At 45.7% G+C, this 144,179-nt stretch overlaps 1 protein-coding gene across 4 annotated transcripts; it reads right to left on the bottom strand.

Annotated features, from left to right (window-relative positions):
* Nucleotides 1-35,349: 35,349 nt before the first annotated feature.
* On the bottom strand, nucleotides 35,350-126,259 carry LOC147901425 (Tubulin binding cofactor C domain-containing protein). 4 transcript variants are annotated; one of them, XR_015541111.1, is made up of 11 exons: nucleotides 125,442-126,259; nucleotides 125,078-125,212; nucleotides 98,619-99,041; nucleotides 61,395-61,499; nucleotides 44,899-45,039; nucleotides 43,326-43,529; nucleotides 43,099-43,197; nucleotides 36,528-36,639; nucleotides 36,183-36,359; nucleotides 36,013-36,049; nucleotides 35,350-35,920 (listed from the first exon to the last, which is right to left on the bottom strand). XR_015541111.1 is itself a non-coding variant. In XM_087375408.1 (9 exons), exons 1-9 carry the CDS (start codon nucleotides 125,994-125,996, stop codon nucleotides 36,295-36,297), a joined length of 1,839 nt encoding a protein of 612 aa, XP_087231534.1. In that variant the 5' UTR covers nucleotides 125,997-126,259; the 3' UTR covers nucleotides 35,350-36,294. The 4 variants fall into 4 exon arrangements, 1 of the variants encoding a protein (XP_087231534.1); XR_015541109.1 differs by having other exon boundaries at nucleotides 36,013-36,359; XR_015541110.1 differs by having other exon boundaries at nucleotides 35,350-36,049.
* Nucleotides 126,260-144,179: the final 17,920 nt, after the last annotated feature.

The raw sequence follows: 144,179 nt of genomic DNA, 5'->3' as shown, positions 1-144,179 counted from the left end.
ACATGATACAGGCCATGGAACAAAAACTTCACTTGTCTCAGCTGCCAACTCAGACATATCCACGGTGAGAAAATGTCTGATGCCCACATTGTATGGCCAACCATACGGCCAATGAATGCCCGATCTTGAGGAACAGACTCAACCCACCAGAAGTGGCTCAGCCCCCACGCTTATGGTGCCCCACTGTGCAATGCTGCAGGGCATGATGTAAATACTTGCTTCTACAATATGAGGGTAGCACAACCTCGGCCCCAACAATACCAACAGCTATCACAAATCCCAGTGTACAGACAACTGGGACTGGCACCTAATGCACAAGTGCCATGTCTCAACCCACCTGGTGAGAACCAAGTGCCTCAAATAATGAGGCAATCACACATGCACTCATGGCCATTGAATTCCCCAAGATTGATCCTCCATCACAATCCAAAGGCAACCGGTCTAGGAAAAAGAAGGAGGGTGTACAATGCCACAAGGCCAAGATAGAGCATTACAATGAATTCGAAAGAATGTAGACAATGTTGGGATATCTCAAGGTGTATGCCTCAGGCACACCTTATGTTTCTATGTGTGAGTGCTAGAGGCACAGTTAGGTGCCCACAAGCACAGTTAGGTGGTGGAGAGCCACATAGGATAATTGAGAGAATCTAGGAGCAGATTGAGGAGATGATTGTGGAGCTCTGAAGTCGTCAGTGATGTCAGTGAGCATGTATGAGGTGCCTACTTAAGGACCTCACTCTTCTTCATTCTACAAGCAAGCAAGTAATGCAAGTATTCTGAGTTTGTGTCCACTCTTTGCTTTCCTTTCAGCTATCCAACAGACAAGAGTGGTAGAATTGTACTTAACTAAGCCCACAAAAGCACCTGAGTCCCCAAATTTTAAATGGGATTCTGAAGGGCTTGAAGGTCTTTGTATGGCCGAAGAACCTCTCCTTGGGAGTGCAACTCCTATTGAAAATCCATCACTGGTCTAACTAAGCAAAAAACTTAGAAAGTTCAAACCCAATGTGAGAATGAAGAGTGAAAAGGTCAATAGTAACAAAAAAGAAGAACAAGGGAACATAGGTGAATTGGACCAAGCATATTCCAGTGAAGCTAGCAGCAGCTAAGCAAGCATCTCAAAGTGCCATGAAGGCCTAAGGGAAGTTCCCGATTACTTCAAAAACTACACTAGAGGAGAAGCAACAATAGCAATGCCTAGGCTAGTCAAAGAATCAAAGCTCAAAGAAATAAAGAATATTGAGGATACGCCAGTGTATGAGGACCAACCAAGACAAGGAAACTAAATCTTGCCTTGGACGGTAAAGAAGAAAAGCCAATATACATCGATGAATAGCTCACTCTAGAAGAAGAAAATGAATTGAAAGCATTGCTAACAGAATATAGAGATTGCATGGCTTGGTCCTACAAAGAAATGAAAGGGATTTTGCCAGAAGTTGCAGTACATACCATACCAATAAGCAAAGGATCCAAACCAAAGGTATGTGGACCTTACAGGACAAATCCCAAGTATGGCACCCATGTCTATGAAGAACTAGAAAAACTACTAGAGGCTGGTTTCATTTATGAGATCGAGCATACCGATTGGGTGTCACCAATTGTGATTGTTCCTAAGAAAAATAAGAAGCTCAGAAGATGTGTGAATCTCAAGAACGTCAATACAGCAACAATCAGATATCATTATCCCCTACCATTAACTGAAACAATTTTAGAAAGGGTAGTAGGATTTGAAGTGTATAGCTTCTTGGATGGGTTCAACGGGTACAACCAAGTACAAATTGCACCTCAAGATCAGGCAAAGATAGCATTTGCCACAGAATGGGGTAATTTTTGCATACAGAGTCATGCCATTTGGCTTATGCAATGGCCCATCTACTTTTCAAAGTGTAATGTACACCGCCTTCAAGGAATTTCTCAACAATTTCCTACAATTCTTCCTCGACGACTTGTGTGTACACTTAGGAAAAAAGGATCACTTGCAATGCCTTGAAGAAGTGCTTAAACAATGCAGGGAGTATGGAATCTCTTTGAATCCTCTAAAATGCCAATTCTTGGTCACACATGGAGTAGTCTTGGGAAACAGTCTCTCAACATGGGATTGCAACAACTGACATGGACAAAATAAAGATCATCATGGAACTCCCCCCCCACTAAATGCCAAGGGAATTCAAGTCTTCATGGGACATGCCGAATACTATAGAAGATTCATACTGAGGTATGCCATGACTGCAAGGCCCCTATACAAGATCCTAGTCAAATTCATTTGGACAGATGAATGCAAACAAGCATTCGAAAACCTCAAGTGGAGATTGATCACAACCCTTGTTCTAATGGCACCAAATTGGGACATAGAATTTCATGTACATACTGATGGTTCCAATTATGCAGTAGGGAGTGTGTTATGTCAACATGGAAAACACAACAAAGACTACCCAATATACTTTGCAAAAGTAGACAACTAAATGATGCGGAGGTGAATTACACCACAATAGAAAGAGAAGCCTTGGTAATGATCTACAACATGAAGAAATTTTGACGCTATCTATTAGCTACTGATGACCTTATCTTCCACACAGATCATCAAGCCTTATTATATCTTGTGAATCGGCCATGTACCATAGGCTGGATCACTCAATGTCTTCTACTGTTACAAGAATTCAATTTCAAAATCGTGGTGAGAAAAGGAGCTCAACATTTTATTACCGATCACATGTCACGATTGAGGACAAGAGAAGAGCAGAAAGGAATAGAAGATGATCTACTAGATGTCACATTATTTCAAATAAATGCTATGCTTGATTGGTGTGTAGACATCATTGGGTATTTAATGGTAGGAAGACCACCTCTTGAAATGAAAGCAGTGGATGCTAGGAAACTAATTCTAAAAGCTGCACCCTATCAACTCATTATGCAGGACAACTATACAAGATGGGCAAGTACCAGGTTTTAAGGAGATGTGTGATGCCACATGAGATTATCCTAATCCTCAGTGAAGCATTGAAGGCATTACAAGCAGACATTTCCAAGGGGAAGCAACAGCAAGAAAAGTACTTCTCATAGGATATTAGTGGCCAACACTTTGGTCAGATGCCTATGAATATGTCAAAAGCTATGATGTATGACAACGAACTTCTAAACCACAACACAAAGACTTCAATCCCCTAACAACAGTCATTGCACAAAAACCCTTTGAGAAATGAGGGATTGATTTTGTGGGTCCCATCCATCCAATAGCAAAAGGAACACAGGCACGCTACATAATTGTGGCCACAAATTACTTTACTAAGTGGGCTGAAGCTAAAGCCATCAAAGTAGATGCCAAAAGCATAGCAAGGTTCTTGTACGAGAATGTGATCACCCGATTTGGATGTCCCATTGAAATTGTGTCATATAGAGGCACACATTCTGTCAATGAGGTCATCCAAGAACTCTTGTCTGGCTTTATGGTGATCCATAGAAAGAGCACACCTTACTACCCCCAAGGGAATGGACAAGCCGAATCCACCAACAAATTTCTATGTATTGTCCTCGACAAGGTAGTAGAACCAAGGCATTCTGATTGGCCAGAGAAACTAAATGCAGCCTTATGGGCATATAGAACCACACTCAAGGTCAGTATCGGAAATACACCTTTTCAATTGGTGTACGGCCTTGAAGCTGTGGTCCCACTGGAATTTGTAATACCTAGTCTATGCATAGCAATACAAGAATGCATGGGAGATCATGAATCGCTAAAAGAAAGACTCTACCAATTAGAGAAGCATACAGAGACCAGATTAGTTGCCTACCATGCCATGACAATATAAAAACTAAGAAGGAAGGCATGGTTTGATAGAAACCTAAAAAAAAAAGACATTAAAGAAGGTGAGCTGGTTCTACTATACAATACCAAAGTCCATAAGGGCAAGCTCAAATTTCTAGGTCAAGGATCCTATAGAGTCAAAAAAATGAATCCCATCGGAGCTGTGTTGCTAGAAACATTGGATGGAGTCCAATTCACAACAATAATAAACGGGAGTTAACTGAAGTGCTACTACATGAACATGCAAGCCATCCCTGACAATAATGAAGATTTGGGGTCCCAAGTCTTCCATAATTAGAACTAGATTATTCCACGAGCACTCACTAGCATATGTACATCTTCGCATACATATAGGTAGTTTCAATAGATTTCAACCTAGGGCTCAGAGGTGATGATTGTGTCCTAGTTGCCCTATGATTCCCTTAGCAAATTAAGCATATAAGAGGAATGCCTACCTCACTAGTCATGCATAGCGCACCCACACATTTTGAGCACCACGAATAACTTGCACAAATAAAAGCCCCAAGAGATACTTGTTGTAAATCCACACACACAGCACCCTCATCACAAAAAAAGTAGTTACCGGAGGACATACCGCAATGCCCCTTCCATGACTTGTCATCCTTGTCCCTACCGCCCCTACACCATCTGTAGCACCTGTAGTGATGCCTAACCCACCAAGGGTTATGTGACCCTTAAACCCCCGAATGATTCCTAGATTTCTAGTACCTCCCTCTAGTGGACCAAGACAAGGAACTCAAGCCCCACCACAACTTGCCCCCAATTTAGGCATCAACCAAGTGCCAAGAAACCCTAATGTAGGATCTATAGGAGGCCCAATGGCAAGACCTGCACCGTATCCCTAGGCCTATTACGATCCCAACTCCTATTATTATTTTTCATCATATCGGAGACCAATGCAAGGCTCAAACAAAATTACTAGAGCTCTGGAATCCTTAGGAAGAGCTGCAAAAGCTTTAGGAAGTGGGGCCGCAGCCATGCCAAGCATTCGTAGGGAGTTATCAAAGACCAAGCCCCACCATATAGCAAAGCTAATGCCAAATTTCTCAAGGACTGGTAGCCCGATACAACATGCCAAACAATTCGAGCAAGTCTATGATACCTTTGGTGATATCGATGACCTTACCAAAGTCAGAGCTTTTGGACTTACAATGGATTCCAAGGTAGAGACATGGTTTAGAGCCTTAAGGCCTGCCAGAACGATCAGCTTCACCACCCTGAAAAAGCCATTCATCTTGGGATTCGCACCTAGTGGCTACAAATGGAGCCCCATCAAGCGACTCTACAATATAGAGCAATTAGAGGGTGAAAACATGCAGGACTACATAGCAAAAATACGATGTCTCATTGCCCACTATGAAGCAAATGAGAAGCTGAGTTACCTAGGTTTCTCCTACGGATTCAAAATGCCAGGTTGCATGAAACCTAATCTAAGATAATCCTACTTCGTTTGAACTATGTTGCAAAATTGCAATTCACCTCAACGATAACATAAAGGAAGAGGAAGGTTCATCCGTGGCTCCCTCTGTAGTATCACAATCTGTCAGTTTAGCCAAGGGAAATGAACCTAGTGGGCAGAAGATGAAAATAGCTAACATGACCGCGGAAGAGTTTAGCAGTCACATGCTTAAGCAGATGGGTCCATAGGGCGCAGTGCAAGGAGGTCCTACCAACCTGCACTTGTACGCACGAAGGGACATAGTGTGGTGTGGAGTATGTCAAGTAAACCATACGACATCAGAATGCCCCTATCTATGGGCAAGATAACAATGATACTTCAACCCACAGAACCAACCTTTATACCTAGCTAGGCAGTTAGTGCTCCTTGCCCCAAACCAACCCAAAGACACCCAAGTGGGTGCCCAGACTTTCTAGTAGTCTAGAGGGATGTATAGAACCACTAATATTCCAATACCCCCTCCCATTCTGCCACCACAGCTACCCACACCAGGGGTAGCCCCAGTAAATTTCGTTGTAATAGAAGAACTACATGATAGGTCTAGAGCAATTGTCAAAAGGCAGGAGCACTTTTGCCAAACATGACTCGCATGCTCCTTCTATGTTTTCATAGAGAGAGGTATTAGATGGTTATATAGTCCACCATTGTGGTTGTTAGTGCCTGTTCCAAAGACTTCCCAACCAATATGCTGGGAGCTCAAGAAACATGTTAGCCCTATTCAAGCAGCAAGCAATTTTTTTCCATTTCTTTTTCCCATGGTTAGCTCCTTCTAGGTTGTTTGTTGGTATGTATGGTGGTTTTTTTCTCAAGCATTAATAGAAGTTCCTTTGCTCTGTTAAAAAAAAAGATACACGATAAGACAACTAAAAGGATGATAGTTAGGTATTGGTTTGTGACCCTATTCTTGACCATAGGATGTGAAAATGGCAAGTAATCTTAGTGCTTTTTGCATTTATCACTAAGCCTAATTTACTAGTAATAACATTTGAAATAACATATATTGACTTAGAGCTTTGGTAAATGCTCCCTCGGAGACTCATGAACTCGATTACACATTCATAGACAAGGCACCAACGGAGCCCTATTACTATACCTTGTTGAGATATCGAGCTCCACTCGCGATATGCCAGGGTGACTATTGTGCATTTATGTCACCGACCTGTTAGCTGGAGATGCGGTTGGTACACCGCCCATGAATAATAGCTGGATGACAGCTATCCTTATCTACTATAGTTTGTGGCTCAGTTAGTATGCCACCTTACTTAGTTGAGTTTGGTTTGAGACCCACATATAGGGTTCTTCTATTTCTTTGTACTTGAGTTCTTTTGGCTTTCACAACTAAGAAGAGGAAAACTGTTTTCAGCCTCCACCTTTGTGTGTATTCCCCCATTTGTGATTGTGAGAAAGCCGCAAGTGAGACTCCTTCCCTCTCTCCCACAATCTTCACATGGTATCAGAGCCTTGTTCGTGGTAAGGAGCTCAAGAAAGCAAGCCAAGTTCGTGGTGTCCTGGTAAGAGGACCAGTGTTGCTTTCCTATTTTGAGTTTGGGAGCAAATCTCTGCAGGTAGCACAGCCAGAAGTGCAGGAGTGCACTGTTTCAGATTGAGACGCCCTTCACGGTGTGGCGAGAGCGCAGTATATGCTACGGGCAAGGGCAAAGCCCTTGGTGACTTTATTTTTCTGATTCGAGGTCATTTCGGGGCCCGTTTTGGAGGCGGAAGTTCTCCGCAGGCACTCAGAAAAAGGCCCTGTTTTTGCTGTGCGACCACTACTCGGCTAGTCGGTGAAAAGTTGCCACAGAAATTGCATCGTATGCCTGTGTGCAAAGATTTTGGGAGTTGCAGATTCATGCCTGTTGCCTGTTGATGCAAAATCGTCACTAGGAAGTGACTGTGTGGTAAAATACCACTTTCGTCAGTTTTGCAGATCTGCCCGTGTGAGGCAAAAGCTGTGTTTTTTGCAGTGACAGAATATTTTGCAGTGTTCTGTAATGGCATCTGATTCTCTTTCACAGATTGTCACTGAAAAGCTTGACAAGAACAACTTCCAGGCATGGAAGTTTAGAATGACGAATTTCTTGATGGGAAAAGGCTATTGGGAATTCATTACAGGAAATGAAGAAGAACCTGTTCTTCCTAATGTTCCCAGTCGACAGGAAATGCAAGCATTTAAAGGGTGGCATGAGAGAGTCAGAAAAGTTATGTACTGGCTGTCTATCAGTATTTCGGACTCCATGATTGTGCATATTCAGGATGCAAATACACCAAAGGAGGCATGGGATACTTTGGCTAAAATGTACAGCACAAATACGCAGGCCAGGAAAATGCAGCTCAAGCAGGAGCTACACAATGTGCAGAGAGAAAATATGAGCATCAATGACTACCACATGAAGGTGAAGAAAATTGCGGATGCACTTGCTTCCATTGGGTCGCCAGTGGATGATGATGATTTGGTTTCTGTGACCTTGAATGGTCTAGGAAAGGATTATGCATAGTTCCGGACATCCATTGCCGTCCGTGAAAACTTTCCTGATTTTGAGGAGTTGATTGCTCTTCTAATTTCTGAAGAGCAGAGAAATGGGGGTGCATCTTCTTCAGCAGGAACTTCAAAAGAAACTGTCTTCTACTCAAATGCAAATGCTGGCAGAGGTAGAGGCAGAGGTAGAGGAGGCCGATCTGCAGGCCGTGGTAGAAATCAGAATATGCAGCAAACGCAAGAAAACCAGTCCTATGCAGGAGGACGTGGTAACTCTAGAGATAAAGCCTTAGTATCTGCACCCATTCTACGAGCTCCCAATTGGGACTTAATCTTTCATGTGCACATAGATGCTTCAAGCTTTGCCATAGGTTGTGTGCTAGTGCAACCAAGAGAATACAATTTGGACTACCCCATCCTATTTGCTAGCCGCCAACTAAAAAAGGCAGAGATTAATTACACAACCACTGAGCACAAAGGCCTAGGCATGGCATATGCAGTTCGCAAACTTTGCCATTATCTTTTGGCTAACAAATTTTTTTTCATTGTAGATCATCAGGCTCTTCTATATCTAGTCAACAAACCTTGTATGACTAGCCGCATTACTAGATGGATGCTTATCCTTCTTGAATTTGATTTCACGGTCATTGTATGTCAAGGTTCATCTATCCCGCGTCAAGTGTCCAACACTTCAATGTTACGGATGTAATAGCGCTCACAAGTAGTTTGAATGTCCATATTGAAATATACCCACTACCATACAATGTTTCCATTGCCAGGAAAACCATAAGGTGGCGGATTGCCCAAACAAACATCTACCCCCAGTTCCACCCACTGTCCCTAGTTGCCACAACTGTGGAGTGGACCACCTTTGTCCTCACCAGAAGCCTCTTATATCTAGTGTCTATCTATTGAGTGTCCAAGGAGGTCATATTCTATAGTTCCACTGAATGTGCTAACTCGAATGCAAGCCAAGGCCCTGCAAGAGAGAAAAAAGAGTGCATCCAAGGCTAGTACTTCTCAGCCCTCAACCACTAAGGTGAAGCACTCTAAGAACAAAAAGAATGCCATAGCGGTAGGTCAAGGGAATGATAGAGTCGTGATCCAGAATGACACCGCTACACTATCATCAGGCACTAGAAGTGAACGATCCCTAGATGAAGGAGGTGCTGATGACCACATCTATAAATCCACTCCTATCAAGGCAGATGGGGAAAAGGAGGCGGCAATGCCTAAGGGCCTAGGACAATACCTTAACCCTTTTGTTGAGAAACAACGCTTGACTAAAGCCCGAGAGTTAGTGCATGAGTGTCAAACCAAGTTTGAACAAAGACTAAAGGAAAGTAAGGCTCCTGACACCATATATCCTAAGCACTACAACTCTCAACCAGCCGCCAAACCTCTAGCTATACCCAAGTCTGTGGTGGCTGAGGAAGTTCTTTCTCAACCTGCTCAAGATCCTAATGACCATCTCGATGCCGACTTGATAGACATACCTAAAGTAGAGAGCCGACCTCAAATTAAACCCCTGGGGACATATGTACGATGCCCGATCCTTATCTCCCAAGCACCACCGAGGGGATCCCGCGCCCCTCCTTGACTCAAAGAGCCAACCAAGGGCATGTATGGGACATTCCACCACACCCCATGACATAGCAGGCCTTTTCGCCTTCTTGTCTACGAAAATCAAGATGCCCATTGCCACTATTTTAGAAGGATGTCCATCGTTATGGAAATACTTATCCAATTGTTATCTTCCACAACTTCCTTACCATCTAGTTGGCTCCGTAGATTCACCTTCCAGATAGGTTAGTTATTCCCATCCAGCTTATCCGCTTCTCCAAAGTTGGAATTGGCACATGTGTTGCCATCGTATTGAAGTTCTTTTGGTGTGTGGATGTTGGGAGCATTGATCAATCCAAACCTTCTGATTGTCATTTCGTGCATGGCATTTTGGATTTTCATTCCTATAGCAGGCACAGGTGACTCAGACCCCATGATCTTTTCTCGACGGTTTGCATGTTTTTGCTCAGCATGGTTGGTTTCATTCAATGTCATGCATATCATTGTATTAAATTTATTTTATTCATGCACCACATTGTCTCCTTTTTTCCATTAATTGTTTCTCATACAAGTGTTCACTATTGGATGTGTTTCAAAAGTGTATTGTGTTTGGGTGTATTGTATGGTTACGCCCCAGTTGCATGTACACATAGGGTGCTCATTGCGGTACAGGCTTGAACTAATGTGTATCCATGCTCATGCAAGGTTTCATGTCCATCAAGCAGCATACATGGTGTAGTATCCCAAATTGCAAGCTCATCCTATGCACATATGAAGGAAAAGAGTGCATGTGGCGAAGAAAGGGGTACGTGTATTTATTTGCCTCGTCCTTGTACTAATGTGTATCCTTCACTATACAAAGTTATGTGCCCAATAGATACCGGATGTGCCACATGGAAGGTGGATTGTCCCAATTTTTCATGCACATTGTAGTTGCACGTGAAGGAAAATTGGGACATTCCACCTTCCATGCGGCACATCCATCATCAGATTTTCATTTAAACTTTTTGCAAGGCTAAGGGAACCACTAGTCCCAAGGTCCATGCAAAGTTTTGTCACAATGTGACGATGGGACCTACAGCTTTGTTGTCCAGTTGCGCTATTTTTTCTTCACATGTGTTTAGGAAGTATAGGAAAATCAAGGCATTCCACCTTCCATGCGGCACATCTGACGGCCGATGCTCATGAAACATTACAAGGCTAAGGGAATCACTAGGCCCAAGATCCATGCAAAGTTTTGTCGCATGGGACCTACAGCTTTTTACGCACGCTTTACATGCATCTAGGGACTGCAGGAAAATCGGCCCTCCATGCGGCACATTTAGCATCAGATGGTTATGAAACTTTGCAAGGACAAGGGAACTACTAGGCCCAAGGATTGTGCAAATTTTCATCATGATTTGACGATGGGACCTACATGTTTGTGAAGTAATTGTGCTATTTTTGCTTCACATGTGTCCAGGAAGTGTGGGAAAATCAAGGCATTCCACCTTCCATGCAACACATCCGATGTCAGATGGTCATGAAACATTGCAAGGCCAAGGGAACTAATAGGCCCAAATCCCATGCAAAGTTTCATCACGATGTGATATTGGGACCTAAGGCTTTGTTCCCCAATGCAACTCTCCCACCAATTCACATGTGTATCCAACATGTATGTGAAGGAAATTAAGTGGCTTTGATGGGACTAAGCATTATATAACCATCCATATAATTAAATGTTTTACAAGTATCCAATTTTTTTCAATCTGCCATAAAACATTGCATACATTCATTCTTTATACCCTAATCTGCAAGTGGATCCTACGTATATGAACAAAAAATACGCAATTAATGAGGACATATGTATGTCCCACCATTGGTTTGGGCCCAAACTTTGCATGGCTCTTAAGTTAAGTGGGTTGGATGTCCCTACAAAGTCTTGTGCACATCGAATGGGATGTGCTTCCAAGAAGGTGGAATGCCCCAATCTGCAAGTGGATCCTACATATGTGAAGGAAAAATATGCAATAGACAAGGATATCCATATATTCGAGTGAAGGAAAGGCTCAAAATTTTGCATGGATCTTATGTTAATTGGTTTTGATGTCCTTGCAAAGTTTTGAGTGCATTAAATGCTGGATGTGCTGCCAGGAAGGTGGAAGGCCCCAATCCACACATTTATCCTATGTATGTGAAGGAAAAATATGCAATGAATGAGGACATCTGTATGTCCAACCATTGGTCCTATTGTCAGATCGTGGCAAAGCTTTGCATGGCCCTTGGGCCTAGTAGTTCCCTTAGCCTTGCAAAGTTTCATGTCCAAATGTGGCCCTCTTGTAGGACTAGTGGTGGGAACAAATGGGATTAAAAACAATAGAATGTAATATTCGCAATGTGATTATAGGTGCAACGTGCCATGTGCCAAATCTACTCAATGTGGAATGCAATGTACAATGTGGTAAACTAAGGACGCAATCTACCCAAGGAAGGACACGTTCCTTGGTCTTATATTTTTTGGAGAGGAAGCCTGCCAACTCTCCCCTTGCACAAATGTGTGGTTCTGTGTGATAAGTGCAAAATCCTATGTGATAAATGTTAACTGCTCTATGTAGAATGCAATGTGAAATGTAGTTATGTTTATATATTTCTTCTTTCCATAATTGAATGAGAAATTACAAAATATTGTTTCTACCAAATGCAAAGTGCCAATTGATAAATGAAATTTTCCATGTATGAAAATGCAAAGTGATATATGCTGATTGCATAATAGCATACGCATCTCCAAAATCCCATTTGTAGTGTACTCAAGAAAAGGGATTTCATTAATGAGAGGACTATTGAGTATGAAATACAAAGTATCTCGATAACAAAGGAGTAACAAAGTGCTATGTGATTCTACTAAATTCCATGTGCAACATACTAAATAAAAAAAGTTGCTTCTTAAAACTAAAGCTATCATATTGCAGTTAATTAGCATGATATTAGTTCATTGTTTTTCAAAGATTTTGTCGACTTGTTTTTTGTATTGAAGCCACCACTCAATAGTTTAAGCATTGTCTCCAACCCTAAGTCTCTATCCTAAGATGACAAAGAGATCTATGTATGAAATTTTCTTCAAATCACTCATATTCCAATTGGGACGGAGCCAACCAAGGTAACCTTCGTTTGTGTTCTCAATGTATGCAAGGGGTAAGAATAAATCAAGAAACCATTGGATCTATCTCACCATTGTATCCCTTAAATCATGTTGTTGATTTCTAAGGAACAATTCCACAGTCTTGATCTTCAGCCCATGTACACGCACAGGATATGCCATAAGCAAACTCCACACTATTAGAGGCAAAAGAAATGGCAACGTCAATCGATGTATTGTTGGTTGTCTTTATGATTGTGGTGCAACAAAGTATACATTACATGTAAGTCATGCCATAAGCAAACTCCACACTATTAGAGGCAAAAGAATTGGCAACATCGGTCGATGTATTGTTGGTTGTCTTCATGATTGTGGTGCAACAGAGTATACATTACATGTAAGTCGTGCTGAAGGAGGTATTAGATGATATATATACATACATATATACATATATACATACATATATATATACACATACATATATATATATATACATACATACATACATATATATATATATATGTATATATATATATATATATATATGTATATATATATATATATATACATTGCATATGTAAGTTGCACTGAAGGAGGTATTAGATGATATATATACATATTGCATGTAAGTCGTGCTAAAGGAGGTATTAGACGATATATAAGACGTCATCGCGTCAATTCCCTACAATCGCCCAACAAATCCGGCACCTTTTCTTTCTTAAATCACCGAACAAAATCCTTCTCCTTTGCATGTGCTCTATCTTGCCTTCCCTCCATCCCGAAACCTCCATTGATTCTATTGACGACATACACATATGGGTCTTTGAAAAAAGTGAGAAGCAAGACAGGGACAATGAAGTGAAGAGAAAGATAGATGATGATAGGAGAGAAATGATGATGTAGAAGTGCATTTCTAGTCTGCTCTAATCGCTCGCATGCTCCCTCTAATCATTTTCTGATCTTCTAATCATCGAAATTACCTTCCCTAATCGCCCCTGCATTGCTCATTGGTTCGCTTGCAGCTCTTTCTTGCAAATCATATCTAAACACGTCATGGAGATTGATTACTATGATCTATGATCTAGAGTCATTTCAGATCTCCCACTTTGACGACTCTCTTATTGGTCCTTTGCTCTCACACATGTGCATAGCCCTATAATATATAGAAAAAAAACAAGAAAGAAGATATATTTTCATGGGGCGATTCTTAAATGCAACTAGATTTATGCCAGGCAACCTTTCCATCGGGGAGCACGTAACTACTAATTCAAAATTGAAGCTGAATCCTAGCATTTTATCAAAATTTAAAGGAAAAAATCGAATGAGTAAAATAGTTGTCATGAGATGCGACACAGGGTCCGTTAGGACCCGATCCTCCCTACAAATGTTAGGGGTGGTGATTTATTATTGATTTTGTGATGTCCATATTTTGGAAGCTAAAGTCCAACAACTAAAGCGATATAATAGCTGATCCTTGGTGCAGTTTATACAATATTGTCGCATGGACAACAACCTTATGAATAAAGGTATAGTTATCCTTCAATCTTGCATCCATCTTGGATTTCCTTGATCCTCGCATCGATAACATGCATTAAACAAGAGGAATTTTCTAAGAATTTAGATTGAAAACAATAAATTTTGAATGGATGAGTAACTAAAAATATTTATATGATAATATATAATATAAAATTATTATAACCATACAGTGTGGGCGGGGAGGTGGTGCGCTTCCTTCCCCAAAGAGTTATAATTCGAGGGAACGAGCCCTTCCTTGGATGCCGAGATAATGCCAGGAATAATAACACCAAGAATATAAACGTCGAGAATATTAGCATCAAGGATAAGTCTCGCAAATGGATAAGAAACTAGCATATTACCTGAAGTCGATAGTCGTAATTGTAGTTAAATGCCGGTAAAATCAATACGAGCTACACAATACGCAAAATTTAAATTCTCATCGTCTTTTAGCAGTTTCTTTGATCTTAGAGACGATATCCTGAAAACTTGCCAATGTGAGCCTGAGAGGATCTTAGTGTGTCCTTGAGTAGAATGATTTCAACATTCTTAGATCATTCAATAGACTCTGGACAGCACAAAAAGACAACTATCATTAGTGGAAGTCCGAAGTAGAGCATGTAGCATTCTCACTCTCCACTTAGCTAGCGTTACATGCCTCTCCAACCTCGGAAAAATGGGAGTTTGAACACTATAGTAAGTCAAGCTTTTAGGCTTGTGAGAGTAGAGCATAAGGTCATCGCAAGGCTCTCGAAAGCTTCACATGCCAAGGCTATGCCATGTTGGCCTTCATCTCTTCAAGGCCCTTGCTATGCTTATGTGCTAGCACCTCCTTAAACACAAATCCATCTTGGCTACTTGTAGCTGCTTAACACCAAGACGGCTTCCAACAACCTCACCGTAGTGTCTCCACTGTAGCTAACATGACACATGGAGTGACAGATAGATTAATTGATTGATCAACATGATTCCCATAGAGCTCTAATCATTCAATTGTCTCGCAATCTCAAATCTATAAATAAAAAATACCAAATGCACTTCGACTGGGAGAATATCTTACGTCGGAATCTTGGTTGAAGACACTGCAAGCAACCACACCTCTCCCACTGTTGCTTGAAGACATAGACAATGCTAACAATCATGTGCTTGTTACGAATTATATAGATTTATAACAAAAGCACTTCTATGCTTTTCTCCCATCCTTTTGATAAAAAGCTTAACTATGCTTTTGCACCTTGCTTTTCGTACCGTTAGATTTGCTTGAAATCAATGCCCGCGATTGTGACAAGTGGCTCAAGGAGAGCTCAAAATGTTCAAACTTTCCCTTAGGCTGCCTATCGTAAATAATGAAGACTGATAGCCACGGCACACTATACCGATAACACGGTAAAACTTTAGGCTATGTTCAGGTAGTAATGAACCATCCTTCAGGTAGGTTGCAAAATGGGAGACAAAAGTTGAGGAGACTTTAGAGAAATGATGAGCCAAATTAGTAGGAATGTCCACAGAGGGCAACCTAGTTTCCACAAGGAAGCCATAACATCATGGACATCAATGTCAACGTATGAGTTACTAGGACCAACTGTAACCAGCAAGCTTCAATAGCCTGACATTGAGCAAGCAAATACAGACTTCTGTCACTCTAATTCAAAGAATGCATGAGTCTGTAAATGAGAGTGCTCTCAACGGAAGCAAGAATGGAAGAAAAGGAGAGAGAGACAGAGAGCCACACAAGTTTTGGTGGGTGCAGAACCACCCTAATCTTCTTTTTCATTCATTTATATGTGTGTTTGAGTATTGTACATAACCGGGGTTAAGGCACAGTGACCTTTAACCCCCACAACCTCCCACTTAAAGGACAATGTGCCTTTAAGAGAGAACAACTAGTGAGCATACTATCCAATGCCCATCAATACACGACAATACTCAAACCGCTGACTAGGTAGACTCTTCGTCAGCATATCTGCAGGGTTATCATCTGTATGAACCTTGACAAGCTCTATGCGCTTGTCCTCAAGTACCTCCCTGATGAAATGGTACCTGACCTCAATGTGTTTGGTCTTTGCATGAAAGACCGGATTCCGTGCTAGCTGAATAGCACTCATGGAATCACTATGCAATGTCGGTACACCTGTATGAATCCCCAAATCTCCCACTAGCCGATCAAGCCATATAGCCTCCTTGCAACCTTCTGTGGCTGCAACATACTCAGCCTCTGTGGTAGACAAAGCAACGCACTTCTGTGCGTGAGACATCCACGACACTGCACCACCTGCAAAGGTGAACACATAACCAGAAGTGGATCTCCTACTATCCACATGCCCTGCATAGTCTGAATCTGTGTACCCAAGTACACGCATATCTCCTTTACCAAAGCAAATGCACATCTCCTTGGTACCCTTCATGTACCTCATGATGCACTTAACTGCCTCCCAATGCCTCTTTCCTGGATTAGCCATATACCGGCTAACAACTCCCACTGCAAATGCAATGTCTGGTCTAGTAGCTATCATAGCATACATAAGACTCCCAACTGCTGATGCATAAGGAACCTTGGCCATCATGGCCCTCTCCTCATCTGATTTGGGACTATCTGTATGACTCAGTTTCACATATGGAGGCAATGGAGTACTCACTGCCTTCCCCCCCTCCATATTGAAACGCTGCAATACTTTTGTAACATACTCTTTTTGTGAAAGCCAAAGGAGTTTCCTACTCCGATCACACGTGATGCGCATACCAAGAATATGACCTGCAAATCCCAAATCCTTCATATCAAAGGCCTCATGCAACTTGGCCTTTAATGCATCTAGCTCATAAGTATTCTTGCTAGCCAATAGCATATCATCCACATATAGTGCCAGGATTATCAGGCTATTATCCTTAGCCCTTTTAGTGTAGAGGCAGTGATCAATTTCACTCCTTCCAAAACCCTGGGACCGAATGAAAGCATCAAACTTCTGATACCATTCTCTAGGCGCTTGCTTAAGACCATAGAGACTCTTCTTCAGCTTGCAAACTAAATGCTCTTTGCCCTTTTCTTCAAAGCCTTCCGGCTGCACCATGTAAATTTCCTCATGCAAATCCCCATGCAAGAAAGCTGTCTTGACATCCATCTGCATAAGCTCCATATCCTCTGCTGCCACTAGTCCAAGCATGCATCTAAGTGTGGTCATCTTCACAACTGGAGAGAATATCTAATCAAAGTCCACACCCTTCTCTTGCTTGAACCCTTTAGCAACCAAACGGGCCTTGTACCTAGGCACATCATCACCTGTGACCTTCATTTTGTAGACCCATTTACATGGCAATGCTTTCTTTCCATGTGGCAAAGAAACCAAGTCCCAAGTCTTATTCTTCATAAGTGAACTCATCTCTGATTGCATAGCATACTCCCACTTGCGTTGATCCTCACGCATCATAGCCTCTTTGTAGCAAGAAGGCTCCCCGCAATCAGTAAGCATCACATAGTCTACCCCTGGAACAAACCTATCAGGCGGTCTAGACACTCTAGATGATCTTCTCAAGGGCATTTCAGCTTGCCGTCCCATTTGCATATCAGCCACATTTGGCTCATCATTTCCACCAACAATAGATGATCCATCATCTACCCTTGATTGTATACCTGTGGGAGTACATGGTGGTACCATTTCTTGCACATTTGGTGCATGGACAGCTTGCTGTCTATCAACATAGGCAGGTGGATTCACATCCTGGAAAGTGATTCTCCTCATTTCCACATCCCTCATGGGTGCCTTATGCATCTTCTTCTCATTGAAGACCACATCATGGCTGCGTATGATCTTCTTTGCTTCTGGATCCCAGAGACGATAGCCCATCTCTCCACTTTCACCATAACCTAGAAAGATGCATTTCCTAGACTTAGGATCTAGCTTCTTTCGAAGCTCTTTTGGCACATGTGCATATGCCTCACACCCAAATATACGCAAATGAGAGTAAGAGGGCTTCTTTCCACTCCATGCCTCTTCAGGAATACCACCATCCAAACTCTTACTAGGTGATCTATTGATCACATGCACTGCAGTCTTCATTGCCTCAGCCCAAAAACCACCAGAAAGACTTGCATTGGAAAGCATGCATTGCAACCTTTCTTGAATGGTACGGTTCATCTTTTCTGCAACTGGATTTTACTCTGGAGTACGAGGGGATGTAAGCTCCCTCTTAATCCCACGAGTATCATAGAAATGCTGAAAGTCATGAGAGAGATACTCTCCACCATTGTCAGTCCGTAGGCATTTAAGCGTTCTACCTGACTGATTCTCAACCAAGGCCAGCCATTTCTGAAATACCTGGAACACATCACTCTTCCGAGCTATAGCATAAGCCCACACTTTCCTAGTTGCATCATCAATGAATGTCACATAGTATTCAGCCCCGCCTAATGACCGTGTAGGCATGGGACCACATACGTCTGAATGCACCAAATCAAGCATTTCAAACTCTTTCTTTCCCCTTCTTTTATGGGCTGATTTAGTCTGCTTCCCAAAGAGACAGTGCTCACAAAATTCAAAATCAGAGAAACTCAAATGCGGTACATAACCCAAACGGCATAAGAGTTTCATTCCATTCTGGCTCATGTGCCCCAACCTGCAATGCCACAAAGAAGTGCTTGGCTGCTCGGTTATTGCAACAACATGATCAAATACCCCTGATACATGTAAGGGATACAAAGTCCCACACTTGGCACCCCTAGCCAAAAGCATAGAGCCCTTTTGAATTTTCCAACTTTGAAAGCCAAAAGTGGTGTGAAAACCAGCATCATCTAGCTGACCCACTGAAATAAGACTCTTGGTCAGCTTAGGCACATGTCTCACATGTTTCAAAACAAATGCAGACCCATTTGCAAAAGAAAACTTTATGTCACCTGCTCCCACTATGTCACATGCATAGTCATTTCCAAGATGCACACAACCTGTCTTTCCACTATCATAAGTGGAGAACCATTCCCTATGGGGAGTAACATGGAATGAAGCACCAGAATCCAAAATCCAATCCTGGGAATATGCATCATCTGAAGTGCCAAGCAACTCTGTAGATAAACTAGACATGAAGAGAACGTCATTGTCACTATCATGTGTGACTGCATTGATCTCCTCGATCTTCACTTTTGCTTTGTCTTCTTTTGGACTCTCTTCCTTTTGATTTGCACCCCAATTTGCATTCTTTTTCTTATCCTTTTGCTCTCTTTTCAGCTTGTAGCAATCCTTTTTCATATGGCCCTTCTTGGCACAATGGTAACACTCAATGTTCCGTGCCCTGGATTTGCTACGAGACTTCCCTCTTTCTTGGGACTTCCCCCTGAACTATGATCTGCCCCTTTGCACATTTAAGGCTGCATCCTGCTTGGTGCCATCCATAGACTTCCGTCTAATCTCCTCGGCCAACAAGCTACCCATAACATCATCAAATTTCAGTACTCCACCAGGTGCAGAGTTACTGACAGCTGTACGGAAGGTATCCCATGAGGATGGCAATGAACATAAGAGAAATATTGCCTTAGTCTCCGCATCAAAATTCATTTTCTGAGCCTGAAGCTGGCTGAAAATAATATTGAATTCATTCAAGTGAGAAGCAATGGAGACCCCTTCCTTCATCTGCAGCTCAAACAACCTCTTCATGAGGTAAACTTTATTAGAGGCAGTTTCCTTCTCATAAGTGGCACACAGTTTCTTCCACAAATCTTCCGTAGTCTGCTCATTTACTACTGTGAAATAAACTGACTCTGCAAGATGAAGTCTAATAGTAGACTTTGCTAATGCATCCAACTCATTCCAATCATCCTCAGACATATCCGCAGGCTTAGCTTCAATCCCTGCCAAGGGTTTAATCTGCTTCTTTTGAATAAGCACATCCCTTATTTGTTCTTTCCACAAAGAAAAGTTTGTCCCATCAAACTTTTTAATGCTGAAAAACTCCTTTTCAGACATGGAAGAGGATGCCATGATGCAAATAAAGCAAAATCCCAAATGCTAGTGCCTGCAAGAGAGAATCACAACAAATACCAGGTGCACCCAAATGTGTATGCCACAATAGAGTGAAATATCACCAAAACTCAAAGCTCAAAGCATCCAAAGATGCATCTGACTCATGTGCATATACTATGCATCCATATGAGCAAATCTGACCCAAAGGAAAATGCCAATAAGTGCCAAATGACTCAAGCATAAACACTGTCCACTGGCATATGCATCAATAATGTCTCATCCAAGAGAGCATAGCACTATCAGTGCATCACCTGCAATGTTTCAAAGCTGTCCCTCAGCATAAAATAGCATCCATGTGCAAAGCGTCCATAAAAAAGCATCCCACAAGGCAATTTGGGCCTATGAGCGCATCCAACAAGGACCGCAATGCATCCAAATGGCCTATAAATCATCCATTGCAACCCAATGCATACCACGAATGAGCGCACACTGCTCAAACTGCAACCAGAGTGATCTGCATAAGGTATGCTCAAGAAATCATAGTCCCACGGTAATGAGCGCTACTGAAAATAGAACCTGAGATGCTTCAAAACATGGGCGCCATTGCATAATCGGACTCAGCAAGAAAATCTACAAATATCTCTCTTCTGCCAGAACTCCAAAATCCCAACCGATGAGTGAGAAATGGGAGTCAACACTTATCCACTGCCATGTGGCATAAATCTAAGGTTTCAAAACCTTAGAATGAGAAATGCATAACAGAGAGACGAAATCGAATACACAGAGATTTATAACTCTGAAAATCCTCCACCGAATCACGTAAAAACTGATAGGTAGGGGTTTTTGGGCGTCCGGAACGCAATGGGACAGACGGTTTTGGAAACCGTGGTCTCAATCACTGGGTCCAACACACGGACTGAAAAACGTTTTTTGAAATAGAGCTATCTGTAAACTCCACCGGAGTGCGAATGATGAGCAACATAGAAGTTTTAGGACCTCCTGAGTCCACCGGAACTGACAGATCTGCAAATGGTTGCTCCAAACTTGAGTTCCAACACCCGGGCAAAAAACGCAGGAACTGACACAGTGAGTCAGAAATCCAATGAAATGATCCCAGATTCAAGAATAAAGGTGTTTCCAAGCTCCTGAAGTGAAGTGGACACCAAAAGCAAGCAATAGTTGCCTCTACAAGTCAATACAGAGTCTTTGTCATCGAACGGAACAGGGAAAAGCTCAAAAAACGACTTTTTCTTTGAAACCACTTAACAGGCTCTCAAAACCACTTCGCAAAGCCAAAGTGACTTTTACAAAGGTTCCTCCAAGGTCTCTGCACACTCGGATGCAAGTAAAGTCGCCCACAAAGCTTCCCACAGAGCTTCTCCTTCCTCCCATAGAGCTGCTGAGCTTCCAAGCATTCACGCACGCTCAGCTAGATCACCCGAGCTCTGATACCAGTTGAGAGTGCTCTCAACGGAAGCAAGAATGGAAGAAGGAGAGAGAGAGACAGAGAGCCACACAAGTTTTGGTGGGTGCAGAACCACCCTAATCTTCTTTTTCATTCATTTATATGTGTGTTTGAGTATTGTACATAACCGGGGTTAAGGCACAGTGACCTTTAAGCCCCACAGTAAATGCTTGCTCAATGTTAGGCTATCACTCTATTTTTTCTTTTGCATGATGGAAAGAGGGCATGCTCGATGGTAATCTTCTTCTTTTCTTTTCTTTAGTTCATCATGTGGCCAGGAAGCGATGGTTGGATGGCGATGACCTAGTGGGGTATCGTAATTGCGATGGTCGATGGTGAACATTTCGACGACAGTCAGTGGCGAACATTTTGATGACAGTCAGTGTTGTACTAGTTTGGCGACAACCAATGGGGTAGTGACTATATAAAAATAGGGAAAAGAGAAGAAAGAGTGCACGGGGGGAGGGAAAAAATGTGAATTGAGCGGACTGCACTTGTGTGGTGCAATGTGATAGTGAGCAAGAACATGAACACTTGTAACAATGCAAGAACGGACTCTAATCACCTGGTGCTAATCGTGTGTGCACGTGCGGTGTGTTCGATAGGGACTAGTGGGCTGCAGGTGCATCAGGTGAGATGCCTACCATACTGACTCACCTTGACCTGGATGTGATGATTATGATGAATGCGATGGAGCGGGCGCCCAACTACAGCATAGTGAGTGAGGATCCATGTAGATATGCATCCAGCTTGTCCTTTACCTTGGATACTAGGGGCACCTTTGTGCTGGACTTTGTTGTTGTTGTGGGGTCCGACTTCCTTGGAGAAATGAGCTTTCGTGAGTCTACCTATCAAGCTGGCCCCTGCTTCTATGAGTAGGGTGGTGCCATGACCTTCCAGTGTCCTTCCCCAAGGTGAGGTTCTTGTGTAACTCTTCGTGGGGTGGAATCAGTTCTTGTGGAGTTCCTCGACTGGTGGTGGTGATCCTTGTGTAAAGTCAAACTACCCATGGCACCAGTGCGTATTCAGTGCCTTGAAGCTGGCCTGCTGTGTCCAGTTCATTGGCAGGTTCTTGTGGTGTTGTATCCAAGAAGACACAGGTTCTTGTGGTGCTACCTTCGATGCTGTTGTGGGTTTTTCTGGATCCAGGCGACTTTGTTGCCTTGGCCACCCGAGCGAGCGGTGTTGCTCGAACTGTTGGCGATGTGTGGCGGTGGATGAGGCATGAGCTCATGGTGCAGCTTTCTTTAGTTAGTGCATGTGTGTAGGGGAAGCAATCTTGAGGTGATCAGGGCTGCTGTTGTTGCATTATCGTTCTCTGGGTATCGATTTTGATCGAAGTGATGTTGGGCACAGAGGATAGCATCTTGTACTTGCAGCTCTCAAATTTCTTGAGCGGAGGATGGTAGCATTGATTGAGCATGCGATGTCATTGGTTTACCACTACGGCGATCTTTCTTCTCCTTTCGAGCTGGGCTCTTAAGCGGTGTGCTGGTGGAGGCTAGGGCTTCCAATTGGCCTTGCTGCATTGCTTCATTGTCATGAATCGGTGAGGTCAGGGCCAAAGAGGGGGGGCTTGGTTTGCATAGCAGGACTACCGCCATTCGACCACCATTGGTAAGCGAAGCAGTTCAGGCATGCCAATCGATTTGGCAGTTGATGATGTAACACCAAGTTCTTCCTAGAATAATTTGCTCTTCGATGGTTTCTATAGGGAGAACATAAAAGCATATATCCACATCTTAGTGAACAACCATTAGACTTAGATTTACATAATTTAAGGTTTGCAAAAGTTGACCATTTATAGATCTTAATGCGGCAATAGTGAGGGTTAGGGGTACCTGTAGATTTTCCCATAAGTTGTGGCTCGCTCCTAGGTCTACGAGAGCTTTGATGCGCATACGTGGTACCTGTAGCTGAATAAGCAACCTAGCTGGCTCTATTGTTAGCTCATTTGTTAGTTGCATCTGTTCAATCATTGCCTTAAGAAGGGTCATTTGTTTACACTATCGGATCTTAGCATTACAGATTCTGGCTTCCTCGATGGTCTGGCGCTTCATCCTAGCCACCTCTGCCTTGAGTTCCTTTTCTCTATGCACGGCTTGAAGGGTGGAGATAGTGAGTTGTCCGTAGTATCTTTTCAATTTGCTTCCATTTAGGTAGCCATCCATTTCTGTTCCATCAAGGGTGGCTATTCGGCATGACCCTTGAGGAGTGATCTCAACTACACAGTAAGGACCCATACCTCGGTACTTAAGCTTATGTTTGGTATTGCGGACACTATACAAGAGTGCTAGGTCTCCTTCCTTGTTCTTGAGGTTTCAGTCGAACCACTTTTTACGTCGGGCCTTTTCTACTTGGAGGGTAGGAACCTTGTCTCTTCTAGCTTTTTGAGGTCGACTAGCCTTTCGGCTAGCGCATTTTTTGTGTCTTTCTTTTACGGTGCAAGATGGAGGCTAGGCACTACATACTCCATTGGCATTACTACCTCTATCCCAAAGGCTAACTTGAAGGGGGTACAATGTATTGCCACTTTGTAGGTCCTATAGGCCCATAACGCTGCTATGAGCTTATGCGCCCAGTCCGTACGATTGGCTTCTACCGTACATGTGATAATCTTACAGCAAGTCTTGTTGGAGATTTCAGCCAAGTCATTTGCTTTGGGGTAGTATGGCGTTGACTTCCCATGAATGATCATATACTCACTCGTCAAGATTGCTATGGTTTCGTTGAGGAAGTGAGTTCCTCAGTTGCTGACTAACTCCAACGGGCATCCAAACCACATGATGACTTGTTCATATAAGAACTTGGCGATGGATCTACCGTGGCTCTTCCTTCTACCCACTTAATGAAGTAGCCGATGGCAAGGATGATGTATCGTGCCTTAGTTCCATAGCGGCTAGGCTTATGGGACCAATGAAATCGATGCCCCATTTCTCGAAGGGTTGGTCAGCCAGGATTCCAATCAAGGGCATCATGTCTGCCCTGTGTGGGATTTGAATACGTTGGTAGGGGTCACATCATTGACTAACTCGACCGTGTCTCCAAAGAGTGTTGGCCACCAGAGACCAACTTGCAGCACTTTACGTGTTGTAACATCAGCAAAATGGCCTCCTATAATTCCTGAGTAGGCTTCTTCAAGCACCTCGATATATTTGTGTTTGCACACGCATCTTCGCAATATGCCATCCATACCCACATGGTAGAGTTGGCTTGCTATCAGCTGATATGGCACTGCGTCCTTAATGAGTTTATTCGCTCCTATACTTCTTGAGGTCCTAGCCTAGGGGTAGTCCATTGGCCAAGTAGTGGCCGATTTCTGATGGCCGATTATGGAATGACATCGAGGAAGAAGAAGGGAAGCGTCGGGGAGATCATCTTCTACTCCCATTGGAGCTTTGCCATTTGAGATCCTCTCTAGGTGGTCGGCTAGAATGTGGGTTTCACCCTTACGCATAGCAACTATGAAGTCAAATTCTAGCAAGATCAGGATCCACCTAGTGATCTATCCAAACATGTAGGGTTTGTTGACCAAGTACAGCAATGCTTGATGGTCCACGAAGAAGACAAACTTGTTAGCTCTAACAAGTAGTGCCTGAACTTCTTGACTGCATAAACCATGGCAAGACCCTCTCTCTCAGTGGTGGTGTAGTTAACTTCAGCCTCATTTAGTTGACAGCTCGCAAAGTATACCGTGTAATCCAAATTATGCTCCTCGGGTTGGGCTAACACACATCCAATGGCAAAGTTAGAGGCATCAATGTGGACGTGGAATATTAAATTCTAGTTAGGAGACCTCAATACTAAATGGCTAGAGCTAGCTTGAGGGTTTCAAAGGATGTTTGGCATTCTTCGGTCCATCCAAAGGATACTAGTAGTGTGTACAGGTGGGCTGTGTTGGCATAGAACAAGATGAATCTGTGGTAATAGCTCATATGGCCAGTAAATCGTTGGACTCCCTTAGCATTGGTGGGAGGTGGTAGCTCCAAGATGAGTTTGATTTTGTTGTGGTCCATAGAGATTCCATTTCGAGACACGATGTGCCCCACGATGACACCATGTTTGACCCAAAATTGGCACTTAAGGGGGTTGAGGGATATGCGATACAAGCGGCACTTCTCGACGACAAGCCTGAGATACTTCAGCAGGTGGTCATCCCATTTCGAGTTCACACAGATATCATCCAAGAAGACTTCCACAAAGTCCCTTAGGTATTCCTTGAATACCGTGATCATCATATGTTGGAAGTAGCTAGGGCATTGGTTAATCCGAATATCATAACCCTAGCTACATATATGCCCCATTCGGTTTGTGAAGGCGGTCTTGTGTTGATCTTGGGGGGCAATTGAGACTTGGTTGTAACCTAAAAATCCATCTAGGAAGCTATAAACTTTCTTTTCGGCTACCCTTTCTAGAACATGTTCCATGAATGGCAAGGGGTGGTGGTCATGTCTCGTGGTTGCATTAACCTTCTTCAATCCATGCATACTCTAATTTTTCCATTTTTCTTCAGGACTATCACACTGGGTGATACCCAGTCTATATGCTCGATCTCATAGATGAATCCTGCATCTATGAGTTTTTGGATTTCTTCCCTCACGCTATGAGTGCATATTTAGGATTCATAGGGTAGGGGTGTTGCTGTACTGGCCTAACATCATCCATCATGGGGATTGTATGTGGCACTACTACAGCAAGTACTCCTTTCATGTCCATGTATTTCGAGGCCATGCAGTCCTTATATTCTTATAGAAGAGCTATTAAGGCATTCTCCTCACTAGGAGTGAGGTTATTGGTGACAAATATAGGTTGTGGGTCCTACCCTTCCGGGACTAGGTTTACTTCGTTGACTGGGGTGGGTCCATCATATCCTTGAGAACAACCGTCCTCTCAAGATCTTTTGGCCTGTTGGTATAGGATCTTACAATCTTGAATAGTATAGGCATTGTAGTGGGTTGGTGGTACCTGTCGTAGGTCTTCTTTATCCTCAATCTCCTTCTCCTTTTTTGCCGGAGCAATGGACTTTCTGGCCTTAGCCTTGCCTTTGGATAAAAGTGATTTGGGACCTGAAGGGGGCTCTTCCATTGTACTTATAGAGCTGATGGGGGTGGTTACCTTACTTACCTTGTTTCCCTAGTTCATCCTCTTCCTTGTCACAGGGTTGGAATAGCCTTACGGAGGTGGTTCGAGTAGTGGTGTCGGACTCTGTGGGGCAAAGAGGTGTTCTAACAATGGGTGGGCCTTGCAGGTGTGTAGGTCCACTCTCATGGTTTGCTCCTTGTGCCGCAAATAGATATTATCATTACGCCAGTCATGCACGAGCTTGGATATTCACAAGAAGGGCTTGCCTACTAGGATAGCTTCATATCGTGGCTGTCGAGTGAAATCCATGACCTCGAACCTAATAGGGTACTTGAATCCAAACATCTTAATGTTTATGCGAGTCAACACTCCCAGAGGTTCAGCGGTTCCTCCATCGGTCAGCTTTACTACTAGAGGGGTCTGCTCGAGTGCAGGTTTTCCCCATTTCTCCCAGCATTCCTTGGTGCAGACACCCACTCCTACTCCCCCATCCAGAATGGCTTCCACCTTTTGGTTTTGGTAGACTATGGGGATAGAGGCGTTTGTGTCATCACCCTCGAAATATTGGCCTAGCTTGTTGATGGGAATCTTGGGTAGGTTCTACCCCTTTTCTAGCATTGATTGGTTGGGCTAGTTGGGGTTGGATGTAGGAATGGCCTGTTCATCCAATTGGATAGATCATGCCATAGGATGGGATATTCTCTTAGCAGAGATGCAATCAGCATTTTCACTTCTGTAGATAGGAAGACAGCCAGCCCGGCATTGTCGTAGGGTTCTGGTGAAGCTTCTTCCTCCATGGACAACATATCATCGAAGCCATACAGGTCTCCTTCATCTTGGAGGTTATGCGGCACTGGGTCTTCTTGGAACATATTTTGCATCAGATCCAGAGCTTCTAATTGCTCTGAGTTGAGGTGTTCCTCTTCCTCCAAACCTTGAGCGATTTCGCTCCTCGGCATCCCATCAGGTGGGCTAGATGGATAGTATCTGACCCCCTACTGGTCTTTAATCGATGCTCGAACTTATCTTGGCAATCACACACCAAAATCTGGGCATCCCTTATGTATTGCTTTTCTAAGACCAAAAGTCTCTTTATAGGTGGGTGCAGGTGCCAGGCCCTGAGCCTACACTGGTTTGTTCACTTCTAAAATCAGGGGAACCTCAGGGTCACCTTGGGTATGGGGATACCTTACCCTTCCTTGTGAGCTTCCTCATGGCCTTGCCTAGTTCCTCAGCCTGCATCCTTGTAATGACTTATAGTGGCACTACAGCCACATGGCCTTATTCGATGCTAAGCAGATTGAGGCTGGTGCTCTTTGGCAGGGTGAGTGGAGTGGTTGGTCTTCTCATGGGATAGCCCTGGAATAAATGCTCCATGCCACATCCTCCACACAACGGGGTGGGGTTGGTTGTGGTTGGGGCGGTGGGTGTACGATGCTTGTATGGACAGTCCTTCAAGAAGTGTGGGCCCTGGCATTTGAAACGGGACATCGGTGGGTTTGAAATGCCTCAGTAGGGGCATTCACTTGCTCTATGGGACCTTGGTAGAGGTATAACATTGGAGAAAGGGTCTCTGAGCAATTGAGTTTAGCTCTCTTGTTCTTGCATTTACAAGGGCAGTCTAGAATACGGGGACTTGTTGATCCTCTAGCGGGAGGTAGTGAGTCAGGGCTCCACTCCCTTCCTCGTACAGGTAATAATCATGAGGTCCATGATCAGGATCCGTTTCCTCCTAGTCGTTGGGCAACTCTCCAACCAACACTTGACTGACTGGGGCGATGCGAGGTAGCATGGGTTGTGGACCTAGAATGGGTGGTGGTAGCAGAGCTGGCTGAGCCTAGTACTAACTAGAGCTAGCATAGGGCCACCTTGAGAGATCTAGGGGTTGGGTGGGGTTGTGAGGGCCAATGGGGTTGCATTTGATACATGGGTTCGGGAAGGGACCTCGAAAATCGACATTGGGAGATATCATGGTTTCCCCACCTATGGCAGTGCGCACAGTAGAGTGCTGGCCTTGTCATTAGGCGCGAGCACTCGTTGGAGGGGTGGTTGCGCCCACATAGACATTGTCTCTTCATGGAAACAAGTGGGGGTTGCTCGGCACCTCTTTGGAGGCTCCTATTCTCAATTGCTGACCTAGCTGCTCTAACAGATTGTGTGGCACACTTACGCATGCTCTCTATATGATGTTCTGATGCATGCACCACCGAACATATCATCTATTCCTAGCCCACTACCTGTCACTTGTTCACTACACACAATATACAGGATGCACTCCGTCAGCTACACAACTAGAAATCACAAGGTCATGAGGGCCTATGGATTGAGCATTTTGCACATGGGCAAGAGGTCTTAGCCTCCTTTCAAGACAAATGTTCAACCATGATGTATGCCATGGCTTTCCACCTGCTTAGAGCACTGCCACTATGGTACCAATACACCAAGCAGGAGACCCCATGGATACTTGGAACTACCATACCCTCATGATTGGCCACACATTCACCAAGGTTTATCAATCAATACTAGAGAGGAAGATCAATAGCCATAAAGAGGCTCACGGGCGATGGCCACTAGGGCACATATTCCCCTCTAGATCACATCATCATTGAGGAGGTAAAGTCCAAACACCAGAAAGTCTACACTTGCTTTGTAGACATGTAGAAATCTTTCGACATCCTCTCACTATCCTGCATGATCAGCAGACTCCAGGAGATACAGATCCTAGAGACTTTGATGTGGGGTGCGATGAGCCTACATGAGACCATCGAAGGGAGAGTTTGTGCTCTAGGTGGATTATCGGATTGGGTTGAGAGCATGATAGGGTTGAAGTAGGATTGCTTCCTCTCATCTCCTCTTTTTGAGCTCTACATTGATGAGATCACATCTTTCATAGACCGCCTAGGGGGCAAGTGATCACTATTGGCTTACCTCATGATACAAATCTGACATATTGCTACACACAAATGACATAGTCCTCATTTCATCTTCAACAAAGGGGTTGCAGAGACATCTATAGGCCCTAGAGGTTTTGTTTTCTATAGGAAAAGAGGGACTTCATAGAGTCAACCTTGGGAAGACCAAGGTTATGATCTTCAGCACCTCACGTGCAATGCTTCACCAACGTATCTTCATTTATAGAGGTCAACCAGTGGAGATAGTGCAGTCCTACACATACTTGGGAGCAGTCTTCACAAAACCCATCTTCACGATGACTCAAGTAGCCACAGCACGACTCACAAAGGGACACATTGCTTTGGCCCAACTAGAGAGATGGTGTTTCTAGGCACATTTTTAGGATTCACCGACAATGGGCTACCTCTTCAACACTTTAGTATGGCCAACTGTCATGTATGCAACACCCTTCCGGGGGGGGTTATCTCTTGAGGATAGAGTGGAGGAGATTTGAGCGCCTACAGGTTATTATGGGGTCTAGGATGATTCGGAGTAAGCCCTCAGTCCCACATGAGAGAGTACAGGTAGAGTTCACCATAACACCTCTCCATGTTGATGCCATCTTTCAGATAGTGACATTCATCCACAAAGTTTGGGACTTAGCTCAATGGAGGCTCCCAAGGTCGGCCTTGGAGTCACGGCCTTGGAGTCATCCAGACAACTCGGGCAATCATACAGTTAGATCTCCTCCAGCTCCATACATCTCCATCTTGGGGGGGCTTCCAGGTGCTCCCCACCAAGATCCAGTTCTATCGCGACCACTTCTTGAGAGTATCGAAGGAGGGATTCATCATCACACCACGCCGCTATCTCAAGGACAGAGGAATCTTACATGCACTGAGGATCGCCATTGGACAACGTGTTTTGTCCCATCAAATGCTATGGATTAAGGCGGGGAGAGCCACAGGTATACCAAGAGAGCAATGGATCTGCATGTTACGCACATTGGGGGTGTTTGAGATAGAGGAGCATTTTCTTTATGCCTGCCCAGCCTATTATGACATCCGAGGATGCTACCACTATCTCTACTCACACGACTGATCCACTTTCATGACCAAGACTGCATTAGATGCTATCTAATAGAGATGCTGTGACATAGGGAGACACCACTACGACAGATCAGAGAGTAGCAAGAGGCAACTAGGCCATAGGGTATAGATATAGAGGCTGACTGAGCATAGCATCACAAAGTTTAATACATTTCAGTCAGCTCCAAGACACAGCAAAGTAGAGGAGGAAGAGATAGCTTATATGAGGGTAGCTTGGAGTAGAGGAGAGAGCTGACACGGTGCCACCAAGAGAGGGAGAGGCAGAGACCAAACATGAGACAAAGAGCGCCCACCAAAGCACATTCTATCAAAGTGTGACCTCTCACAACTCTTCTCAAGGGCCGACATAGACGAGGGGTCACTCTAGACATAGCTCAGCAGGTTGAGATATCCAGGAGACCACGTCCCCCATCATAGCTTGTGACAACTCGACAGACATAGATCCAAGAAATCTTCATTGCTCATCGAAGAGCCACCATTGTGTTAGACTTCAGTTTGCGAGTCCCAGCTTTCAGTCGCTTCAGTTGTATATGATTTTGATTTTGCTTGAACTGTTGAGCTCAGAAGTAGATCAGCATAGATTAGTACTCAACAAGGGCCCTAGCGCATCCTTTGCTCCAACCCTCTCAAGCTTGTACGAGTCTTCTTTTTGTGCAATTTGTCCCATAGGCCCGTGAGGCCTCCCACAGATGTCAATAAATCTCTCTCTCTCTCTCTCTCTCTCTCTCTCTCTCTCTCTCTCTCTCTCTCGTGGCCGTACATTGCTTCGTCGACTCAGCTTCACTTATCGTGTGGTAAGCCAGTCGAAATAATGCATACCTACACATATTTGCAAGCAATCTTCACAGGACCCCTTTTCACGAAGACCCATGGAGCCTAGGCACAACTGACACCGAGACAAAGTGCTTTGGCTCGACTGGAGAGATAGTGCTTCCAGGCACGCTCCAAAGACCCATGGACAAAGGGATGAATTTTCGATAGACTAGTGTGACCGACTGCCATGTATGAACACCCCTCCTTTCACTACAGCATGGTGGACCCCCTGACTCAATCCCATGAGATGAGATTAATCGCATTAGGAAAAAAGGGAGCTCATTTTGGGGCCCTAAGAGAAATTCACAATTTCTTCATTTTTCTTTCCTCTAAAACACTAAAATATGACATAACTCCACTAACGCACGGTGCAGAATTTGGTACTTCTGAAATCACCAACACGTCTAGATCGAGCCAAAACCGATAGAACAACATTTGAAACATTGAAAATGGGCACCCGAAGGTCCGAAAAAAGGCCCAAAAAGCCCCGTAAAAAAAGTGTACTAATGAAAGCGATTTGACAGGTTGCCTGTTTTTAGTGTTTCAAATGTCATTCCGAGGTTTTTGGCCCGCTCTGGACGCGTCGGTGATGTTAGAAGTACCAAATCCCGCACCGCACGTCAGATATAATAAAGTAGCTCAAGTATCCTCATTGAATGCAAACTTGACAATATTTCTTTTTTCTTCCTTTTTTGTATTTTTTCAATGTTACATTGGCCCTCCTTTGATTGGTGGAGGGCTATTTTCATTCTAGGCTAAAAGGCCCCAAAATGAGTTTCCTTTTTTCCTAATGTGTCATACGGCTAGATCTCCTCCAACTCCAAACATCTCGAACTTCAGGGGGAGGAGGGGGGGATCAAGAGCTTCCCACCAAGTCCGAGTTAGATCACAACAACTTCAACAACTTCGTAAGAGTACCAGAGGAGCGATTCATCATCCAACCCCAACATCTCAAGACAGAGGAGTTTCGTATGCACTAAGGATCACCATTGGACCGCTGCATGTTTCATCCCATCAGTTGAGGATCGAGACGGTGAGAGCAACAGGTATACCCACAGAGCACCGATACAGATTGTGGTTATTGTGGTTGAGACAAAGGAGCATTTTCTATGTGCCTACCCATGAGATCAGGGGACAATACCATTGCCTCTACCAGGAGGGGAGCGGCCTCAACCCACTATCACGACTAATCCACTTCCTTCACTAGGTCTGCATTGGCCTTTATTTGCTTAAGATGCGCCGACATAAGGAGACTCTACTATGACAAATTAGAGAGTAGAAGAGGCTATCAAACCACTGGTTATAGAGGCTGAGAGGACATAGCAATACATCACAGACTTGTATGCATTTCAGTCAACTCCAAGACACAACGGGGTGGAGATGGAGCCAGTCGATATGTGAGCAATCGAGATCAGTACGACAGGGATGCAACGACAACTTGGGATAGGTCGGACCTCAACGTAGCACACTCCATTGAGGTCCAACCTATCACAACTTTCCTTAGGGGAGACCGTCCGAAGATCGAGAATACCACATCCTCCCCCTCCACCACAATGCGAGACAACCCGATGGAGGCAAATCCGATATATTTTTGCCGCTCACAGATGAGCCACCATGGTGTCGAGCTCTGATTTATGATCCCAACTTTCAACCTACTTCATTTAATTTCAGTTTCAATTAGTATTTGATATGTACTTAATTTTGCTTGAGCTATACAACTCTATAGATCAATTAGCACTTAACAAGGGCGTAGTGCACCCTTTTAAGACTTGTATGAGTTTTTTCTTTTTGGTGTACTTTGTAATTTGTCCCATAGGCCCGCGAGGCCTCCCGTGGACATTAATGCATCTCTCTCTCTCTCTCTCTCTCTCTCTCTCTCTCTCCGCCTTCATGACTATTCCCCATCCAAAAATGATGACATCGATCTATTTAGTTTGTAAAACTACATAAGCCAAAGGGAGGTTCCTTCAAATTTGTAAGGCCATCTAGAAGCTACTTTTTTTATAAAACTACCCATTTTCATGACAAGCATTGACAAGCAATTCAAGTGATTGCACTGCGCTTCATATGGGCTTCTACGTTACACCAAAATGCCTACCTCATAAGTAGTGTGTAAGCGTTTCAAGCATTTAGCATGCCTGAATTCCCTTGGAGACTTCTAGCTATTACTGATTCCTACTTAGAGAAAACAATGTTAAGTTGTTCAAATCCAAACCAATTGTTTTTATTGTTAACATTTCAATAATCAACTCTAAGAGAGGACACCTATTACTAACAAGATTTATACGTGAGACCCATTATTCACATGTGCATAAAGCCAAAGGGAAGCATACACAAGCCTAGGCCACAACACCTAAAAGAGCAACAATGGAAGACCAAAAGCAGATCTCTTCCTTTGCAAGATGTTGCTCCAAAGCAATTAATTCATAAGAATGTACGAGAGTAGACCTAATGCTCCAAGCTGCTCCAAACTAAGGTCAATAAGCCTACTCAACTACTCAATTGAGCAAGACATGTGGTGCAATCCTTGCTTACAATGGAATGAAAGACCCCACATGAGGTGAACAATAGATCCCAACATGAATCCAACATGAATGGCCCTCATACTTAGGAGCCTTACAACCTACAACCACGGCCTAACCAAAAAAAAAGGCAAATCCAAAACCATCTCTATTAACATCTAGCGATAGAAACCACATGTCCTCCCTCTACATTTCAAGTAGAATCAGACCATACAACCACCTCATGAGGTGTCTTATTGTATGAATGATTCACTTTCAACAATTTCCCTCAGATTGTGGCTTGACACGTCGATTATCTTACATAACAGAATTTAGACCATACAACTCCTCGTGAGGTGTCTTAATATATGGATGATTCACGATCAACCAACTTCCCTCATATTGTGGCTTGACATATTGATTATCTTATCCTCACAATAGAGTTTTATCAATTGAGTAGAGTTTTATCAATTGAGAAGCTTAGGATTGATGTTATCGACAAAATACATAAACATTAGTTTTACTCCTACACATTAATTTTTTAAAAATTCTTTATACAATATCATTGGTGTTCCACTGTTGAATTGTTCAAGTGTTCCCACATTTCACTTTTGCATCTATCGTCAAGCCCCATAATAATCCATTAAAAAAACAAAATAGAAAATTGTATTAGATTGAAAAATGTGATGATGCATGAAGATATTATTAAGCATGCTAGCTTGTAATCAACTTCTAATTTATTTATTGTAGTTTACAAAGCTAGGAAACATTGGAACATTACTCTTCCATGAGACTCTCATCTTCCATAGAAGAATTTAATTGACAGGGAAAAAATTTCGTGGCTACCACATAAAAAATACAAATTTACTGGGAAGTTTTTGTGCACGCGAAAGTAAATTTTTTACGACTTGAAAGCGAGCGGACACGTAACAAGCTCAGGTCTGCAACATGAATTACATACTCATTTCTAGAACACTTGCACATTCAAAGACAAAAGTCAATAGCTATAGCCTCCAAAGAAATCTGCCAATAATGCTCTCTATTATCACGCCCCCACTGATTTATATTGTATGTTACATCGCTTAACACAAACTAGACATAAATATTTTTACTTCTAGAAGATTTCTTCTCCTGAAGACATCAGTAAAGAGGACATCAAATGTGCTCCCAAGAAGCAAGATGTTTGGGACGCACCCTCTCCAACATCCTTTCCTTTATTCAAAATTGCATGGTGAGTAATTGCTGCACGTTAACAAGAATCAAGCCATAAGGGGAGTTCACTCGTGTAAAACAAACCCTCGCATTGAAGCAACTGACACTCCATGTGTGAGAACTTGCTGCATGTTAAGAACGATCCCTTAAATGGTGTCACTCTATCTAGCATAATCCCTTGCAATTGATAAGAAAAGGCATTTAGTGCAGAATTGGTGCACCAGTTAATTTCACTTCTTGAAGGAGAGGCTTTACTTTTGTTCCTCCTAGCCTATATGAGCATGTGGACCAATATTACTGTGAAAATTCAATTCTGAATATTTCCTTTCCTCATTTAAACAGAAAGAGAAAAATGACACATGCTTTACCAAATCCATCAGTACAAACACAGACAATTTCCCTGGCTTGTTTCAGATGTTAAATGTATACCATAGGCATTCAATCAATGTCCACTGATCCTTAACCCTTGAAATACTAATTATCCTTACATGACACATTTAAACATCAAGCACTCATCAGTGAAGTGAATCTTTTGGCATGAACGCAATGCCTCCTTTTGCAATTGCTTGCTCAAGTCCACAGATCTTTGTTTGTCTTGATGGGAAAAATGAGCACTCAATCTACATTTTATAGGAATACACCTGGGACCAAGCAATCCCTCCCATCTCTATCTCTCACCTCATCTCTAAATTGTGAATTATTTTCCCTGTCAGCTACATAGCAATGCACGTGGCCAAATACATCTTGCAGGTGTGCCAGTGACACAAAGATTGGGGTTGAAGGACAATCCAGCACCCTCTCTTATTCACACAACAGAAATCCAGAATATATGTGTGATGCTGGGAGGGCTTTTCTCCTTTCTGCTATAGAGAAAGCAGTTATTAGTTCGCTATTTTATGATACAGAATAACCCATATCTGGCTGAATGACTACATGGCTGATGACCTCAGCTGCAGATGGAGAACCCATAGGCTTTCAGTACACTGGAAATTCAAAGGAACCATGAGCTAAAATCAGGACACCAATAATTAGCATCAAGTACCTGTGCGCATCAAATGGAAAGCCTAATCTGCTGGGTACTGCACACAGAAACATCGTTAACACTCAAGCGATGATATGACCATTACAGCATCAAAGGTTCAGATTGCATCATTGACAATTTGCTGAACTTGAACAGAATGTCTGACTCATGTGAGGAGATATGTAGACCACCTCCCGGTACACATTGCATTCATGCGATTATGCCCAACTTGAACACAACCCACGAGACTTGTATGAAGGATAGACTGTCTCTTTGTCACCAAAGAGACAGGACCTTAATTGCCTACTCCATGCCTTTAGGCTCCCGGTCACTTTGAAAGTCATAGAGCTGGCGAATATTTCCTGAAGCTACACATGGTAGAGCAAGCAAGAAACCGAGAGATCAATAAGAATCCTTCTTTGATAAAACCAGAAAGCAAAAGAAATAATCAGTGAAGGTCAGCATACTCCAATGCAATTTTCTGATGCAGTAAGATCAAAGCTTGATTAGATAGATATAGTTCCAAAAAGTCTTACCATATAGCCATTCTCTGAAATGCACGTGAATAGCATGTGACAGATCATGCTTTCTGGCATCATCCATTGGAACAGTCTTCAAAGTCTGCCTCAAAACCTCAACAGATTTGCTCTGTGCAAATAACAAGTGGGTAAAATAAACAACCTTCCATATATACAACTGAGTAGGCCGCAATTTCTCTCCTAATTTACAAAACAGAAAGACAGAACAGCTATAATCAAGGGAAATCGTAAAGCCTCTACATATTCATAAAAAGTTGAATCAGTACTGAAGAAGGAAATGTAAGCAGAAAAAATGTAGCTAGTATATAAAGCTACATGCTCTACGTCAACAAAATTATGTCAGTAGGATGTTAACGAGTCTTGAGAAGTATTGAGGTAATGCCATCCACATAGCAGCATATCTCAAGCAATCAAAGAAACCAATACCGAAGAAGAAAATGTAATAAGCAGAAAAAATGTAGCTAGTGTATAAAGCACCATGCCCTATGTCAACACAATTACGCCAGGGGCATGTCAATGAGTCTCGGGAAGCATTCAGGTAATGCCATCCACATCAAACAAAGGCTTCCTAGAAATGACTCAAAGTAATGCTCTCTCTCTGTGTGCACCTGCCCAGCCTACTATGAGGTCCGGGGACGATGCTACTGCCTCTTTCAGGAGGGGCACGGCTTTCATCCACTGTCACAGTTGAACCACTTCCATGACCAGGTCTGTGTTGCAACAGAGGTTGACCGAGCACAGAGACATGTCACCGATGTCACGGGCATCCACAGCCCGTGGCCATGTTGGACTGCCACGCAGGCAGCCAGCTCAGCAGCAGCCCACACACGCAACCACGTGGCCTGCCAAGCAGGCAGCCATGTCGGCAGTTGCCACGTGGACCAGCCAGGACGTCTGCCAGCAGGGAATGGGTGCAGCAGCTGTCGCAGCAGAGACGCCACCCCAGCGATGCCACGTCCGTGCCACGTGGCCTGGTCAGTGCCACATCAGCAGCTAGTCGGCCATATCAGCCCAGTCGGTGGTGCAGCAGCAGGGTCAGCCCCGCTGGTCAGTATTTTGAAGCCCAAAGGGGGCCTATAAAAGCAGCCCCCTTGGCCCTCATTCATCATCCACTCCTCACGCCTTCAAGCCTTCAAAGCAGTAGAGCCACGCCTCCCCACAGCACACCAGCAGAGTAGCCTCAGCCTCTTCAAGGATCTAGTGAGAATTCAACTCCTCTAGGGAGTCTAGTTTCTTTCCAGTTTTGAAGTTGAGGGTTTCAGCCCCTCCATACAATTGTATTCAGCCCTTTGGGAATTCATACATTCCAGTTATATTCTCTCCCTCTTAGTCACCCACTCACATCCACAGCATCACTTTTTGTATTGAGTGCATCATCTTGCAGTTGCAGTTAGTATTGAGCAGGAGAGAGAGTGAGAATAGTCTATCTCAAGCTACAACGGACTTCTATACATTTGAGTCTGCTCTAGGACAATGGGGTGGGAGAGGAAGAGCTAGCTAACATGAGGGCAATCTGGATCAGCAGAGAGAGACAACATGACACTGCCGAGCCAAGGACGCAGAGACCACAAATGGCACATAGAGTGACCAGAGCATCCCTCTATCTGATGGAGAGGCAATGACGTAGAGAGACCCAATTGCATCAAATCAGACAGCAAGAGTGGACAGTACCACGGGAGACAAGGATGATCGGAGCTCAGCCACACACCACAGATTCCTACGCATTTGAGCTGCCCTTGGACATAGCGGAGTAGAGCAGGAGCAGATAGATGACATGAGAGCAGCATGGGTCAGGGTAATGAGACGATGACGAGAAACGATGCAGCTAACACGAAGGAGCCACACACGATGCAAAGACGGACCACAGCACGCACAATGGAGGTTCAGCCCATCACAACCCTACTCAAAGGAGATCGCCCGAGTAGAGGCATCACTCTCGATATGGCCCATCAGATACAGATATCACAGAGACCGTGCCCACCGCCATAACGCAAGACAACCGGGCAGACATGGATACACAATATTTTCGCAGCTCACAAGAGAGCCACCATGGCATTTGGTTATATGTTTTGACTTGCTATTGAGTATTAGCTTTGAGCTTAGTTTAGTATAGTACTCAGCAAAGGGCCTTAGTGAGCCCTTTGCACAGTGGCTTGTAAGAGTTAATCAGATATTGTACTTTGTCTCATAGGCCCGTGCGAGGAGGCCTCCGACGATGGTAATACATCTTCTTTCTTTCTTTCTATCTACCCAAAGACAGCTATATATATATATATATATATATATATATATATATATAATGTAGTCATCGTTAAAAAGGAGAAGTGAAGGATAAATGACCGCATATACCCTCTACGTATCATACACGTGAGTCCTGTATTCAAAGCATGGTTTCTCATGATTTTCAGATATAAAGCTCAGCTTATGAATTAATAGCTCAATAGCCCATTGAATAAGCTTTGAGTTCACATCCATGTTGCATTTTGTATTTTTAGACTGACAGGGCATCCACTGTTGTGTCACTAGGAAGTGTTCCCTAAAATGGGGTCTTTACTTCAGCCCATTATAAAATGACTGAAACCCAATTTTTTCATGGCATGAGTATCCAATATTTACTCAAATTAATATGCTAATAATGGGACTAGCCAAGAAGAAGAATGTTGGGTCAAATGGCTCTAAAATTGGAGTCATATTGGGTGAGATATGGAGGAAAAAGGTTATTTTTAGTTATATGCCATTGCGAAGGGGTAAAAAGGGACTAGATTAATTAAGTGGAGGGAGAGGGGTCAAGGAACCTTAGAAGTTGGACACTGTAGTATCTAAGGTCTAAGAGGTCTTACGAAGAATCAAAAGGGAAAATCTAATGAGGGGTAACCGCTCCAGTGCTCACATCCCATCTTCCATCCCTTCCATTGAGAAATCTCCTCTCATACCGTCACCTGAGAAAAACTCCCTAAGTGAAATCTAGTGATAGTGTCAACCCGAGGAGGGAAGCGTCGGTGTGTGAGGCTACAATGGTGGTAATAACCCTGTGATAGGACGCCGGCGGCTATCGGCATGTACAACCCACTAAAGTCTCCTAGTTGTAGCCCTATGCGGTGAACAACTGCTACGGTCACTCCTATGTGTTGTGCATTTGGTCTAGTAAGCATGGAAGTAAGGCCCCTAGCATGATCTCTGCCTCCGAGTCTAGCGTGTCTCTGACTCTCGCTTGGGTCCCTGCAACCGCCGTCTCCATAAGTCTTGCTGGTCAATACTCTCTGGCTGGAAAAACTGAATGATCTTGCTCTGAGAGGAGTCTAGATGTGTGTCAAGATCTCCTCTACATGCCTTGAGCAACGGCCCCCTGTGTCGTACGGCCTCGTGAATGAAGGTTGCCAAGCACCTTTGGTTTGGGTAGGATAGGAGATTGGGTAGGGAGCCGAAGCCATCTCAAAAAAGTATTGGCACCAACCTCTAATCTCGTAGTACAACGGGTACCTGAAGGCGAAATGCTCCTCTGACTCGATCTCCCAAGAATCGCACCAGATGCGGCCCTCTCTAGGTATCCCCTTTGCTCGCTCACTCTCTATATGGAGGCGGTGTGATGAGACTCGGAACTACCCAATCGAAATCCTCGGTGTAGATGGATCCGCATGTATCCCAGTGGGTCCATGAAGACCTCCTCTAAAACCCGTAAGTAGTGGTCTCTGTAGAAGCCAAGCTTTACAGGGAGCTCATGAGGTGCCAACCATGTCCTAAATGTGTGTAATTGTAGGAGATCCTCTCAACAAACATGATACGGGGTGGTCTACCCTCCTTACTTATACACATATCGGAGATTTGTACGAGGTTCGACGGGTAATTGAGATTCAAAGTAGATTTTGGGGCGCATAATTCAAACATAAAGCATTGAGGCAATCTCGAATGTGCTAGAGGTCTACACTGTTAGAGACAGCTCAAGGCAATCTTTGTCTAAATCAAATCAAACAGATCCAATAATGTGCAACGACTCTTGAACAAAGGTGTTCAAGAGCTTAGATCAAAAGCAAATGGATAAGCAAGGTGTATAAAGAAAAGCATCGATGGATGATTGCATGCCGAATATCAATCATGGTGTTCAAGAGCTTAGATCAAAAGCAAATGGATAAGCAAGGTGTATAAAGAAAAGCATCAATGGATGATTGCATGCCGAATATCAATCATGCATGAAGGAAGCAATCGGCCATGGAGATCACAACATAGGCCAACAAAATGAAACGTGTGGTAGCAAGGCAAGGCTTGGCAAAGGAATGCTAGTGGCCAATTTTGACGAGGATGAGGATCAAGAGCCATGGAGGAAGTCACCTTTAGACACCTTGGCAAGTTTCAAGAGTTGAAAGCTTCAAAGTGTTGAATTAAAAGTATACCACTTACAAAAAGAAGTTACTAGATGTTGTCCATTAACGTCTCCAACTTCTTGACAACTTACACTGGAGTATTAGAGGATGTAGCTTGCAACATTTATCAAAAGGAGGTACAAGACAATGCTCCTAGAAAATGGAAACCTATGTTGTGCTCAAATGTTATCTCAAGAGATAAACCTTCAAAGAGTAAGAAATTAGAAATGAAAAGCAAGAAAGATAAATATTGTTCATGGCAATGCCTTGCTTAAATTAAGCAAGACGGTACTTTGGAAAGTACCAAGAGTCATTAAGGGTTTGATGGCACCCAAGAGAAACTAAGGTTTCGATGGCACCCACATTTGGAGGCCATGGTACCAAAAGAGAGGCCATGGTACCAAAAGACATAGTTAAATTGGCCAATTTACTTAGATACTTGGAAGGAGGTTTCCAATTGTACCTTTAAGAGTACAAAGGGAAACCACATCATTAAGGGATTGTAAGGAATTGAGCGTTGGACTTACCACCCAATTGTTAATCTGTTTCAGCTTGGTAAATTGAAACCGAAGGCAATATATTTCTTAACGTATTACTCTTAAGATATCAAGAGGTATGCTAGCATAGAAAGGTAGTTTCAAGTTGGTACAAACCATCTGTTTATATCTGTTTATTTTTGTAAGAGAAGTTCAATGAGGTGCACGAAAAAGGTAACATGGACAATGAGAGGACACTAACAAAGCTAAGTATTCTTACCCTTCCTTTTGATTATTATTTCATTAAAAGGGACAAATAAGTTAAAATGAACCTAAGGGATTAGGTTTGGATTAGAAGCCTGAGGGTGAGTGGTAAGATAGCAAAGTAAAGAGACCGAAAAAAAGAAAGAAAGTTTATTAAAAGTCTTTGAAAGATGAGACTTTGCAAAGCCTGAATACAATGAGCTAAGCCTCTAAGTGAGCATCCACACCCAAGACAAATACAACATACTCGTAATGATAGAAACACCAATATATAAAAGATTCTCTCACCCCATGCAGAGGATGGAAGCTGTGGTGTTTCATCACTACAGTGATTCTCGAGAAACTCATGGAGGGGTCGACGGTGTACGAGGTTGCAGAGGCATAAAACTTGTGGTCTCCTAGTTGTGGCCTTCTGTCGGACAAGTGCCTCGATCATCCTTATCGATCGCGCCTCCAATTTGGTGACCATGGAGGAAAGGTTCAAATACTCATACTGTTTCGGGTTCATCCATTTAAATGTGCAGACTATGATGAACAATTACAAAAATCGTTCATAGCCTAAGCTTTGAAGAATTCTCATCACTCCTTGACACTACCTCTCCTGATGATATAATAATCTGGCAATGCCAAAACAAATATAAGGAGGATAATCGGTGGGCAAAAATTGAAATCCCTGTCTCTGCTCCTAGTGACCGTGTACTGTTTCGGGTACATCAATTTAAATGTGCAGCCTATGATGAACAATTACAAAAATCGTTCATAGCCTAAGCTTTGAAGAATTCTCATCACTCCTTGACACTACCTCTCCTGATGATATAATAATCTGGCAATGCCAAAACAAATATAAGGAGGATAATCGGTGGGCAAAAATTGAAATCCCTGTCTCTGCTCCTAGTGACCGTGTACAGTCTTAACAGAACAGTGTGGCTTAATAGCACGCATCTCCGAAGAACACACACAATTATCCCAACGAAAGACTTGGTACAAGTCCAATCACAAAGGTTCGTATGGATCTTGCATTAAACACAGGAAACCAGTTCTCAATCCTTGTTTGTAAAAGTGAAGTGTGAAGCAGAGAGCAATCTGTGACAGTCCACATGAGTGTAAAACATGCCTTTTCTGTTTTTAACAGAGAGCTGTCCACAGATATTCATTGGACAGTATACCTCCTGAATCTTTATGGTTCATACGAGCTAATCAGCACACATATTAAACAGGAGGGGACACAAATTCCCTAACCATGCACATGAGCATCAACATATCTTTTTTGTTTCTTTGCAAAAATATATATTTATATATCTTTTTTGTTAGACAAAGAGCTGTTAACAGATGAAGGTGACGGTACATCTCACATTTAGTCTTCAGAATCCTCGCCCCCCCCCATAACACAAAGAAAAGGGGCATTCCTAAGAGAAAACGCATCAATCCTTGATCAAGAGACTGTTTCCAACTAGAAAATAAAGTGCCTACCCTGTGCTGCTGAGCTACCAAGTAAGCTTTTGGCAATATGAAGGGATTGGCTTGTGTCAAAGGCTGTTGATGGGGTTCACCGTCACTCCATTTGGGGACCTGCAAGGTTAAACAATATCAACAAAATAATTTATGCAAAATCCCTAGAAATTTTGCATGTCGGTAAGGCCACATACGCATGGAAACACACAATCAATGTAGCAGGAGTTTCAAGCATCTGCACATACCACAAAGTTAATGTATCGATCTGGTGGCAATAGTGATGCACCCTCAGCTTGAGCATCTGCAACACCAGCTGCATGTGGAAGCGAATCGTGAGGGTCTACAACTCCAAGCGTCAAAGCTTTGTCCCAACTATTCACAGCTGGATCAATATCCACTTGTGCCAAATGCGCCTCCAGTCTAGGGTAGAAGGTATTGTAAGGTGCTACCTAGCAGATACAAGTGATTTGAACATTCAAGAAAGTGTTATGAAGTACTTTGGCATGCTTCAAACTATGGCATGTAAAACTGATGCCTTGATATTTTAGTAACGTACAAACATTCGCAGATATGATTTCATTCAATATCAAACTGCTCAATACACAGGACTGTTGCCTCCTCATTCATACACTCTGGTGTAGATGGTCAACTTTTCAAGTCACATTACAAGAAGAACTACCAAAAAAAACAAAACTGCCTGGCCTTGGAAACAACCATGACAGGTAAATCAAAAGCACGACGTACGATTACAAAGCAATATATTAGCAGCATGAAAAGAGAATTGCCACAATGGGTAAATCAGAAGGAAAAGGAGCGATTACAAAGCAACATATTTGCAGCATGAAAGAGATATGCATATAAGGTAGGACAGCCAAAATAGGGATTGTGAAAGAAAACAAAGATCAAGAGCATGTATCGTGTGGGATAGGCTCCAAGAGTCACACCATAATCATCCACAGTAGATATACCTCCATAAGATTAGAATATACCCAATCTTACAAATTCGAATTTTAAAAAAAAAACAAAAGAAACAAGCAAAAAAAGCGAATTTGTAAGCGACTTTAGACAAAAATTTAAAAAAAATGATTAAAAATTGCTTAGTAAGCAAAGTAAGCTTATGTTCTCATCATAATCCTCCGAAATAGAATTATTCCACATAGTGGACTGTCTATCAATCTCATCTTGTGTGGAAATAAGAATTTGGTTACAAAAGCCTCCAAAACTATGCCAGGCCCCCACGATAGCTATAATCAATGGTGATGAAGGCATCTGATATCTGCAGAAGTCAAAATCCACCTAGTGCTATCAAACCAATCAAGGAAAAATCCTTCCACCCTCCCTCGTGAGAGTAGGAAGAATCAGTGTCTCCCAAGCCACCCTGGCTCTAGTATCAAAAGACTCAGCCGTCCAATGCACCCTCATGACTAGCACCAACAAGAACAAACCAACCAAGCAGTGGCCAACCACTTTAGGGGAAAGATCCAATGTGGACTTAAATTTGGATAGGACTTTACACATAATCATACACACACAAAGCCAAAAGCTTAATCAAGACAAAATCAAAATTTGTGGCACATCAGAAATGAACTTTACAATGTTGCAACTAAACATCTTATCATGATGTAGTGGAATTCGAAATTCAAATCTCTGAGTGTATCCCACTCCTACTCAGCAAACAACGATGTTTTCATTTTAGACAAAAGATACAAACAAGTCAAATTATCTGTGCACACAAATGCACGTATTTTTTCACAGTCCTATATATGCCACTGTAAAGATTCCAAATTTCTTTAAAAGCCTTTTATGATATGATGGTACCTGTAAATTATGATTTTCACCAAGTATGAGTGGCCTTTGATTTACAGCCAAGTAAAAGACACATTCACGACAATTCGCAATGCATATACGGATGGTAGACACAATCAATTGCACCCTTTCACAATGTTCAATACGTACCACCTGCCAAACAAACAAAGCTGAAGGAGTCATCCAACTCAAAGATGTGGAATTCAAGAACCCAATTCAATCAGAAGTTGGTAGAAGGGTATTACCACAAAACTTGAGATTTATGTTATTTATACATCTCAGTACCTTGAAAGCTTTTGATATAGAATATTCTCACTAAAACCTGTCCTACCTCTAGCTATGGTGCACACTCAAAAACACGGATCAAGTTTTAGAAATTCTGCAGCATAATGTGTTAACTTATGTTCAACGCTATTCAGATAACATTCCATGTCCAGATTTGAAACAATTGTCACATAAGGACAAACAAAAGTCACATGCCTATGGACAAAATGCATCTTACCTCAAGTGCTATGTACGGGATATTGGAAACCATTGCACCTACACAATGTTTACACACGCAAAAAAGAACAAAGCCTAAAACTGGCACACCTTGGTCACTAGAACTATTTTGACATGTAGATTCAACAAAGCCAGGGTGATAGTTCGAGATCTTCTCATGAGGTACGTAGTGTTCTGAGGTATATAGGCATAAACTGATATACAGTTGTTCATGTGTGCATGCGTGTGCGTGCGTGCATGAACTCGCACACGCACATAAACACAGAGACTTCACTCACACCACATGTTAACTCTAGTGTTAAAAAGATTCCTTGCGTAATTATTCAAGCTAACTATTTTTTCCATGAAAATTTTGTCTATTACGTATGAAGAATACCCCAAGAGCAATGCTCATGGAAAGAATACACTATGCATACCATAAAAACCCTGACAACTTCCTCAGTAAAGCACCAAGGTGAGGCTGAAAATGCCATCTCAAACCTATGGTGGAGTCAAGAAATGGAAGCCACTCGACTCCCTGAGAAAAGTAATCGTCCTAGCAGATGCCGCCCAAGAAGACCCATGCAAGCTCACGCAGATGGCCATCAAAGTGTGTACAATGTTTGTCCAACTACTAGCCCATGTGTGAGAAGGTATAAGAGCCTTTGTGCATCTCGATCTCCAAATATGCCACAATGAATGCCCGCTAAAATCTCCCAAAAAGTATCCAAGAGGCATGTGCAGGTCTATAAGGAGTGTGAGGAACATCATGTAGAAACAATGACTCAACTAGAGACCAAGAAGAGTCATGCCTCATAAAAGATTTGAGGCCCCGAAAGAGAGAGCCAAGCCAATGAGCCCCGGGTCATGAAGAAAGGGGCGGGAATAAAAGTACTCAAAAGTCTAACAATCCCCTTCTAGAAAAACCTCTCATGCATGCAATCCCATAAACAATGCTGAATGGACTCCTCAGTAGAAAGGCAACGAGGGCAAGTAGGGGCTGGTCCAAACCTAGACCCCCACAAGTTCACTGCTATCCCTTCATGAATAGAAAGCCAAAAGAAAATAGTGATTTTTCTATTCTTGATTTCCAGAGTCCTCCAAAAAGGATTTTGTAGGACTCTCCCAATTCTAGCTCTAGTGGGCATCCAACGCCTAAGATTAAGCTGGAACATTCTGGCGTAGCTAGTCATGTAGCGAAAGAAGAAGAGGTTTCTTCACATGGTTTCTTGCATCAATCCATTCCCACTTTCAGGGGTCGCACTACCGTCATCAACCCAAAGGAATGCGATCTAGCTTTAGGTCTAGGTACCAACATGAAGTCAAAAAGCACTGCTCCACATGATCCAAAACCCTGACATGTCAAAAATAACGTCCACAAGGATATCCACATCCCTGGACTTGGATAATCTACCCTAGAGAGGATATCGAAAACCCAGTCATCCCAGTTTGAATCTCTTTAGGCCCTATAGGCTATGACCTGAAGGGGGATACCTGATCTCGTAAAAGCCCCAAACCAGGTAGAGCAACAGTAAGGCCTGCCATCTACGAAAACCCAATCCAAGGATAGGGCTGCATCAAAGTAATCAATTCTTATTCCACTTCCTCTAAGCTGACTTACCAACTGAATCTTACAGTCATCCAGAAGCTTTTTTAAATCCGTCCAAGAACCCATAGAGGAAGCAAGTCCTCTCGCCCATCTAGGACACTGCATGTAAATAAAAGTACCAAGAGCTTTGAGATAAACATGTCTCGAACCTCATCGTGGTTGGGCTAGAACACCATAACATGGTTTGTGATTGGATATAGTGTTCTTTGATCTCAATGATGTTATTTAGCAAGGTTTGGTGCATGATTCCAACCAGGCGGTTGAAGAATGATACGTCCCCCCCCGTTCTATAAGCTTTCATGATGACTTTAATTATATGCATCTATATTGTATATACCTTTGTAAGACTAGAATATGTCCAATCATACAAATTTAGATTTTTTGTTGTTCTAAAGTCCAAAATTTTACACAGAAAATAAAAGAGAAAATGAAAGAGAAGAAAAAAGAGGTATCAAAAACTTCTTTGAAAAACAAAAGGAAGACATACTTAGCAAGCAAAGCAACCATTATGTCATCAGTGCCCAAGCATATGCATCTATATTGTATCATAGAAACATTCATTGCCCAACATCCAAGTAAGGAATATTACCAACTCGTGAAATTGCTCATGTCTATGCTTGTCAATATGTTTAAGCTTTAAACAAAATTACAACCACATGTTGAAGCACGTCTTAAGGATCTTCCATATATACAAACATATTTATATATTTATTTAGTTATTCTTGGAAAGGAGAGGGGGCTCTGGCAAAGTAGGGAATCTGCATACGTGTATGCTACTAATATTTCCCCTACTCCCAAGTGGCCTGCAAGGTGTAGATGATATCATGCCATATGTTGACGAGGGTGGCTGCATAAGCCCCTAGAAAACTCCACCATTAGTGAGCTATCGTCTCAAGGTCCTCACTGCCACAACAACAACACACCTCGTCCACCCTCATTTGCTCCAACATGGGCCTATGGGCAGCCCTCCATGAGCAAACAAACAAAAGAAATAAGAGATCTTCAAATGGAGGCTAGTTCAAATGACACAGGTCCAAATCTTGGTAAGAAACGCAACAACTGTTGCTAAAGCTGATGCCACTCTCGTGACGAAGGTGATCTACCAATGCGGGTGGTGGAGGAGAAGAAGGGCATCTTCGCCACTAGCTCCTCAAAATGCCCTACCTTGGATGGCCAAAACCACTCACTTGGAACCCAATGCACCTCGCAGAAGGGTTTGCCCTCCCATAACCAAAGATGCCACCACGAGAAAAGATTTGAGATCGGTGGTCAAAAATCTGCCCCAACCGGCCAACTACTCTAGTCCTCTATCAGTCCATTGAGTCCGAGACCATATTGTCCCTTGAGTCTTTGTCCCCTCGCACCAACTCCATCCGGAGTACACTACACAAGCTAAAATAAGCTGATCGAGTAGCGTTCATCATGTTCCTACCATAGGTAGAAGACTCTAAGAGAAACTCCTGTCCTACAGTTCTGCCCAAACAATTTGGAAGGTCCGCGGCTTGCAGGGTCCGACCAAGCCCTCCCCTCCATGCCTCCAAGATGGCCTCCTCGCCCCCCTGAAGCTTGCCACAGCCACCTCTCAAGTGGCCAATCTCAACCTCCCCTAGGCTATTATGGGGCTGACTCCATGCCCCCAAGGATCTAGCAAGGCCATTGTCCCACTGAGCCCACCATCCCACTGAGCCCACCCAATGTTTGTTCTGCCCCAATGTGCAACCCTCTTGGTCACGAAGGTACAAGTCAAAAATCAAGAGCTCTCGCTTGGAATCATCTCTACCCTAGGGAATGACACAAATGAGACTGCCTGAGAGATGCCATCACACTCTCATCAAGCTCATCATTGGCACCCTTCCCTAGGAGAGGAGCCTCCATGAAGATCCATCAGTGAGACTTCTACCATCGCCTGCTTGTGCCGCATATGTTCCTTAGAAGACCCATCCATAGTAGGAGCTTCCAAGGCTCAAAGCCTAGAGCCGGACCCCTTACTATAAGCTTCCCCAAAATGCCTCTGCTCTCCATCTCTATTCCATGTACCGTGTGAGCTTGCCCACAAAACATTGCTTACTAAGAGCCTCAACCGCCCCATGTACTCGTTGTGAAAGAAGCAACTGAAGGAGATCAACCACACCATCGCCATAGGATCTAGTTTACCACCAACACCTTCTTGCCAATGAAAGCCCGGCTGAGCTCTAATAGAGAAGTTAACACTAGGGCAACTTGCTGCTTTATAGAAATATCTAGTCCCACCTGGCAATCTAGGTATCTTGTCGTCTACCCCTAGAGAATCCAACAAAATAGTGCCCCACAATGTAAGCTCCCTAGAACCTATACTAAAACCAACCGACTTGTTCCAGGTAATTATGGTTCCCAACACCCCCAAGGAGGGAGGAACCCTCTCTAGCATGATAAACAAGCCCTCCATAAGCAAGGATGTATCATCTACGAGCAGGAGTGCCGCAACAACTCTTGATGAATCGAGAGGTGCATGTCCACCAAGTCAGCTACCTAAGAGTAGAGGGAACATCGTAGCGTCATTGCCACAAAAAGGAAGAGGAAGACGGCTAAGGGGCAGCCTTGTCATACTAAGCACGAGAGTGACAAGGCCTCTCGTGTGTGCCCCGTATGAGAACTGGTTGAGGCTACCCTACTTAAGAGAAGAAACCCCCCGCACCCACTAGTACCAAAAGCCTATTCTACACATAGGATCCGTGACATCTAGGGTCCTGCAAACCCATCCCTATCGCCTCAAAGATGGCCTCCAAGATCAAACTGTCACGTCTCAAGTGGCCAAGCGTGCTCAACCTCTCCTTGGGCAACTATAAGAGTTGACTATGTGCCCCCAAGGATCTCACCACACCATTGTCTCACTGAGCCCACCCAATGTGTGCATTGCCTTGGCAGACCACCCTCCTAGTCATGGAGGTCTAGGTGCCAAATTAAGGGTGGTCACGCAAATTCATTTCTACCCTGGGAGAGGACCTGAACAAGACCATCTGAGAGATTCCGCCACCCTCTTATCAAGCTCTGCATCAATGATGACACCATGGGCCTCCATAAAGATCCATTTCTAAAAATATTGCCATTATTCCAAGTGTGTTCCTTAGGAATCTAGAGCCAAACCCCTGACAATAAGCTTTCCCAACATGGCTCTTCTACATGAGCCCGAAAAACTACAGGACTATCATGATTGGCCGTGTCATGTCTAAGATATATGCATCAATACTTGATACCAAGGTCAATCGATTCGTAGAGATGCAATAACTCAAGGCAAAGGGGCAAGCTGGCTTCCGACTTGACGTAGAGACCATGGATCACATACTCACACTCAAGGGGTCAACGAGGAGGGAGATGGAGGGTCTATTGTTGCTTTGCGGATTTTCGCAAATCCTTTGGTACAGAGCCGAGGGCCCGCCTTTTCAGACGATTACAGGAGCTGGGTTATGACCAAAATTATGTGGGCTGTTATGGCAATATATATGAGGGTTTCAAGCAGAGTTCGGATAGGAGGTGGATGGACAGAGGATCATGAGCACTATCAAGGTCAAACAAGAGTGCCCTCTCTTACCAAGCTTGTTTGGCCTCAATAGACAAGCTAGAGACATTTATCAAGACACTGGGGAGGACTGGATGTTCTCTCGTTGGTTTCTTGATTCAGATCTTGTTGTACACGGGTGACGTTATGCTGTCCTCCTCTGCAGAAGGTCTCCAGAGACATTTAGATGCATTACAGTCATTTTGCGAGTTGCATGATTTAAAGGTCATGACCTTGGTAAAACCAAGGTCATGATCTTCAACACATCACGAGCAGCTATGCATAGAGAGAAATTTACCTTTGATGGCTCACCAATTGAGGATGTTTCATCATATACTTATCTAGGGATTCTCTAGCCCTATTTTTACAATGAGACCGGCAATGCAGGCCCGTCTGAGCAAAGGATATGCCTCACTAAACAAGCAAGAGAGACAATGCATCCACTCACATTTTCACGACCTTCGGACCAAGGCTCTCCTCTTCGACTCCTTGGTCCAGCCAACAAGCATGTATGGTAGTCCGTGTTGGCAATCATCTCTCTCTGATGCAGAGTGGGCTGTAGTAGACCGTCTCCAAGTTCTCATGCTATCAAGGATGATACAAAGTAAGCCATCAATTCCCCACCAAATCATCCAGGCCCAGGGTCATCCCCGATGCAGCTTGATGCAACGTTCCAGGTCAACACTTATCTATACCGGATGAGAGGATACGACGACGCAGACTACCATAGCCAGCACTATCATCTTCTAGCTCAATATTCAGATGGCTCATGGGGTGCTGAAAGGCTTTGACTTGGTGATGTGAACTAAGAGAAAAAAAACTATGACTTTGGATGAAGGAACAAGCTTTAAAGACGAATTTTGCCAGAGAGCTTTAATGATGCTGAGGGAACAAAGAGACTACTAATGAATTCTTCCTTATTGAACTTTCTTGATTCGAAACTTTTCTTTCTTGATTGTTGCAGGTTTGGAGCTGGCTAGAGCACGATCTACCTCGACTGTGAGAGAGGTGTAGGAGGGCCTGGAGGCACTGGCAGCCTGCGCGCTGCTGCATGCCTGTAGCTAAGGGCGGCGCAAAGCCCTGTAGCCTACGCTGCTACGGCTCGGGGCGGTGCAACAGCCCCCCTAGGTGGCGGGGGTGGCGCCACAGATGGTGCAGGGTGGCGGGGGCAGTAGGAGAGGCTGGCACAACAGTCAGCAGCCTGCCGGGGGGGGGGGGCGCTAGTAGCAGGGGCGCAGCTGAGTACCACCATGTGTCACTATGGGACCTACCCCACGTGCACTTGGTGCAAGTGTGTAGCCTATAAGGCTGGTCTCATTTAGTGATGATGAACGAATGAAAGCCTTCATGGTAGACAAATGTAGAATCCATAAAGGCTTTCATTCATTCATCATCACTAAATGAGACAAATGAAGTACAAGCCTTATAGGCTACACACTTGCACCAAGTGCGTATGGGACAAAAGTCACATACTGACACGTGGCACTCACACATGACTCACACAATGACTAGTACAAGATCTTCTAATACTACACACCAACACATCACATCTCTGCACTCTTTGGCTATGATATCTCCAACACCCCCCTTCAGAGCAAAGAGTGAGAGACCCAACACGCAAGAGTAGACCAATCCCCCCTCCACCGCAATAATACAAAGAGTGAGTCCAACAATCCAACACCTCTTCTGTGATAGTGACTTCTCAATCAGCTTGCGACCGGCAGGGCAAACCATCACTCGTCAATCTTCAAGTGCCCCGTGTACTATGAGATCCGAGGCCGCTACTATTGTCCCTTTAGAGATAGCTTCGGCCTGCCTCCCACTTCCTCTCCTATCCCGTTGAAGCAAGCTCTTATTTCGCAACTAGTTCTTTTGATGCCTCACCGTTCAAAGCCTTATATGGTAAAGGCTGATGCGAGTGGAGGATACATTGGTGGAAATCTAATGCAAGATGCGCATGCAGTTGCTTAGAACAGCAAAAGGCTCAAAGAAGCTTAACTGAACTACGAAAAACAATTGAACAATTGCTGGCAATTATTCATGCTCTCAAGACCTAAAAGCACTATCTTCTAGGTGTTAAATTTATTCCCATACGGATCATCAAAGTATTCGGTATTTTATGCGGCAGACGTTGTGGCTGATGCATTTTCTAGGAGACCAGACTTTATAATCCCAATAACATAGCCTATCATGAAGGTTCAAATCTATACCTTCAAAAAACTCGAATATCTCCAATCTTACAAATTAATTTTGTTCATCAAACAACCAAAAGAACAAAGGAAAGAAGAGAATTTGTAAGCAACTTTAGACAAAATTATGAGTAGATGAGAAAAATGAAAAATAATAATAACTTAGTAAGCAAAGCTATGCTTATAGTCTATAAAATACCCAAGCATAAGCTGCCATCTAAATTTCGAAAGATTCCAATCTCTTGGGTAAACCCAGTGCTTACTAAGCTTCCAAACAACAAAACCTTTGAAGGTAAAAGGGAAGAAATATACCAGAAATTAGACAAAAAAATGCACAGAGAAAAGAAAGAAAGAAAGAAAGATATATTAACATCCACGGGAGGCCTCGCGGGCCTATGGGACAAGGTGACACCAAAGGGGAAAAACTCATACATGCCACAAGGGGCTGAGGCAAAGGACGCGCTAAGACCCTTTGCTGAGTACTGTACTGAAGTGCTCAATGGCTCATGCAAAATCAAGTACAAAGATATATATCATATCATGTGCTATCTGCTATCTGCAGCAGCCTGGGAACTGGAAACTGGAAACTCAAAAACCAAAACCCGGCAATGTGGCGGCTCATCTAGGAGTGGCGAAAGTGTCGAATTTGTGTCTATCTGGCTGTCTCATGCTACGGTGTCGGAGGGGGACATGGTCTCCTCGATCTCTAAACCCGCTAAGCTATGTTCAAAGTGACCCCTCGTCTCGGGCGGTCTCCTCTAAGGAAAGCTGTGATAGGGCGAACCTCAATCGAGTGTGCTCTGGGCGCTCTCTGTGTCGTGGATGGCCTCTGCAATCCTCTCTCGGTGATCTAGACTGCCCGCATAGCAACTAGCTCCTCGTCCTCCACCCCAATGTGTCCTGGAGCTGACTTGAATGCATAGAAAGCTGTGACGTGCCGCTGTGTGTGGTCAGCCTCTACATCCTATGGTGTGATCGCCTCCTGCTACTCTCTGGTCTGTCGTAGCAGGGTCTCCCTTTGTCGGCGCATCTCAGGCAGATAGAGCCCAATGCAGACCTAGTCATGGAAGTGGATCAATCGTGATAGTGGGCCGAAGCCACTCCCATCCTGATAGAGACAGTGGTATCGCCCCCGAATCTCGTAGTAGGTTGGGTAGGTGCAAAGAAAGTGTTATTCTGTCTCAACCAGTCCTAGTGTGCATAACGTGCAGGTCTGCTGCTCTCTAGGTAAACGTGCTGCTCTCCCTATCTCAATCCTCAACTGATGGGATGAGACCCGCATCTGCCCAATGGCAATCCTCAATGCATGTGAGACTCTTCTGTCCTCGAGATATAGGGGTCTGACGATGAATCCCTGCTCTGAGACATTCAAGAAATGATCACGGTAGAATTGTGTCTTGGTGGGGAGCTCTTGATCTCCCCCGCAAGCCCGAGACGTGTGGAGTTGGAGAAGATCTAACTGTATGCTACAGTTAATCTCATCTCGCGGGATCAACGCAGGAAGTGCATCCAAACTATACTGAAAGGGGGGGATCCTGTCCATCTCAATTCCGTGTCTAGCAAACCATGTGGATATACATGCATACCATGTGTCCGCACCACCCTCAGCTAGTCGCCTGGATGACTCCAGAGCCAACCTCGGTAGTCTCCAATGAGGTAGGTCCCATGCTCTATGGATGAAAGTCACTATCTGAAAGATGACATCAATCTGTAGTGGAGTCATGGCGAACTCTGCCTATACTATCTCTTGCGGGACTGAGGGCTTGCTCTGAATCATCCTAGATCCCATGGTCACCTGTAGCCGCTCAAATCTCTCCCACCTCGCTATCGGTAGGTCACATCCCCAGAAGGGTGCTGCATACATGGCAGTCAATCGCACTAGCGTATCGAATAGCCAACATTTCGTTGGTGGATCCTGAAAGTGTGCCTGGAAACAATGTCTCTCCAAACGGGCCAGAGCACCCCATCCCCGTGTGATTTGCCCCTGGGCTGCATGTGTCATATTGAAAAGGGGTCCTGTGAAGACTGCTCCCAAATACATGTAGGACTACACTATCTCCACTAGCTCAGCTCGATAAATGAAACTGAGTCATCGGATTACTGCATGTGAGGTGTTGAAAATCATAACCTTGGTCTTCCCAAGGTTGACTGTCAAGTCTCTCTCTCTACAGAACACCTCTAGGAACTCTGCAGCCCCTCAACTGAGGATGAGATAAGAACTATGTCATCAGCATATAGCAATGTCTCTATCATGAGATCGGCCAATAGTGATCCTTCACCTCCTAGGTGGTCTATGAAAGAGGCGATCTCATCAATGTACAGTTCGAAGAGAGTCGGTGAGAGGGGGCAATCCTGCTTCACTCAGATCGTACTCTCGACCCAATCCGATAGGCCACCCAAGACACGAAGTCTGCCTCTAACTCACTCATATAGGCTCATCACCCCCATATCAGTGTCTCTGAAATCTACAGCTCATGTAACCTCCTGATCATGCGGGATCGTGGGACAGTGTCAAAGGCCTTCCGAAAGACTACAAAGCATGTATAGACTTTCTAGTGTCTAGACCTCGCCTCCTCAATGATAGCCCTCCAAGTGAAGATGTGCGCTAGTGTAGAGTGTTGTCTCCGGAATCCTGTCTATCCTAGTGCTCGTTGCCCTCGAGCCTCTGTATGACTCCAGAGTTCCCTCTCTAGGACCCTTCCAAAAATCTTGGCCAAAGTGTGGCCAATCATAAGGGTCCGATAGTTCCCGTCTCCATAGGGTCCCCGGCTTTGTGTATCGGCACAATAGTGGTGATACTCCAAGAAGATGGAAAACCGTGACACATAGCCTAGTTGAACATTTGTGCTAGGATCGAGGCTAGGACCTCTTGTCCATGTACAAAGTGCTCTATCCAAAGGCCCTCGTGGTCCTGCACTCTCCGATTGTGTAGACGGCGAAGTGCAGCCAGTACATTCTATGTGGTGAATAGATGACAAGTGGTGGGCCTAGGCATGGATGACATATCCAAGTGTCTGCATCTGGGCATCATGGAGGGAGCATGCATACGTGTGCCACACATCTGGGTCAGAGATGGGGATAGGTGGCTTCCCCTCTTATAGAAATCCCCATCCAATGGTCGAGCCTCCTCCTCAGAATGATCTGACAATCTCATCCATCATGTGTGTGAGGAAAGCCCGTCTCTTACGACGCATCAGTCGTCGATAGATCCTCTATGCCTCACGTGGCGTCAGATGACCCAAAGCCTGCTACTATATGAAGTGGGCTCTCGACTCTATGCACTCGTCGTCAAACCAAGGGTTCTCAGGCATCTTCCCATCCTTGGCTTGCCCGGATGGAGAGAAGTAGAAGTAGAAGTAGAATTTATTAGCGTCCTCAGGGGGCTGAAAATGACCCATGGGACCCGTCTCAATACAATGTAAAGAGAGAGAGAGAGAGAGAGAAAGAGAGAGAAAGAGAGAGAGAGAGAGTTTATTATAGTCTACGAAGGACCGATGGGTCTATGAGACTAGTAGAAAACCTGATAGAACAAGCAAAAAGGGTGGAGCTACCAAACGAGTATCATCACCCATGCAGAATGCTAAGTCCTAGGTGGTACATAGTCATATCATCAGTAAGATGACATCATCATCATCACAATCCTCATCATCATGTCGATCAATCCACATCACGAGGGCATGCCGGCTCAGTACAATGCAGCCTCATGGGGTGTAAATATCAAGGGGAGCTCAAGAGGCGGCGAGGTCCTATTGATGCGTAGCCAATGATGGAGCACTGGCGGCTGTCTGTGGGTGTTGTCCGTCTCGATCTCCTGGCAATGGCTTTGATCCTAACCAAAGCTACTCTAACACATGTGGGCTGTGTCCCAACTCTGAACAAGGATGGGAGGTCGCCCATTGTGATCTGCATGTCCGTCCGCTGTCAAGTATGGCGTGCCTCACGCTCTGAGTCCCTACTGCGTCTACAGTCGATGATTGTGTGGTCCGTACGATGCAACCGGAAGAACTCCGTGATCCTGCTATGAAAAGAGTCAGAAAGTGTGTCTGAGGCCTGCCTTTGTATCTGAGTAAGTCCTCTCTGTCGAACCGCCTCATGAATGAAAGCAGCGAGGCACCCCTCGTCTGGATACGAAAGGACTCTGGAGAGGGGCCCAAAGCCATCTCTGAAAAGACCGTGATAGCAACCACGGAACTTGCAGTACACGGGGCATCGAAGTGCGAAGTGCTCCTCTAACTCAACCTCCTGCCAATCGCATAGCGTACATAGGCGGTACTGCCTAGGTATCCCCTCAACTCGTCCGCCCTTGATACGGAGTCAGTGTGACGATAGTCAAAATTGCCCGATGGAGATCCTCAAGGAGTGCGATACGTGAATCCGAGTGTACTCTGATGGGACAGTGAAGCCCTCCTCAAAGGTGCGAAGGCAATGATCTTTGTAGAAGTTCAGCTTCACTAGAAGCTCTCTCGGCTCCAACCAGGTCATGAATGTGTGTAGATGTAAGAGATACTCTCGTCTGACCTGGTTGGCCTCAAGGTACCCAAGTGGGATAGATGGGGCATCTAGGCTGTACTCGAAGAGGGGTAATCTATCCATGTGAAGCCCCAATCTCTCGGTCCATCTACGTGTTTGTGCATACCAACCTCTCTCATCCCCTCCATCTGCAAGAGCCATGGACGAAGCCATGGCAACCTACGTCCCCCCGATGTGCAGTATCCATACTGTCTGACATGGTGTAGATAACTAATGGTCTGAAATGCTGCATCTAGTTGCAGTAGAGAGGCGCCAAACTCGGCCTGAATGATATGTTCTAGCTAACCTCTGTGTCAAGTACAAATGCATAGATCTTGGACATGACATGCCAATCATAATGGTCCTGTAGTTTTCCGGGCTCATGGGATCCCCGGCTTTGTGAATAGGAGTGATAGTGTTAAGGGTCCATGCGTGTGGGAAGCCAAGGCAAACTGCGTCATTGAATAGCTTTGCTAAGATTGGGGTTAGGATGTTAATCCCTTATGTAATAGACTCAATACAAAGTCCCTCGTGATCTTTTGCTCAGCCAGAATGGAGCTTCAATGCTACATCCTAGACCCCACCTCTCGTAAACAGAGTACAAGTGGTGGGACGGGGTGAGTGCGAGAGGTCAGGGACGGGCTGATGAGAACATCATAGAGACTGCGTGCATATGTGTGCCACACTTGAGTGTCTATGAGAGTTGGAAGGTGATTTTTGCTCAAGGAACTTGTACCAAACTCTTTGGAGTTGTTGCTGAACAAAATATTTAGTATACTTGATTCTTCCGACACACTAGACGACGGTAGTCGCCTATTGTCGGCAATGAGCCTTACACTCCTCATCGTATCAGCTATTGCAAGGCACAGAACCAAGAGGTGGGGGTCTAGTGGAGCGCGTGGTGTATGAAGGAAAACCTCGTGGAGTGAGCAGCTAATCAAGGAAGCACGGTCCTCTAGTAGGGGTATGTGATCAATATGTGTGAGCAGTATATAAAGCCGTGCATAGTATGCAGGTGCTAGCTCGTGATCGAAGTGTATATCATGATAAGTGGTGTGTGTGATCAAAGTGTTGGATGGTGCCGTGAGACGGGGTGTGGAGATGCTCAAGAAAAGGTAGGTGTGATCTGCCCCTGGGGGGTTGTTGAAATGGAGAAGTCAATGATGTGCCATGTGAAGGCTGGGGATCCCATGATGTAGTCAACTACGCTAGAACCTTCCCCTTGTGGAAAGCAAGTGAAGCCACCTGAGGAGGGCCATAGCTTAAGACCATTATATATGACAAGATCGTGCATCCTTCCCATATCAAGAAATGTGTGACCGTATGATGTGACTGGTCCCCGTCTATCAGCGGATACCCGTGCCAAGCCAACCTCATCAAGGTCAATGTTTGACAACAATATGGCATCATCTCAAAAGTCTAGAATCGATACCTGACATATGCTAGTCCTCGCGTTGAAGCTCCTAACTAGAAGGATCAAGGATGTCTGGATGAAGAGATGCGTACGTCGATGTCTCAGCCTCCTCGCATATATCCCTGGCAAAGTGCATTGTCTTAGGCGGAGAGTAGCATACTGCTATATAAAGATCACAGCTATTTGTACGCCGGATCCGGACCCAGAAGAACCTAGAGTGTACATCCCTCCTCTCCACTAAGATGACTCCAAGGAGACATGATCTGTAAAGTACTGCCACTCCCTTGGACCCCCGTACTCCGCCCGTCTCCCTCGTCTTGTCTTTGAAGGCTGACTCCCATGTGTAGCCGCTAACAATCAACAATGGGCGCTCTAAACTCTGATGTGTCTTTGTGTAGAAGACTATGTCTCGTCCTGTGTATGACTCCGAGAAGTTCCCTAGATCTAACCATAAGGTACCATTACAATTCCAAGTGGTACACAATAGGGTCTCATAGACCCCGTGGGAGAGCGAGCAGGTGCTCGACAAGGGCCGGTCAAGAGACTACCATCATGAAGAACAGCCCATTTTCCCTCCTTGCGGGCCACAACTTGCTGCTGCAAAAGGGCACGATGCTCTTCAATCCGTAGAGGTGTCTGGTCCTCATCCATAGATATCCCTAGATGGTCCCGTAGGGTTGATCTACATCGGAGCGCTGCTAGTCTCGCCTGGGTGTTACGGAATCGAATGACAAGTGGCTGATCCCAATTGCGATCTCTCCCCACTCACCAGGCCCCATCAATCGCATGCTCTAAGACCCCCAAAGTAGTGGTCACAAGCTTCTAGTCCAAGATAGTGGCCGAAACGGTTGCCTTTACAAGTGCCCAATTCGCCATATCCACCCACGTACATGTCTCCTCCATGGCGATTGCATCGTGGCTATCTAAGCTTCTACAGTCACTAGGGCACCCAGTGGTGCTGTCCTCAGGGTGACCACCTCCTCTCTAAGCTGCATAATATCATGTCTGAGCCCATGGATGAGCCCCCCTTGCTCCTCTATGATGCAAGCCAGCTCTTGGGCAAAACGGGGCCTACTCCTCAGCGAGAGGGTCAGCTCAACCTCTCGTGATCGAACATATGTTACTCCACCGAGAGGTTCTCGTTCTCCCAAGCATCGGGTGGGGTGGCTTTGGGGAAGTCGGGCCCCTGGAACTCTAAACGAGCTGGGGTGGGGCTGAATAGTGGGTGGCTGGAGTGTGGGATAGGTGAGCTGAGCGGTGGGCGACAAAGGAGGGTGATGGGGCCATTGAAGTGTGGCCGTGGCAAGACCCGATGATGAAGGGAAGGGTGGCTGGCTGAGAGGTAGCGGTGATAGGAAGGAGGCATATGGGGCAAACCCAAGTCCCACTGGTGACGCTATCACCTCTCATGTCGGCGTTACCAAGGTCGGGGACAATGGTGCTGCTCCCCCAAGGGCTGAGGTAGGTGACGAGTGATGTCACTAGTGATGGTGATGATGTGGAGACCAATGTGGAGGCAGAGGGGGGGTCAATGTGGAAGTCGAAGCCGCTTGTGTAGAGGCCTTGGTGGCTTGCTTTTGTGTGGCAGTGCTATCCACCTAGAGGCCACTCCGGCTGCTGCGTTTGTTCATATCATCAAGTGTGAGTTGTATCTGCTGTTGTTGCCTCCCTCTATGTTTCGTCTCATGAACAAAACTAAACTAAAATAAACAAGTACCTAAAGTAGATGAACTCCTGATGTTTCTAAGTTTTAGACACGTAATCGCAAAGGGCATTAAAAATTTTATAGCAAAGATGGTTATCTATGGATGCTATTCTGGATTTGCATTACAAGGAGCATGCAGAACGTATCTGAGAAAAGTCATTATCCACCATACGCTGGACATCACCGATTATCTCCAACCTTGGCACAGCTTGAAAGGTATATGTATTGGCCAAAAATGTGTCGTATAGCAACCATGAGGGTCATAGGAAGTAAAAATAGGTCATCTAAGTACAAATGCCCAAAAAGAAAGGGCGGAATTGTCCCATCAGGGGACAGATATGACAATAGCAACGAATAATAGTGAGTAAAAAGTTTACATGTGCATACATGAGTCCGTACCTGTGTACCTCCAAGGATGCATGGAATGGGCATGTATGTACAAATGTCTATCCATATGCACGTTTATGAAACAAGACCTAGCAAAAAAGCTATATTTTCTAATCACCAGAACTTATGAATGTTATAGAGTCGAAGCTTCATTCTCCTACATAACCCACAAGGCCATGAGGGAAAAGCTAGCAGCAGAACCATTACTTAGCCATAGACTCAGTAACTTAGCCATCCTCAAGCCTACTCTCTCAACCATGTCTGAGCCAACATCTCCTACACTGAGAACATGCAAAAAATATGCGAGTCCCACACCAATGGATTTGCATGCATGTTTATACATCTCATGGCTACCTCCAAGGATGCATACATGCATGTATATAGGTCTGTATGGAAAGGGCAGACTAAGCCATGACACTAGGATTGGAGCTCCCATGACCAAAGAACACATTCCATATCAAATGAAAAAAACTATGAACATTATAGAATAGACAACATGATATGTAATTCCAAGCCACGTTATCAGTGACCAAAAAGTAGGTCAGGTATTCCAAGCAAAAAGCACAACCCCCGTGGTAATATAATCACCGTTCCAGAAAACTCATTTCTTAACTGGGTGAAACATAAATGAGACAGAGAACCGCATTGATGTGGAAAAAAAAATCTCAGGTGCTCTTCACCTTTCCAACAGCTCCCAGAACAACAATAGAGTCTGAACATCCATAAACTGATGCATATTTCAACGGAGCCAGAATATATATGACAGAATCATGACAATTGGAAACCTGCATAGTAAATGTGATATCAGGTAACATGACTTAAAGGTTAAGAAAAATTACATAGAATTACTTCACATGGCCTTCAGATATTGATATTAATAACAAAAAGTACATCTACCATTTATCCTTCAACTCAAAGACCACAGGACTCCTTTTTCCAAAACACAGTAAAACTTAATTTAACTGTTCTTCCAATACTTATTAGTTTTAAGAGCAGAATTACCTCCAAACAATGTAACTTTAAAAAAGAGTAGTTAAGTAAAGAGGAGTTAATTGAATTGCAAGGTCAACAGTGAGTCTTCTACTTTAAGCCAACATCGAAACTATTAAAGTGGCAACTCTTTAAAACAGCCACAGACAGGGAGAGGGGGGGTCGTATGGAAATGCACCTCTGAAAATCAGACATTAATCACAGCACATTTCCTTTAGGGCCCTCCTTAAACTTCTCATACTATTGTATGAGGGGGCGACACAAACTGTGATCCTCATTGTGCGAACAAACCCCATCACCTTTACAAGTATAGTCTAGTGACCAAAACCAAATATTAAACGGGAAATGAGACAGAGGCATGCTGGTACCCGGAAAAGGACGTGAATAACAAACAACAGCAAACCACAAGGAAAACGATCAAAGGATGCATCGCAAATACGCATTTCATGTTTATGGCAAAATGCTGGATTTTACAAGAGGATCAACCTTGGGCATGAAGGCTCAAATGGACCCTGCCCAGTCATAAGGGTTGCACTGTGTTATATATACATGAGAGTACACATTACTTCTAGAGATCATATGTGTAGTAGTGTCCCATACACACATGGAAGATGGAAAAGAGTCCACATACACTCGGAAGATGTAATTTGTACAGCTGTGGGGACAAATGTCTTACAGGAATAAAAGTGTACAGAAAAGCGCCTTAAATGCATGCAATGAATACGAGTGTCCTAAAAACACGTGCAAATACAATTTCAAAAGACTCAAATATATCCAATATCACATATTGACAATTTTTCAAAACAAAACCAAAGGTAGAAGGAGCGCGCGCGCACAAACACACACACACACACAAACACATTAGTAATATGTCTCTACAACAGACCAAAATGGTCTATGAGACCAAAAAATAAAATAGTGTGGTCAAAATACCAAAGGAGACTCTCCCACCCAGGACCAATAGTAGCAAAGAGAACCTATATGCGGTGTAATGTCTAGGATAACATGGGAGTAGCTGCAATGCCTCAAAAGAAAAGAAAACAGAAAGTTTTGATCACGACTACAAACAACCAAGATGGCCTACGAGACGAGAAGGCAGATGCATCACATGATTTTGATCCCATTGATATGGGAGCTAGAGATGCCTAGTGTATCCTCCAAGAAACCTAGACAGCTAGAAAAGAGAGACTGAGAGGAAGATCACAAATGAATAAAGCATGAGATGACTGCCGTGTGTTCCAATGTCTTTGAAGAATATCAATAACCAAATGCTATTGAGCCATGCTCATCTCGGTCCTCTAAGCTAATGCATCAAGGGGGAGCCTTTAGCAAGCAGGATCCACATAGGAGCCATACAAGTGGTAAGACTCTCATGCCTAGTTCCATCCTCTTTGTTAGCACTTAGCCCTGGTATAGCCTTGTAGGCCAGTTAGGATCAGTCAACCCTCAGATTGACTTCATTGGTCAATTGACTTTGGGGCCTATATTGGCCACCACTTGTACTTTCTCATTATCCATTTGCAAGTACTTTGTGTTTCTTCATCTTGTTGTCTGCGTCCTTGCATTCCATTCCACTCCATTGCTAGCCCCAGGATTTCTTGCTCCAACCTGCTTCTCCCCTTGCTACCAACAGCTCGTTTTCAAGATTAGCAGCGTGTTTTTTTGTTTAAGCTCGTTTTTATACCCACTTGCAAATTCAGCCCCTGAGACCGCTTTGCACAGTCCCATGACTGCTTTCCAGGCCAGTTCTGGCCAATTTGTTATCATTGCTGCTTCTATCTGCTGGAAACAACAGTTTCGGAGCTCTAGCCAGTAAACCATCGCCAAGAGGAAGCCCAGCTTGCAGTCTCAACTGTAGAAATCTATCTTTGAAGCTAAAAAATAGTCCTAGGACTGTTTTCTGACATTTTCAAGTCCTGTTTCGAAGTTTTTTGCGAGTTCTCAGATTCTGCGATTTTGACAACGAACTGTCCGTATAGCCTCCGTGTACATGTTCGTACACTTTTTGGTGACTTTGGACATCCTTATAGCTCCAAACAGCTTGTTTTTCTTGCAGTTCGGCCCCATTTGCTGTTGCAGAAGTGTGTTTGGTGATTTCAGGTGTACTTTGAGACTTTTGAGAATTTGTGATTGCATTGCCTAGTTCATGCCGACTTCGCATATTGCAGTCACATTTGCAAAATTGCTGTGAAAATTGGGGCATTTACAGATTTGCCCTGTTTTGGCATATTTGCCCTCTCCAAATTTGAGGATTTGGCCAGATTTGCTGATTTTTGCAGTGGCCTTGCCTAGCACAGGCAACACTTGGGGCTTCTGAGTCACATTTCTTAGATTTGCCATGACATTAGCCTATTTGGTCACATTTTGAGAAAACTCCCATTTGCTATTCATCATATTAACCGAATGTGCTTGTGGATCTCGTTGATCCTGACGAATTTGTTTGGTGTGGGAGGTACTATGGCAGGCACTGGAGCAACAATGGTAGATGAAGTAGCAAAAGCTTTTGGACAGCAACAGGTGGTGCACCAAGTACGACCACATGGGATAGTCTAAAACAAGGTGTCTTGCCAATAAGCTGTCCTGCAAAAATGCTGTACAAATCTGCCCCAACGTACCAGAAATTGATGTAGGTGAGGTGCTGGTCACATCACTGTCACGTGATACAGTGACAGTGGTGGAAGTTTTGTGATTCTACTTCATCCACCTCCACATATGGCTTCAAAGTTCCTTTCTTATGGTAATCATTGTGCCGTGTATGATAACCAGTACGATAACTATATTGTACTCTCTAGGACACTTGACAGCGAGCTGTATCACCGTGATATCTTTGAAACTCACGTTTGGCATGAGAGATTGGGACATCTAAACTTAATAGTTTGGTGAAGAAGCATTCAAAGGACGTGGTGCTAGATCTCCCACCCATGCATGCAATTATAAAACATGTTTGTGGGGACTGCTTATTGGGAAAGATGCACTTCCCATTTCCAAAAGATGGGACCCGTGGTGCATCTAGGAAGTTGAATCTCATACAGGGCCGATGCGGACACTATCACTTGGGGGCTACTACTACTTTGTTACTTTTCTGGATGACTTTACCAATTTATCCCATGTAATTGAAGTTAGATGTCTTCTCTAGCTCCAACATTTTCTTGCCTTCGTAGAGTATGAGAGCGGGGAAACACTCTTGACCCTCCGCACTAATAGGGGGGGTGAGTACTTATCCCAAACATTTTCTGAGTTTTTAGCACCCTGGGGTATCATGCACCAATGCACAGTGCCATATACTCCGTAACAAAATGGCCTTGCAAAGCAGAAAATGTCGGCCATCTTCTCGTGGTTCTAGTGATGCCCTATAGGCCATGGTATGTGCCTTGTAGGCATAAATGTAGGCACTTGTAGTGTTAGTGCCTTTTATGCCACATAGGACACTTAGTCCTATGTGACACCTAGGACACTTAGTCCTAGGTCTAGGTACAAGTACCTTGTACTTAGATTTATCATTATCTTAGTTTTGACGTGATGGCGTTTCTCATCGACCTTTGTACTTTGTACCTTGTACGTGCTCCTTTCACTCTCATTGACCCTTCAATGGTATCAGAGCGAGATCTGCTTCCGGCGCCTCCTTTTTCCGTACTGTCCGTACAGATACGTACGGATCACCGTACGTTCCCTATGTTTGCTGTCCAAGGCTTCTTGAGCTCTTTCGTCGCCACCAAGCATCTCTTTGCTATTCCCACACTGAGGCGCCTCCTCGTAGGCTCTAGCTGCAGCAGTTTCGAGGTTCTACACAGTACTGTGGCCATCAGTCATCACTTTTGTACTTCCCTTCAGTAGACGCCTAGTTCAAGCCACGCTTCAGTGAATCCAGGCCCCCACCTTCCGTGAACCTTCAGTCACCTCTTCACAGTCGTCTGCAGGAGTCGTTCTGCTATCGCGACCTGTTCAGATCCCCACACAAAACACCTGCAGTTACGCACTTATTTCGAGGTGCCTAAGCGCATTTCCAGTTACGCTCCAGTCGTTTTTGCAATTCAATCTGCTGCATCAGCTTCATGGCCTGTTATATTCTATCTACTGAGGTCTTTTTAGTCTCAGCTTTATGCTCAGGGGACCAGAAGATAATACACAATCAATATTTGCAGTCTTTTACTGTTTTTGGACAGTATTTGACTGTCAAACCCTAATTTCCAACAGGAAAATTTAGGGCTTTTGACATCTGGACCTTCAACCTGTCAATACAATATTTTGGACAAGGTTGACAACCGAAATCTTTCCAAAAATTGAAGTTTTCAGTTAATTTCAGGTTCAGGACTGTCACATTGTGCCACATCATCACTCAGGTCAACAAAATTTGGGACTTTTGTGTTGGGAGCTAAATTTCAGCTGGTGTTTGGGACAGTAAATCATACTTTTTCAGTTCAAAGCCTTGAGGCTATACATTGGGTCAGATTATCAGACATTGAGTCACTTTTGCAGGACATTGAGTCAGATTATCCTTCATTGGGTCACCTTTGCAAAAATTTCAGCAAAATTTGGGGCTTTTCTGCATTTGCCCTCTTTTTGGCCTATTTGCCCTCAATTAATTTGGGGCTTTTGCCAGATTTGCTGTTTTTGCAGTGAACATTGCCTGCCACAATCACATTTGGCTCAGATCGGCATTTGCCCTTTGATTTGCGCCAGAAATTTGCAGATATTTGCTGTCATTTTTGGACAGCCAGCTCTTTGCAGTGATAGCCTTGAGGCTTTTGGTTTTTCAGGTCTTTTCACGGTATCACATTTGCTATGGCTGGGAACAATCAAGATTTATTTGGAGTTCTTCGTGAAGATGATAAGCTGGATGGCACCAACTATCCGATGTGGTCTTATCTCATGAAACATATTCTTGTTGCAAAGCATTTGTGGAATATTGTTTCTGGGGCTGATCTGAGGCCAGCCAATGCTACACAAGTTGCCTCTACTGCTGGTTCCTCTGCAGGGGGTACTCCTCCTGATGCCTCTTCCTCTAGCACTCCTGCTGCTGCTCTTCCAACTCAAGAACGGTCAAGATGGGATGCAAGAGATGCAAATGCACATTCATGCATTGCCTTATCATGCAAGAGAATCATTATTCCACACATCCGGTCTTGCAAGACAGCAAAGGATGCTTGAGATAAATTGGCTTCTCTCTATCAGATTCGCAATGAAGCTCGTGTTGCATATTTCAGAAGGCAATTACAGAAAGTCAGTATGAATGAAGGTGAGTCAATGGATGCATACTTGACAAAGGTCAAGGACCTCATGGAACAGCTTGCCAACATTGATGAGGTGGTGCCAAATTCATAGCTTGTTAGTACCACATTGAATGGATTGTCAGATACATATCAAGGGTTTGCTACAACCCTTCGATTAGTGGCCATGGGTAATCAAGACCACTATTCTTTTGATCAGCTAGTTACTTTGCTTTTGCAGGAAGAGCAAAGTAGAGCTAATAGACAAGCCACTATTCCTAATCATGCATTTGCTTCACAGCAGACAGGAAGAGGCAAGGCTTCCAAGCCTATGGGCAAGCCAAAATCTGCGCAAAGCTGCGATTCCTCCCATGCATCTAAACATACAGCAGATAAGGTAAAGAAGAAAAGATGCAACTATTGTCGCAAGCCTGGACATGACATTTTAGAATGCAGGCCTGGACATGACATTTCAGAATGCAGGAAGCGCATTGCCTCAGAGAAAAAGAAAGCAGGATGGACAGTTAATGCCTCTCATGCTATTGAATCCCATGAGCCAGAAGATGCTTCACATGCACATGCTCTTCAGGATGATTGGGCATGGGCTGTCCATTGCTCATTTCATCCATCCAAAGCTGATGCATTCTTTACTGCTAATGATGCTCAGTCTTGGTACGTCCTGGTACTTTGATAGTGGTGCTTCCAAGCATGTCACTTCTTGCAGACATTTGTTTCATTCTTTAGCTGATGCACCTCGATGGGGGACTGTTACGTGTGCTAATAATGCTTCATATGCTGTAAAAGGAGTTGGAGATGTGCAGCTCACATCCATTTCAAGCCATCCTGTCACTTTGACAAATGTTCTTTTTGTGCCTGGCATTGAAGTCAACTTGATTTCAATTTCAGCAATTGCTACTTCAGGTTTCAGAGTGATTTTTTATGGCTACAGATGTCTAGTTTATTATCTTCGTGATGACAATGCCATAGTTCTCACTGGCACTTTGCAAAAAGGGCTTTATCACCTTGATCATCATTCAGCTGCACTTTCTATTGAAGCATTGGCTATTTCAGATTCACAGCTTGCTGAAAGTCATCTTTGGCATGAGAGAATGGGCCATCTCAATTATAGAGCTCTTGCAAAGCTACATTCACAGCAGATGGCAAATGATGTACCTCAGACTCTCAAAGTTTCCAAACATGTGAATGAGGGTTGTCTTTTGGGTAAGATGCATCGATTTCCTTTTCAAAAGAATTGTCCAAAACTCTCACAAAGGAAATTGCAGCTAGTACACAGTGATGTCTGTGGCCCAATGAGGAGAAATGCCATTGGGGGGTATAAGTATTTCATGACTCTCATTGATGATTTCACAAGATATTGCTGGTTATATCCTTTAAAGGCCAAATCTGAAGTTTTCTTATGCTTTCAGAGATGGCTGAATATGGTTGAGAATGAATCGGGATGCAAGCTTGTCACCCTCAACACAGATAGGGGGGGAGAGTATATGTCAAAGGAGTTTGATGCATTTCTGTCTTCACGGGGCATTATTCACTCATGCATTACTCCTTACACTCCTCAGCAGAATCCTGTTTTTGAAAGGAAAAACAGGTCCACAATGGAGATGGCCAGATGCATGCTTAAGGCCAAGTCTTTGCCCAATAAATTTTGGCTTGATGCAGTAATGTGTGCCAACTATGTGCTGAATAGATCACCTACACGGGCATTGAAGACTATTACACCTTATGAAGCATGGAAAGGCAGGAAGCCTTCACTTTCACATATGAGAGTTTTTGGGTCTCTTGCATATGTTCATGTACCATCTCAGCTGAGACATAAGCTTGATGACAAGGCAATCAAATGCATATTTATTGGTTACAGCCAAGAGAGCAGAGGGTATCGGTTATATCAACCAAATACTGGGAAGATTATTGTCAGTAGAGATGTGATCTTTGCTGAACATTCAGCTTCTCCTCTTGTGGACTGCAAAGAAAAGCCAGATGTTGACATGTTTGATGCCTTTGAATCTTGGTTACCTCTGCCATCATCACAAGAGGATTTTGACCAGCAACATGAGCCTCCTGCAGGCCCTCCACTAAGCAATAATCAGCCACAACCTCATGCTGATTTGCAGGTTTCTCTTCCGGCACAAAATGATCCCACTACTCATGATGCAGTCATTGAAGAAAGAGCTGTCAATAGACAGCAAAGACAAGTTCCCAGATGGCTTCTTGATACATTGAGGGACAACAAACACGATCAGCCTTTTGCTGTCCGGACAAGATCGGGGAACAGACAGCATGGTCACTTTCTTGAGTTTGCACTCCTTGCTACAGCTTGCAATGAAGAGCCTCTGTGCCATAAAGATGCTTTTGACAGCAAAGAGTGGATGGATACAATGAAAGCTGAGTTACAATCTATTGCCAAAAATGACACATGGGAATTAGTAGATCTCCCTCCTGGCAAGCATGCCATTGGAACGCAGTGGGTCAACAAAATCTGATGGCAGCATAGATCGATACAAAGCCCGTCTTGTTGCAAAAGGGTATGCCCAACAACAAGGCATTGACTTTGAGGAGACATTTGCTCCCACATCCAGGATTACTACCATTAAATGTGTCATTGCCATTGCAGCCCATCATCATTGGCAAGTGCACCGACTTGACATCAAGACCGCTTTTCTTCATGGGGATCTGCAGGAAGAAGTCTATGTCACACAACCTCCAGGATTTGAGGTTGTTAATTCTGAAAATAAGGTATGCCAGCTTAGAAAAGCCCTTTATGGTTTGAAGCAGGCACCCAAGGCATGGTATGCCAAAATTCATGCACACTTACTATCCTTTGAAGCAGGCACCCATGGCATGGTATGCCAAAATTCATGCACACTTACTATCCCTTGGTTTTCAGAATAGTCCCACAGAACCCACTCTTTATGTCCGTGGGAGTGGATCTAATTTTTAAGTGCTGATTTTAGATGTGGATGATATGCTCATCACGGGCCCAGATACTCAGCAAATTGCAGCTTTCAAGGCTGATTTGCAGCAGATTTTTGACATGTCAGACATGGCACGGCTCCATTATTATTTGGGCATTCAGTTTGCTCATGTTGAGGGGGGTATCATGATGTCTCAGTCCAATTATATTGGACAGCTCCTTGATTGTTTTCAGTTTGAGGATTGCAAGCCGAAGCGACCCGAAGGTCTCTCCTTGAGCCCATTCCTTCTCTTTTGGCTTCCCTTTGCCTCGGGATGCGAATACCCCTCCATTGAATCACTCTCCTCTCATTTCCAAGTGCTCTCCTCCTCGTGAAGCACTTTCTCTTGCTGTAATTCTCATTTCCAGCCCTCTCTTGGCATTTCTCATGGCCATTTGCTCTCATTTTCACCTCTCCTTCAAGGATGAATCCATGCGCTCACATTCAAAGCCTTTTCACTGCTGTCTTTTCGGGCTACATCATTGAGTAAGCCGTTGTTGCATTTGTTCTTTCCAATTTCTGCTTCATTTGCATTTTGGAAAGGCCCCGTGTTGCCTTGGAAGGCCTCGTGTTGCCTTTCGGGGATTTTTTGCAATAGGTACACCTTGGGACAGCAGAGCCTTTTGCAGTGATAAGCTTTCAAGCTTGAGCAGAATTTTACCACTGATTTAGAGAGGTTGCCCTCCTCTCATTTGCATTGTCAGATTGGTTCTTTTGGTTTGCATTTTTTGGCACAATGGCTAGCAATAAGGATGATTTATTTGGGATGCTTGGGGCTAAATACAAGCTTGTGACACAAATTACCCCATGTGGTCATACATGATGGAGCATGTATTGGTTGCCAAGAACTTATGGCACATTGTTTCAGGCTCTGAGGCTAGGCCTACAGGTAATGCAACTTCCGGTGCTCCACCTACTACCTCTCGTACAACAGATACTCCTTCGGGTTCTTCAGGTGACGGGTCTCTCATGCTACTTCTGGAGCAATTGCATCTTCTACTACAGGTACTTTGCCTCCTACACAGGAGCAACTTTAGTGGGATGATTGTGATGCCAAAGCACATGCCTTAATTGCTCTTTCCGTTAAAAGGGTTATTATCCCTCATATGCAGTCTTGCAAGACAGCTGAGCAAGCATGGGATCAGCTTGCATCCTCATATCAAGTGCGAAATGAGGCGAGGGTTGCCTATCTCCGCAAGCAGTTAAAGGACTTGAAGCTTGAAAAGGGTAGTAATATGGATGCCTATCTTACCAATGTGAAGGATTTGAAAGAGCAATTGGCTAATATTGATGAGGTGATGCCTGATTCTTGGCTTGTTTCTAATACCCTTGATGGGTTGCCTTACTCTTATCAAGGCTTTGCTAATACATTGACGTTGGTTGCAGGTAGCAATGCCAACCATTATTCTTTTGACAAGCTGGTTGCTCTTCTACTTCAGGAGGAACAAAGCCGTGCAAATCGCAATGCTCCTATGGCTAGTGATCAAGCCTTTGCTGCCCTACATAAAAATAAGGCAAAGGCAAGCTTTCAGGTAGTAAACCTCCTCATTCACATGCTGGTCACTCCCATGGTGCGTCTTCTTCGGGGAATAACAAGAAGAAGAAGAGATGCAACTATTGCAAGAAACCTGGGCATGATATCTCTGAACGCAGGAAAAGAATTGCATCTGAAAAAAAGAATAAAGAATCTGGTCTTGCAGTATCTAGTTCTCCTAGTGCAGAAGGCTGAATTTGCCGGTTTTTCGAACCGCTTAGCCTTTTTAAAATCTTCCCTGGCATTACCTTTGCTTCCCGAGATGTTTTTAAACCCACTGATCCATCCCTGCATCAAAGCATATGCTGTATTTGCATTCTCTATGAGTTGGGACAGATTTGTCACCTGTGTTTTTGTGCAATAATCCCTGATCTCTTTAGGCAATCCACAGTAGTATCTCTCAATCTGCTCAGAGAAGGAAATCCGACGATAAGAACTGACAGGTAACAAGGCAACCCAAAATTTCTTGTTGTATTCATCCAAATTTCTGCAACCCTCTGCATTAAGCTGATGCCACTGAGTCATAATGTCCACTTCAAATGTGGTGGTCAGCCATGCCGCTGAAAACAACTGCTTAAACTCAACCCATGTCGAGAGAGCTTTTCCTTGCAAAAGTAAATTAGTCCACCATTGAAGAGCATTACCAGCCTTTCTGATTTTTGAGCTCTCAGTGAAGTTACCTCCGGTGTACGCAGCATCAAACTGTTGCAAATACATCAAAGCTTTCAACCGGTCCTGCATCCCACTGAAAGTCTCAAACTTGACCGCTGCCCCACCTTCTTTGAAGTCCTTTAATTTGCAGTTAGGCGCCAGATTGTCATACACTGGTGGCTGCAAGTATGGGGACTGCATCATTCCAGGTACATTAGTTCCAGTTCCCATACTGGGATTACCGATGCCAGGTCCCATACCAGACATTTGCAGGGGTCCCAAGGAACCACCTTGCATACCAAGCATCCCTGTTTGCATTCCCATGTTGGCATACATTACATTTGCATTCTTGGGCTGCATCATACCTCCCATCATGTACCGGCTGCATACAGGGCTGAAATGGAACATTCTGAGGGCCTGGCATACCCGTTCCTCCCATGGGCTGTCCCACCATGGCCTGGAAAAATGATCCATTGCCAAAACAACCTCGTTGCATCACACGCTGAGGGTAGGACTACTTTCCTTGATGCACAAACTGAAAATTATTCCCTTGCGAGGGATTTTGCTGCAAATTTGCGGGTTGTTGGGCATTTCCCATCCCAAATCCATGCAAAGGCATATCTGGTGCATGCAAGGGCACCTCTGGTGGCTGTCCACTGAAAGATTAGCAGCCCACCAACAGAGGGACGCAGAGACCACATGCGCGAGACATAACTCGAAGAGTTAAGAGAGCGAGAAGACCGTGTTCCCCACCGCAGCGCGAGATAGCTTGATGAACATAGATACAAGATACTCTGCAACCCACCAGAGAGTTATCACTCTGCCAAGCTTCGGTTACTAATTCTGTTGTACCTTATACTATAGATTTATGTAACGAGGACGTGAAATTATGGGATTTTTGATTTGTGTCTCCCGTAATTTGCACAACTGCCTTGAGCCTCTCAGGCGCGAGGGTTCGGCCATGGGAGGGGACTTGGGGAATTAAAATTCTCTAGTGGGCCCTTGGAAATAGTGAATGTGCCCCCACTTACTAGGCAATTAATTCCTAGGGCCAAAGTGTGCAACAGTGGGGCCAAAAGAGTAGTGCAATTAAAAATTACTAATTTTAGCACAGGACTTAAAAAAGGGCCCAAAGCTCTTATTTTGGGTTCAATTGGCCAAATCAGTTCCAGAAGGAGCCAGATCATCAGTTGTGAGCTGCCAGAGCCTACCAGGTGCTGCTAGAATAAAATCACATTTTACCAGGAGCTTCCAGAGCCTGCCAGAGGACATCGTCATCAGCCAAGGCCAGTACCAATGCATCCAGGGCCTGCCGGAAGAAAATGCATCACATCCAGAGCCTATTGCAGATTGCGATTTCTACCAGAGTGTCGTCTGCAAATTGCGATTTTATTTCCAGGTCCTCTGAGATGTGCTAAGTGATTGCGTCATGTTCTGGTTCTATTACAAGAATTGCGATCTGTTTTCAGCAGTTTCCAGGCTGTCCTAGGGAAATTGTGATTTGTTTCTAGGGTGTCCACGCTATGCAGGGAAGATTGTGATTTGATTTCTGGAGGCTTCCGAGCTGTACCAGCTGACTTTGGTAACTTTCCAAGCGTGTGTGTTCACTTCTAAACTGCTTTTGAGGCTGTGCCAGAGCAGAATGAGCTTATCTCCGCATGATCTAGGGCTTTCCAGCCAGGGTGACCTTTCTTCTGTGGATTCCGGGTAGAAGAAGGCTTGTCTTTGCCTACTTTTGCCATTTCCTCATTGGTTGCTAGCTAGTTATTGCATCTGGATTTCTTTCCTTGCAAAGAAGGGTTGATTTATGCTGTTGGGCAGTGGCCAAGAAGGCTATAAATTGAGGCAACACGTTGGGAAGTGTTTGGTTGTTTGATTGCACCAGAGTTCAACTATTGAGGGCTTTGTCTTGCAGCTGTTCAGCCGTGTTTGGCTAGTTGGGCACTTGGTTGTGCGATTGCAGGAGTGGTTCAGACAGCGGATGCTATTAGGGTCTCTGTTGCATGCTTTGGTTGGCTGAGGATACAAGATTGTCTAGCGATTAGATGCCGTTCACCGTTTGAAGTTGAGCAGGGGAATTACAAGATGGGCTGGATGGGGAGTCTGCGGGCGTTGGTTTGCCTGTGGTGCAGCTTCCCAAAGACCTTTGTAATCAGCCGCTTGGCTTCAACAAATGAATGTTAAATAAATACCGCAAGGGGCGCCAACATTTAGGGACAATCGGTGTCTTTGTTTCTCAGTAGGAGCGCTCTAGCTCCCCTGTGATTTGTTTTGTGGTGCATATTTACTTGTCAATTTACTGTGTATGCTGTAATTAAGTGGATCCTACCACCTTTACGCTATTTGCCCAAACCCAATGGACCATGGGAGAGCATAGCCATGGATTTTATTTTTGATTTGCCGAGGACACCTACAGGTAATGATGGAATATGGACGCTTCAGCAAGCAAGCGCACTTCATTCATGTACGGAAGAAGATTGGGGCAGATCATATGACGAAGTTGTTCATGCAGAATATCTTCAAGTACCATGGTATGCAAGTCCATTCTAAGTGATAGAGACCCGCGCATCACTAGCTTGTTTTGGCGGGGAATTTTTGAGAATATGGACACTACTCTCATATTTTCTTCTGCTTTTCATCGACAAACCAATGGGCAATCGGAGGCGGCTAATTCCACAGCTCTAGATTTGCTGAAATGCAATGTTTTGGAGCACCAGTCACAGTGGGAAAAGTTCTTACAATAACACGGTACATTCTTCCACAGGTAAAGCTCCATTTGAGATAGTGGAAGGCCGACGTAAGATTCCACCCATCTTGCAAACAAAAGATAGGTATGTGGAGAGCTTGGACATAGCTTATCAGAAGATGAAACATCCATTGCAGAAGTCTCAGGAGAAGCAGAAAAAGGCAACAGACAAGCACAGGCGTGACGTTGTCATCAAGGAAGGTGATTATGTCTTGCTGTGTTTTCAGAAAGCAAGCTTGAAAAGTACATGGGGTCGTACTCGGCTATTACCTAAGCTAAGTATGAGGTACTATGGGCCTTTCAAGGTAACTCAAGAGATTAATGACGTAGCTTCGCTTATAGTTACTTGATTATTGGAAGATTCACAATGCTTTCCATATGAGTCTCCTTAAGCCTTTTCAAGGTGATGTGCCTATGGATTTGCCTTCGGAGATCCAGCCAGAGGTGGAAGACTTGGATGAGATCCTTGTACCCAAGCAGATTCTAGCACATAGGGAAAGGAAAGTAGAAGGTAAGTTGCACGACGCTATTTGGTGAAATTTTGTAATTATACGTCATTGCATGCGAAGTGGATGGAGGAGGATGAGTCGACAGATACTACTCAGGTGTTACAACTTTATCTTGAGGCTTTCCAGTTGGAGACCACTTTGCGGGTACTCATTTAAGTTCAGCAGAGCACCAGGTGTCTGTAGCATTACCCGATGCACAGGGGGGGAGTTAGTGCTTCCATTTCTGTTGTACAGACCCACTCATATATCTAGAGGACACTTGGTGTTGCATTTTGTTTCACCCGAGGTACAAGCTGCTGACAGTATCTTCGCCATGAGGGCCTCTATGATTGGTGTGCTAGCCACTTGGTTTTGATGCATCTTATGTGCAATGTATTATGTATTTGTTACCATGGCTCTACAGATACATATTCATTGTTGGTTGACTTGTTGGCGGCATTGCTACGCTGTCCTTTCAAGTTTGGTTGGTCTGTTGGGTCGCTCCCATTTCAGAGTTGGTTGATCTGTTGATGGCATTGTTGGCTGTAGCCTATCTTTCAGATTTGGTTATTTGGTTATTTTTCTATTTCAGCTTTGGTTATTTCATTTGCTTTTGATTTTTCCATTGCTATTATTCCTTTTTGTTTTGGTTTGTAGGCAAAAAGGACGTTTGCCTTCTTTCAAGAGGAGACTCTGTCACGAGGACATGAAATTATGGGACTTTTAATTTGTGACTCCCGTAATTTGCACGTGACTGCCTTGAGCCTCTAAGGCGTGAGGGTCCGGCCATCGGGCGGGACTAGGGTAATTAAAATTCTCTAGTGGGCCCTTGGAAATAGTGAATGTGCACCCAGTCACTAGGCAATTGATTCCTAGGGCCAAAGTGTGCAATAGGGGGGCCAAAAGAGTGGTTCAATTAAAAATTGCTAATTTTAGTACAATTCTACAAAAAGGGCCCATAGCTCTTATTTTAAGTTCAGTTGGCCAAATCAATTCCAGAAGGAGCCAGATCATTAGTTGTGACCTGCCAAAGCCTGCCAGGTGCTGCTAGAATAAAATTGCATTTTACCAGGAGCTTCCAGACCTTGCCAGAGGAAATCGTCACCAGCCACGGTCAGTACCAATGCATCCAAGGCTTGCCAGAGAAAAAAGCACCAGATCCAGAGCGTGTTGTAGATTGCGATTTCTGCCAGGGTGTCTTCTGCAAATTGCGATTTTATTTCCAGGTCCTCCGGGCTGTGCTAGGTGAGTATGTCATGTTCTGGTTCTGTTTCCAGGTGTTTCCAAGCTGCTACAAGAATTGCGATCTGTTTTCAAGAGTTTCAGGCTGTCCAGGCTGTCCCAGGGAAATTGTGATTTGTTTCTAGGCTGTCCAGGCTGTGCAGGGAAGATTGCGATTTGATTTCTGGAGGCTTCCGGGCTGTGCCATCTGATTTTGGTAACTTTCCAGGCGTGGGTGTTCGCTTCTAAGCTGCTTTTGGGACTGTTCAAGAGCAGAATTAGCTTATCTCCACAGGATCTAGGGTTTTCCAGCCAGGGTGGCCTTTCTTCTGTGGATTCCGGGAAGAAGAAGGCTTGTCTTTGCCTGCTTTTGCCGTTCCCTGATTGGTTGCCAGCTAGTTATTGCGTTTGGGTCTCTTTCCTCGCAAAGAAGGGTTGATTTACGCTGTTGGGCAATGGCCAGGGATGCTATAGATTGAGGCAGCCCACTGGGAAGTGTTTGGTTGTTTGATTGCACCAGAGTTCAACTGTTGAGGGCTTTGTCTTACAGTTGTTCAGCTGTGTTTGGCTGGTTGGGCACTTGGTTGTGCGATTGCAAGAGTGGTTCAGACAGTGGATGCTATTGGGGTCTCTGTTGCATGTGGTTGGGCACTTGGTTGTGCGATTGCAGGAGTGGTTCAGACAGTGGATGCTATTGGGGTCTCTGTTGCATGCTTTGGTTGGCTGAGGATACAGGATTGTCTAGTGATTGGATGCTGTTCACCGTTTGAAGTTGAGCAGGGGAATTACAGGGTGGGCTTGACAAGGAGTCTGCGGGCGTTGGTTTGCCTATGGTGCAACTTCCCAGAGACCTTTGTAATCAGCCGCTTGGCTTCAAATGAATGTTAGGGGCGCCAACGTTTGGGGCCAATCGATGTCCTTGTTTCTAAGTAGGAGCGCTCTAGCTCCCCTGTGATTTGTTTTGTGGTGCATATTTACTTGTCAATTTACTGTGTATGCTGTAATTAAGTGGATCCTACCACCCTTTACGGTGTTGAGGCTGGTTTCATTTATCTGGTCCACTATGCAGTTAGAGTTTACTATTTCTATTCACTTTGATCACAACCTCTCACCGGCCTACTCTGGACGCCTAAACAGACTCCTAACCTACATCAATCACATACCACTCATAGAGGACCGTGCTGTGCCCTGATTAGTCGCACACCATATGAACACGGGCTCCTTGATTTGGGCAGGATGCATGATCTCATCATCTACAACGGGCTCGACCTATGGCCCTCCTCAGGTGGTTTTACTTGCTTCCCACACAAGGGGGGCACTAGTGTAGTAGATTACATCATGGGATCCCCTACCTTCACTTCATGTATCACCAACTTCACCGTAGCACCACTCTCTCTAGGAGCTGATCACACATACCTATTCTTCACTATCGCCACCCCACGCTTAGCCACACCACACACACCACATAGGAAGCACGACACCTACCACGACATACACTTTGATCACAACCTCTCACCGGCCTACTCTGGACGCCTAAACAGACTCCTAACCTACATCAATCACATACCACTCATAGAGGACCGTGCTGCCCTGATTAGTCGCACACTCCACGAGGCTACCCTCCAAATCTTTCCCCACACCACCACCTCTTGGTTCTGTACCCTGCAACAATTGGTCCGATGCGGAGTGCAAGGCTTATCGCTGACAGCCCCGACTTGAAACCAAATGTCACCTATCGAACACACCAGACATGGTACGCAAGTACCAACGTCTCGTAAGTCACAAGAAGCAGGCATTTCTTCGTCAAAATGAGGAGGAGCTGCCGCACATCTTGTACAGCAAGGATTTTTTACGGAGATTCCTTGAGCGTAGGTCCCCATCACCCCTCACTGACACAAGAGTCTAGCACATGTATGCACACCATCTATATGATGTCCCACACCAGCCCACTCCAGACCTCATACACACAGCTCGTCCCACCACTTGCACGTTGTTCACCAGAGGGGGAGTCAAGGACACGACATTGAAACTGCACAATGGCCGAACTACGGATCACGAGGGGCTATGCACTGAGTTTATCGCATATGGGATCGACATGTTAGCCTCGATCTAGCAAAGCTATTCAATGACACTGTTTGCCTTGGCTTCCCCCGCACTTGGACACTCAACACCATCACCCCCATCCACAAGGTAGGGGATCCCATGGACCCGAGTAACTACAGGACTATCATGATTGGACATGTGATGTCCAAGATCTATGCAGCTGTATTGGATGCATCGGTCAGCCTCTTCGCAGAGATGAGAGAGCTCAGAGCAGAGGGTCAGGCCGGTTTCAGGCGAGACCATGGGACTATAGATCACATACTCACACTCAAGAGTGTCATTGAGGAGGCCAGATCACGGAAGGAGAGGGTATACTGTTGTTTGTGGATTTCCGCAAAGCCTTTGACACAGTACCTTGAGCTCATCTTATCACACGCCTACAAACACTGGGATTTGATCAGGAGATCATCTGGGCAGTCATGGCACTGTATGAGAGAGTCTCAGGCCGAGTTCGTACAAGCGCAGGTTGGACAGATGAGATCCTGAGTACCATAGGCGTTAAACAGGATTGTCCCTTATCACCGACCCTGTTTGGCCTCTACAACGATGAGCTTGAGACTTTCATGGGGACGTTCGGAGGGACCGGTTGCTCACTTGCCGGTATCATCATCAGGATTCTTCTTTATGCAGATGACGTGGCACTCCTGTCGTCCACACCCGAGAGGCTCCAGCGACACCTGAATGCACTGCAGGCTTTTTATTTATCCCACGATTTGGAGGTCAACCTTGGCAAGACCAAGGTCATGACCTTTAACACCTCTCAAGCAAACATGCAACGGAAGCAGTTTACTTTTACTTTGGGTGGGTCACCAGTTGAGATCGTATCCTCATACACTTACTTCAAGGTCATCTTCTCTGGCCCAATCTTCACAATGAGACCAGCGATGCAGGCCCGACTGAGCAAGGGATACGCCTCACTGAATCGGCTAGAGAGACAGTGCTTTCACTCCCACTTCCAGGACCCTTGAACCAAGGCTCTTCTCTTCAACTCCTTGGTCCGACCAGCCGGTATTTATGGCAGCCCTTGTTGGGGGCCTGACATGTCAGAGATAGAGTGGACACGGGTGGAGTGCTTGCAGATCCTCATGCTCTCACGGAAGATCCTAGGGAAACCGTCTGTACCACATCACATCATTCAGGCCAAGTTTAGTGCTTCTCCACTCCAGCTAGATGTAGCCTTTGAAACCATCACATATCTACACCGGGTTAGATCATATGGGAACTACCCATGGTTGGCTCCCGATTCCTTCATGAGGTTGGCAGCAGAGGGAGACGAGCGATGCTGGTATGCACGGACTCACAAATGGTTTGTGAGACTAGGGTTCCACATCGATAGGATACCTCCTTTTTAGTACAGTTTAGATGCCCCTCCGGTACTCCCACCCACCATCCCGATTGGGCCACATACCAACCAGGTCATTCGAGAGGATCTCCTACAGCTACACACCTTTAAGACCTAGTTGGAGCCGAGGGAGCTTCTAGTGAAGCTGAGTTTCTACAGAGATTACTGTCTTCGCATTTCGGAGGAGGGATTCATTACACCACTGGGATACACTGAGTTTCATATGCCTCACTCACTACGGATCTCCATCGGACAGTTTCGGGTATCATCACACCGCCTTCGCATAGAGACCAACAGAGCAGAGGGGATTCCTAGGGAGCATCCCTTATGCATATTGTGCAACTGTCAGGAGGTTGAGTCAGATGAGCATTTTATTTTCAGGTGCCCAGTGTACTACGAGATCCGAGGTCGCTACCACTGCCTCTTCAGAGACGGCTCCGGGCTCCTTTCCAGATTCCTCGCCTACCCAGATCAGAGATGCCTCGCGGCCTTCATTCACGAGGGAGTCCGACATAGAGATACTTACTCAGGCGACGGGGCTTGGCCACATCATCAGACACCCCTCAGAGCAGGATCACAGAGTTCTTCCCATCGAGTGACATTGATCGTCCAGTCTCTAGCCGCAGATGTGACAGAGACCCCGACTCGACGATCGCAGCACGACACACGAGACATCGAGGGGACACACAGACCACTCTGGGGGACCTCCCGTCATTGTTTAGACCCTGGATACGTCCCACGAGAGTCACGGTGGCTCTGGTCTTGCGTCGAGCCTCGTCCAAGAGACCGAGACACGGCACCCCTGACGAGCACCAACGTCCCATCACCGACGATGCACTAGTCAGGGCGACATGACTTACGGAGGATTCCGCTCCGCTCCAGTCCTTTTCTTTTCATTGTTACATCCAGATGTATTTGATTATGTATGATCAGACTTAGGATTCAGCACGGGTGATGATGCTCGTTTCAGTAGCTCCACCCTTACTGTGATTTGTATCAAGTTTTCTTTCAATCTCATGGACCCATCGATCTTCCGAAGACTCTAATAAAATCTCTCTCTCTCTCTCTCTCTCTCTCTCTCTCTCTCTCTCTCTCTCTCTCTCTCGTCATGTCACCCCGCCCACCTTCTCGCCTAGCTGCCGGCTGCTGGTGCCCATACACACCCTACATGTGTGGCGCCCTCGACGACTGCTGCTGCTGCTGGTGGCCGCGCGTTTTGTGCGCCCCTTCATTTGCATGCTACAGCTCCGCCATGGAGCTGGTGCTTCTACGCCCCCACATGGAGCTGGTACGGGCTACGCGACAGCCTTGCAGTCCCCTCGGCTACTAGGAGCAGCCCTCGATGGCCTCTACATCGACTTACCTCTCCCCCTCCCTCGACACAACCCGCCCGGTCTGCTACAACCCGACCAGCCTGTCAGCTTTGATCAAGAAAAGGGGGTGAGGGGGGGGGGGGGGGGGGGGGGGGGGGGGACACAGTTAGCAGTGATACCATGCCTACAAGAGCGGGAGTAGAAGACACATGGGGAAAACCAGCTTTGGAGACAGCTATGGCAGCCCTGTCAGTAGGGACAGCACATAAAGGTACCACAGATGTACTCACATGCCTCAACAGAATCTGCCTCGTGCTGATAGAAAAAATAGACAGCTTGGAGGCCACCAATGTGGCCCTATTGGCTGAGAAAGCGCATGTCGACAAAACACTGGCTGAGATTTGGAAACAAGGTGGGAAGATACAAGAAGAATGGAGGAAGGAGAAGGCCAAGAAAGAAGAATGGGAGAAGGAGAGAGGAGAATGGGAGAATGAACAGACCAAGCTACAAGACCAAGTACACGCATTGGGGACTGAGCTACAACAAATGAAGGGCAAGCAAATAACATCAGATCGAGGCAGCAAAGTTATGGATGAGCTCAAAGCAGAAAATGCAGCTCTTAAGAAAGCGATGGAGGCCATGCAGACTACCATGAATGGTAAGCATGCTGAGTTCGCACAACAGCTCAACAAGGGGAAAGAAGTGATGCTTGAATGGACAGAAGTTGTTAAAAAGGGATCAGCAGCTCCCAAAAAAGAGTTCATTTCTGAGACACTAGAGGAAGAGAAAAGATGGGCCGGTAAAGCAATGAATGTCCTAGTTAGAGGTTTTGCAGTGGGAGATACCCCAATGGCAGATGCTCAAGCCCTATTTGCCAAGCTGGGAGTCAACCTTACATGTGAGGCAGCTTGGAGGGTAGGGAAGACAGAGATACCAACAAGACCATTAGTGCTGAAACTCCGAACTGCAATCGATAGGTCCAACCTCATGAGCATGCGAGCATCCCTGAAGGGGACCAAAATCTACTTGGATGATGACCTCACCCTTCTACAGTAGGAGCATAGAAGGGAAGGCATGACACGGGTAATGGCAGCAAGGGAAGCAAGGAAATGGGCTTCCTACAGGGATGGCAAAGTGATTATTCGAGAAAAAGCTGATAGAGGTGATAAGGGAGAAGGGGAGAAGGAAGAGGGGGAACTATGACGGTGTCAAAGTCGGGAGGGGAGTGCACAAAACAAGCCAAGTATGGCTGTATGGAGCTGTAATGGTACCCTTTGGTCCAACCCAGGTGGCTTCTCGGAGACATACACAGGCAAAGACATCATCTTCTACACTGAGACACATGAGAGTCCAGAGAGAGGGCTGCCCACGGTGACAAGGTACATTTGGGAGTCTGTTCACATGAGAGAAATGAGGAGAGACACTGGAGTACAAGGCTCTGGAGGTGTAGCTGTCCTTCTCAAAACACACTTAAGACTCATATCTGTAGTACGGAGAGAGGAACATGCACGTCACATGTGGATACGAGTGCAACTACTAGATGCCCGACCGATCTTCATTGCAGTATGCTATTTCCCTCCACACACGTCATCATATGCCCATGATGTCACTATAGAGGGGCACAGTCCTTAAGAGACGATACATGATGATATCATGGAGTTCACCAGAGAGGGAGACACCCTCCTTCTGGGGGATTTCAATGCAAGGATGAGGGATAAGCAAGTGGGCTTACTTGACTTCACATATGAGAGAGACCCCCACATGATGCCAAAGTTAGATGCGGTAGAACTTGGGATTCGGAGACTTTGAGCAAATACTTAACATGTGACAGCATACGGGCGACACCTGCTTAAGTTGGGAGCTGTCCATGACCTCATCATCTACAATGGCCTTCAGAGATGGCCATCATCTGTGGAGTTCACATGCTTCCCACATGGAGGCGGGACCAGCACAGTGGACTACCTACTGGGCCCATTGGGTTTTGTCACACGGATACATGACCTCACCATACCCCCCTCCCCGACTTGGAGCCAACCACGCATATCTGGCCTTCGATGTTCTTGCTACTACACCAGGCACAGGGAGAGTTCCTACCGCTACCCGAACCTAGACCCACTTTGACCATGCAGAGAGATGCGAGCCCCTCACACGGGAGTGAGAGCCTTGGGTCAGTTGACGTCACATGAGGCACACAAAATCTTTCAGCGGTTGACACGCTGCAAGAGACAAGCCTTCCTCACACATAGGATGGATGAGATCACATTTCGCCGAGAGACCCAACCACAAGGTGGGGATCCCTCTCGGAGGGGAAGCCACCCATCCCCATCACGGATCTGGACGTGTGGCACACTTATGCATGCTCCATATATGATGTCCGGAGGCACACACCGGCAGACATGTCCTCTATGCCCAGGCCCACTACCTGTCATCTATTCGCTACGCAAAATGTGCGGGCTCCACTTCGCCGACTCCACAACCGGAAAGCACAAGACCACGAAGGCCTTCGGACAGAGCACTTCGCACATGGGCAAGAGGTCCTAGCACCGATCCTTGGGGGACTGTCACATGTGCTAATAATGCTTCCTATGCTATAAAAGGAATTGGAGATGGGCAGCTCACATCCATTTCAAGCCATCATGTCACTTTGACAAATGTTCTTTTTGTGCCTAGAATTGAAGTCAACTTGACTTCAATTTCAGCAATTGCCACTTCAGGTTTCAGAGTGATATTTGATGGATACGAATGCTTAGTATATGATCTTTGTGATGACAATGCCATAGTTCTCACTAGCATGCTCCATATATGATGTCCGGAGGCAGACACCGGCAGACATGTCCTCTATGCCCAGGCCCACTACCTGTCATCTATTCACTACGCAAAATGTGCGGGCTGTCACAACCGGAAAGCACAAGACCACAAAGGCCTTCGGACAGAGCACTTCGCACATGGGTAGGAGGTCCTAGCACCGATCCTTGGGGGACTGTCACATGTGCTAATAATGCTTCCTATGCTATAAAAGGAATTGGAGATGTGCAGCTCACATCCATTTCAAGCCATCATGTCAGTTTGACAAATGTTCTTTTTGTGCCTGGAATTGAAGTCAACTTGATTTCAATTTCAGCAATTGCCACTTCAGGTTTCAGAGTGATATTTGATGGATACGAATGCTTAGTATATGATCTTTGTGATGACAATGCCATAGTTCTCACTAGCACTTCGCAAAAGGGACTTTATCACCTTGATCATCACTCAACTGTACTTTCTATTGAAGCATTTGCTATTTCAGATTCACAGCTTGCTGAAACTCATCTTTGGCATGAGAGAATCGGTCATCTCAATTATAGAGCTCTTGCCAAGTTACATTCACAGGGCATGGCAAATGATGTACCTCAAACTCACACAATTTCCAAACATGTGTGAGGGTTTTCTTTTGGGTAAGATGCATCGAATTTCCTTTTCAGAAGAGTTGTCCAAAATTCTCACAAAGGAAATTCCAGCTAGTGCATAGTTATGTCTGTGCCCCAATGAGGACAAATGCCATTGGATGGTACAAATATTTCATGACTCTAATTGATGACTTCACAAGATATTGCCGGGTATATGCTTTAAAAGCCAAATCTGAAGTGTTCTCATGCTTTCAGAGGTGGCTGAATATGGTTGAGAATGAATCAGGATGCAAGTTTGTCATCCTCAACACAATTAGGGGAGGAGAGTATATGTCAAAGGAGTTTGATGCATTTTTTTTTTCAGGGGGCATTGTTCACTCATGCACTACTCCTTACACTCCTCAACATAATCTTGTTCCTGAAAGGAAGAACAGGTCCACTATGGAGATGGCCAAATGCATGCTTAAGGCCAAGTCCTTGCCCAATAAATTTTGGCTTGATGCAATGATGTGTGCAAACTACGTGCTGAATAGATCACCTACAAGGGCATTGAGGACTGTTACACCTTATGAAGCATGGAAAGGCAGGAAGCCTTCACTTTCACACATGAGAGTTTTTGGGTCTCTTGCATATGTTCATGTACCATCTCAGCTAAGACATAAGCTTGATGACAAGGCAACCAAATGCATATTTATTGGTTACAGCCAAGAGAGCAGAGGGTATCGGTTGTATCAACCAAATACTGGGAAGATTATTGTCAGTAGAGATGTAATCTTTGCTGAACATTCAGCTTCTCCTCTTGTGGACTGCACAGCTAAGCCAGAAGTTGACATGTTTGATGCCTTTGACTCTTGGTTACCTCTGCTTCCCTTAGAGGGGGACTTTGACCAACAACATGAGCCTCCTGCAGGCCCTCAACCTTCCCTTAGAGGGGGACTTTGACCAGCAACATGAGCCTCCTGCAGCCCATGCTGATTTGCAGGCTCCTCTACCAGCACAAAATGATCCCACTATTCATGATGCAGTGATCGAAGAAAGAGCTGTCAATAGACAGCAAAGGCAAGTTCCCATATGGCTTCTTGACACATAGAGGGACAACAAACAAGATCAACCTCTTGCTGCCCGGACAAGATCAGGGAATAGACAAATGCATGGTCATTTTCTTGAGTTTGCACTCCTTGCTACAGCTTGCAATGAAGAGCCTTTGTGCCATAAAGATGCTTTTGACAGCAAAGAAAGAGTGGATGGATGCAACGAGAGCTGAGCTACAATCTATTGCTAAAAATGCCACCTGGGAATTAGTAGATCTCCCTCCCGGCAAGCATGCCATTGGTACCCGGTGGGTTTACTAATTAAAAAGGAAATCTGATGGCAGCATAGATCGACACAAAGCCCCCCGTCTTGTTGCAAAAGGGTATGCCCAACAACAAGGCATTGACTTTGAGGAGACCTTTGCTCCCACTTCCGGAATTACTACTATTAGATATATCATTGCCATTGCAGCCCATCACCATTGGCAAGTGCACCAGCTTGACATCAAGACTGCCTTTCTTCATGGGGATCTGCAGGAAGAAGTTTATGTGACACAACCTCCTCGCTTTGAGATTGTTGGCTCTTAAAACAAGGTATGCCAGCTGAGAAAAGCCCTTTATGGTTTGAAGCAAGCACCCAGGGCATGGTATGCTAAAATTCATGCACACTTACTGTCCCTTGGTTTTCAGAATAGCCCCACAGAGCCCACTCTTTAGGTCCGTGGGAGTGGATCTGATTTTTTAGTGCTGATTTTATATGTGGATGACATGCTGATCACGGGCCCTGATACTCAACATATTGCAGCTTTCAAGGCTGATTTGCAGCAAGCTTTTGAAATGTCAGACATGGGACAGCTGCACTATTATTTGGGCATTCAGTTTGCTCATGTTGAGGGGGGTATCATGATGTCACAGTCCAAATATATTGGACAGCTCCTTGATCGTTTTCAGTTTGAGGATTGCAAGCCAATCTCTACTCCAGTGGACCCTAGCTTCAAATTTTGAGCTCATGATGGGAGCGCACCATGTGATATCACTCTTTACCAGCAAGCTGTTGGATGTCTCATTTACTTATGCCACACCAGACCTGACTTACAATGTGCAGTGTCCCAGCTCAGCAGGTTCATGCACAGGCCCAGTTCACAGCATTGGCAAGCAGTGAAGAGAGTCTTCAAATATATTAGAGGCACTTAGGATTTAGCCGTCTTCTATGGTGATCAGGGTTCACTTACCATGCATGCTTACATGGATAGTGACTGGGCAGGTTGTTCCGACACCAAAGTGTCACATACCGACAATTGTTTTTTGCTTGGCAATTCATGTATCTCTTGGCTTAGCAAGAAGCAACCAGCAGTTGCCACATCCAGCTGTGAGGCTAAGTACAGGGCAACCTTCACCGGTATAGTAGAGTGTGTCTGGCTTCGATAGTTACTTACAAATCTTGGTATTCGCCAAACATCCTCCACTATGGTCTACACTAACAGCCAGAGTGCTTTGGCCATTACCCGTAATCCAGTGTTTCATGCGATACCAAGCACATCAAAATTCACTATCATTATGTTCGAGAGTGGTTGTCAGCAGGAGACATAGAGTTATCCTACCTGTGAGTTTAAGAGAGAGAGCAAAGTGTGAGAGCCGGAGAGCAAGAAAGTAGGAGAGTGAGAGCTGAAAGCAATAGCTGCAATAGAAGAGTGTAGTACAACTGAAGAGAGGGATAGGTTTTGTCTAAGTGACAAAACCTTATCCTTCACTAACCGTAGTTAGTGAACTAACTGTGGTTAGGGAAAAAAACCTCTAAATGAGGGAAAAGTGTCCCTAACCTACTTATTACATTACATTGGTCACTGCTAAATTATAACAATAATTCTAACACCCCCCTGCAGTGCCAATGTCATGTACAAGGAAATGATCAATCACCAAAAGGAGATAAGTTCAAGGCACTGCGAAATGCCTCAAACTTTTCACGTGGAAGTGCTTTGGTGAAAATATCTGCAACATTGTCATGTGTGGACACATAGATCATATTGATCTCTCCTGCATGCAACTTCTCTCTGACGTAGTGATAGTGAACCTCAATGTGCTTCGTGTGAGCATGAAACACAGGATTCTTTGCCACTGCAATAGCACTTTGACTATCAGTGAGAATTGGAGAAGGACCCTCCAATGAAAGATGAAGATCAGCAAATAAACGACGCAGCCAAACACATTCAGCTGTCGCTGTGAAAGCTGCCCTGTACTCAGCTTCACATGAATAGGTAGCCACTGTAGATTGTTTCTTGCTCAACCAAGAAATACAAGCTTTGCCCAAAAAGAAACAATTGCCACTTGTGGACTGCCTAGTGTCATAGTCTCCAGCCCAATCTGAGTCACTATAGGCATGCATCTGCAAGTCACCCCCCCCTGGGAAACATCAAGCCAAAAGACTTGGTACCTTGCAAATAACGGAAGATGCGTTTTACAGCCTGCCAATGCATAGTCTTTGGGCTGTGCATATATCTGCTCACCTGAGAAACTGCAAACTGAATATCAGGTCGTGTATTGCAGAGATAAATGAGGCATTCAACAGCCTGACTGTAGAGTGTGACATCAATCGATTCACCTGCATCATGCATTATAAGCTTCAGCCCCGGCTCCATGGGAGTAGCTATGGGCTTACAATCCTGCATGTTGAATCTGTCCAAGAGTTTCTGCACATACTTGGATTGAGACATAACAATGCCACTTTTCTCTTGAGTGAACTGGATCCCCAAATAAAAGTGTAGTAGCCCCAAATCTGACATGTCAAAAGTGGTCTGCAATTCAGCTTTAAAATCTGCAATATTATCCTCATTGGACCCTGTGAGCAGTAAGTCATCTACATAAAGAATGATGACTAAAATATCCCCCCCATCCTTCTTGATGTAGAGGGTGCTTTCAGTTGGACTATTGTGCAGCCCCTTGCTGGTCAGAAAGGCATGAATTTTGGCATACCATGCACGTGGGGCTTGTTTCAGCCCATACAAAGCTTTATTCAGCTTGCATACCTGAAGTGCATTTCTTGAAATTTCAATGCCCAGAGGTTGTTTGACATAAACCTCTTCCAACAAGTCTCCATTAAGGAAAGCTGTTTTAATGTCCAACTGATGAACATTCCATCGAAAATTTGCAGCCATGGCTATAACTGACCGGATGGTTATCACTCTAGATGTAGGAGCAAAAGTCTCCTCATAGTCTATGCCCTTTTTCTAAGCATATCCTTTTGCAACCAGCGTTGCCTTGTACCAATCAATGGTCCCATCTGGCTTTCTTTTAACTTTGAAAACCCACCGTGTACCTATGGCATGTTTAGCTGGTGGCAAATTGACAACTTCCCATGTCTGATTTTTCTGAATGGACCGCAATTCATCGTGCATGGCATTCATCCAATGCACATTATCATGTGCCTCTTCAAATGTCTCAGGCTCCTCCTCATCAAGAAGAGTACCTGCATAAGCTGATTCAACTGAAAGAGCTCCTCCCCCTGCCTTACTGCACTCCGAGTTCTGCCAGGTCTCCCTGAGAGTTTGTAACAGCCAATTTGGGACTGTTTTTGCTGCATGTATATCTGCAATTTCTTGCTGAACAACCTCTTCCACTGCTTGTGGAGGTGGTAAGACATCCTGTGGCTGAATCGGAGCATGTGGAGGTATCTGAAAATTTTGATTTGAATCAGATATATCAGCAGGGAAACCCAAGGCAATGGGTAGTAATCCCTCAAAGACATCATCGGAAGAAGTAGGCAAATCAAATTCAGCTTGACTGTGAGCTGAATTTTTTGAAAATATAGCATCTCTACTGACAATAATCTTGCGTGTAACAGGATTGTAGAGACGGTAGCCCTTGTTCTCTGCACTGTACCCAACAAAAATGCATTTGATTGCCTTATCAGACAACTTATGCCGAAACTCAACGGGCACATGAGCATATGCAAGGCATCCAAAAACACGAAAATGATCCACAGAAGGCTTTCTCCCTTGCCAAACTTCATAGGGAGTCTTGGTCTTCAAAGCTTTTGTGGGAGCCCCATTCAAAACATAATTGGCACACATGAGACCTTCAAGCCAAAATTTGTGAGGCAATTTTTTTCTTTTTAGCATGCATCTATCCATCTCCATAAGAGTACGATTTTTCCTCTCAGCTTTGCCATTTTGCTGAGGGGTTAGCCTCACTCTAAGCTGATGTGCAATGCCCTTGTCTTTCAAAAAAGCATCAAAATCTGCAGACAAATACTCCCCTCCTCTATCTGTGCGTAATGTTTGTATCTTGAGTCCTGATTCATTCTCAACCATGGCTGCAAAGTGTTTGAAAACCATAAACACTTCTGATTTGTGTTTCAGCCCATAAACCCAAGTGTAGTTGGAGTAGTCATCTATAAAAGTGACAAAGTAAAGACGACCACCCAATGATGGAGCCCTCCTGAGACCGCAGATATCACTATGAATAAGCTGTAATTTTCGAACAGCTTTTACTGATCCATCCTTCTTGAAAGGAAATCTGTGCATTTTACCAAGAATGCACCCTTCACAGGCATGTGGAGGAGGTGTTTCAAGAGGCGGCAATGCATTAACCATAGCATGTTTTTGAAGCGTCATCAAGCTGCCATAATGCATGTGTCCATATCTAGCATGCCATAACTCCGCATTCTACATAGCAGCAGTAGGAGTGGAAACTGCAAGAGCATGTGCTGGTCTTTTCTCAAACATGTCAAGCTGAAAAAGACCACGTAACAAAGTGCCAGACAATCTCAAGGCATAGTCATTCTCTCTGTCATGGACTGCACACTTGTCATCTTCAAAAATGACCTGAAATCCAGCTCTGTTAAGAGTGGAGACTGAAAGTAGATTTTTTGTGATACCAGGCACATACAAGACATCAGAAATTTTGAATGTTGAGCCATCAATGGCTGTAAGTTCAACTTCTCCTGTACCACGAACTGAATAGGAGGAGTTGTTGGCACATGTGACCTTTTTACCAACGGGAGCTGGATGCAAAGATGTGAAAAGACACTTCCTGAAAGTGATATGCTTTGAGGCACCGCTATCAAAATACCATGTATTTTGTGTCTCATTGACACTGAAAGCTGATGCATCCTTGGAAGAATCATAACTGCATGTCAGAAAAGCATAAGAGTCATTATTACAAGTGGCTGTAGTATCCGGAGCAGCCAACTGAGAGTCTGAAATGCAAGACAAGAAGGCATAGTCGTGCTCCACAAAGTTGGCTGTAGCTTGCTCAGTGTCAGATGCATGAGGAGCTGAATCTGAAACAGCCATACCGGAGCTGTTTTTCTTTTCTTTTGCAAGCCTTTTCTTGCATTCTCCAATGTAGTGACCTGGCTTTTTGCAGTAATGACATATTCCCTTCTTCTTGGGCTTACCTGCATCACCCTTAGCCTTTTGAGAAGGCTGTCCTGAACCACTGGAAGGCTGATTTGCTGATGTCTTTGCTTGTCCCTTTACTTTAGGCTTGAATTTTGAAAGCATGGCATGTTCACCTGCTCGTGAAGCCATGTTTTTCCTGGTTTGCTCTTCCTGCAACAGAAGTCCTATCAACTCGTGAAAATTGAGAGGATTTGCACCCCCCCTCAACGACAAATTCAGCGAGGTATGAAAGCTGAGATAAGACTCAGGAAGAGAATTCACAGTAGTGGTAATCATCTCTGAATCAAGAATGATTTCATCAATATTCAGCAATTGCTCTCGTAAATCCTGTAGCTTTGTGAGGTGCACTGACATGGAGTCACCCTCTTCCATATGTGTATGAGATAATTCTCTTTTCAAAAAAGACACCCTAGCATCATTCCGAGCTGCATACATGCTCTCCAAAATATCCCATGCTGCCTTTGAGGTCTTACACGACCGGATATGCGGAATGATGAATCTTTTCACTGAAAGAGAAATACACAACAAAGCTAAAGCATCACGTGAATCCCATCTCTTTTGCTCTGGAGTGGTAGGTATAACTGCACCAATAACTTGTGCTGCAGTTGTACACTGTGCACGACCTCTACCTCCTCCTTGCTGGGGAGGGGTATTAGGTGCCACATTTGCTGGCTGGATCTCATTCCCATTTACATAGTCCAACAAATTACGGGAAATCAGAATATTGCGTACCATAAAACTCCAGAGGGAGTAGTTGGTACCATCCAGCTTATCCTCTTGTGAGAGACCACTGAACTGGAAATCCTTCTAATTTTGTTGGGCCATGTCTGAGAAAGAAAATACAGCAAATGCAAATCTGAATTCCCTTGCTGGGAATGAAGTGCACAATTCCCAAAAAAAAACAGCCAAACACTGGCTAAAAATGCAACTCAAATCTCTATAATGTCTCCGTCAGAAATCTGCCAGAGCATCCAATCTCTCCCAAAACCTGCCAAAAGTGCTTCAAAACACTCACAGAAAGGCAATGTGAACTGAAACCTGCAAAATTGCTCTCCCAACACAAAAGCCCCAATTTGTGGCTTGAAATTGCAACCAGAAAGGGGCAAATGGTCTAAAAGCCCCAAATGTTGCACAAATTGCTCTCTACCTGCAAAAGCCCCAAATTTCACTGCAAAATTGCAGTGTGATTGCAAAAGCCCCAAATTTTTGCAATCTGCAAAAGCCCCAGATGTAACAAAATTCCCAATACACAAAATGTGTCCAAATCTGCCCACAAAATGGCCTGCAAAGCAAATTTCTGCCTCGAATGACACACTCCGTACAAAAGTACGAAACTGTACGGAATGTACAGTCAGGCTGTACAGCTGATGACACACTCCGTACAAAAGTACGAAACTGTACGGAATGTACAGTCAGGCTGTACGGACAGGTACCCTCCTGTGTACGGGCTGCTATACGGAGCGATGAATGTATGTACGGATGTACGACGAGCTGTCAAGTACGGTGGATGTACGACGACGAAGGTACGGCTGTATGACAAAGGTACGGCCAAGTACGGCAATACGACAAAGGTACGGCTAGATACCAAATGTACGGTTGACGGGCTGTACGGCGATGTGCGGACGGAGCTGTACAACTGACGACGAGCTGTACGGGCTTACGGCGAACTGTACGGGCTGGCTGCGAATTGTACGGATACCGTACGAAATGTACGGGAGCAGACACAGCTGTACGGACAGCGAGAGCTCCGTGAGCTTGTACGGCTGTACGGACATCGAGAGCTCCGTGAGCTTGTACGGCTGTACGGACCGAAGCTGCACGGTGCAGGAGCTTGTACTGCTTGTATGGAAGACTGTACGGACGACATGCTTGTATGGACAGGCAGCGAGCTGTTGAGCTTGGAGCAGGGAGATTGCGAGCAAGGAAGCAGGGAGCAAGGACAACCCGCTCTGATACCAAATGTGAGTTTAAGAGAGAGAGAGCAAAGTGTGAGAGCAAGAGAGCAAGAGAGTAGGAGAGTGAGAGCTGAAAGCAATAGTTGCAATAGAAGAGTGTAGTACAACTGAAGAGAGGGATAGGTTTTGTCTAAGTGACAAAACCTTATCCTTCACTAACCGTAGTGAGTGAACTAACTGTGGTTAAAGGGAAAAACCTCTAAATGAGGGAAAAGTGTCCCTAACCTACTTATTACATTACATTGGTCACTGGTAAATTATAACAATAATTCTAACACTACCTACCCACAGATGACAACATAGCAGATATGTTTACAAAGGCACTTCCTCGTCCCAAGTTCGAAGTCTTTCGACAAGCTTTACACTTGGTTCGCTTTATTACATGATCTGGCATACCTTGTACATTCATAGGTGGATATATCCTTTTGGATGAACATGTGCCACCATGACCAGAAAATACTAGGTATTCTAAGACCTTTCCAGAATACTTTCGCCCATACCATGGAGGGGGGGTTAGTATGCCATCTTCTCCCGGTCGTATTGATGCCCTCTGGGCCCTGGTATGTGCCATGTAGCTTTAGTTATTGGCACTTAGGTCACCTAGTACTTTTAGTGTCTTATGACACCTAGTACTAGTGGTACCACTAGGACACTAGGTCCTAGGGTTCTCTTTTTTAGTACTTTGTACTTTCATTTTCATTCTACTAGTTGATGTGACGGCTTCCACTTCTTGCTCCACTCTTGTGCATTCTTTTGCTACATTTGTTGGTACTGATACTAGAGGCCCTCGAGGAGTTCTACACAGAGAGAGATCTGACAATTAACCTTGGGAAGACCAAGGTTATGATCTTCAACACCTCATACCCAGTGCTCCATCGACATGGCTTCACTTACCAAGGTCAGTCAGTAGAGATTGTGCAATCTTACACATACTTGGGTGCAGTTTTCACTGGGCCGATTTTCACGATGATCCATGTAGCTCGAGCACGCCTCACACGAGGATATGGTGCTTTGGCCCGACTAGAGCGGCAATGTTTCCAGGCGCACTTCCAGGACCCACCGACGAAGTACTGGCTTTTCGACACCCTAGTGAGACCAATTGCCATGTATGCAGCACCATTCTGGGGGTGTGATATTTCAGCAGCAGAGTGGAAGAGATTTGAGCGGCTACAGATAATCATGGGATCCAAGATGATTCGTAGTAAGCCCTCAGTTCCCCATCAAATAGTACAGGAAGAGTTTGCTATGACCCCTCTTCAGATCGATGCCACCTTTCAGACAGTGACCTTCCTCCATAGAGTCTAAAACCTACCTCGTGAAAGGCTACTAAGCCTAGCATTGGAATCCTCTATCCGACTGGCAGAGAGTGGGTTTGATACAACATGGTATGCACGCGTCTCTGCTTGGTTAGCCAATCATGGCATTCAGATGGATAGACTCCCCCCTTTTCAGTACACCATGGATGCACCCCCCGAGCTGATTCCACGAGATGAGATTAACCACATCATACGCTTAGACCTCCTCCATCTTCACACACTTCGGACTTGGGGGGGGACCACGAGTTCCCCACCAAGACCGAGCTCTACTATGACCATTTCTTGAGTATCAAAGGATGGTTCTTGGAGCATTAGCCCTGAGCGCCTAACATGCCTATTACACACTATTTGGCTTTTCTGGCCTGACTTGATATAATGTACTACATTAGTATTTCAGTTTATGTGTTTTCTAGTACTCAGCGAGGGCCTTACCACAGTGGCTTGTATGAGTTTACTTTGTTTCCGCACTTTTGTCCCATAGGCCCGCGAGGCCTCCCGCAGACCCTCTCTCTCTCTCTCTCTCTCTCTCTCTCTCTCTCTCTCTCTCTCTCTCTCTCTCTCCCTCCCTCCCTCCCTCCCGCCCGTAGGGTCCCAACCCCCTTGGTCTCTCTGCCTCCCCTTCCGTAGCCTCTCCGCCCCCCCCTCCCGTAGCCTCTCCACCCCCCCTCCCGTAGCCTCTCCGCCCCCCCTCTCGTAGTCTCTCCACTCCCCCCTCCCGTAGCCTCTCCAACCCCCCTCTCGTAGCCTCTCTGCTAGCCCCCTCCCCCCCTTCCTCATGTCCGTACCTGCTTCCGCTCCCATCCGTACATGCTCCTGCTCCCGCTCCTGCCTGTACCTGTACCTGCTCCCGTAACCGTACGCCCGTACCTCTTGCTCCCATTCCACTTCTACTCCCTACTCCCTACTTCCCCTAGCTGGTTGTAGCAAGCTCTTGAATTAGGAACCCCTAGCTAGGCTGAATCCCCAGCCCAACTAGGGGGTTAGCTCAGCCAAGGGGTAACAGGAAATATGGCCAGCAAAGCATGGCCCAACCTACCTTCCTCCTCTTCAAAAACCCCTTCCACTCCAGCAGCCTCCAATAACAAAGCCAAATACTCCACAATGGCAGCCGAACGCCTTCCCCGTATGCACATATATATGAACGAGGTGGTCTTCTTGACCGACCAATTCTTGGATATCATGAACAAATTTACTTCCTACAGGATCAAGTGAGAGAGCTGCGCCGTTAGCCATAGCTAGAATTCAAGTCTTGGAAGGACCGGGTAAGAAGGAAGTCATTGACGAGGTTATAAAGTCATGCAATGCTTCCCCCCCTACCCCCCAACTAGTCTCTGCAGTCAAGAATCTAGTTCATACTGAAATGCAGACAGCCAAGCAAGAAGTGACAGTGGAGTTTGATGCAAAGGTCAACAAAGCTGATATTCAAGAAGAGATTAAAGAACATGCAGCTAGAAAGGATAATGCTTTGAAAATCAGAATTGGGGGGCTTCCAGATGGATGGTATAAAGAAGATGAATCTTTTAGTGATACCTTAGCACATGTCCAAACAGCCATGCCTACTGTTGACTGGACAGCAGATGCCGATGACAATCCTGACAACCCAGATGATGACGGTGAAGCTCGAGTAGTTCATATCGGTCAACGTAATGGCCATGCTATCATTACGTTCAACTCACGAGACATGTATAAAAGTTCTGCGACAATATCACAAGCTGAAAGGGACCAAGATATGGATAGCCGAGGAACTCACCAAGGCTCAACTAAAGGATAAGGCAAAGGAATTAGCAAAGGTTCGGGCTGCCAGGAAGGATGGTAAATGGGCAGTCTACCCGGACGGGATAGCACTCATTAGAGAGTTTAAATCAAAACCAAAACACTCTCAGTCTTAAACTGATGTAAGGCCAACTATATATATGTGTGTATGTTTTATCTAGGCTATAGGTACTCTCTAAATAAATGGAGCTGCTCTTGCACTCCTTGGGAGCTGCCCTGTACCCTCCCGAAGCTGATGTACTAGATGGCTTTCATGTTGTCCCATAGACCTCTTGGTCTCCCATGACATTAATAAACTCTCTCTCTCTCTCTCTCTCTCTCTCTCTCTCTCTCTCTAGCTAGCTTTACAGTGCCCTCGATATGCACATATCAGGGAGGACTACCAGCAGATACTGGAGGACTCCGCTCAGTTGACATCAGTTCTCTCTACTGCCTCTCCGGCAGCGTTGGGATCTTTTGTCACCCGTCTTTTTACATGTCGTCAGGAACTCATACATTCCTAACCCCTCTTTTTGAGGAGACTTTCTTTACATTGTATTGAGATGGTTCCATGGGTCATTTTTGGCCCCCCGTGGACGTTAATAAATGCTACTTCTACTTCTCTCTCTCACTCTCGCTCTCTCTTTGCTCCTCAATCTCTCATGTGGTGCATCTCCGTGAAGAGCTACCATACCTACTATTGTAGCTGCTTCAAAATGTCCAAATAAATTGCGGACTCTTGTGGAGGATATGCATACAACATGGTGGCAATGGGCCTCATATGGGCTGGAGAGAAATCAATCAAGGGCTCGTATGGCATGGATAACGGGAGGAAGGGGGGTAACGGTAGGGGGTAACCTGGGAGCAGAGAGGAGACATTGTATGAGTGGGAGAGGGAATTGAATCGCCGACTAGGGAGGATCAAGAGGGATTGTCTAAGCGGCCATAGGGCCACACTCGGGTCCGTAGTGGAGACAAGTGGCTTCCCCTCAAAGACGAAACCCCATGCTATAGCGGAGTCCCCTCCTCAAAAAGAGCCGATCACATCATCTAGCCTATGTGAGAGGAAATCTTGTCTCTAACAACGTGTATGATATCCGTTGTGCCTCGAATGTCGTTAAGTGCTCCATAGCTTGCTTGCATATGAGGTGAGATCAAATCTATCAGCACTCAGTATCAAACCATGGGTTCTTGAGCATCTTGAGCTGGGAAAATCTGGTGGCAGTTCCTGAGCCACTGATACAAGGGTGTCTTCTAAGGCATGGGGAGGTTTGTATCGTCTCCAAGGAAGGTCGATAGCCCAAAAGACTAGTGGCTCACATAGATTGCATCAAGGCCATGATCAAAGTACATTCGGACATAGGTGGGGACCCGAAATCAAGTCTTGTATCTAGCGTGGTAAGCGAGATACTGAATGCCAAGTAGGACTAGTCAGCGTCGAGTTGGGGGGAGGGATTGTAAAATCATGTCACGACACAACGGCTTGGGAACCCATCAAGTAGTCCACAATACTTGTCCCCCCCCCCCCCCCCCCCCCCTATATAGGAGAGAACTTAGACTGATGGAACATTCATTTGAAAATTCAAAAAAGCGAGGCCAGCCTTCAAAGAGTCGTGACAAGTCTATAAATGCATGAGAGATTTCAAAGGAGAGTCAAAAATATGAAGACTCCTGAGAGATTCAAAGGGAAAACGCGGAAAGAGAGATTCAAGGATGTCATGCATATTTAAGGCATGGCAAGATTCATATAGCAATCTCCAAAGGAATTGATTATATGTTCAAAGATTCAAGAGAAATTCAGAAAATGTCTCCAAGATTTATGGCAAACTTAGTAATCCTCACGAGACTTGTCCCCACCAGAAAAAGATCCAAAGGGGTCACGACCTTTTCCAGGCATCAAATAGAATAGAATATTTACAACCGACTTCAAGAAAAGCAGGTTCATGGCTGAAAGACCAGAGACTCAGCAGTAGCAACAATCAAGTGCCAAAACAGAAGATTCAAGAATGACCAGAATCGCTTAGGAACGAGCTTTGTAGAATGAAGGGCTGAAGTTGTTAACCTCCCTGTGTGAGCATGAGCATTGCGGAGGGTGTGTATTATTCTGTTTTTAATCTTTTCTATAAATGAGGGGGTTTTGACAATTGTTATCACAGTTCGTGGTCACCCTTGGCCGCCAACATCCAATTTGCACTTTCCAAAGCTTTATGAGTGTAAGGTATTGAGAAATATGGCGTTTTGGCAGAGGTTTTTCACTGTATGCAGCATTTGCATGCACATCAAGTTGCTATGCGTTCTTATTAAAACTCAAACCGACATAAAAACACGCATTTAAATTTTTTCAATACACAGTCGCATATAATGCTCAAGGCAACTACTGACAAGGTTATTTGAAACAGAGGGTTCAGTTGTATAACACAGTTGCAGTAAAAGAAACAAAAGTACATAGAGACCTGCGAGAAGATTCAAACCAGTGCAGAGAATACCGAAACAGAACTAACCTTGACTGAGCCTCCATTAATGTCGCTCTCTTCCTTCAAAATGCAAGACTTTGTTATTCCATCAATGAAGGTTAAGCCCTCTGGACACCAATTCCTATGCTGGTTAACCCCACAAAGGGCAACACCACCTTGATTTCCTGATGGCCCCCCAGTACCACAAGCATCAACCATTGTTACGTCAGCCTCTCCATCTATAGGTCCATTTTCCTTCACCAGGATCCTCTCCTGTGGGTGTTCTGATGCAGCACAAATATGTTCTGTCACCCACTCGAGAACTTGAGCCAAAGGAACAGGAGCAGCTGGCATGTCAGGATCAGAGTTTGCAAAGAAAGAAGCAGCTTGGCTAAGTGGCACCATCTCTGAGCCTCTTTCTCCAGAGCGTAATAACAGGCCAAGGTGGTTGAACTGCTCTAGATTTAGGACCTGCCAAGTTTAATATTTTTCCTTAAAACCTTACACAATTCCATACTCGCACGAGATGCCACCCCACGGGTAAGCCAAAAAGAAACAAGCAAGAAAGAAAGTTAAACACCAGAGTATATTCTGATAAGACGACACTCGATAGGTCTCTCTAATAGATGCTCAAAACCAGGTGTACCAAGCACTCCCTTGACAAGCTCTAAGAAGGCTTCAAACATATGCGATCTGCTATTTATCTATCTAGATACGTGTGTGTGTGTGTGTGTGTGTGTGTGTGTGTGTGGACGTATGTATCCATGTAATATGTACGTATATATCTAGATGAATCCAAGAACATGCCCCAACTCATCCTCTAAAATCACATTACATAGTGCAGTTTCAATCTCATGATAGTCACTCATAAGATTGAAAATCATACACCAGAGTATATTCCGATAAAACGACGCTCGATAGGTCTCTCTAATAGATGCTCAAAACCAGGTGTACCACGCACTCCCTTGACAAGCTCTAAGAAGGCTTCAAGCAAATGTGATCTGCTATTTATCTATCTATATACATGTGTGTGTGTGTGTATGGACGTATGTATCCATGTAATATGTACGTATATATCTAGATGAATCCAGGAAACTCATCCTCTAAAATCACATTACATAGTGCAGTTTCAATCTCATGATAGTCACTCATAAGGTTGAAAATCATAAACTCCATCATGCATAGTAGGGACTAGGTACTATGACATCCCCACTGACATCATCAATGCCCAACAGTGGGTATAGTATAAGAAGGTCACTGCCCCACCTGTGAGCCCCCGATTTGAGGGGACAAGGGGGCAGAAGACCATAGGGGATAAGGGAAGGTAAAAGGCAGCAGACCTACCTCGCAGGGAACCCGCGCAGCAGCAAAGGATGGTGTAGCATCTAGGCGCCTCCTGGACCTGCATACAGGCGGCATTGGGAGCTGCAACAGCAGCCCATAAGCAGGGCTTATGGGCCCTTGTATAGGCCTGCCCCAAGCTGGCCAGATCAGCCAGCAAAGGCCGACCCAGTCTGGTCGGTTGGTGGGCTGGCAGGTCGGTGCATTGGACAGGAAGCCGACTCCCTGGTCGGCCAGTTTGAGGGGGCCTAGCCCCTCCTATAAAAAGGCCCCATTCCCCCCTCATTCCTCATCACCTGCACAGACTGCCTTGCACACAGCCAAGCACACAAGGAGAAAGAAAGAAAGAAAGTTTATTAGAGTCTTTGGAAGACCAATGGGTCTATGAGACTGTGAAAAAACTGATACAATGAGCTATGGTAGTGGAGCTACTAAACGAGCATCCACACCAATGCAAAATGCAAAAAAATGCAAAATGCTAAGTACAACATAGTCATATTCCGACTATATATATCAATCTCAGCATCATCATCATCATCATCATAACCATCATCATCATCATCATTGTCAGCAACAGGACATCAGAATGGATGAGGCTGTGGAAGTGGAGGCATGAGGTCAGCAATAGAACGTTGTCGCCCCCTCAAGGGTGCAATCTTGGTAAGTCTCTTGGTCGTAGCTCTGCCTCTATAACCAAGGCCACTGTCACCCACAATTGTGGAGGAATATGTCACGGGGGCGTGAAATTCTAAGTACTTTAATGTACTATAAGATCGTGACAACTTAGGTTTTAAAAAGTCCAAGTGTAGGCTTAATAATGTGTAATTAAACGCGGCATGGTGCCTAGCACATAAGCGTAATTAATCCCTAAGCCCAAAGGCATTCCAAGAAATTAAAAGAGTGGTTGTTGGAAAATGATGACGTGGCATTTTTAATGGGCCCCCTAGAGGGCCATGTACCTTCAGTGGCCCCCCTAGAGTTCCAAGTGGCTCTAGTGCATTCTACATGCTCCTTTGCCATTCTTGGACCTTCCTGGGCCTTCTAAACTTCACATGTGTGGTTTTCTCTCTCATCTTCTCCCTTTGTTGAGATTTTGGACTGATTTTTCAGCCTCCTTCAGCTGAATTCCATTTTTCTTCATAGCTCCTCACCCATTTGGATTCCTGAACGCCCGATGGCTTCCCCTCTGTCTCCCCTTTGCAGTGATATGCTTTTCCCTTCGTGCGTTTGGTAGAACGGGCAGAGCTGCAAAAGTGCCTTTCTTTTTACCTTTTGCTTCTACAGGCTCCTGGGCCTCTCCTCTTGCAAAGCTACAACTTTCTATTGAATTTCGAGTGGTCCCACGCCCTAGTTGACTGGTTTTTCTCAGTTTTGGAGGACTTTCCAGCAATGAAACTTCTCCAAAACCTTCTCGATGCATTCCTCTCTCAAGCACACTTCTTTTGAGTCCAAGAACTCCCCCTTCTTCGCAATAGAAGTGCTTCTTTTCGCATTTTTCAGTGGAATTCTTGCTGGTCGGCTCTTGTAAATGCTCTTTCTTCATGCCTTTGCACTCCTCTTTGGCTGAGAATGCAATTGGGCATTGGCTACTATGTCCTCTTGGCAATTGAGGACTTGGTTCGAGTTTTCAGGGCTTGGTGAGTTGTGATTTTGCTGCTGCAATTTCTTTTTGCCATATGCTATTGGTTGGCCTCGTGTGCCGCCTCTTTCTTGGTTCATGGGTGCCCAGGCAGTGCTACATGAGTCATTCCTTGGTTGGATACTTTGCTGATTTTATTTTGGAGCTTTGAAAAGCTTTGTGAATGCCATCTGGAAACCACTCAAAGAGAGTGCAGCTAGGGTACAGTGTGATTGCATCTAGACAGCCAATGGAATTGCACTCGGACAAGAGAATGCCTTTGGATTGAGCCTATGGGTTAAGTGCACTTATGTGATGGTGTTCTATGCTTGAAAGCCTTGCGAAGGCTCAATGAATTGGGGCTGCGTGCTCAGTTGCAGGGAAGGTCTCCCAGATGCAACTTGTAATCATTTCACCATGAAATATAAAGAAATACCGAAAGGGGCGCCACGGTGTTTGGAGCCAATCGGGTGCACTTATCTATGTTTGTTGAGCAGAGGCATTCTAGCCTCCATCCCTTTTTCAGTGGTTTTGTTTGTGAACAAACAGGTAAATGCCAAATGGTGATCATGCAATGGTTAATGGCTGTGATATATGCTTTGTGTGCTGTAAATAAGTACTGAAGTGATTAAAGGTTTAGTTCCACTGCCCTCTGAGTGATTAGAGGCCGGTTTCATTGGTTCCATTGCCGGGATACCACACTCTTCCTCAAGAGGTGGGCCTCGATAGTTTGGTGGAAGTATATCTTTGCTGCACTTTTTGACAGCTGAATATTACAGCCATAAACATGGTGAGTACCCATGAGCAAGAGAGCTCCACAACTCCTCAAAGGAGAAGGCAAGAAAGCCTTAATGATCCAGCTAGTGTACAGCTGCAGGGAGCACAACAAATGCCTTTTGAGCAAGCCACACATGAAGCTATAACTCAGCTCAACGGTGATACTAGTTCTAGCAGTGAGTCAGATGATACTACTATGTTGAATGCACAGCTTGGAAGTGCAGTGACTGCTTTGACTCAGCTGACTCAAAACTTGGCTCAGATTGTGCAAACAAATCCCAAGAAGAAGAAGAAATCAAGAAAGCACAAGCACGGAAAGAGTGAGTGCACACATGCATCAGCTTCTCATGGTGGACAGCACACTCATGCATCAGTTTCCCACGAGGGACAGCCATCAAAAATGACTCAAAAAGTGACTTCCAAGAGAGAGGAATCCCCCAAAAGAGCACTTGAGAAAGAGGTACAAAAAGTACAGCCAGTGCAACAGTATGAGCAGCCAGCACAAGGCCTTGGTTTGGGTACTTCTACTCCTCAAAATAATAATGTGCAGTCCATCAATGTGGCTCAGCCACCTCAGCCATATTTGAGGCAGCAACCTGAATATTTTGGTACAGATTCTATCTTTGATGCTATGTTGATTTCACCGTCAACTGGGCATAGAAAGCAAGCCATGTATGACAATGTGGGAATGCAGCCAGGCATGCAAGCCACAGCACATGCTCCCATGCCTAATGTTCAGCCAAGCATGGCTCTCCCTAGTGAAGGGAATGCTGCAAAAAAAAAGCCATCTTTGGGACAGCCAACATCAAATGTATATAAAAAATTAAGGATGGTGGTTCTCATGTCAAGTTTGAGACATATAATGGAGTACAGGACAGGTACAAAGCCCTCACATTCCTTCAACAGTTTGATGCCGCATCTCTTGGGGGTTTGTTTACAGAAGCATCCAAGATGAGGAAGGTTGCCACATTTTTGAAAGGCAATGCACTTAAGTGGTACACCAACCTTATGCTTCATGGAGATGCACCTACTACTTGGCTGGAATTTAAGCAAGTGTTCTCTTCTACTTGGCTTACTCCAACTTTTGAAGTTGAAGTACTTTCACACTGGCATGACTTGTCATACAAACTTTGCAAGAATCTTGATGATTACACCAAGAGGTTTTGGGATGTTTTGCTGCCATTGAGCTCTTACAAGCATGTTTCTTTGAAAGAGCAAATAGAGAGGTACTGTTGTGGATTGCCTAGTGAGCTACATGATTATTGCATCAAAACCAAGGTGGGTTCTATGACTCAATTAATTGAGAATGCAAGGACAGCATATGCATAGATGTAGGAGAAGAATTTGGGCTTTATGGACAGCAAGAAAGAAGACAACAAACGGGCTGCCAAACACCAAGATAAGAAGAACATCAATAAAAATTATATACAAAATTCTAAGGAGGGTTGTGAACAGATGAGCTTAAGGCCAGCGGTTGAAACCCGTAAGCTCCTGCGAGCTTCCCCCTCCCCCTCCGTACCTCTACCTCCCCCTCCGTCGCCATCCCCGCTCACCTCCGCCTCACCCCCCCTCGCACCTCCGCTCACCCTCGCCACACTCACCCCCCCTGCTCCGTCTCTCCCCCTTGCCCCCCCGCTCCACCCCTCCCCGCTTCCGCTCCACTCACACCCCCTCACCCCGCCTCACCCTCCCCGCCTCGCTCCGCCCCCCCTCGCCACGCACACCCCCCCCGCTCCGTCTCTCCCCCTTGCCCCTCCGCTCCACCCCTCCCCGCTTCCGCTCCACTCACACCCCCCCGCCTCCCGCTCCGCCCACCCACCCCTCGCCCCCCGCCCTCGCCCCCTTTCGCCTCACTGCCCCCCCCTCCATTTCACCCCCGTCTCCCCTTCCCGCTCTCCGCCCCCCGCCCCCCGCCCCTTCGCTCCACTTTTTTTTTTCTTTCACCCTTCCCCCCGCCCTCCGTCCGCCTCTCGCCCCACTCCGCCTCCCCCCCGCCCCCGCTTCTGTTCCTGCCTCCTCTCCACCGCCCCCGATCCCCGCCCCCACTCCTCCACCCCGCGCCATCTCCGCTTCCTGCCCCCCCATCCCGCTTCCTCCACTCCCCGCCCTCCATCCTTCCCGCCACACCCAGGCTCCACCCTCCCGCATCTACCCCCCCTTTTTTGGGTGGCAGCCTTTTTCTCATCGGAAGCCTCGCAGTTCGTCTTGGCGGTATGGCGGCCCCTTGCCCGGAACCGGAGGCCCAGACGGACCCTCCCTCTCCAGATGCCTACCGCGTCATCCTGACAGAGCAACAATCATCTCGGGTTCAGGAGGTTCCCAATGACTTTGCCCTTACCTCTGTTTATGGCAGAGTCATTGGACATTCCCCCTCCAGATCAGCCATCAGGGACTGGCTCCAGTCCACCCTCATGCTAGAGGACGGCCATATTGAGGAGGTGGCCCTTATGGGAAGAGGCATCTTTTGGCTCAAACTCTCCAATGCGAAAGCGGCGAGCAACCTGATTGCTGGCTCCCCCACGACTGTGGATGGAAAGATTGTCATGATAGTCCCGTGGTACCGCGGATTTAGCGCAGCGGATTTTGATGCTCGGTTCCGTATACCTCGTCATCCAGTGACGCTAGTTTTTCCAGGTCTTGCTGCTGAGCTACGGCCGATTGTCAAGGACCTGGGCTCCCACTTTGGCTAGGTTATGCACGATACTTTCGCCGATGCGGTGACTACGGCAGGAGCCCCCCGAGTCCGTGTGGCCGTGGCGGATCCTGCGACTCTCCCGACAGTGATCGAGATCGTGACAGATGCCGGCAGCATCACCCAGAGCATGGTAGTCACCGGACAGCTAGGGCAGTGTTTGAGGTGTCACGGCTTCGGGCACCTGGCGGCTGTTTGTCCACGCTTCGCCAGCTCTTCTCGACCCCCCCGCCCCCCCCTCTCCGCCCCCTCCCCCCCCCTCCGGGCAGCCACGCCAGGAGGAGCAGAGGCAGCCGGAGCCCGGACCAGAGTTAGCTGGCGGCTGGACTGAGGTTAGAAGGAAAAGGGGAAAGAACAAGAAGATTTCTGATAAAGGCAAAGAGGCTGAGGTTACCCAACCTGCAGCTGCACCTCAGAGACCTGACAGGCAGCCGCCCCAGGGACCTGGGAGAGCATCTTCTTCGATGGTAGCCCGCCCTCCACAGACTCAGGTCCCCCTCTCCTCCTCTCCCCAGCCTCTTCCCATTCAGCCCCAGGCCATCCCCCATCTGCACCCCATTTCTCCCGACCCGCAGCTTCAGCCCCCTCCTCGTCCTCCTCAGTCTTCTCCCCCTCCTTCTCAGCCCCAGTTCCAGATGCATCCCCATCCCTGCCCCCCCCCCCGCCTCTTTCAGCTCTCCCGCAGAGCTAGTTGCACCGACGGTTCCTCAGCCGAGGGCAGCCCCCGCTCCCCCTCCTCCTCCTCCTCCACTAGTCGCCCCTGAGGAGTCTGTGTTGCCTATTCCCCAGCCTCCTCCCCCTCCCCCTCCGCTGGCAGGACACCCTGAGTCTACACCTTCACCGGAGCAGGCTTCTCTGTCTGCTAGCCCCTCAGTAGCAGACTCCGACGGGCCTCAGCTTCAGGAGAGAGAGCTCCCCCGCGACTTTTACAGATCTGGCCCCTGGGACTACTTGGATGTGGCCGACCTCGGGACTTTCCCTGCTTGCCTCGACATCAGTATCTTCCTGCTCCGCAAAGGAGCGGATGGGAAGATAGCCGCCTTGGCCCCCAGGGATGGCCCTAGCTTTGCTTTCACGTTCCTTAGCGACGGCACCGAGACCTGGACAGACGACTCGGTATGGGAGGCTCTCAGGGAGCAGACACATGCTCAGGTTTGCTCCTGGATAGGCCCGTCCGGTGGGCAGCTTCTCGAGACTCAGTGGTCCGAGGGTGACGTGCGCCTGCGGTGGCGTTGCGCCGCCAAACGCTTCAAACTGATTGTGATCCTCAGGCCCCCCCTGTCTTGGCCCCTCCCCCAAGATGTCAGAGCCTGGAGACCTCAGAAACTCCGCGCTTTCTACGGCATGACCACCTCAGAGATCTCGAGCTGGCTCGAGAAAGCTTTCGTTCATGGTACCAAAGGCCTCTCGCCTTTGCTGAAGGTGTTGAAGGACGGGCAGGATGACCCCGCCTCCCCCTCCAAACCTTCCCATAAGCGTCAGCGCCTCCACTCTGAGATGTTAGCTTCTTGTTCGACTTTGACCGCGAGCAGACAGCTGTTCGCAGCCTCCCAGCCCTCACCATGAGCCTACACCTCGTTTCCTGGAATGTGAACGGGTTTCACTCTTCTGGAACCCGTTTTCCTAGGAAGCTCATTTTGAGACAGGAACTTCAGCCAGCAGTGATAGGTCGTTTGGATGTACTTCTGCTCCAGGAGCACAAGCTTTCTGCGGCTCACTCCCGCAGATGCGGGAAGATTCTCCCTAGACGTTCTCACACTTATTGGGAGCCCTCGATCGGCGCACTGGGGAGGAGTGGTGGTGTTTGTACCTCCGTGGGCGAGCAGCTAGCCCAGGGAGTTTTCGGTCATGGCACGCTGATACCAGGCCGTGCCCTTTGGGTAGGCCTGGAACTGGAGGGATCCAGAGTTGGAGTCCTCAACATTTATGCTCCCACAGATCTCCGTTGTAGAGCCACCTTCTGGAGGACACTTACAGGGATTCTCCCAGACATGGATTCCTGGATTGTTGGAGGTGACTTCAACAATCTGAAGACCTTGGAGGACCAGCAGGGCAGAGGACCGGAGTTTACAGGTATGTCTCAGGCAGAGCAGTCAGCTTGGGACTCTTTTATCTTTGCGACAGGAGGAAGGGACAGTTGGCGAGACCCGTCCTTCCGACGCTGGCACAGGAGCTTGGACTTTTCGTGGGGCTTCCGCAGGGAAGGAGGTAGACTCCTGGAGAGGCTGGATAGATTTTATGTTAGTGATTGGGCCATCGGCAGAGGCGGTCAGGCGGGTATAGTTCCAGGGACGACACTGTCCGACCATGCGCCTGTGTTCTTATCATTAGATTCGACAGCTCAGTCCCTTCCCCCCCGCTCATGCCGGATTCCTGACTCCATTTTCTCGAGGGAGGATGTGCGCAGCAGTATTTGCAGTCTTTGGGACAGAGACTGGGGCGAGTGCGTGGATCTGGTTAGCTCGGTGGCGCAGGCTTTGCAGGAGTCCAGCCAGATCTGCCAGCTCGCAGCCCTACAGGTTCGACAAGATTGGTGGGGCAGAGAGAGAGCTCTTCGGAGGGACCTCGCCTCCATTCAGCGACTCCAGCAGGCTTCCCCGGGCTCGGAGGAGCTTCGGATCCAGGCCTTCGAGCCAGAGCCCTTCTGGAGGAGACACTCCAGCGTCGCTCAGAGTTTTCCTATCACGCCTCTCTCTCCTTCTGGGCCCGGAAGGGTGACCGGATGTGCAGGGAGTTCTTCAGGACGCATGGCCAGAGAGCTGTAGGTGATCAGCTTCGGAGTCTCAGGATAGCGGATGGTCACATCGTTACGGATCCGGGGGAGGTCTTGGGGTTGGCCACTGACTTCTACACGACCCTCTTCCAGCAAGAGCCGCTTGCTCCTCGCACTCGACGTGACCGTGAGGAGGTGTGGAGGCACACTCCATCCCTGGTCCAGCCTAGCATGCAGGCGACGTTGTTGGCACCGTTCACCATGGACGAGATGTTGGAGGCCTTGATGGCCATCGACGGACAGAAATGCCCAGGTGAGGATGGGCTATCCCGGGCATTCTTCACCTCCTTCTGGGACCAGATCCATCAGCCCCTCCTTGCAGCTCTGCAGAGGATTTTCAGCAACGGTCAGATGCCAGAGAGCCTTTCCTCGAGACTGATTTGCCTCATCCCGAAGGGAGGAGATAGACAGGAGATCCGTCAGTGGCGCCCGATCACTCTCCTTACCGCTGCCTACAAAATCCTCGCCAAGATGATCAGCGCCAGAGTTCAGCCTCTACTCCCAGACCTCATCCATGACACTCAGAGAGGCTTTGTTCAGGATCGCAGTATCCTGGATAATGTCTTCACCTTTTCAGAGGCGGCGGAGTGGGCTCAGCACAGCGGATCACACCTTGCCATTCTACTTCTCGACTTTGAGAAGGCCTACGATCGAGTGGACTGGTCCTTTTTGGAGGGGACTCTGGAGCGGCTAGGTTTCCCAGCAGGTTGGATTCAGGGTATCTCAGCTTTGTACAGGACAGCTTCTAGCAGGGTCATCATTGGAGGCAGGATGGGTGAGCGCTTTAGCTTGGAGAGATCAGTGCGTCAGGGCTGCCCCCTTGCTCCTTACATGTTTCTCTTCTTCGCCGAGGCTATGACTTACTACCTTCGGGCGAGGTCTACAGGGATCAGGGGTGTTCGCCTTCCACTCCGGGAGGACACGGAGCTTTTGGACTCGGAGTACGCAGATGATACAGCCCTGTATGTCCAGGACGATGAGAGGATGCTAGAGAGGGTGCGGATGGCCCTGGAGGTCTTCTGCTCGGCCGCTGGTGCGAAAATCAACTGGAACAAATCAGTTGGTTTTCTCACAGACCCCGGGGCGTGTTCTCAGTGGGGGAGGTTTTTGGGTTTCAAATGGATTCCACGGGGACAGACAGCTAGATACCTTGGTTTTCAGGTTGGCCTAGACATCACGCCAGCTCAGCAGTTTCTCCCGGTGCTAGACTCCATCCGACGGAAGCTGGCTTTCTGGAGCACTGCTAAGCTTTCCCTTGCAGGTCGTGCCCTGGTAGTTAACCAGGTCCTCCTAGCCACGGCTTGGTATGTGGCTTCCTGCTGGTGTTTCTCGAGATCCAGCGTGGCACAGCTCAGGAGGCTGGTTCGGAACTTCCTTTGGTCCGGGGAGGATGGTCTCAGAGATACCAGAGCCAGGGTTGCTTGGCAGACAGTCATTCTTCCGCAGGCTGAGGGTGGCCTGGGGGTCATCGATCCAGAGCTTCAGAGTCAGGCCTTGTTAGGCAAGCTTGTCATCCGCGGTTTGACCCCGGGGGGCAGACGTGGAAGATGTTATTTCAGCAGGGAGTCGGTTCTTGTGTCCCGCGCCGAGGTGGAGAGTGGCTACCGTCCCTCAGGTGGATCTTCACTTCCGCCCCGCTCACTTAGCCCCGTTCCCCACTCGTTCGTAGCCTCCTCATGGTTTGGAGGCGGCTCCGCCTCAGTCTCATTCAGTCCCCTCCTAGCTGTCAGGAGGAGATCGATCGCCAGCTGCTTATCTGGAACGGTCAGGTCAGAGATGCCGAGGGCCTTCAGTTGGGGGAGAGATCACATATCAGGTGGGATGGCTGGATGAGGGGGCCAGCCCGGTCCCTTCGAGTTTGGAGGGATACGTACAAACATCTGGAGACGGCTGATCTTGCAGACGCAGCTGGAGGTGCACGTGGAGCCCAGGCGAGACGCACGGAGATCGACGGCGCGATCCCAGCTGATTGGTTGGTTCCACCTGAGCCTCAGGTCCTCATGCCAGCGACAGTTCACCCCTCGTGGCATCCCACTGGTGATCGCAGGACGTATGGATGACTCCTCTATCTCCTTCTTCGCGGTTTTTGGGGATGGACGACTCAGGAGAGAGGATGCGCTCATCGACCCCCTACTCCCATGGCAGAGGGTTCGGGTCGTAGGCCTTTTGGGGAAGGTCTGGCGTACCGATCCTAGCATCGAGCAGGACCAGATGCAGCTTTGGCGTCTCTGGCTCTGGGAGGGGCGGGCCTTGTCAGAGCTTGATTGGGACCCAGGAGAGTGGTGGTGGCCAGAGATTGTGACAGGACAGGGGCCGACTTCCTTCTTCGCCTACAGCACGACTCTGGGCAGGCGAGTTCTTGGGAGGATGCAGAGCCGCCCCCCCACCCAGCGGCCCAGCTGGTATGCACAGGGTATTTCCAGGTTCTTTTTGCAGGCATTCTGGAAGGCCTTGTGGGAGAGCTGGCGGCCGCGGAAGATCTCATACTTCCTGTGGCTTCTTGCCCACAAAGGTCTTCCAGTGGGGAGCTGGTTGCGGCAGATAGGCCAGGACGGATGCTACCAGATTTGCCATGAGGATGAGGAGTCACCAAAACACTGCTTGTGAAGCTGCACTCGCGCCCAGGAAGTGTGGAGGTGGACTTTCGGGGTTCTTACTCGCGCAGCACCAGAGCTAGGATTGATCACTTGGGACGCGTTCTGTTGGTGCAGCACCGCACCTGGTCTTCATCACTTATTCGAGGCATGCCAGCAGGACCCCACTTTCCTTATCACACAGGGGACGTGGGGGCCGCTCGAGGGTATCCCGCAGCACCTAGCAGAGGCTGATACAGGAGTTCGGGAGAGACAGCCAGTCTGGGAGATTATTAGCAGCATTGCAGGGTGGCACATCTGGACCTCGCGCTACGCGCAGATCCTCGGTGGCACCTCCTTATCGACTGCCCAGATCATGACGGAGATTTGGAGCGAGATTATTCATACCCTCAGAGGCCAGTGGGACCAGATTCAGGGAGATTCCCGGGCCGGTCAAGAGAAGCGGAGACGCTTCCTCCGGGCTTGGGACACACAGGGCCTCTTCTTCGAGCAGACTTCGCAGGGCCTTCGGTGGCACTACTCACCACCCCGATGGCTGTTCATTCACACTCGTCTTATCCCTCCGTGAGAGTATGATTTATTCTGTTACCTTTTAGGGCTGTGTCCGATTTGTGAACGCAGCCCGTCAGCTACAAGCTGACCTTTTGTATCTTGTTCTCGAAGTAATATAATTAGCACTGTTTTTTCGGCAAAAAGAAAATAAAAATTATGGCAAACGACCGTTTCAAAAGGGAGGAAAAGCCCAATTCAAAGCTGGTCAAAGGCGTGGACAGCCTAATAAACAGCCCCGTACCAAGTTATCTGATGAAGAGAAAAAGTCACTCATGGAGCAAAACAAATGTTTTATATGCAAAGGAGAGGGACACCGCTCTTATGATTGCCCATCCAAGAAAAGAGACAGGTCAGATGATGATAAGAATGATGATAAACAGGCTGATCGGAAGGGCAAAAGGCCTAAACCTTCCGCAGGACTTCTTCCATACGTGATTGGGAGTTTGCCACATGCACATGATGAAGAGGAAACAAAAAAGATTGAGATGTGCAAAGCATGGGGGAAAATCAGAAATCAGCATTGTTTGTTTTTCTTTGATTCTGGGGCAAAGGCGAGTTTCATAACACCTGATATGGCAAGAAGGCTTGGCATCAAGCCTGAGAAAATGGGGCCATCCAACATGTGTGATATGGCCAACCCTGAACTCAACACACCTGTCACTTCTATCATTGGCAAGTTGAGGATGCATATCCAGGGATATCAGGATGCAGGAACTTCTACATTATGCCTTTGCCAGAGTGTGATGCTTTGCTTGGGATGCCTTGGATGTACAGGGTGGGGGCTGATGTGCAGGTGAGAAACAAGAAGATTCCTTTAACTTATAGAGGCAAAAATCATGTGCTTGATGTAAAGTTGAAAGGAGAGTCCATCCCTATAGTTTCAGCTTCTTGTATTTCCAATGTAATAAAGCGTCATATTTCAGTGTACTTGATTTTTGTCAAAGAGGACAGCCAACCAGTTCAAGAAGGCTCTACTCTTTCTACTTTCGATAGAGAAAGGGCTGCTTTTATTTCAGATTTTCAGGATTGTTTCTCAGATGCACTTCCTCAAGAATTACCTCCCAAGAGGCCCCAGGATCATCAAATTGATATAATTCCAAGAAGCTCACCGCCTAATATACCTCCCTATCGTGTCAGTAAGGCACAACAGGAAGAGATAATGTCACAAGTCAAGGAACTCTTGAAAAAGGGATTAATACAGCCAAGTAATTCTCCTTATTGTTCCCCTCTGTTGCTTGTGCAAAAGAGGGATGGCAGTTGGAGAATGTGTATTGATTATAGGGCTTTGAATAAAGTCACGATTAAGAACCGTTTTCCAATTCCATGCATTGATGATATATTGGATGGCAGCAGTGGAGCAATACTTTTATTGGCCATCTTTGAGGAAAGATGTGGAAGAATATGTGAGAACATGCATGGTTTGTCAGAAAGCAAAGTTTGACAGGCAGAAGGCACCTGAGTTGTTACACCCTTTGCCAATTCTGGATAGACCATGGCAAAGCATAGCTATGGATTTTATGTTTGATCTTGAAACGTACTCCTACTGGACATGATGGATTGTGGACAATAATTTGCAGGTTTAGCAAACAAGCCCACTTTGTACCAGTAAGAAAGAAAATTACAGCAGATCAAATGGCCAAATTGTTTCTGCAGCATGTCTTCAAGTATCATAGGATGCCTGAATCCATAATCAATGAAAGAGATCTGAGGATGACCAGCCTCTTTTGGAGAGGGCTGTTTGAAAATATGGGCACTACACTGAATTTTCCGTCATCTTTTCACCCTCAGTCTGATGGACAATCGGAGCAGGAAAACTCTACCATCTTGGATATGTTTAAATGCTATGTCTCAGACCACAAAAACAAATGGGAGCATTATTTGCCTTTGCCGTTTCAGCAACTCTTTTCAGTTATCTCTTACAGTTTTACACAGCTCATTCTCAACTTTTATTTCAGTCATCTCTCATCTCTCTTATAGGATCTATCACTCCTAGCTTTCACTCTCTCACTCACGCAGTAACCCTGCATTCCGGCGGACAGCACAAGCCTCTCCCTTGCCTTGCAGAAGCATCCTACATCGTCAGTGTGGACAGCATCAAGGTCTCGATATTGGTCGCTGTTGCCTCTCAAGTCTTTGGGTCTGCTATACGTGTGCACAGTGAGCTCTTCAGAAGCGCGTTTTCCGTGCTCTCTCGAAGAGTGTTCTTTCTATTTCTCAGTTCTCCAAGTATAAAGCAAATTCTCCCCTGATTAGGGGAGGGGGACCTCAGTGGGTACAGGGACCCAATCGGTTGTCGACTCTACTCTCTCTCTATCCTCATCTCCTTTCTCTCTCCATGGTGTACAATGCTAATTCTTCGCTAAAGGTTTAAAGAAGGTCTTGCTGTGAATTACACGATCAGATTACCGTTGCATGTTACATCGGATCCAGAGATCGAGGAGACCCCACCACAACAACTCTCTAAGCTCTTTAGCCTAGTATAGTACTCAGCAAGGGCCCTAGACCGCCCTTTGAGACTTCTATGAGTTATTTTTTCACTTGGTGTACTTTGTTCCATTAGACACGCAAGGCCGTTAATCTCTCTCTCTCTCTCTCTCTCTCTCTCTCTCTCTCTCTCTCTCTCTCGGCATAGACTAGTACTCAGCAAGGGCCTTAGCACGTCCTTTTTACAGCCTAGTGAGATTTGTATGAGTTTTTCTTTTTGTGTACTTTGTTCCATAGGCCCGCAAGGCCTCCCGTGGACGTAGATACATCTCTGTGTGTGTGTGTGTGTGTGTGTGTGTGTGTGTGTGTAATTTCACCTCAAAAAAAAACAAGTATGTGTGTGATTTCACCAAACAGAGAGAGAGAAAGAAAGAAAGGTTAATAGAGTCTTCGGAAGACCGATAGGTCTATGAGACTGTGAAAAACCTAATACAATAAGTTGTGGTAGTGGAGCTACTAAACGAGCATCCACACCAATGTAGAATGCAAAAAAGCAAAATGGTAGTACTAAATCCTAAGTACAGCATAGTCATATCTCGACTGTATATATCAATCAATCAAACTCAGCATCATCGTCGACATCATCATACCCATCATCATCATCAGCAGCAACAGTAGGACATCAAGATGGATGAGGCTGTGGAAGTGGAGGCATGAGGTCAGCAATAGAGTGATGTCGCCCTCCCAAGGGTGCAATCCTCGTTCGTCTCCTAGTCGTAGCTCTGCGTCTAACCAAGGCCCCATCGGTCGGGCTCCGATCCCAAACAAGGAGGGGATGTCCCCAAGTATGATCTGTGAGTCAACCCTCTGTCTGAGCAGTCGGGTCACAGGCTCCGGGTCACGGTCACGTCGAGGTCTCGCCTCGTGGGGATCTATGTGATCTGGCTAAAAGAACTCCGTGACAGAGCTATGAGAGGTATCAGTCGGGGGAGAAGTCTGCTCATGTCTCCGTGCTCCGAGTATCCTATCTCGGTGTCTGAGCACCTCATGAATGAAACCAGTCAAACATCGCTGCTCTAGGTAGGAAACGGGCCAAAACCGATAACTATCTCTGAAGAGGCAGTAGAAATACCCTCGGATCTCATAGTAAACAGGACATCTGAATATGAAATGCTCCTTTGTCTCAACCTCCTGCATGTCACACAGTGTGCATATGCGCCTCTCCCTAAGTAACCGCTCTGCTCTGCCGCTCTCGATACGAAATCTGTGAGAAGAGATCCGGAATTGCCCAAGAGAGATCCTTAACGAGTGGGGTAGGTGAATCTAAGTGTATCCTGGTGGATCAATGAAACCCTCCGCTGTGATATGTAAGAAGTGATCTTTGTAGAAGCCTAGCTTCACTGGAAGATCACTCGGGCCCAACTAAGTCCGGAATGTGTGTAGCTGTAGTAGATTCTCACAGATAATCTGGTTGACCTCGTGTGATAGGAGGGCAGAGAAAGGAGCATCCATGATGTACTAGAAAGGAGGTAGTCTGTCCATGTGGAGCCCTACAAACCATCTCTCTGTACGTGCATACCAACACCTCTAGTCTCCCCCTCCTGCAAGTGTCATAGAAGAGAACAGTGCTAGCCATGATATCATGCTACGTACGGATGTGTAAGCCCCATACTCCCTCACTCGGTACAGATACATAATGACCTGAAATGCAGCATCTAGCTGTAATGGGGGGTGACCCAAACTCCGCTCGATGATCTGGTGAGGGACGGATGGCTTACCACGGATCGTCCGTAATAACATGAGAACCTGTAGCCGCTCCACCCTGGCCCACTCTATATCCGACAAGTCTGACTCCCAGCATGGACTGCCATACATCCCTGCTGGACGGACCAAGGAGTCAAAAAGCAACCCTTTGGTCCGTGGATACTAAAAGTGAGAGTGGAAGCACTGTCTCTCTAGTCTAGCAAATGAAGCATATCCTCTACTTACGCGTGCATGCATCGCGGGTCTCATAGTGAAGATGGGTCCAGAAAAGACAACCCCAAGATAGGTGTATGATGAAACTACCTCAACAGGGAACCCATCAAATACAAAATGCTCATCGCGTATGACGGCTCGAGATGTGTTGAAGATAATAACCTTGGTTTTACCCAAGTTGACCTTCAAATCATGAGACTCACAAAAGGACTATAGTGCGTCAAGGTGTCTCTGGAGCCCCTCTACCGAGAAAGACAAGAGAGCCACGTCATCTGCGTAAAGCATATCTGGATCAACGTGCCCGCGAGAGAGCAACCTGCCCCACCCTATGCCTGCATCACTATCTCGAGCTCGTCAATGTAGAGGCGAAACAAGGTAGATGATAATGGACACCCTTGTTTGCGATGGTGTCATGATCTCGTCTGTCCATCCAGATCTTGTCCGGACTCTTCCTAAAACTCGCTGATAAAGTGCCACGACAGCCCAAAAAATCTCCTGATCATAACCCAAATCCTATAGGCGACATATGATTCGGGCTCTCGGAACAGTGTCAAATGTCTTGCGGAAATCCACAAAGCAACAATAAACCCTATGCTTCCGTGCCCAAACCCTCTACTTCCGCGCCCTCGCCTCCTCAATGATACATCTGAGCACGAGAATATGGTCCACGGTCCCATGATCCCGTCTGAAACTAGCTTGTCCCGCTGCTCTGAGTCCTCGATACTCTGCAAACCTGCTAACCTCATAATCAAGTACTGATGTATAAATCTTCGACATGACATGTCCAATCATAATGGTCCTGTAGTTCTCCGAGTTCATGGGATCCCCTGCCTTGTGGATGGGTGAGATAGTGTTGATGGTCCAACTGCGTGGAAACCCCAAGCAGACAGCTTTATTAAATACCTTGGCTAAGATCGGGGCTCTGCCTCTCAGTCAGCCCACACTCCCATACCCTGCCGGGATCGCCTCCTCCAAACCACTATCATCTCCATACCGCATTCATCTCACCCAGTCATCACCCAGCCTCCAGTCTCATCCTCACACTTCCAGGACACAATCCTTTCAGTTTTCGTTGGAGCAAGGATGAGCTAATCCATCAAAGGCTTGGGAGTACTTGTTGATGGAGGTCCAGAGCATCCGCGAGCGCGAGAGGGAGTTGTCACGCTTCACACACGAGCAGACACGCTTCACCCAGGAGCAACAAGCACGTCTCATATACGAGCAGTCTCAAGCTATCCGAGACCAGGCTGACCTTATTAAGGGGCTCAGACAAGAGATCTCACAGCTCCGACGGGAGGTCACTACTATACGTACAATCCCACGGAGAACCCCAGTTGTGGAGGCACGAATTGCGAGCATGCAATCTGCCATCGAGGAGACGTCCAGATGGGTCAACGTAGCCAAACGGAAACCTGCAAGGGTAACCGTTTCTACTACCCTCCTGCTGCAGCAGTCGAGAGCCAGCAAGGCTCTCAACATCAGAGTACATGGGATCCGATGCACTGAGGCTTCACCGTTGGCAGATGCCACGGCCTTGGTGGCCACTACTCTAGGGGCGACTGCCTGAGCACAAGATTGAGAGAGCATGGTGGGTTGGGAGGGACCCCAACCGAGAGCAGCCCCTTATCATACGGTTCCATGACGCCCAGGCACAACTTTCGGCTTTACGTCGTAGGTTAGCCTTACGAGACCAGCCAACGATCTCCATGGATGAGGACCTCACTCCACTACAAGTTAAGGAGAGGCGTTTTCTGTTGCAACAACGGGACCAAGCCCGCAAGGAGAGAAAGTGGACAGTAGTACGAGATGGACGACTCCTTACACGCCCCCGTCGGGCACCCACCTCTCCTCCCACATAGGGAGGCGGGATCTATGAGACCCAGACATCCAAGACCCTATCCTGTACCATCTGGAACTGTAATGGTACCTTATGGTCAGAACCAAGGAACTTCTCGGAATCCTATACAGGTCACCACATAGTCTTTTACACAGAGACACATCAGAGCCCAAAGCGCCCACTACCAGTAGTCAGCAGGTATACATGGGAGTCTGCCTTTAGAGATGAGACGAGGGATACATGAGGGGTTCGAGGGTCACAAGGAGTTGCAGTCCTTTATAGATCCACACTTTAGAGGGCTATCTCAGTGGAGCAGAGTGATCCACACTCCAGGTTTCTCTAGATCCGGATTCAACACATGGATAGTCGGGATCTGTTTATTTATCTGTTTATTGCAGTTTGCTACTTTCCCCCCAAGACCTCCCGCTTTGCCAATGATATTCGAGGGAAGGATGAGACATCACCATTTGCTGCTCTTTATCAGTTCATTGTTGACTTCTCTAGCCACGGGGAAGTCCTCCTAGTTGGGGACTTCAACGTGAGGACAGATGCTCGTCAAGCATCACTCCTCGACTTCAAAGATGATTCTACTCTATTGCCAGTCATTGACCTTGAGGAGGCAGGTATGCTACGAGTTTCAGCTGACAGACGAGGACCGCTCACATCTTATGGACAGGCCCTATTAGACCTCGGCAGGATGCATGATCTCATTATCTATAATGGTCTTGATAGATGGCCTGCTTCAGGTGGATTTACTTGCTTTCCACATGGACTGAAGGGGGGAAAACGGAGCGTCCATACTGTACTAGAAAGGAGAGAGTCTATCCATGTGAAGCCCTAGTCACTCAAACCATATCTCTGTGCGTGCATACCAGCGCCTCTGGTCCCCTCCTGCTGAGAGAGCCATAGAAGAGGACAATGCTAACCATGGTATGAAAAGCATGTGAGACCACATGAGGCGGGCCAACTCTCAAGACCATTATAAATAATGAGATCATGCATCCTGTCGAGGTCCAATAGGGCCTATACCTGGATCCAGGAACATTCCCAAACTCATCCTCTAAAAACACAACATAGTGCGTTTCAATCTCACGATAGTCACTCATAAGATTCAAAACCATAAACTCCATCACGCATTGTAGGGCCTAGCCCATAAGATGTCAGTCAAAACACGTAGTATACCTGCATCCTCAATGTCAATATCTGGCAGTAGAATGGAATCATCCCTGAAGTCGAGGAGTGGTACCTGGCGGGCCCTTGTCCTCACGTTAAAGTCCCAAACTAGGAGGACTTCTCTATGGCTCAAGAAGTCAACAATGGACTAATAAAGGGCTGCAAATGGGGATGTCTCAGCCTCATCTCGAATATCTCTAGCAAAGTGGGATGTCTCGGGAGGGAAGTAGCATATTGCGACAAATGGTCTCGACTGTCCCCATGTCGGATCCGGATCCAAAGAAACTTGGAGTGTGTATCCCTCTACTTTACAGAAATGGTCCCCAGAAGGGTGGATCTATAAAGAACTGCTACTCATGATCCTCGTACCCCCGTGTCTCTAGTCTCATCTCTGTAAGCAAACTCCCAAGTGTACCCACTGACAACCGGTGGTGGACGCTCTCGACTCTGACGTGTCTCTACGTAAAAGACTATGTCTCGACATGTGTAGGATTCCGAGAAGTTTCTTGGTTCTGACCATAAGATACCATTACAGTTCCAAATGGTGCAACATAGGGTCTCGTAGATCTAAGTCACATAGACCCCGCCTCCTTATGTGGAAGGGCAAGTGGATGCCCGAGGGGGACCTGTTAGGAGTCGTCCATCTCGTATTCCCCTCCTCGCGACCCTGATTCGCTGCAGTGGAGTGGGCCTCAACCTATAGTGGAGTGACGTCCTCGTCCATGGAGATCAATGGCTAGTCTCATAGGGCTAACCTGTGCCGAAAGTCGTGCATGAGCCTCATGGAACCGTATGATCAGGGGCTGCTCTCGGTTGGGGTCTCTCCCCACCCATCATGCTCTCCCAATCCTGTGCTCTGTCACCCCCAGAGTAGTGGCCATGAAGGCCGTCGCATCTATCATCGATATTGCCTCATTGCACGGGATCCCACGTACTCTAATGTTGAGAGCCTTACTGGCTATCTGCTGCTGCTCCATGTGGGTAGCCGAAATTGTTACCCTTGCAGGGTCCCGTTTAACTAAATCAACCCATCTGTACGTTTCCTCAATTGCAACTTGCATGCCCGCAATCTGTGCCTCGACTACTGCAGTGCTCCTTGGGACTGTGCATATAGCGGCTGTGAGATGTCTTGTCTGAGTCCTTGAATAAGATCAGCCAAGTCTCCAACAGCACGAGCCTGCTCCTGTATGAGACGTGCCTACTCCTGGGTGAAGCGGACCTGCTCCTGTGCGAAGCGTGTCAGCTCCATCTCGCGCTCTCGGATATTGTATACCTCCATCAGCAAGTTCTCACAAGCCTCTGATGGGTCAGCTCGCATGTGTCCTAGCTGAAATTGGAAGGACTGTGGCATGAAAGTGTGAGAGTGAGGCTGGAAATTGGGTAGTGATAGGGTGGGTTGGGTACAATATGGAGATGATAGTGGCCTGGATGAGGCGATCCTAACAATGTGAGAATGTAGGTTGACTGAGAGACATAGGGGAGAGAAAGGTCGAGGCGTAATGCAGAGTAGTGTATGACCCCTCCAAAGTAGTTGTCATAATCGGTGAGAAAACTGTAGCGGGAGAGGAAGGGAGGGATGGAAGAGATGAGATCAGTGACAACCCCTCTATCCCAGGGGAGAGCGAAGCAACTGATGTCATGGGTATGGGTATGTCGCTGGCAATAGCTGCAGCTGGGGGTGTAGAGGCTGTAGCTGGAACTGAAGCTGAAACTGAGGCTAAAGCTGAAGCTGAGGATGAGGATGTAGCAGGGGCTGAGGATGTAGCAAGGGCTAAGGCTGAAACTGAAACTGAAGCGGGGACTGAGGCTGAAGCTAAGGCCGAGGTGGAACCCTCCTTTGCTTTGTTGTCAACTCTGAGTCCACTTTGGTTATAGCGCGTGTTCACATCCTCAAGTTTCAGTTGTGTTTGTTGCTTGCTTTCTTTTTTTGTCATCTTTCTTGGCTTTATCCGTATCTTTTTCACCTTTCCCCATTTCTTTGGACTGATTTCTGTAACCTTGGTGCAGGTCTTAGTGCAGAAGCGGGAGCGGGAGCGGGAGCGGGAGCGGGAGCATGAGCACCCCCCCATGGCGGGAGGCATGCCCAAGCCTGGGGCCGGAAATCAATGAGGCAAGAGGCTAGGGGAAAGGCTAGGAGGGGATGGGGGGGTTTGAGGCAAGAGGCTAGGGGAGAGGCAAGGAGGGGGGGTAGGTTAGAGGCTAGAGGTTGGCGGGGGGGCTGCATGGAGCGGGGGGGTGGTCAGCCAACGGGCAGGAGCAGCAGGTGGGGGATAGGGCAATAGAGTGGAGGGCTGCGAGGACGGAGCGGCAGCCAGGCGGAGGGGCTGCAGGGCAGAGCTGCAGCCGGTGAAGGAGGAGCTGCAACGGGCGGGGGAGCTGCAAAGGGCAATGGAGCGGCGAGGGGAGCTGCGCGGGGCAGCAGAACAGGGAGCAGGAGGCGGAGCAGCAGAGCAAGGAGCTGCAGGCAGGTGCGGGCGGAGTAGCAGGAGCGGGGAGCATGAGACGGGCAGAGGAGCAAGAGCGGAGGAGCAGCAGCAGAGAAGCTGCAGAGCAGAGAGCTGCAGGCGTGGAGCAGGAGCAGAGGAACAGAAGCGGGCTTATGGGACAAAACACACACCAAAAAGGTAAACACCAAACATCAGTTGTAGACTGAGAGTCTCTAGGGAGTGTGTGTAGCACTCACAAAGTTATTATAGGTTAACTACAGTCTACTATAAAAGATGATCGGCTTGCATTACATCAGTGTAAGACTGAGAGTCTTTAGGTTTGGATTTGAAATCGCTGATTACTGCTTTTCCATCTCTGTAAACAGCCCATTTTCCTTCCTTTCGAGCATCCTTCACTTTAGTCAATTCAGTGGCCTTCAGTTTGAGCCGAGTTGGTGTGAGCTCCTCCACTATCCATATTTTAGTACCTCTCAACTTATTTGTTTGCTTGAGAATCTTGCTTCTTTTCATCTTGTTCTGGAAGCATCCTTTGGCTTGTGTCCCCTCCGGTAAGACAGTTATTACATCTTCAGCTGCCCACTCTATTTGTGGGATTCTCTCCATGATATTCCTTTTGACTTCCTTCAAACCAGCCTTCTGGTAGCCCCCCTATGCATATGAATCGTGCATTAGCCACCCTCTTCTCCTGTTCTTGTACTTCTTCATATACATCCGATATGTTGGCTTTAGTGTCCAATGTTGCTGTAATTTCCTGTTTCACTGATTGGAGCTGAGTTATAACCTAGTCCTGGACTCTAGTCACCATCTGTGGTGTGGGTGCTGCTGTATTGTGTATCTGCAATACTTCGTGAATGATTTCTTGTTTTCCTTGTCCTTCCCAAGCATTTGTTTTCCTCTCTAAAGCTGCAAGTCTGAGCTTGAGCTCACGAATTTCCTGGTGTAAGTAATAAATATGCTCTTGTGGGTCTATCATGCTCACCATTCTCTTCTGCTCTGTTTTTTCAAACATGTAAGGGGGGGGGGGGGGGGGCGAAGGGAAGGCTGTGATGGAGGAATATGAAGCTTTGGTCGGAATCGGAAGAAAAGTCTTGACCTTGGGGAAAGCCATGGGAGTCTCGGCATCCCCATCCATAGTGGCCTTCTTTTCTTTCTCTTTTTTTTTTGGGCACCCCCTGCTGTGACTAATCCCCAGGGTTGGATTATGGTTCAGTCCAAACCCTGGAGTGAGGTGAAAGGTAAACCTTGCTGCTGCCTCCATCACGACCTGTGCTGACGACTGATAGAAAACCTGATACATTGAGCAAAAGGGTGGAGCTACTAAATGAGCATCCTAACCCATGCTAGAGAAAACTGTGCAGGCATAGTCAATGATGTCATCATACATGTCACCATAGTCAGACATCCCTAGCATCATCATCCTCATAGTAGATGCAGTCTGATCCAATACAATACAATACAATGCAGCATACACAAGGTAAGAAAACGTCAAGGTACACCCGATGACGGACTAGGCACTGTAGGCAAGAAGCCCATAATAGATCGCTGTCTGCTATCTCGATTAGTAGATTGCGCAACGGAAGGCGAAGTGCTCCTCTGATTCCCCTCATGCCACTCACATAATGTGCAGATACAGCTCTCTCTAGGGATCCCATCTGCTCCTCCACTCTCGATACGAAGTCAGCGCAATGACACGGAACTGTCCAATGGCAATCCTCAGTGACTGTGGTAGGTGGATTTGAGATTACCCTGGTGGGATAACGAAACCCTCCTCAAAGATGCGTAGGCATGGTCCCGATAGAAACTGCGCTTCACAAAAAGCTCTGTCTGTGCCAACCAGGTCCTGAATGTGTATAACTCTAAAAGATCCTCCCGGATGATCAAGTTGAACTTGTTGCCCTGAAACGGCACAAACGGAGCGTCAATGTTGTATATTGAGGGTGGCAGCCTATCTATATCGAAACCGAGTCTCTCAAACCATCTGCATGTGTGTGCGTACTAGCATCTCTGGTAACCCTGAGCTGCTAATGCCATAGAAGATGCTAACACCAACCAAGGTAGCCTGCGTCGCTCTGCAATACAGGAGCCATAATCTCACACACGGTATAGATAGGCGATGGTCCAAAATGCCGTATCTAACTACAATGAAGATACTCGAACTCAGCTTGAATGATCTGATGAGGAACAGATGGCTTACTGCAGATCATTCATGATAACAAGAGAACCTGTAATCTCTCCACTCAAGTCCACTCTATGTCCGGATAAGTCTCGCCCTCAGCAAGTGCTGCCATACATGCCCACAGGATGGACCAAGGAGTCGAAAAGGAGAAACTCGGTCCATGGCTCCTGAAAATGTGAATGGAACTTGGAAGCACTGTCTCTGAAATTGGGCAAGGGAGGCGTAAACTCTACTCAGGCGGGCCTCCATAGCCAGTCTCATCGTGAAGATCCAGAGAATAGAACCCCTAGGTACATGTATGATGAGACAATCTCAACTGGTGCCCCGTCAAAAGTAAACTGCTCTCTGTGTATAGCTACTCTGGAGGTGTTGAAGATCATAACCTTGGTTTTTCCCAGGTTGACCTTCAAGTCATGGGACTCACAAAAAGCCAGTAGTGCATCTAGATGTCTCTGGAGCCCCTCAACAGACGAAGATAAGAGCACCACATCATCAGCATACAATAGAATCTAGAGCCAGTAAGTAGCCGGCAAGAGAGCAACCAACTCCTAGGGTCCTCATAAAAGACTCAAGCTAGTCTATATAAAGGCCAAACAAGGTTGGTGAAAGTGGGCAGCCTTGTTTGTCCCCAATGATGCTCATGATCTCATCTGTCCATCCAACCCCCCGTCCGAACTCTGCCTCCAAAAGATGCTTGAGGATCAAACTTCAGCCATTGTGGCACTTCAGCTTGAACTGTAACAGACAAGGAAGCTCACTTTCTCTCTAGCCCGTTAATGCGGAAGCTTGTAACGAACTAAGAGCAGGCATGTAAAGCATTTGTGCTTGCGTATGTGGGTGCATGAGAATGAATGCAGGATTGGGCAGCAACCTCTCCCTCCGCTAGAAAGTATTTATTGTTAATTCATGGTTTAATGCAACGGTCTGCCTATAGGCTGAATACAATTGTTTGCCAAATGGTTCTGTAGATGGAGGATCCCTTCTTGTAGGTGGAGATGGGGAGACCTCTTCTTCCTCTCCCTATATGTTGCTCACGGCCTGCTGGTCCTCCCTGGAGCTGCTGGAGGCTGCACTTGAGCTGCAAAGGCTGATGGATGGAATAAGGGCTAATGGCCCCTTATCATTGTCTCCAATTGGTCTGAAATATCCACTTCAGATTCATCATCCCTGCATCCCCATTTTACTGCATCTTGTATCCAAGGTAGACGTTTGCTCATGTGCATCCATAAGACTCCTTTTAATTCTGCAATTTCACACGTCTGGCTTGCGTCCTTGAATTCCATTGCCCTTGGCAACCTCTTCGCCTCATATTGCATGTTTGCCTTTGCAACTCTTGTCACACATCCAAGCATGCAGTGGTTGTATAACCCCCCATGCTACCACACGGTTATCATAGCTACAAGCCAGGAACCCTCCCCGCAAAGGAATGGCCCAAACAGTAAGTCCAAGCTCAGTTTTGAAGCTCTATAAGCAAATGTCGTTCATTGTTCCCAACCTAGCATTTTTCATATCTCATAAAAGTTCTCTAGGAGAATGGCAGCACATGTCTCTCCACCCTCCTCCTCGTATGAGGATGGTCCTCTATGCAATTGGTGCTTTAAAGTGGTTCAAGTTCTGTGTGGAGGCTTGTGCTAAGGCCCAGTCTAGTGCTGGAACTTAAATCAGTGCTCAAAGCAATGCAGGACCTAAGAGGGTCAGGTCTTACACAATGTTTAAACTAATAGAAAATTCAAGGGGTCCATTAGGCCCTTTCAACACGTGCAACACCAAAACACCACTGGTGTAGAAAAGCAGGGTCCAAATGTCCAAATGACAAACTACATACCACAATGCCTAAAACAAAGCAAGGTGTAGCTTACAAGAAGCTTTGACACATAACAAAGCAGGGAGGTCGGTTCTATCAGGATATAACGTTAGGTATCAAAGCAAGACTGCCACTGCAAGTGCCCTTTATATTTTATTTAGGCCCAGACCAACCAAGCCATGTATAAGGCCTCGTGCGCATCAAAGTCAGTACAAGCTCTTTGATTTCTGTGAAAACAGAAGATCGAATCTAAAATACCCAGGGCAGAAAGTGCCAGCATCATTCTATGTTGTTCAAAAGATCTGAAACTTCATTTTCCAACCTGTGAATCAGGGTCATCATCATCAGATGACTCCGCCAAAAGAGAGAGCAGTGTTGGCAGATGTTTTTGCACATAAGCTAGCTGATGAGCCTCCTCGTCTGCTTGAGAAGGCATGCTCTTCCTACTTGTTCTTACCTGCAAAAAAATGAATTATTCTGTTAATACGGCCCGGTTTCACAAATCAGGACAGAAGTAAGGAGATCAACCCACTGGCAAAACGTCAAATTTGAAGAAGCCTGCAGCTCGAAAGGAAAGTAAAGCTAGAAGATGTGTGAGAGACATCCTTCACTAACAGCAGATTCAAGTTCCTACTGGGGACCAAGAGACTTGCCTGTAACTCTTGAAAGACAGTGAAATAACTTACTTGCAGCGGCGACAATGTAGAAATCAATCCATCGAATGCTGACGTGGATGGCCACACATCGGCGACTGAGGCAGCATCCTTATGTGGACGGAGGGGTGGTTTCTTATAACTCTGAATGTACAAGAATAATATCAGGTCATCAATGCTTGCACCCACTGAATCGACCTCAGTGGCAGCAACACGGCCAAGAGGATCCGTCTCCGGTACGTAGTACGGTAAAACCGAGGCCAGAGTTTCCAGCAAAAGCTGGGCCTGATCGTGCGAAAGGTCCAAGCTTTGCGCAATACCTGCAGAATTGATACGTCCTTTCCCAAATCCTTCGGGGCTGGTTGTCTCAGTCAAGTCGTACGTCTGTAAATTGTCGGCGGATGCAAGAAGCTTGCTTCGCAAAGCTCGCAAGGTGGCCGAGGGATCGGAGAACACAAGGTTGGGCAACGGAAGGAGGCCATACTCGAAAGGCTCCCGGCGAATGTGGAGAAATGGCAGCTGCTGATCAGAGGAACGAGGTGCTACGCTCGTTGCCGTGGTGCTGGAACATCCTACGCCAACATTCATCTTTTTGGATCATGCAAATTCGTCATCCACAGAGATGCGAAAGGCGAGAGTGTGGAGCTTGGGTATGTCGGTGGTGGCGAGGGGGAAGAAGGCTAAGGGGGAGGAAGGGCTGGCAGCATTGCGCAGGGCAAAGCTATGAGAACAAGGCAAGCACGACGCAGCAGACAAGGAAGCTACGGCCGGAGAAGCAGCAGCAAACAACATAAAGAAGAAGAAGAAGAAGAGAAGAGGCTCACAAAACAGCAGCAAAAGGCCTTTAGAAGAAGAAGGGGAAGGGAAGCGAAGGGAAAAGATGGGAAGGGGCCCCTTCTTAACAAATCAAGTCTCATGACCTGATTACTCGTCAAACACCATCTTTGACCTGGGTAGGGAAGGGCTTCGGGGAGGGCATTCTAGGGATGAATTCGGGAAGATTTCCAGGACCGGCCGGGAGTCGAAATCATCGTGAACCCGACCGTCAAGGTTAGCTAGGACGTGGCGGCAGCAGATGGTTAGTGGGAGTTTCTACCGTTTTTGTAGGTAGTTATAGAGTGTGTTAATCGCTCAAATCGCATCCGAGCCAACCCACGACCTTGATGGAGTAGGTAGAGGCCATGAGGAGGCCTTTACCCCATGTGAAAGTGATGAACGGCGAAGCTTCGAGTTACTTTTACATGGGGTAAAGGTCGACCAATGGCTTCTACCATAGTCAAAGTAGATGGGGTTAATATTTACAAAATTACCTTTGATGTGATGGGCTAGTGTGGAAGTTTAGGACACGTGAGCATGCATGGAACTTTTTAACCATGATGTGATTTCCAAACTTGGAAGTTCTTGACACATCAACCCTATCACAGCGCCCACCATTTTATGGATATTAAAGTGACTTGATTGAATGGCTCGAATCATCCCTCCGAGCCCCGGCGACTTTGACGGTCACCATGAATCACTAGTTGATTGCCTTCTAGTGACCAACTCCTTTTCCAACATCATGCAAGTCTACATGGAAAGGGATGTACCAAGTTCGTCACCTTGCCCGATGATCATCACATCGCCATTGTCGCTTGACTTGGCCATCACCCCACAACATAGGTCCCTCACAACTACATCGTAGGTATAATCAGGCAAGCATCTAGTCTCACAATCACACCCATTAAGCCTTGTGGTGATGTGAGATTGAGACCCACAACTTGCTTGAATCTTGCTAAAAATGGTAACCTTAACCAAGGCTTGGACATTGATTACCCACCCAATGGCATAGGAATGTGACAAACATTCTAAGATAGCGCTCGCGACATCACAACCCCAACAAGCTCACTACTACCTTAACTTAGGCACTTATCCCACCAATGTTCTTAGGCAAAATTAGTATGTTTGACTTTCTTTCTCACCCTCCATGTGCCTTAATGCTTTTTAGAGGTGTGGGAACTCCGATCCTGCAGTAACCCTGACGGAAGCATAGAGACAACGCTGAGTGTTCCCTCTATAAACAAACCTACGGCACATGCAAGGAGCGCAGGTAAGAAGTAAAGAACTTCGTATGATAGAAGGTTGGTGATCAATTAATTAGAGAGCGAAGCAAGCATGCCTTTATGCTATTTAGAGGACCTATTATGGATTGTTTATTTTGCCCTATGGCATAACATGCTTAACCCATTCGATGACTATGAGCTTATTTCGAGTATGGTAGAGCTCCACCACTCCCTATAGCAATGCCATCCACCCCCTCATCCTCCCGTTCCTCTAAGCCTTTGGGCAAGGGCAAGGCATCATCATCCCCTCTCCTAGAGAGGCAAGTGGGAGCCTCCCCTCAATGGACCCCTGCCTCACAACAAGAAGCAGGGAGCTACCTTGCTATTCCAGATTCCTACCCCATGCCTCTCGAGCTGACAGTTTTGATTTTGTAGCCTTGCAGAGGGAGATCATTTACTATGGTTGGATCCCACACCCATCCCTTCTAGGGCATAGAGTTTGCCTCTAGAGGAGAGGAGAAGTGGATGCCGGAGATGTTTGATGATATGATAGAGGAGCAGTTGTCTCGCATGATGGATGAGTGGATGGGGCCATATGGGCTAGGCCTATGGCACACGCATGGCTCATCATCCTTCTTCCATCACTCCAAAGAGACCGAGCTCAAGGTTAGCAGTAGGTGTGATCCGGCTGCCACCTGATGTGAAGATTCATCTGTCAACACAGCAACACTGGAAGCTATTTGTCCATAAGTGCACGGACACAAACTACTCTCCTCCAAGCCCCCATCAAAATCACAGAAGTCTCTGTGTAGTCTCGGTGCTGACTCACATGTTGTGGGGATCTTGGAAGAGTGTTGTTGGAGTCTCCACTCCCAAGCAACACCTTGTGGAGCTTTGTGTGCACAAGCTTCACACTTGTGTCACCCAAGCATCTGCCGGATTGTGTTCATTGATTCCACGAGAGTGAAGAGAGGAAGAGGGGAAGGGGAATGAGAGGAGGGAATGGGGAGGGGAAGAGGAAGGAAGTGTAAAGGGAGGGGAGTGGCAATCAAAGGCAACCAACAATGGAAATAAGAAGACTCAAGTGCAAGAGAATGTAGAGAAAGAGAGAGAGCTTCTATTCCATGTTTCAAGCACACACTGAAGACCAATGTTGGAAGTACACAATGAAGACCAAAGTCCAACTTTTGGCCTTAAATACATTCCACCTTTTGAAGGGAGGGCTAACCCTTGTACTCTCTTGTACCTCTCTCATTCTCATAGTACAAACACTTGGGCCCATACGGCGGATAAGGCAGATAGGATATTCTAATCCTCACACCCTCTCCAACTTCTCCATTTACATAAGTTGTTACCCGTGGTGGTGGTTAACATGCCCCCCTTCCTATTCACAATCCATCCCTGGATTGTGTTTGGTGCATAATGTCAGACTTTAGGGCGTTGTTCATGATTTTGTACTAATCAATGGTCTTGTGGGAGATTCGGCAAAACGGGTGGAGCGACTTCCAAAAAGTGTCTCAAATATGTTTTCAAAGGTTTGAATATGATGACCATGAAGATTGTAGACATAGATGTACAATCTCATAACTTGAGAAGATAAAGGTCCCTCATTTAAGTTGAATTTCAGCTTGGAGCTGTTGATGGTTCTCTTTTGCCACCGATGGCTCCAGTGTCGGAATGTCCCAAAGCAAAATGATTAGCAGCCTAAAAAGTGCATTGTAGCGATGACTATAGGATCGGTGATCGAGACGAAGGTGGTGTTAAATTCCTCTATTCGAGTTGCCAATGCATAGGTTGACCCTACTTTCAAAAAGTCAACCTTGGGAAATTATATGCAACGTTGGGATCAATTGCCTTCATCCTTTCAAAATCTGACCAACTCTAGCGGGGTCGCAAGGGCATATAAGAATGCACAGTTCAAGGCTGGTAGAATAGTAAGTTCACCAATATGCCTCGTGCTTAAAAAATGGGACCCGCCATTATGGCTAGAGGCCTGCATCTACATCTGTTTTGGGGACCATGGTGGTTGGTTTTCTTCCTTATTTTTCTGGAGCCATGCTTGCAATGAAGGTTGTAAGAGAAACATACAAAAATTTATATAAGTAATACGTGCATTCACATAAATTTTCATGTTCTAGATACTACCATATCATTTAGGTTTTAGGACACATAACAATATTTGGAATCATTTACAGTTCTACATCCAAAATCAATGTGGCTATTTGGGACACTAACTTAGAATACTCCATGCAAGCTTGCTAGACCGAGAGAGAGAGAGAGAGAGAGAGAGAGAGAGAGAGAGAGAGAGAGAGAGAGAGAGAGAGAGAGAGATCATCCAACTGTCTTGCCCCCTCATGACGTAATTGGACGATTGTGAACATGGTAATTTACCTGTTAAAATAGGCGTGGGATGGCAAATCGCATTTTCCCACGTTCTTCTCTCTGGCCTCCATAGCTACCCCTTGTAGTTCTCTTATGCTCGCACCGCCATTTCCTAAAGCTCCTCTGTATTAATTATGTGAGGGCTCATACCTCCATGATGTCCTCGCGGTGGCTAAGATGGAAGCTTTGAAGCCTCTTTGAAGCTTTCATTTCCACTTCTTGAGGTCTGCAACATCCTCGACCATTCAAAAAAATGTCATTGCCTCATTCCATGTGTCGTGGTTAGGAGTTGTTTCCTAGGGTTAGTCTTCCTCGTCATGGGGATGTTCATCCATTTCTTCCTACCCCTTCTCCTCCTTGGGGCGACAACTCTCTTTAGTAAGAATACCTATGAAAATTTTGAGTATGAAATGAATTTAACAATATGTCGAGTAAAAGTTAGTCGCATTAGCATGATTGTGTTCTACACTAAAAGAGTTTCAAATATGTCTTTACACCTGGAAATTTGGGTAAAACATGAAAAAGTTACATGATTTTGAAAGGAGTTGGGTGTTTATATTTTAGTCTATTTTTTGTTTTAACCCCCCTCATCCTAAGACCCCCCCTTTGGGTCTCACATATTATGAAAAATATGTACAAATCATAGAATATTTTTTGAAGTATAGACCTTATGCTTTCTGGTAGCAAGGACTGGAAACTGTGATATTTTTCCCTTGCATATTTAAAACTTTTGTAGGAGATCCATGTACATTATATATGGACCTTGTCCCCCATACCCTAGATTTTGGACGAGGGTAGTAATATAATACATATTGAGTTTGCACCCCAGGTCCTCCTCATAAGGCCCTTCTATGTCTGAGAATAGCATGGGCTTAAGTATTTTGTACCGTGTTATGGTACCCATATCTTTGAGACCTCTTGGTTGAGCAGCTACTATTGCGTTTTCATGGTGGTGTGTTGTGAGGTGGATGGCTATGACGGTTGGCCTATGCCAGTGATGGTGGAAGTGGGGTAATTGCTAGGTGCGGTATTAGGTTAAGAGTATGGTGGTTGCTATGGTGTTGTGCTAAATAGGGTCCAAGCCGTATGCATATTTTCTTCATCGACATTAGTGGGGTAGGCCACATGAGAATCGTCAAACTGGCTTATGCCGGTTTGAATCATTTTTTGCAAAGCTTCTAAGATATTATTGTGTAAGACTATAATGCTTATAGGAGGATACCTTTCACTATAGTAGGCCATGGCTTTAAGAGGATGTGCTTGATAAGTAGTGTGGTGGAAAAGTTATTCTATGTCGTGCAACGTGAGTGCGTTATCAAAATTGATGTCGTGCTATAATGCGACGGTGGAGATGGTTTGGAAAAAATAGTTGAAGGTGTCTTCAACTATGCACGTGGTGAAATAAAGAGTAGAGCCATGAGTTGATGCAACAGTCGCTCGTGGATGTTTCCAGGCTCTTGCTATGGTGGAGTGGATGCCTGTGCTAGTTGCAAGTCTATCTGGAGAGTCAATATCCGTTGTTGCCTTTGCTAGATCACTGCATGCAGCCTCTCAATTAATTGGGCTTGTTGGACCAATTTGGTTTCCAGTGTTTGCTTCTCCTCTTGTGCCCTAGCATACAACTGGTCCATTGTTGTCTGGCGATGTAGAACGTTATCATCTATCTGTAGTGTATCATTCCATCAGCTCTCTATGGCTAAGGCTTCCTTTTCCTATTGGAGTTCCATTTCAAACTTTTTCCCAATTTCCATAGCCTAGTTTGACTTCTACACAACCTGTAATTTGATAGAGTATTAGTCCAAATCTTGTATTTTTCATTCTAAAGCTAATTGTGTATCAAGACAGTGGATTGTCTATAGTAAGGCAAGAGCGCAAGAAACTCAAATTTTCCCATATCATGTTTAGGTAATGCATGGTACAAGGTACCCACACGGTTGGCCTACAAAATCGCGCAAGTTTTGAACATTCAAGAGAACCCAACGATATTTAAATGCAAGTGTGGTAGCATCCAAGGGAAAAGATTGTAACTAAATATTACCCTCTACAAGAAGACAACGATCAGTAGAAGCCAACTTTAAGAGATCATATTTCATCAAACAAGTACTCCTCCTTAGTAAAGATTTTCTAAAAACAAAGTGGCTTTCACCCTGCTTGGAGTACCACCACCATTGTGCCAATGCACAAAGAAGAAGATCCCATGGATACTATGAACTACCCCACTCTCATGATTGGTGATACACTAGCCATGATTTACAGGTCACTACTAGAGAAAGAGATCAGCTCCTACACAGAGACATACGGGTAGCGAGCACTGGGACAAGTTGGTTTTAGGAGATAACACTCCACTCTTGATTATATCTTCACTCTGTCAGTAGTCATTGAGGAGGTGAGATCAAGCCTACTTTGTAGACTTTTGGAAGGCCTTTGACACAAACGTCATGATTTGGGGGGTGTTGAGGCTATATGTGCTAGCTAGAGGGGAGAGTATGTGCCGTAAGAGTCCTATTAGGATGGGTCAAGAGAATGATAGGGATGAGGCACGGATGCCCCCTCTCTATATATTGATGAGATCATGACATCGATTGACCACCTAGGAGGCGAGGGACCATGGCTGGTCAATTTGAATATATAGATACTGATGTATGCATATGACATAATCCTTCTATCCTCCGCAGCAACAGCAGGCTTACAGAGACACCTCGATACCCTAGAGGTGTTTTGCAGAGAGAGACCCTTGATAGTCAACCTTGGTAAAACCAACATTATGACTTTTAACACCTCACAACCAACAATTCATCGACATAGCTTCACCTATCACAACAAGGAGATCATCTAGTCCTACACTTACTTAGGGGCTAGTCTTCATGATGATCTATGCAACCAGGGCACGTCTTACATGAGGGTAGGGAGTTGTAGATCATCTAGTCCTACACTTACTTAGGGGCTAGTCTTCATGATGATCTATGCAACCAGGGCACGTCTTACATGAGGGTAGGGAGTTGTAGCTCTTCAAGACCACGTGATGAAGGGATGGATATTTGACATGTTGGTGAGGCTGACAACCATGTATGTAGCACCCTTCTAGAGGTGTGACTCGACAATGACTGAGTGGCAATGCTTCGAGAGGTTGCAACTGATTATAGTGGTTTGGAGCGAGCCTTCAGTCCCCCACTAGATCATATAGGCAAAGTTTGCCATGACACTGCTCGATATCAATGCCACCTTATAGATGGCTCCTTACCTTCATAGGGTTTGGGCCTTACCTAGAGGGAGGCTACCGAGGGTGGCACTGGAGTCATCTATACTGCTAGCTAAGAGTGGGGTTTGCATGGCCAGGTATGCATGCATTTCTAGATGGTTAGCACTTGTAGACTACCTCCTACTCTTGTGAACACTTACTTTTGAGATTCTCCTCTTCCAAAATCTGTTGGGTTGCTTCCTTGTTTGCACTTTTGCCTTGAAGGATATCTTTATGACTAGGAACTTCAAAGAATAGAGCAACAAAGTGACTTGATCTAGTGGATAGTCACCAATAATTAAGCGGAGAACAATACCGAGATGGGGGACCTCCCGGGAAGTTTTAAGAGCAATCTCCCAAGGCTTCCTTGTGCACAGCCAATGGTGACTTCGGTGCCAGTTATGCCTTAGTCGCCACCTTTGTCGTATGCTTGGAGGAGCTAAGGCGTGTGTGTGCATTCACAAGCTTCGACTTGTCTACATACGATCGACTTCTTTTGCTGCAATTTTTTTTTCATCACACGTTTTCCTACCTATGAGCCGTTCTGCGCTGTTCACTTCGACTGCTGCGAACTTCGTTGTGCTCTTGTATGCAGTGTCTGCAATCTGATGCATGCTATGGTTTCTTGTTCAAGGACGCAGGGTGCGTGTGCTTCCCGTGCTATGGACAACGAAACCTTGGCTCTAATACTACTGTGATGGGAATGCTTGCGGAACCTACAAATCCTTGAAAAACATAGAAACACTCTTCGAAAATACGCACAAACTCTCAAAACTCACAAACTGAAGAGACAGAACAAGCATGTTGGGTACAATCTTCCCCCATAGGAGTGGTGCTCTCCTTCCACCTCCTATGTATTTATGTATATTTCCCCAAAAAGCTTCCGAGGAAAAAATCATACAAAAGCCTCCTGTGCTTTCCTCCATGCACCCTTTTACAAAAAGCCCATCCACCTTCTAGAATAGCTGGCTTTTTCTACAAATAAAGCTTTTTCTAACTTTAATTTATACACTTAGCCAAGCCACTAATATTCCAAAATTCAAATATGTACATAAGCTTTTGTAATATCAAAAATTAGGCATAAGCCTTATTCATCCTCGCATCACTGGAGTTGCGCCTACGCGCCCCCAAAATATGACAGATCATGCTTGCCAGATGCCATCGCCCGATTAATTACTTCCCCTGGATGCACACGATCAATAGTAATGAAATATTTCAAGCATAATATAACCTTGGAATTAATCACCACAATCAATCAACCTTTCAGTATTATAGCAACGCGAAATGAATAAATCACATGTGAATGGTGCACACATCCGACACTTACCATCTCATGGTGCACCTGATGCTACACATGAATAAAATCGTACGGATGATGCACACATGCTACACATACCATCATCGAGTAAGTGGTGCACACAATGCTACACACTCATACAGCCACAGCCGTATATCCAGCCCTGTAGGAGCACACATGCATCACTACGAAACAACGAGCACACATGCATCAGCTGCGTGACAAAAATGTTGGATCTCACTAAACTAAATACTGAAGGATTAAATTAATGGGATAATTCCAATTCTTGTAACAAAATGCGAGTGGATGGTAAACATGCTCATTATATGGAGGGATCATTGGAGATGATCCCACACTACTTATAGAGCTGTTGGCGGCATAGAGCATTTGGATAGTAGCTTTCCAAATTGTGGCCAGGACACAAAGAAAGAGGAGAGATTTCATGTGGGGATAGAGGGTCACCATCCTTCTCTATCAGTCTCGCCTCACCGGTGTATAGGATTCGTGGTGAAGAGGTCTTTTGGATTGAGTTTCTCGCTTTGCTGGAGGATATTGTTTGGGAGATAGTGGCCAGTATCATGGCCTAGAACATCTGGGTAGCCCATTGCAGCAATCAAGGGATGGGAGGGTAGCAGGTTCCACTAGCAGCAGCTACATTAGTAGCTATCTAATAGGACATTATCTTCACTCTATGAGCCCAGTTGGGAGCGTGGTGTTCAGACTCATGAGGATCCACCAAGAGGCAAGAATGTTTTTGCAAGGCTTGGCCTGTAGGCATATTCTACACATTCTCCATGGGCGATATCCACCAGATGTATAGGCCAACAATTTGGTTGTTAGCCCGTATTTTGGATAGTCCCTAGGTAGTGAGCTGGGATTGCCGGCAGGCTAGTATTGGACAACCAAGTCTTCTCTTTGTATTTACCATCATTAGCCCTATTTTGCTAGCTAATTTGTATGGGGTTTTTGAAACATTAATAGAAATTTCTTCTCTTTGCAAAAAAAGAGGGAGGATGGAAGCCATGTCCCTCCTGGAAGAGGAAGTGATAACGTCTTCGGATCTCATAGTAAACCCAATAGTGACATAGGAAATGCTCCTTCATCTCTTTCTCTCAAAGCGCATAATCTATAGATCCATTGTTCCCTAGGTGTACCTATGGTTCTCATCGTCTCAATCCTTAGCTGATGAGATAAGACCCACATCTGCCCAATGGCAATCTTGAGGGCATGTGATACTCGCTTGTCCTCCAAATATTGGGGTCTAATGATCACTCCATCCTCCAACACTCTTTGGAAATGATCACAATAGAACCAAGTCTTGGTGGGGAACTCCTAGTCCCCTCCCAAGCCTAGGGAGGGGGGAGATGATAAATTTAAATGCCTTGCCTATTAAACGAGCTTTGCTTTGTACCTTGCAACGTGGATTCACTTGTTGAAATCATGTGAGTTCGAGAGCCCACAGAGATACTATTCGACAAATAGCTGCTTTCAAAGCTTGGAAACTAAATTGAGATGAGTCTTGTGTTTGTGTGTATTTCCATTCATTGTGATTTCTTCTTTGCACCGTGCACATACTTAACCATGTCTGGAAGGCGTATGCCATCAGAAATAGGTTATCCTGAAGATCTACATCATGATGAGGATGTGGAAAATGATCACCATTGATCAAGAAGAAGTTCAACACCTATGACACTTACTGAGGAAGAATGGCGAGAATGCTATCAGCATGAGAAGCAACAACGTCAAGAAATTGAAGATGCTCTATGCCAAGTGACGACAACTTGGAAGCCACCTATATTGATTGAGGACAAGGAACCTATGCATGCATCAGATTCCCTGGATGCATGGAGACATCATGCACGGAACCTTGAGCAGGAACTTGAGTACATGCACAACATGTGCGACACGCATAAAGCCAACGAAGAACGGGCAAATTGAGTGTTAAAAGAGATGACTGAAGTCACAAAGAAGCATATGAAGGACAAAGATGATGAAAAAAGTGAAAGCAACAAATCATCAGACACCAGTGATAGTGAGAGTGGAAGAAGCAAGACGAGGCATCAAAGGAAGAAGAAGTGACATGTGAAGACTTCACTATGACGACATCATGACACTACTTCACATGAGTCTAGCGATGAAGATAATGTGGGAAAGGCCATCTTGAAAGCACTCAAGCTTCGTGATAAGAAGAAGTCTGGTAAGATTAATCGCAAAACTTTTTCTTTTCCAAAATATGATGGTAAAAGAGATGGACAAGCTTTACTTGCATGGATTAGTTCTTTCAATCAATACTTTTTGGGAGAACGGTACGAAGAGATCGAGAAGGTAAAACTTGCTCCAAGTCACATGACAAGCAATGCACAATTATCGTGGAGTGTGGTTGCCAAAAGCACTCATGTTCCAAAGACATGGGAAGCATTTAAAGATAAAATCAAGAAGGACTTCCTACCTACACAGTTTGAAGAGGATACTCGCAGGCAATGGCGAAGATTGAGGCAGTTGGATAATGAGAGTGTGGATGCATACACCGACAAATATCTTTCCTCTCTACTTTAATTGCAAACCATTGATAAAGTGTCCCAAAAGGAGCAATGTCGTACCTTTGTTGAGGGTTTACGTCCTACTATTTGTGCTGATGTGCGTATGATTCGACCATCTACAGCTTCTGATGCTATGGATTTGGCATTAGAGTCAAAAAGAAAGCAGGGAAGAAGCTTTGCTACTCGCACCCCTCAAACAAAGAAGCATACTCCATACTTCAAGCAGGAGGGTGTAAGAGGTAAAGTTGGTAGATATGATGGTAAGTCTAATTGGAAACCTGCTAAGTCACGTATTAATCGAAGAACCAAAGAACTTGTCACATGTTACGAATGCAAAGAGAAGGGACACTACTCTTATGAATGTCCAAAGAATCCACTTACTACACACAAGACAAGTACCCAAGCAAAGAATGCTACCAACAACAACGGAGGCAATGGAGGGAGAACCAATGGACATACCAACGGTAATAGTCAGTGCAACAACTCCACACGGATCAACTACATTGATGATGGATCCCATGATAAATCTTTCAAGCAAGAGGGCGAGGATGAGGACGGCACTGAAGATGCCGACTACACCCCTTCAGGTAAGTGTTATTCAGGTAAAAGTGCATCTTATTTTCGTACTTCTTTGTTACATATGACTGCACTATTACACAGAAAAGAACATAGTGTCTTATTTGATGATAGAAGCACCCATGATTTCATTTTGCAACGTTTAGTTGAAAAGTTAGGGCTCGGAACCATCAAAACAAAATATAAAGTCAAATCAGCTTTTCAAGGATTGAATTATAATTGTTTGCAAATGGTTAAGGATCTTGAGGTGACTTTAGGGCCATTAGTTGAGAGCCGTGACTTAAGTACCAAGTAGAGGCTGCTGATCGATTTACTGAAGATTTCTCTAGCATTTTGGCTACTGCCGAAAAGAATATCGAGCATACTCAAGCTGTGTATACTGCACATGCAAACACGGGTAGAAATAAAGTTGTATTTGCTGAAGGTGACCTAGTTATGTTACGTATTGAGAAGCGCAAACTTAAGAGTATTAAGACACACCATGTAGTTAAGTTTGCCCCTAAATCCTATGGTCCCTTTAAAGTTTTGGAGCGCATTTATGACAATGCCTATCGGCTCAAATTACCACCCAATTGGAAAATTCATAATTCTTTTCATGTACACCTCCTCAAACCTTTCCATGGAGACCCACCAGTTCGACCTGTTTTAGGTGATGTACCGTTGCTTCAAGGAGAGACCTAGCTCTTAGAGCCAGACTAGATCATTGATCAACAAATCACTCAAACAAGACATGGAAACTCATATCCTATTTATCTTCTTACATTTAAGAACCACCTTGTTGAGGATGCTAAGTGGATGCCTCAGCGATATTTTCGCCAGTACCCTGATTTATTGACTACTTTTTTGTCGCGCAATTGAGGGCGATTGTGATTTCAAGCAAGAGGGATGTTACAAGAATTGGAATTATCCCATTAATTTAATCCTTTACTATTTAGTTTAGTGAGATCCAACATTTTTGTCACACAGTTGATGCATGTGTGCTTGCTGTTCCGTAGTGATGCATGTGTACTCCTACATGGCTGGATATACGACTGCGGTTGTATGAGTGTGTAGCATTGTGTGCACCACTTACGCGATGATAGCATGTGTGCACCATATGTATGATTTTATTCATGTGTAGCATCAGGTGCACCATGAGATGGTATGTGTCGCATGTGTGCACCATTCATTTGTGATTTATTGATTTCGCATTGCTATAATACTGAAAGGTTGATTGATTGTGGTGATTAATTCCAAGGTTATCTTATGCTTGAAGTATTTCATTACTATTGATCATGTGAATCTAGGGGAAGAGTAATTGATCGGGTGATGGCATCTGGCAAGCATGATCTGCCATATTTTGGACGCGTAGGTGCAACTCCAATGATGCGAGGATGAATAAGGCTTATGCCTAATTTTTGATATTACAAAAGGTTATGTACATATTTGAATTTTGGAATATTAGTGGCTTGGCTAAGTGTATAAACTAAAGTTAGAAAAAGCTTTATTTTTAGAAAAAGCCAGCTATTCTAGAAGGTGGATGGGCTTTTTGTAAAAGGGTGCATGGAGGAAAGCACAGGGGGCTTTTGTATGATTTTTTGCTCGAAAGCTTTTTGGGGAAATATACATAAATACATAGGAGGTGGAAGGAGAGCACCACTCCTATGGGGGGAGATTGTACCCAACACGCTTGTTCTGTCTCTTCCGTTTGTGAGTTTTGAGAGTTTGTGTGTATTTTCGAAGAGTGTTGTTGTGTTTTTCAAGGATTTGAAGGTTCCTCGAGCGTTTCCCGTCACACATTTGCTCTAGCCAATTGGTAGACCCCCGTGAGCCACCATCTAGAAGAAGTATGATATCTTTCATGGTCTTACGTTAGTTGAAAGTCATGGCCAGAAATGGCTTACCACCTCCTTGGAAACCACATGCTATAGCCAGTGTTGCTCCCTCAGGGGGGGGGTTTCAAAGCTATTGCCTCTAACTAAATGTGTCTGTCGGTGCATGTCATGTACAAAAGGAAAGGCACCTCCTCTACCTTGTTTGAGTGTCCCTATCATACTAGCAAGAACCACTCCCCTCGGTCCCATTGGATATCTCTAAGTTGCCTGCCCTCTTACTACCAGAGACATTTAACTGCTCCCTCTGGGCTAGATAGGACTGTGGTCAATATGTTACTCTCTGCCCAAGCGGCCAACAACCTTGATCCGTTGCAACTCCTCTAACTCCCTCTTTGCCTCACATTGTAGGAGCCCACCAGGTCCCACCCTATGAAACCAATGGCAGATAAATCTTAGATGCTCTCTAAAGAACCAAACCATAAGAGGCACCCCGTCTGTGAGAATAGATCGTCCCAATAGTGGGGTGTCCATGGACTGCGTAGCCCCTCCCACCATGACTCAGGATCATTGAATCAATCTTTGTCATCCATGTACCTACTCCTCACAAGTGTGAGAGTGCCCATGTTCTAGCCTCTAGATCCCTGGCAAGCTGTCTCCAACCCCAAAGGATCTAGCTAGACCACTGTCACACTGCGCCCATCCAATATCCATCCTCCACCATAGCATATGACCATTTGTATCTATGACCTCAGGGTGCCAAAGAATCGGCTCTCTCTCGAACTCCTCCCTATAGGAAGGGCTGGTCCAAATGATTCCCCCTGAGACCCTATGCCATACCCTAATTAGGCTTCTCATGAATGGGGAACCCCTCCCTATGAGCGGTGCCTTTGAGAAGATCCACTTGTAAGAGTCATGCCACTAGCCACTAGTCCAGGGGTCTTCTTGAAAAGTTCCCTCCAGAGGAGGAGGTTCTAGGGATCTATGCCTGGTGTGAGGCCTCAAACCAACATCTTGCTTAAGAGGGCCTGACTTTGCATCTTCAGGTCGATGATGGTGAGCCCACCCCTCAACTATGGAAGGATCATTGTCTACTAAGACACTCCTGGCCTTGGTGTTCCACGTGCCATCTGAGCCCCGCCTAGAGAAAGTTTTGCATAAATCTTCTAAGCTCGCATGCATCCCCTATGGAAACACCAGCATCATGCAATATACCAAGATGTTTCAAAAGTAAGACCTAGCTCACCACAAGGGCTCTACCTGTAAGGGAGAGCTTGGATGAGCTCTAATATAGAAGCTTACAACTGATTTCTCTCAAGAACTGGGGCAGTCCACTTCTCTCCTGAGATATCCATCCCCACCTTATGTCCTAAGTATCTCACTGTCTACCCATGTGGGATCCACTTGAAGCCAAGGGCTGTCCCCCAATCATTGATCTCTTGGACCTCCTTTGTGCTCGTGAAGAAACCAACTGATTTGGTCAGTTTATCCGTGCTCGAGAGGCCTTGCCAATAAATGGCCAAGGCCCCCTAACCATGTCAAGGCTCTCCACTAAACCCTCCACAAATAAAGCTGATCATCCACAAACTCTGAGTCCAACAACTCATCCTCTTGATGGTGGATCGAGACTCTCATGTAGGAGAGGCCAACAGCCTGAGAGCAAAGAAAATAATCCATGGCCTCCACCACAAAGAGGAAAAGGAAGCAAGAGGACAATGCTACTAAATTGACTGGGGAAAAAGAAAGGGCTCTTCCGTGTGGCCGCCTATAGTCATCTAACTAGAGATTTCTGCATAAAGGGCTGAATCCCCTCTAATTCATTTCTTTGAAAAACCCAATATTTGCATCATTCCCTCTAGGAAGAAGAACCACTCCACCCTATCATATGCCTTCTCAAAATCCAAGAGAAGGATAGCGAGAGGCTATGCCTCCTCCCTGGCCCAATCCAATGCCTCCTAGAATGTGAATGTAGCATCCAGGATGTTGCATTCAAAACCAGTTTGTGTTTCATGAATGATCTTTGGAAGGTGGGGCCTCAATCGTAAACTAAGACCTTGGCTAAGATTTTTTATGCGGTGTCCAGTAGGGTAATCGACCTCCACTACCAAATTTCTATCGTGTCCCTCCCTTTTGGGAGTAAACAAATCCACAACCATGATGACTCAAAGTGAAAGAAAGTCAAAGTCAATCCATCCTCCCTTGGGTAGCAGTTTTGAGGAGGAAGGGCCTTAAGAGCCTCCCAGAGCTTCTCCTCTGTGAAAGGGGCCTCTAAGGGTTGACTCAAGCTCAAATATACCACCACTGGAATCTACTCCCACACTGCCTCCCTAGCCACAAGGCATGCAAGGGTCTCCTCCTCTAACTAAAACAACTGCATGTAAAAGTCCGTGGTCATCTCCAAAATCTCTTTGGGATATGTGTGCATCTCTCAATCACTGTAGCTGTATATCCCTGTTTAACATGGACCAATGGCTTGGAAAAACTACTGAGTTATCCTGTCTCCCTGACACACCATCTAGGCCGAGACAAGTGATAAGAGAACTCCACCCTCTGCACCTCTATATCCTACAAGATTAGCCTCACAGCCTCGTATCTCTCACTACATGACTGGGAGCCTAGCTCTTACTCTTTGAGTTGCTCTATGGAAGCTAGACCCCTCCTTAGGGCTCTCTCTTGCTCCTGCAAACTAAGTCTCCTTCTAAGTGCCTGGGAGAGCTCAACAGTAATCGTCTAGGTGGCCAATACTACCCAAGTTTCCCATCTCGCTGAGGGTACTCCCTATGAAATCTCTACTATGGAGTGCTCTCTGCCTCTTGAAGCAAACTGTATGGAATACGGATCCCATTCTAGGGAAAATTCAAGCAAGACTACTCAAGGTGGAGTATAATCAAAGCATGATCCAACATCATAGTACATGTTAAGATGCTTGTGAATCACCCTCTGGCATAGCCCAGTCCGCAACATAGAACCGATCCAGATGCTCAAGTAATCTGCCACATCTTCTCTACCCAAAGGAGAATTGAAGGCTTCCTAGGATCCTAGTAAACTCTACCTCCCTCTAGGGATCTCTACCACCACTGATCGCAAAAACAAACTACTCCTAGGTGCTTCTCTCTGGTGCTAGCATCTGTGAGAATGAAGCTCCCCTGCTTATCCTATGCGAAGTCCAAATTGTTGAAGTCGCCTCCAAAAATCCAAAAATCCACATCGGGGAGGCACTTTGTCAAACATCTCCAAAAGGTCGGCTGGTGTTGTCTGCAAGCTGGTGCAAATACATTTGGGACCCCTAACCCATGTTTGATAGCCCATCCATACTACCCTGCCTGCTATAAGCTCGCCTTGGTCAAAAACCTTAGAGGCCACTCGCTGCACTCCTAGCTATTGGGGACAAAATCTCGGGGCCCTACTTGGAAGGAGGTGGCTAAGTCCGATATCAGCCACAATGGACATATTCTCCTAGATTAAGGAGGAGGTCAATTGACCTTCCTACCAGCACTCTTTGCAACTCCTAGCAAAGAGTGATCAAATCTCAACCAACTTAAGTGAAATGAGTGCATTGGATTTTGGTTTTAAAACATTAGAATTTTAAGAGCACATGGTTAAGATATATTGGATTTTCTTAATAGACATATCAAATTTAGAAGCAAGTTATAAACTTAGTCCGTCAATTATTCTTGTCAAATGCCATTCATATACCTATCAATGTTCTTTTCTAGCTAGTTCAAATGTGGGGGTGTAGGTTGGGCAAAGTATTCATAATGGCAATTTGAGTTTCCCAGATGAAGTACAAATTCTACATGGCATAAATTATGGGAGTGGATCTAGTAGAGTAAATTTGGATGGAAACATAAATACTCCAAACACAAACACTCTCCCCATATTATCAATAATCACATTCTCATAATTTGTCTCTTATCTCTTTGCTTTTGAGGGAAAGGTCTCAGCAAAGTACGGGACTTTCAAAGCAAAGGACATACCATACCCTGTCTACATGTGTGTTGACTTAACTAATCGTGCATGTTATGAGACAACCACATTGAATGTTCCCCATACATATGTCCTAGACTTTAAATATGCCTTTCAAGTTGATGAGTTCTTTCTAGTTGAGGGTCCAACCATTACCAAGCGAGCTTTTGGTGAGGGAGGCGCCTCTTCTTTCTCTTTGTGTGTTGATGCAACAATAACAGTTCTAAAAGGCGAGCCTTTTGATGGCAACATTTCCTTTGTTCCGAATAACGTCATATGCCACTATGCACCTTGGGTAGCCAACCAGATGGAGAACATGAGAGCATCTTTCACATCAGTTATTGATATAGTGGCTTTTGTCATTGTCAAGGTGGATCTAGATGGGCCATCGATTGCTGACTAGATTACTATCATAAACGGCCCTAATCTTGAAGACCTCGCAAGAGTGAGGCCAATCATCCAAACCTTTCTTGTAGTAATGTCATCAACCCTTTCTTTTTACCATCCTTTGACCATCTGCTCTTTTTTTATAGCAGCTATCCTTTGTTGTAGATAGGAGATAGGGACTTGCACGTCTAGTGGAAGAAAAGGGATTGTCATGTATGTTGGAAAAAACATTTCGTATATGCACACAAGACATGCACTCAGAGTATTTGATTTCACTATTCTAGGTGCAGTCCCTAAAGGAAATCTTTGAGCAATGCTACATGAGGCATTCATATGCCAAGTATCTTAACTAGGCTACGAAAAGAAGGTATACAATTATAATGAACTCATGTTCCCTCCTATTTGCATCTACTTAAAAGACAAGCTTAACAACGTTTCATCTTGCAGCAGGTAGTTGGTGTTTTGCATTTCATCAGTCTCAACAATGCCCTTGTTGAATTCCATTATGAGACATGTGGTGGAGCTCAAGCCCTGT

Source organism: Dipteris shenzhenensis, chromosome 6 (assembly GCF_047967505.1).
Source record: "Dipteris shenzhenensis isolate YYH24624 ecotype China chromosome 6, Dip_SZ_1.0, whole genome shotgun sequence".
NCBI lineage: Eukaryota > Viridiplantae > Streptophyta > Polypodiopsida > Gleicheniales > Dipteridaceae > Dipteris > Dipteris shenzhenensis.
The sequence above is the reverse complement of the archived record's forward strand: the minus strand, read 5'-3'. Positions and strand labels throughout refer to the sequence as shown.

Excerpts from the sequence above, each read along its gene's own strand:
- LOC147901425 (XM_087375408.1), bottom strand. The coding sequence starts at position 125,996 with ATGAATGTTGGCGTAGGATGTTCCAGCACCACGGCAACGAGCGTAGCA. Across the intron at positions 45,040-61,394 it reads TTCTGGGAGCTGTTGGAAAG|GTGGTACGTATTGAACATTG; the intron begins GTGAAGAGCACC and ends TTTGTTTGGCAG. Across the intron at positions 43,198-43,325 it reads ATCGATACATTAACTTTGTG|GTCCCCAAATGGAGTGACGG; the intron begins GTATGTGCAGAT and ends TTAACCTTGCAG.